Source organism: Mustela erminea, chromosome 6 (genome assembly GCF_009829155.1).
Source record: "Mustela erminea isolate mMusErm1 chromosome 6, mMusErm1.Pri, whole genome shotgun sequence".
Lineage (NCBI taxonomy): Eukaryota > Metazoa > Chordata > Mammalia > Carnivora > Mustelidae > Mustela > Mustela erminea.
In genome coordinates, this window is record NC_045619.1 from 31,921 (window position 1) to 153,816 (window position 121,896).

The 121,896-nt window shown below is 55.9% G+C and overlaps 4 protein-coding genes and 1 long non-coding RNA gene across 9 annotated transcripts; 2 read left to right on the forward strand and 3 right to left on the reverse strand.

The window, feature by feature from the left end:
* Positions 1 to 15,585: 15,585 nt before the first annotated feature.
* ACR (acrosin) lies at positions 15,586 to 21,286 on the reverse strand. Of its 2 annotated transcripts, XM_032345736.1 has the most exons (6): positions 21,022 to 21,113; positions 20,667 to 20,710; positions 19,886 to 20,092; positions 19,385 to 19,668; positions 16,769 to 16,914; positions 15,586 to 16,244 (listed from the first exon to the last, which is right to left on the reverse strand). In XM_032345736.1, exons 3-6 carry the CDS (start codon positions 19,999 to 20,001, stop codon positions 15,717 to 15,719), a joined length of 1,074 nt encoding a protein of 357 aa, XP_032201627.1. In that variant the 5' UTR covers positions 20,002 to 20,092; positions 20,667 to 20,710; positions 21,022 to 21,113; the 3' UTR covers positions 15,586 to 15,716. The 2 variants fall into 2 exon arrangements, with proteins under 2 accessions (XP_032201627.1, XP_032201626.1); XM_032345735.1 differs by lacking the exon at positions 20,667 to 20,710 and having other exon boundaries at positions 15,587 to 16,244; positions 21,022 to 21,286.
* On the forward strand, positions 21,236 to 23,512 carry LOC116592565. Its single transcript, XR_004286522.1, has 3 exons — positions 21,236 to 21,388; positions 21,621 to 21,743; positions 22,229 to 23,512. It is a non-coding gene; the product is annotated as an uncharacterized LOC116592565 (long non-coding RNA).
* A 2,790-nt stretch (positions 23,513 to 26,302) lies between these two features.
* On the reverse strand, positions 26,303 to 77,425 carry SHANK3 (SH3 and multiple ankyrin repeat domains 3). 2 transcript variants are annotated; one of them, XM_032345738.1, is made up of 23 exons: positions 77,238 to 77,425; positions 75,279 to 75,942; positions 74,688 to 74,891; positions 73,728 to 73,799; positions 71,407 to 71,515; positions 71,180 to 71,331; positions 70,919 to 71,086; positions 70,631 to 70,747; positions 70,191 to 70,268; positions 69,145 to 69,211; positions 63,204 to 63,477; positions 59,971 to 60,173; positions 58,750 to 58,863; positions 53,556 to 53,631; positions 53,184 to 53,266; positions 52,504 to 52,628; positions 52,272 to 52,404; positions 51,272 to 51,352; positions 47,338 to 47,361; positions 43,458 to 43,588; positions 42,818 to 42,902; positions 36,840 to 39,093; positions 26,303 to 28,372 (listed from the first exon to the last, which is right to left on the reverse strand). In XM_032345738.1, exons 2-23 carry the CDS (start codon positions 75,576 to 75,578, stop codon positions 27,775 to 27,777), a joined length of 5,448 nt encoding a protein of 1,815 aa, XP_032201629.1. In that variant the 5' UTR covers positions 75,579 to 75,942; positions 77,238 to 77,425; the 3' UTR covers positions 26,303 to 27,774. The 2 variants fall into 2 exon arrangements, with proteins under 2 accessions (XP_032201629.1, XP_032201630.1); XM_032345739.1 differs by lacking the exon at positions 47,338 to 47,361 and having other exon boundaries at positions 77,238 to 77,424.
* A 20,097-nt stretch (positions 77,426 to 97,522) lies between these two features.
* Positions 97,523 to 101,028, forward strand: ARSA (arylsulfatase A). 3 transcript variants are annotated; one of them, XM_032345741.1, is made up of 9 exons: positions 97,523 to 97,798; positions 98,337 to 98,589; positions 98,760 to 99,000; positions 99,118 to 99,336; positions 99,411 to 99,580; positions 99,868 to 99,992; positions 100,085 to 100,212; positions 100,397 to 100,499; positions 100,591 to 101,028. In XM_032345741.1, the coding sequence occupies exons 2-9, from the start codon at positions 98,372 to 98,374 to the stop codon at positions 100,908 to 100,910; spliced, it is 1,524 nt and encodes a 507-aa protein (XP_032201632.1). In that variant the 5' UTR covers positions 97,523 to 97,798; positions 98,337 to 98,371; the 3' UTR covers positions 100,911 to 101,028. The 3 variants fall into 3 exon arrangements, with proteins under 3 accessions (XP_032201632.1, XP_032201631.1, XP_032201633.1); XM_032345740.1 differs by having other exon boundaries at positions 97,523 to 97,731; XM_032345742.1 differs by having other exon boundaries at positions 97,523 to 97,701.
* Positions 101,029 to 110,649: 9,621 nt separating this feature from the next.
* MAPK8IP2 (mitogen-activated protein kinase 8 interacting protein 2) lies at positions 110,650 to 121,467 on the reverse strand. Its single transcript, XM_032345743.1, has 12 exons — positions 120,997 to 121,467; positions 119,920 to 120,025; positions 117,908 to 118,195; positions 117,664 to 117,757; positions 116,339 to 117,565; positions 115,939 to 116,014; positions 115,633 to 115,805; positions 115,430 to 115,539; positions 114,606 to 114,710; positions 114,403 to 114,473; positions 111,753 to 111,851; positions 110,650 to 111,390 (listed from the first exon to the last, which is right to left on the reverse strand). The coding sequence occupies exons 1-12, from the start codon at positions 121,059 to 121,061 to the stop codon at positions 111,318 to 111,320; spliced, it is 2,487 nt and encodes an 828-aa protein (XP_032201634.1). The 5' UTR covers positions 121,062 to 121,467; the 3' UTR covers positions 110,650 to 111,317.
* Between the last annotated feature and the right edge of the window lie 429 nt (positions 121,468 to 121,896).

The window sequence follows — 121,896 nt, forward strand, 5'->3', positions numbered from 1 at the left end:
ATTATGTGTTGAACTTTTGAGGAACTGACAAACTATTTCCAGAGGGAATGCACTATTTTACATTCCTAGCAGCTAAAGAAGCAGCAATGGCATAGCGGTGAGCGTAACTGCCTTCCTAGCAGCTAACGGGTATGGGATTTAGAGGAATTTAGGGGAATTTATTGTGGTGATGGTTGCAGAACTCTATGAATCTCCTAAAAGCCACTGAATTACACCATTTAAATAGGTAAAATGTATGGTACATGAATTATTTTATCAATATAACTGTTAAAATATATATGATCTACAAGAAGTAGACAAATTTGCAACTATATTCAAAGATTTCAATAATCTTTCTCAGTAATTTATAAAAAAAATGTACAGAAAATCAGTAAGGATATAGAAGATGTGAACACTATCTACTGTCCTGAACTAATTGACTTTTACTGAATATTCCCCCCAAAACAGAAGGCCATACACCTCCTTCAGGTGCACCCAGAACACTTACAGAGACAGACTATGTCCTAGGCCATAAAACAAGTCTCAGAAAGTTTAAAATGAATCAACCTATTCAAAATATGTACTCTGACCATAATATGGAATTAAATTATAACTCAATAACAGAAATATCCCCAACTATTTGGTAACTAGATGACATGCTTCTAAATAATTCATGTATCAAATATGAAATCAAAAGGGAAATTAGGAAGTATTTTGAACTAAAAATGTATAACGTATAAAATATGGTATGTCACTAGAGCTATACTTAGGCAGAAATTTATAGTGTTAAATACCTATATTAGAAGAAAAAGATTTCAAATCAATGACCTCAGCTTCCACTTCAAGAAAATGGAAAAAAGAATGAGTTAAGCCCAAAGTAGAAGGAAAGAAATAACAGATTAGAGAAGAAATCGATGAAAGAGAAAACAAAAACAAATAGAGAAAGTTAATGAAACTGAAGCTGGTTCTTTAAGAAGATCAGTACAGCTGACTTTAGTCTAGTCAGACTAACCAAGGGAGAAAGGGAGAAAAGATTAAAAACTACCAATATCAGTAATTAGGAAGATGCCATCAGCACAAAGACAGCAGAGAGGGAGTCACTGGGAGGGTAATAAGGGAAAATTGCGAACAATCTCGGGCCTAGAAATCAGACTAGCTAGACGAAAGGGATAAATTCTTTGAAAGATAAAACCTACCAAAGCTCATTCAGGAAGACAGATGGCTCGAATTGCCTACTAAATACCTATTAAAGAAATTGAATTCCCACTTCCATGCCCTTCCACAAAGTGAACTCCTGGTCCAGACAGCTTTACCAGCAAAGGCTACCATGCAAGGAAGAAATAACATGAGTTTTACATGAACTATTCCCAAAAGCTGAAGCATGGAACACACCTCCCAACTTACTTTATGTAGCCAGCATTACCCCCATCGCAAGATTAACAGAAAGATGTTACATGAAAAGGAAATTACAGACCAATATTCTTCATGAACATAAATGCACCAGTATTTTTTTGTTGTTTTGTTTTTTGTTTTTTTAAAAAGGCTTTATTCATCTATTTGACAGACAGAGATCACAAGCAGGCAGAGAGGCAGGCAGACAGAGAGGAGGAAGCAGGTTCCCCACTGAGCAAAGAGCCTGACATGGGGCTCGATCCCAGAACCCTGGGATCATGACCTGAGCCAAAGGCAGAGGCTTTAACCCACTGAGCCACCCAGGCGCCCCGCACCAGTTTTTTTTTTTTATTTTAGCAAATGAAATCCAATAATATATAAAATGGATAATACACTATAATCATGGTGAAGTTTATTCCAGAAATACAATGTTGATTAAACATTCAAAAATGGGTGTGCCTGGGGGGCTCAGTCAGTTAAGTGTCTGTCTTCCATTCAAGTCACGATCCCAGGGTCCTGGAACTGACGCCCACATGGGGCTCCTTTCTCAGTGGGAAGCCTGCTTCTCCCTCTGCCTCTTCCCTTGCTTGTGCTCTCTCTGTCAAATCAATAAATAAAATCTTTTTTAAAAAGAATCTAACATTCAAAAATTACTCAGTATAAGAAAGAGGTGAAGGATAAAATGAACCCTGTGGTACTGGATTTGATTGGAAACAACAGTATGAAAACCCCCGTTTTAGACAGAATCAAATGGGTAGCTACAGAACCAATAGCAGGTAGGCATGTACACGTGGGTTAGGGCATACGCCTACATCACCGAATTTTGTCTAACCCAATCAGAGGGGCCAAAAGCTATGACATCTCAGTAGCAGCAAGCGTGCCTCATGTCTAGATCTTGGTTTCCAATTAACATTCTCCAATTAAAGGAACTAGGTCATCTTAGAGAAATGACTGTTACCAGGACTGAGTCAGGGAAAATACAAGATAAGCCTGGAGCATCTTGTAATATGAAAGTAAAGAGATGTTCAAAAAATAAAATGATGAGGGGCGCCTGGGAGGCTCAGTCATTAAGCATCTGCCTTCCGCTCAGGTCATGATCCCAGGGTCCTGGGATGGAGCCCCACGTCGGGCTCCCCACTCAGTGGGAAGCCTGCTTCTCCCTCTGCCTGCTCTGCCTGATGCACCCCCTGCTTGTTGTCTCTCTCTCTCTCTGACAAATAAATAAATCTTAGTAAAAAAATTTAAAAATCTTTAAAAATAAAATAGAAGGATGGGGTCACACGAAATAAACACAGTAGCCATGTGAAAAGCATGCCCAATGGCCCAAGCAAGAACAATGTAAGCAGCAAATTAAATTATACAGTATTGGATTATAATCCAAAGTATAAAATAAATATATATGGGTCTATACTGTGAAAATAATAAATAGGGGGAAAGAGTCAAATATTCCCAAAGAAGAATTCTGATTCTTTTTAAGATCTATCTATTTATGTGTGAGAGAGAGCACGAGTGGGTGGGGTAGAGATGGAGGGAGAGACCCCTCAAAGACTCTCCTCTGAGCTCAGAGCCTAATGAGGGGCCCAATCCCACGACCCTGAGATCACGACCTGAGCCCAAACCAAGAGTCAGACGCCCAACCAACTGCGCCCCCCAGGTGTCCCCAGAAGAAAGTTCGGTAATCTAGGTAGATAGGGACCCTTGCAGGAGCAGACATTCATCACCACCACCCTCCAGGGTGGGCCAAACAGAGCCACTCGGTTTCAAAGAAACAAGGACGGAGAGCAACAGTGAAGAAACCTGGAAGACACGACCTGCCCAAGTGACCAAGGGTTACTTCGCCACTGATGTCCCATGCACCTTAAGGACTCCCCCTCCACGGGAGGGAGGAGAAGGTACTTCATCTCCATGGCATTCTTTCCAAAGCTCATAATCCCAATAATCATGAGAAAAACATAAGACAATTCACATTGGGGGATATTCTACAAAACATCTAACCAGTATTCCTCGGAATTGTCAAGGTCATTTTAAAGCAAAGCAACACTTTGTTATGTTATTATAATCATGTTATATGCATGATTATAATATAATCAACACTTTGGGGATGCATAATTCATATACATAAAATAATTATGAGTGAGCAACTGTCCCAGAGCACAAGAGACCCGTGAGACCTGACACACAGAAGCATTGTGGCACCCTGGGTCAGACCCTGGAAGAGGAGAAGGACAATGACGGGAAAAAAGGGAAAATGGGAATCAAGTCCGGGGTTTGACTAATAACAGTGTGCGAGTGTTGGTTTCCTAACTTGAACATACATACTGTGGTGATGTAAGATGCTAAGGACGGGGGAACCTGAAACTGGGTGGAGGGTATGTGGAAATTCTGTACTACTTTGTAACTCTTCTGTAAATCTAAAATTATTCTGAAATAAAAGCATATTTTAAAAAAAGAAATCAGTATAATTCACCAGATTAACAAAGTAAAACAGAAAAATTACATGACCATTCCAAAAGACGCAGAAGAAGTTTTGATAAAATCCAACATTCATTCTTGATATTGAAAAGATAAATAAAAATTTCTTGGCAAAGTAGGTGTGGAAGGGAACATCCTAATAAAAGGTAAACTGTAACATCGTACTTAATGATGAAAGACTTATTTCTACGCCCTTCAGATCAGAAACGAGACAAGCATCCCACGCCGTTGTTCTGAAGGTCTGGCCAGTGCCATAAAGCAGGAGGAGAGGAGGAAGGCAGGCCGGCATCCAGTCTGGAAAAAATCTATGAATCTCTCTTACTCACTTGTGACTTGCTTTTCTATGTAGAAACCCAAAGGAATGTACAAAAAGCCTGGTAGAGATGGTAAACAGACACATGAAAAGATGTTGAACGTCACTAATGACCAGGGAAATGCAAATCAAAACCATAATGGAATAACCTCACACCTGTCCGAATAGTTAAATCAGAAAGACAAGAAATGAGTTTTGGAGAGGATGTGGAGAGAAGGGAACCCTGGTGCATTGTTGGTGGGAATGGAAACCAATACACTTTCCTGAAAAAATTGGAAATAACAGATGATCCGGCAATTCCACTACTGGGTGTTGACCTGAAGAAAACAAGAAGATGTGTGCACCCCGATGTTTACTGCAGCGTTATTTACAACAGCCGAGATACAGAAGCACCACAAGTGTCCACCGACAGATGGACGGAAAGGGATGCGGCGTATAGACACGATGGAATTTTATTCCACTGTAGAAAGTGATGGAGTCGTGACATTTGTGACAACATGGATGGACCTAGAGGGTGTTATGCTAAGTGCAATAAGTCAGAGAAAGACAGATACCATATGATTTCACTGACAAAACAAAACAAAAGGCAAATACAGATGATAAATACACAGAACAATCTGAGGGTTGCCAGAGGGGCGGGGGAGGGGGAGGGGCAGCACGAGTGAGGAGAAGAGGGAGAAGCCTTCAGTCGTGGGACAAGTGAGTCACGGGGATGAGAGGTACCGCACAGGGAGTACAGTCGGTGGTGCTGCCATCGTGTTGTACGGTGACAGGCGGCAGCCACACTTGTGATGGGCATCACATACAGACTCGTCGGATCCCTGTGTTGCACACCCGGAACTAACATAACACGGTGTGCATCAATGATACTTTGATTAAAAAAATGTAGGACAGGGCCGTCTGGGGCTCAGTGGGTTGAGCCTCTGCCTTCGGCTCAGGTCATGGTCTCAGGGTCCTGGGATCGAGTCCCGCATCGGGCTCTCTGCTCGGCAGGGAGCCTGCTTCTCCCTCTCTCTCTGCCTGCCTCTCTGCTTGCTTGTGATCTCTGTCAAATAAATAAATGAATGAAACTCTTTAAAAAAAAAAAAAACAGCCTGCTAGAGGGATACCTGGGGGGTCGGTGGGTTAAGTGTCCAACTCTGGATCTCAGCTCCTGTCTCGATGTCAGGGTCATGAGTTCAAGCCCCAGCATGGAGCCGACTCAAAAAAAGGGGGGGGCTGCTAGAATTAATAATGAGTCCACCAAGGTTTCAGGATGCATAATTAATACACATAAAATAATTATATTTCTATATACTAGCAATGAAAAGTTGAACATTAAAATTAAATATCATTTACAATAGTATCAAAATATGAAATCCTTGGGAATAATTTTGACAAAATATTGACAAAAGACCTGCACATTCAGACGAAAACATTGTCAAGGGAATTAAAGAAATCTTACAAATTTTGTTGGAAAATTCACTGCATGAATGGTTCAGAGGACTCGATACTGTTAAGATCTCATGTCTCCACAAATTGACCTATAGATCTGGGGCTCCAAGCTGGCTCAGTCAGTAGAGCATGTGACTCTTGATCTTGGGGGTAGTAAGGTCGAGCCTCATGTTGATTACTTAAAATAAAATAAAACCTTTTTAAAAAAATTGATCTAGAGATTCAACATAATCACAATAAAAACTCCAGCAGGATTTGCTTTATAAATCAATAAGGTGATTCTAAAATTCACATGGAAATGCTAAGGACCAAAAATAACCAAAATAGCTTTGAAAAAAATTTTGGAAGATGGACACTGCCTAATTTCAAGACCTCTTGTAAGCTGTACATAGTAAGATAGTGTCAAGGTAAACTTGTTCAAAGGAACAAAACAGACCTGGAACGTAGAACCATACATATGTGAACAAATGATTCTCTGCAGAGATACACAGACACAGTAGAGGGGAAGAGCCCAACCCTGGAGCAACTGGCTTTCCATACAGAAAAACGAGCATCAATCCATAGTTTATCATAAACAAAAACTAACTCCAAAGGGACCATAGACCTAAATGGAAAACCCAAAACTCTTAAACTTCTAGAAGAAAACGTCAAAGAAAATCTTTGAGACCTTTCGTTAAGCAAAAATTTCTTCGATACGACACCAAAAAACTGATCTACAGAAGAGCATATTAATTGTACTTAATCAAAATTTAAAACTTCTATTCTTAAAAAGACACTATTTGGAGAATTAAAAAAGGCATAGACTGGGAGAAAATATTTACAAAGTATATATCTGATAGAGGACTTATGTTCAGTATGTAAAAAGAACTCTCAAATCTCTAAAAAAAAAAAAAAAAAAAGACAATAAAAATTTTTAAAAAGGCAAAAGATTTGAAAAGACCACCAGAGAAGATAGTCCAAGGCAGTCAGCACACGAAAACATGTGTAACGTCGCCAGCCTTAGGGGAATGCACGTGGAAACCTCACGGTTTGCAGGCTGGTGAGCTCGCCGTGATGCTGGGGGTGGGAGTCCCGAGAGAAGGCGAAGCCGCCCAGCCACTCCCCCACATACTTTGCCCTATTCATCTCTCCCTTCTAGCTCCTCGGGGATTGTATCCTTTTCACTGACCCAGTAAACAATCCCCAAACAGAAGAGCAAACTAGAGGCGCAAGAGGTTAGATGCGCAAAGCCTGAAGGAGATCCAGTGCTGGAACTTGCTGTGCAGAGCAAGTCATGCCTAGACAGTGCCAGCCACAGATCCCCATGGCAGTGGCAGACTTCAGGGGACCGGCCACTGCAACGCTGTCACGTCAGCAGATGTGTTAGGGGTTGGCTTCCGACTGCAGGAGGAAAAATGAATCAAGAAATGCCCATGTGTGGGGCGCCTGGGTGGCTCAGTGGGTTAAGGCCTCTACCTTCAGCTCAGGTCATGATCCCAGGGTCCTGGGATCGAGCCCCGCATCGGCCTCTCTGCTCAGCGGGGAGCCTGCTTAATCCTCTCTCTCTGCCTGCCTCTCTGCCTACTTGGGATCTCTCTGTCAAATAAATAAATAGAATCTTTAAAAAAAGAGAGAGAAAAGAAGTGCCCATGTGAAGGGCATGTGAAGCCTTCTGGAAACACGCGAAGCCTTCTGCACCTACAGAAGGTCTCATGCTGAAGAAACATTAGCAGCTTTCAAAGGGGCTGGGAGCGGGATAAAAGGCCTTGGGGGGCAACGTGGCGGCTGCAGCAGGGTGCGGCAGGAGAGTAAGCCCTCGGAGTTCTTACCCCACAGGAAACGAGTCTCTCTTTCTTCTACTATTATTGGATCCATACTGAGAAGATGGATGTCACCTGAACCTACAGCGGTGGTGACTTCACAACGGATGTTGGTCAAATCCTCCTGCTGTAGGCCTTGAAGGCTCCCAGCAGTAGGGGTCGGTCATGGCTCAGGAGCACAGGAGGGAGCTGGATGGGGCCCTGGGGACTCAGTCGGGGAAGCATCTGCCTTAGCTCGCGTCATGATCCCAGGTCTGGGATTGAGCCCTGCATGGGGCTCCCTGCTCAGCCGTGAGTCTGCCTCTCCCTCGGACCCTCCCCCTTCTCATTCTCTCGCTCTCAAATAAATAAATAAAATCTTAAAAATAATAACAAAACAATAAATAAACTTTTAAAAAAAGTTTGTTGGTTTTGTTGGTTTTGTGTGCGGAGCTTCTCTTGGCATCAGGGTGCACTGGGTGCACCTGCTGTGGAGGCCACGAGTGTGAAGCTGCCACAGCCGCTGATGAAGACTTACAGAAACCGTGGTTACTGTATTTCAGAGTTTTCTTACCTCTTGTGTTGTGACCCAACTAACATCAAAAGTGTATTTGAAAGGCTTCACAATTTTCATTCTCCTAAAGCAAATCCAAAACTCTGGGGGATACTTGTTACACCGCATAGAGCAGACGTGACCACCGGGACACGCCAGCAGCAGGCCGAGCCGGAGACCAAGGCCGCCCGCCAGTCACAACAGCGGGTGAGGACACTTCCTTCTCCAGACCGCTGGGCGGCTGCCCCAACGAGCGGGACAGAACCAGAAACAAATCCCTCTGCCTGACCAGAGGGACAGAGCACTGTTGAAAGAAGAATCAAAGGAGCTGAAGCTCTGATTTAAAACTGGTTTGGGGGCGCCAGGGTGGCTCAGTGGGTTAAGCCTCTGCCTTCAGCTCAGGTCGTGGTCCCTGGGTCCTGGGATCGAGCCCTTCGTCGGGCTCTCTGCTCAGCGCGGAGCCTGCTTCCCTTCCCGACACCCCCGCCTGCCTCTTTACCTATCTGTGATTTCTGTCTGTCAAATAAATAAATAAAAAATCTTAAAAAAAAAAAAAAACTGGTTTGGGCCTGGGGAAGGTTGACACAATCCAGTTTTCCATTGCGGTGTTCCTGAGTCTGTCAGAACTTGGCACTGGTGTGAGCAGCACAGCCACCCGGAGGACTATGCCTCAAACTCGGGTGGACATAGTCTACCTCATCGGGGCAAGTGCTCTCCCTCTATTCCCTCTCTTTCTGGTGAGCTGACTAAACAAACTGTATAAATTTGAAATGAAATGGTCTTGAGAGAAATTATTCAAATTTCTCATAATTTTGAACCAAAGTCATTACATTAAAAGTCTTATAGTAACACAGTTTTTCCTTTAATAGAAACGTAACAATACAAACATGAGTTTTCTAATTACACTATGATTAAGCTTAGTTCTATAGTCATAACTGTGCACAACGCATTTTTTTAACGATTTTATTTATTTATTTGACAGACAGAGATCACAAGTAGGCGGGGGGGGGGGGGGGGAAGCAGGCTCCCTGCTGAGCAGAGAGCCCGATGCAGGGCTCGATGCCAGGACCCTGAGATCATGACCTGAGCTGAAAGTAGAGGCTCAACCCACTGAGCCACCCAGGCACCCCCACAACACATTTTTTTAAAAGGCATGTAAGTGTTATGAAATTGTAGAGTTAGTTCAGGAAATTATTCATGAAACTGGCAAAAAAGTGGACTGTTCCCCAATCACTGTGGCAAAGTGCCATTGTTACATCATAGATCTAAATTCACAAATTAGAGTATTTGAAATAGGCTGTTTTAGCATTTGCCATTTATTTTTTCAAGCTTTATTTGAAAGAGAGAACACGCACGTGAGCATGGGGCAGGGGGAGGGCAGAGGGAGGACAGAGTCTCAAGCAGACTTCCCACTGAGTGGGGGACGCCGGGCTCCGTAGGGGGCTTGACGTGGGACTCGACACCCACGCTGAAACCGAGAGTCAGACAGCAACCCACTGATCCACGCAGGAACCCCCAGCATTTGAGGGTTAAAACAGCGTGAGAGCATGTCCTTCTGCACCTCTGTGAAAGATGCTCTTAGTGTAGTCCAAGTTTATATGTATTTACAGTTCTGATGTTCACGGAACAGAGCGATAGTGGCAGCACTCCTGGTTTTGTTCTTGTCACACTCAGTGCCGTCTCAGGGTCTGGCTGGACAGAGCAGGGTTCCTGCCTCAAGTGTGAATTAGGTATTTGCAGACACCTAAAGACAATGTTTTCAAACTCCATGCATGCCTCCTCTCTACATCACATGGATTTGCTGATTTAAGAAAAAATCTAAGAAGTTCTGCATCTATTCAAAAGTCCAATTTTGAATTAGTTTTACAAGTAGATTCCTTTATCAAATGAAGTAATGCTGATTTTACTACGAAACAGGTATTAATGAATCACTAACCCTAAGGGCCGGTTTACTCGACCTTTTTGTGGCCTCTATAGAACTTGCCATCATTTGAGTTCAGCTTATCATCCTCAGTGGGGAAAAACATTTTGGAAGGTCACTTCCAGTGGATTCTGCGGTCTTCCGCACAAGACCCAACCGAGGAGCGCTGCTGGGTCTTTTTCGAGAGAGCGCCCCACCCTACGTCAGTCACAGAGCACCCCGGCGCCTGCGGCATGGTTAGGAGGCAGCAATCACAGGCCTCAGACAGAACCACAGTAAACAACTTACCTAGAGGGGATAGCAGTGGTTTTAGAGAACTTGTTTCCTTTAAAAAGAACAATGTAAGGTTTGAAATGACTGGAATGCTCTTTAAACCTCAGTGTGTTGCAGCTGTTGGCTAATATTTGAACTCAAAGGATCCAAACATAATCCTCAAATTATTGTATTTCCATTATTTTTTTTAAAGAATTTATTTATTTATTCAACAGAGAGAAATCACAAGTAGAGAGGCAGAGAGAGAGGAGGCAGCAGGCTCCCCACTGAGCCCAGAGCCCGACGCGGGACTGGATCCCAGGAGCCTGAGATCTTGACCCGAGCTGAAGGCAGAGGCTTTAACCCACTGAGCCACCCAGGCGCCCCTCATTATTATTAATTTGTTCCTTACTTTCTTTCTTTTTTTTTAAGATTTTATTTATTTATTTATTTGACACAGAGAGAGAGATCACAAGCAGGCAGAGAGGCAGACAGAGAAAGAGGAGGAAGCAGGCTTCCCGCTGAGCAGAGAGCCCGATGCGGGGCTCAATCCCAGGACCCTGGGATCATGACCCGAGCTGAAGGCAGAGGCTCTAACCCACTGAGCCACCCAGGCGCCCCTGTTCCTTACTTTCTTATAGACAATCTCGCCTCGTTGGGGAATAGTTAACTGAATGCAGAGGGCCACTTTTCTGCATACATCTCTTTTCAAAGGCTTTGCACTGAAGAAATGTGTAGAATTTTTTGTTTTATTCTATTTTAGGAATGTTGATTGTAATTTTGGAAGCCCCCTATATTCTACAAAGCGGTCTGAACAATGCCATGGATATGGAAAATATGTACATTGGGTGTGAGTACCTGTAGCTTCCGTGGCTGGAGAATGGAGTCGAGCGGAGGTGCTCGGACAGCCCATTCCTCATCGCTAAAGCCACGTCACCGTGACCACACTGACTTCACGATGCCATTCTCTGTGCAGAACAGTTCGACTGCCTTCATATAATGCAACACTCACATCGTCTTCATCAAGGAAACGTTACTGAAGTTTGGATTCTTATCTCAGAAATTTAAAAATCCAAAACTAAGGGGCACCGGCTCAGTGGGTTGAGTGACTGCCTTCAGCTCAGGTCATGATCCTGGAGTTCCAGGATCGAGCCCCGCATCGGGCCCCCTGCTCAGCTGGGGGTCTGCTTCTCCCTCTGCCCTTCCCCCGCTCATGCTCTCTCTACCCCCCACCATTCTCTCTCTCAAATAAACAAATAAAATCTTTTTTAAAAATCCAAATTAACAAATCTTATATTCCCGACGCATTATAGCCTAAAGAATCATGTAAGCCTAGTCACACTCCTGAGTCTGTCTGGGCATGTATTTGGCATGATTTGGGCACAGTGGCACACATCTGCCCAGCAAGGTCAGGTCAGCAATATAGTTCAGCCAGCCAGGAGAGACATGCGTGCTGGCCGGCTGGTCCCGCCCCTGGGTTCTGCAGTGTCATTCCACATATTTCTGAAAATATCATGGATGTGAAGGAATTCTCACTGAGTGTGCAGCTCAAAACTGGAATTTTCTAGAGCTTTGGGGAAAAGGAAAGAATTCGTGGAGCAAGATCAAAGCCTACGTTGGAAGTAAATGAATCATATAAAGGTCAAGAAGGTGGCCCAGGGCGCTTGTTGTGACAGGCAGAACTCAGTCACCCTAAAAGTGGATGGTAGACTGACTGTGGGCAAGGTGTTGATTTGTGTTAATTTGGGGATTTTAGTATCTTTTTAAAAAGTAATCTCTACAATGCAACGTGGGGCTCAAACTCAGGACCCCAAGATCAAGTCACACACTCAACTGAGCCAGCCACGCATCCTGAGAATTTTGTTTTGAATATTAAGTTTGCTGTTTGGGTGCAGTGACTTCAGCAGACAGAAAAGCTCTGGGAGTCTGGAGACTCTGAAGTATCTTCGGAGAGGATAGACCTAGCTTAGTGGAGAATTTGTTCTATGACTCTTGCTATCGGTATGTCTTTCAGATGTTTGTCATGCTTGAAAAATCCAAATTCCATTTGGATGAATTTAATTTTATGTTTTTTTTATACCTCCTCCTTTCCCTAGGTGCCCTTCCACATTTGTACTATCAAAAGGTAGCGCCCTACTACCCAATGATAAATTTTAACTATATTCATTTAGAATGCTTTAAATGTTTATAAACTACACTTGTGGATAAAAATCCCACACACAGGGGTGCCTGGATGGCTCAGTGGGTTGAGCTTCTGCCTTCAGCTCAGGTCATGCTCTCAGGGTCCTGGGATCAAGTCCCATGTGGGGTCCCTGTTTGGCGGGAAACCTGCTTCTTCCTCTACCCCTCCTGCTCCCCCTGCTCATGCTTGCTTGTGCTCTCTTGCTCTCAAATAAAATTTTTTAATGTTTTTAAGTTAAATTAAGGCAAAAAGACAGGGCACACCAAGTGTCAGCAAGGGGCTGAAGGAGCTGGAACTCTCAGATACTGCTGACGGGTTCAGGAGTGTTGGAACCACCTTGAGAACACATTCCGGCAGCTTTTAAAAGTGCTCACCACACACCCACCCTAACCCTGCAGGTAGGCACCCTTAGCCAGGAAATGTGAAAGCATGTGCCCACACAGAGACTTGTGTCCAAATGTTCATCGCTGCTTTATTTCTAGTGGCCTAAAACTGGGAACAGTCCGAAGTCCCTCGGCCGGGGGCAGAAACACACTATGGGGCCGGCACACTGGGGAGCACTCAGTGGCAGCGAGGACCGGGACACATTGCCACATGGATGTGCTGACTGCAGCGAGTGAAAGAAGCCAGATAAAAAGAGCACTTGCTGTATGATTTTGCTTATTAAAAAAACATTGTAAGTGCAAACGGACACACAGTGAGAGCAGCAGCGCAGCAGTTGCTGGGCCAGGGAGGGCAGGGGCCGGAGGGACAACAGAGAGACAAGGGAGCCTGCGGTGCGCTCACATGTCAAAACTTCCCGCTGCCGTGTGACCCGCCATTCCACTGAGAACTTGCCCAACTGCAGAGACCAGAAGCAGGTCACTGATGACTCTTCACCAAGAATATAGTTTCTGCAGAAAGCTCCATTAGGCCAAGTTCTGTTTCTTGATCAGTTTTCTACACATCAAAGATGAGCTACCTCCATTTTTTTCCACTTCCATTTACAACATACTAAAATTATATTCATTGGGACCAGTTTTTTCCATGCACATATAAGATTTCTCATATTGGGAGCTTGGTCCATTAAACGTCTACCTTTAGCTCAGGACATGATCCGAGCGTCCAGGGATCAAGTCCCTCATCAGTCTCCCTGCCGGCTGGAGAGGCTGCTTCTCCCTCTCCCACCACGTCTTCTCTCTGCTCATGTGCTCGCGCGCGCTCTCTCTCTCTCTCTCACTTTCAAATATGTAAATAAATCTTTAAAAAAAAAAAAGATTTCTTATGTTGATCAAATTCACAATTAGAGCTTGTGCCTACACACATCCTAGGTCTGTTATTCCCAAATGCTCAGGAATCAGGGTGTTATCACGTGCACAAGTTCAGCCACTGTCAAATCATTTCGTTACTGTTCTTAGCAGTAAATTGTGAATTCTGATCTTTAAAAAGAATACTTAATATTGCCTAAGCCGTCCCACAAGGGAACAGGGAGCATATCCCTCAGTTGCCCAGTGCCCCTGGGTGCCGGCTCATTGCACAGCCTGTCCAGTTTTGCCCCGCTCCTCCTGTCTCCATGTGCAGCAGTGTCTGCCCCGGGACCTGGAAGCCGTCTTCACGGTTAGACTATGCACAGGGATATGAAGGCAGAGCAGAGTCTCACTTTACTTGTCAACTTCACTCATAATTTTTAAATGAAAATTAGAACATCAATTAGTGTTGCAAAAGCTGGTGAATTTGATACACACCAGTACTGGCTCACATGTAGCGAAATGGGTGTGCTAAGGGGGACTTAGCCTGGAACAACTAAGTTAGCTGGAACAGTGCCAGGGGAACTGGTTCTGGATCCTGGGAGGCTCTGAAGAGCAGGGATGAGCTAAAGAAGCCCCTGGTACTGCAGCTCCCCCAGATGTGTCCCAGTCCTCCCCAGCCACCCCTCCTCCCCAGCCTGAGCACACCTGGTCCCGCCATTGCCAAGCAAACCTTGGGCACACGAAGGGTGAGAGGCGGCCCTGGGCTGCTGCCCTGCTTCTGCTCCGTGGACCATACGGCCGAGAGTGTGGTTTCTGTGTCACTCTGGGACTGCCACGGAGTGTTGTTCAGTGTTTCGATGGTAACTGGTGTCCGACACTGGGGTACAAAGCTTATATACCCAGCAGGGAGATTAAGAAATGGACTTTAGAAGAGAAAGACCAAAGCCAGCAAAAGGAATCACAGACATGCCAACTCTAATCTTAGCAATGTTGGCTCTTAGCCAAGGCAGAGAGAATCTGGTTTTTAATATAATCAAATGTTGCGACCCTACAGAGCTCTGGGCCACCCAGATCAATGTGCAAGCCCTCCCAGGTAGCCTAAGCATCCCAGGGGTTGTAAGTACACAGACGGTGTGCCCCCGAGCTCCCCTGTTGAAGTATAAGGTCACCCAGCGTCTCGTCACCCATTGGCTCTAAGTTAGAGCCCACATCTGTGAGCATTTATAGTGTGTCCCACTCTGACACCTTCTCATCTGTCCTATTTCATTGTCACACAACCCTCTGGCCATATTCCCAAGGCCACACGGCTGATGGGGGGCCAAGCAAGGGTTTGTTCAAACTCGGGCAGACTGATGAATCCCGAAAAGAGATTCCTGGCCGCTTCAGCAGCTGCTGTTGCAGCCCCAGCAGGAAAAGGACGGAGCCCTTGTTCCTCCTCGCCCGGAGACCCTCCCTCCTGCCCCTGCACCCTCTGCCGTCCGTCTTTGCCAACTGAGCCCAGGCACGTCGTGCAGCTGAAGCCCACGCAGGGTGGGCTGGTGGGCAGGCATGACTGGTTGACCCTGCAGCAGCTGCCGGGAGCCCGGGGACTCCTTTCCCGGGCCTGCTGACCTTCATCATCTGACGGCTAATCCAGGGTGCAGGCTTGATCTAGGCCCTGACCGGAGTGGGCAGCTGGCCTGAGCCCATAGAGACCACTTTCTCAGGAACTCACAAATGGGCATGGGCAGCTCTGGTTGAGGGCTGACTTGGGCCTGGGGTCAGCCACACGGAATGAGCGTCAGATGGCCACGTTACACCCCACTGGGGTCACTCTTCCAGTGGACACAGACCCACACCCCACCTTCGGAGTCTGCTCACCTCCCGGGAGACCTTGCAGGGCCCACCCGCCCTGATTTAATCTGCAAAGACTCTGACCTGGCCTGCCGCCCGAGATCACCTTGTTCCAACTTCAAAACCCAAGGGTTAGGAAACCACAAATGCCAAGGACATCTCAGCCGTTCCCCCTCGCTGGAGGCTGACAGAGGGTGGACGGACTTGCTGGGGGAGGGTTCGGTTGCATCGGGGAGGGCAGGGAGGAAGAAGTCCAGAAAGCATGTCTTTGTGGCTATATATTTTTTCTATCTTTATATTTAGGGTTAGATTTATTTATTTCATCTTTGTGTTCTTGAGAGTTAAGGGCTCACTGGATCTGTTGGGAGTGGGGTCAGGTCAGGAGGCGGCCGTCAGTTCGGGGAGATCTGTGGTCTCCACTTCGTAAAACCCCTTCGCGCTGGAAAAGCTCTTCCCCTTCAAGATCTCTATGAGCTGCTGTAGTCGCTTGGCGAAAGAAAGTACTTGGGGAGGTCTCGTGACGGGGGGCGGTGCAGGGGGCGGTGGGGGTGGGGGTGGGGCCGGGAGTTTGGGTGGAGGTCCAGGTCGAGGTTGAGACGCAGGGGGGCTGGGGGGAGGTGGCCGAGGAGGGCGCTGGAAGTACCAAGGGGGGCGAGCAGAGGGGTGGGCAGAGGGGAGTCTGGCCGGGGGTGCCTGAGAAGTCGAATGGAAAGGGGTGGGCAGCTGGGCCATGTGCAAGGCATTAGAGCCGATCTTGGAAGCGATCCAGCTCAGATAGGGCCAGGTGGCTGTGTAGACTCCGGGGCGCTTAGCTCGGGCACAGCCTACCCCCCAGCTTGTGATTCCCACGACCACATAGGTGTTTGCCACGTTGTCTCTGCACATGAGAGGCCCGCCGCTGTCCCCCTGCCCGGAAGGACACAGAAGTCACTCTCTGTCTGAGCCACTCTCTCCTGCCCAGGAGGGCCATAGGCCCTGGAAGGACAGTGTCTGCAGTCACATGGCTTCTGGCTGCCCTGAACCCAAGTGGCAGTGGTAACCCCGGAGTTAGTACCAACAGCTTCGGGGGGATGCAAGAAGCGTCTCCTTGCAGAGAGGAGACGAGAAAGGCGACCCGCGCGTCCACGCCATGAGGCTGTGCACCCGCGGGCGTGTGTGAGCGAGCGGACTTGCAGGGTTCGTGTTCTGGAGAGGGGAGATTAGCCTTTTCTCAGGGTTGCTATTCGGGCGGCATGAGCTCTGTGTTATGACGGGGTACAGCTCTCAGGGTGTGACCGGCTCTGGGTAGGGACGGCAGGTGGCCCCTCCCATCCTCACTGCGACAAGAGGGGACCAGGGAAAGGGTCACTGAAGCAGGGACCTGGAGGCGGAGAGCTCCGGGATTCACAAAGAGGTGTGGGCAGGGCACAGGGCGCCCGAGGGGAAGTTACCTGGCAGGTGTCGATCTTGCCTTCGGGGTACCCCGCACACACGTTGGTCGAACGAATGCGCCCGTTGTACCACTGGGTGGAGTTACACAGGTCGAGGTCGATGAGGTTCACTCGTGCCTCCTGCAGTGTCGGGGTGACCCTGTAGACTACAGCCGGGCAGCTCGGTGGTCAGCGATCACAGAAGCCACATTCTGGGAGAGCCCAGCCCCCTCCCGCCATGGAACCCCATGATCCTGACGTGCTCTGTGAACCCTCAAGTCCATGAAAGCCAGTGCCCTCCCCCCCACCCCGCCTCCCCTCAGATGCGTCTGAAGGGTGTGGGGGGAGGGGGAGGGATGTGCAGGTGGGGGGGTGGGGGGTGGCCAGGGCCTGGAGGCTGAGCAGATTGGCTGAAGGAATGCATGCTGCGTCGCCTCATTTACGCCCCACAGTGACCCCCTGTGCTAAGCACTGTGACTTGCCTGTCCTCCAATCGGGAGCTTGGAGCACCACGCGCCCAAACATCTGGTAGGGTTGTGGTGTGGCTTGGATCTGGACCACACAAATCCAGGACTCACGTTTTGTTCCCCCGTAGCACGGCTGTGAGTCACCCGCCCTGCTTGCTATCCCCCGTTAGGACCCCTCTGCTCAGCTCTGGAGAGGATCCCCTGGAGCTGGGCAGACGAGTCCCTCCCCGTGTGCCTCCCATCCGTTTTGAAATTAGAGAAGAGGAGGAGGGGCAGGACTGCCTCCACACACTGGACCTGTCGGGGGCGTGGGCTTCGGAAGATCCGAACATTCCTTTACAGCCCCAGATGCCCGTCACTGCCTTCGGTTAAGAAAGACACAGCCTAGGCTCTGCCTCCATCAGCCAACCTCGCACCCGGCTGCAGGGGCAGCTGTCCCCTCCTCATCAAGAGGCCAACCCCAGGCAAAAGGGTCCTACCACAGCCTGGGGGGCAGAGGGGGGGTGGCGAATTGTGCTTGGAACATGGCGGTGGGGGCCAAGCAGGACCAAAGTGGATGGAGCTAGGCACCCGGCAGGCACCCTGTAAACGGCTGACTGTGTGTTTCTCTGCTTCGACTGTCTCCAGTGCCCTGAGCTCAGCCGTCCGCATCACCCAAGAGGCAGCCAGTTTTGTCTTTGCACGGCCCCCAAGACAGGGGTGACACGGAAATTAGCACCGCAACAAGCCTGGTTATTTACCGTGGACCTGTTAGATCTATGGAAGAGACAGATGGCGGGGAAGAGAACAGGGTTTTCTCAATCCCAGCCCCTTTAGGTGTTGGGTGACAAACGCTAAGAAGTCCACAAGAACTCGAAATTCAGTAGAATAAGAGGACTAGCCCAGAAGCATGTGGGCTCGAGGAGAAAGCAGAAAAAGGAGGGTCTGCAGGAATGTCACAGAAGTTTGGAGGCTAGGGATTTCCTTAAGATGTGTCCTTCGCAGTGGGGGATGTCTTCACCAGAAGATGCTAGAAATCCTGTTAAGTTGAGGAGGTTCTAGAGCAAAAGAGGCCTTGTGCTATGTCCAGGACGTAGGTGAGAGCCTGGAACCCTTGGGAGCAGTAAGACAGCAAAGGTGGCGGTAGTAATGGGACTGTAGACGGGAACCCTGAGACGAGCTCTCCGGGGACTACAAGACCCCGGGACACTGTGCACATGTTGGGAAGGGCAGGCAGAGCAGGGCAGGCTGGGGGGTGGGACAAGAAGAATGTTCTAGAGGCCGTGGCAGGGCCAGGAGGCTGACAGCCCAGTCTGGGGAGGGAAGGGCCAACAGAACCCAGTGAAAACAGAGTTGCCCGGGAGGAGAAGCACCCCCCATCAGCCTTGAGAGCAGGCAAGAAGAGTTACAGGCAGCATCCTGAACCACCAGGGTTTCATGGCCAGAAAAAGCTGAGTTTTGAACCTCAAGTGACTAAAGTGCCTTGAATAAGGAACCCTCGGTTTTCCACTATCAAGGGACAGAAGAGCCTTCAGACTCTCTCCTCATCCCCAGCGTGCCTGGGTGGTCGCCTGTGGACATCTGGAAGGCCTAGCCAAACTCTTGCTGCCCACAGCTGACCTCCAAAAAAACCTGTCCCTTCTCTCCAGAGAAAACGAGGTCGCTCGGGTGGGGAGGGCAGTTTCTCACATCGTAACCCCCAGGGGTGGGGACCCCAGGTTCACTGAGGTCAGGAGAGCTGGGCTCTGGGGTCTCAGAGCTCAGAGACCATGTGACGTGGCCCTTCCACTCACAGAGAGAGAAATGGATGTTGGCGGGGGCGCGGCCCTCGGCCACAAAACCCCATGGAGAGCTCTTCTCCAACTGTTGTTTCAGGTGACAGTACCCCATTTCCAGAAGGTAGCAACTGGGGCTCCAGCTCCAGATACAGCCACAGCCCGACCCCATCCTACAAGTGCCCAGGGTCCCCTGTGCCTGTGTGCACCCTTCCCTCTGGCGACGGCACGAGCCATCCGTGGTGAGGCAGTGGATAGGGCACCTGGCCACCAGCTTCTCTGGCTATAAAAGGGGAAGTGCCCTGCACTCTGGCGGCCATCCCCACAGGGCCCATATTCGGCCCCTTCACCTCAGAGGCCACTGAGGAAAGGACCAGCCCCGCCCCCACCCCCGTGCGAGCCCCTCCTGTACTCACCTTTCTCCTTCAAGAACCCCCAGCCGGCCACCCAGCAGACCTGGGGAATTCTAGGTGGGCCCGCCCTAAACTGGGGCAGGCAGCCCGTTCCGATGAACTGCCCGCAGGGGACCGGCGGGGTGATCTTCATGAGGGCGATGTCGTTGTGCTCCAAACTGGGGACGTATTTCTCATGAATGACGATTTTCTCAACGTATCTCTCCTGCTGAGGCGGCTTCGCCGGCTTGTCGTTCCCGTACACAATTTCGCTCGCTCCAAAGATCAGCCTCCAGTCATACACCTTCCTGTGGGCACAGAGGCAGGCCTGGTCACCTCCGAAAGGACGGGCTCGACGGAAACCTCCTGTGGCCATGACCCTCAGAGCCCTCCCTCAGCAAGGGTCTGGGCCCACCCACACATTGTCCGCTTGCCCCAAGGCCCAGGGCCCCAGGACAAAGTGTGCAGAGGGCCCTGGGGAAGGTCCCTTCCTGAAGACCTCCCTCCGGGCACTCCCACACCTACTTTTTGGAGACAAAGCAGTGGGCGGCGGTAAGCAGCCAGTGGGAGTTCAGCAAGGTGCCTCCGCACGCGTGGTACCTCCGGTGGTTGTGGGACGTGAAGACCTGCAGGCTGACCATCCAGGGCCAGGCCCCGATGGTCGTCTCCTGCCCTCCGACGACACGGCCATTCCCCTGTGAGCTCTGCCTGAAGCGCAACCCACAGGGGCCACTGAGGAGAGACCGGGAGCACAGTTCAAACCAGGGAGGGGCGCAGCCCGTTCTCACACCTGCGCAACGTGGGGGGGGGGGGGGGCTGGGCCAAGTGGGGCAGCCCGGAGAGGGGAGGGCAGGAGGGGCTGCTGAGGGGACACGCTGGGGGCAGCCAGGCTGGCTGGAAGCTGCAGGCTCCAGGAAATGGCTCTGAGGAGTGTGATTTCTGGGGTCTCGTGGGTGGAGCCCCAAGGCGAGGCAAGAGGGGCCAGAGGAAGCAGAACCGAGGACAGGGCCCGAGAAGCACCGGAGATCCCCAGGCAGGGCGGAGGCCAGATGGGGAGGCGAGAGGTAATGGCTTGGGGCCTTTAGGGCCAGTTGTGGGTGGGAGACTCCGGGAAGGGCCGCAGGCGCCCTGGGGCCTCAGGGTGGGGCCGGAGGGTGGCGGGAGGAGGCCGGCCCTGGGGGCGACCAGCAGGGGTCCGGGGATGGGAGTCCTGGGAGCCAGGGGGCGGCCACAATAGTTCAGAGGGTACCTCAGGGGCTGTCAGATTCTAAGGGGGAGGGGGCCCTAGAAGACGCCACGACAGTACCCTGGGGTCTTTGGGGTCAGCCACAGGTGGGGGCACCGCAGTATCTGTGGGAAGAAAGGGGCTTCTAAAAATTAGGACTTGATGGTCTGAGGCAGTGAGGTCAGGGTAAGGACAGGGCCCCCCCGTCTGCGCTGTGAGAGGCAGAGGAGCCCAGGGTCAGCCCTGGGGCCTCCGGGCGGAAGCAGCTGGGAGCAGGGATGGTCTGAGTTGGGGATGTGGGTCACACCTGTGAGACCCAGGGCACCACCCAGGCCCAAGCTTGGCCTCCTCCCCAGCCCTGGACAGAGGGAGTCCAGGTGGGGCCTGCTCTTCAGAAGACACTGTCTCCGCCCCCCGAGGGGTCGCTGGCACTTACTCACACGTGGCGTTCTCTTTGGCAACCGCGGACACTGCCAAGAGCAGCAGAGCGGCAGTTGGCAGCATCCTAACCACGCTCCTGCCCTAGCCTGGCCCGGAAGCCTAGTGACCTCACAGAGCTCTGAGACCTGCGGGCCAATCAGCCGGGCTGCTCCCCTCCCCCCAGGAGTCAGGACGGGCAGGAGCCCTTGAGCTTAACTGGTCCAGGCTGAAACAAGATCCCAGCTTTCCGGAAAGACCCCTTCCCACCCCGAGGGGCATGGGGCTCCTTCCAGCCCCACCCTCTGTCCTAAGGCCAAGACCGTCGTCACTCCTAGTCACCCTTCGAAGGTCCCCGAGGATCTGAGGTTCCAATTTCGTGCAAGGTCTGCCCCGCTTGGGCAAGCTGTGACCACAGTTCCTGTTCCAGATCGTGGGCTGGGGGGCGGCTCTGTTCCCCTGTGTCGAGATGGCAGAGCCTGTCAGGGGTCACGGGTGTCAGGCTCACCAGATTAATCGATCCTTCACACTGCGTGGGGCAGGTTGTCTTTCCCCACGTTCCAAGTACGTGGTATCAGCACAATTTTCCAGGAGCCACTTTGAATTTCTCTCATTCAGGACTACAAAGCTCACCCTTCTCTTCACGGCCGAGTGTCGCAGGATCTGGTGTTTCCTGCCTGAGTGTCTCCAAGTCTCCTCTCCGGGACCTCCATGCAGCACGCTGCGTCCCTACACTTCAGGGTCAGGAATTCTCATCCTCGTCACATGAGTACCCTGAGGTTTCACTTCCTCTGATCCTCAGAGGCAGCATCTCCCCCACGGAGGAAGACAAACGCTCGCCTCACACACCGCAGCTCACGAGGATCCCCCCTCCTTCAGGAAGTCACGCTCTGCACCGGCCTCAAGGGCGGCGTCCCCTCCCCCACCCGAGTGTAGGTTCTCCACTAGACCATCTGAGCAGTGAAAGGTGGTCCCTCGCCTACCTGCGTGTCAGAACACCTCGCAGCTTCTTCCTGAGTGTTCAGAGTTTTCCAGTTGTCAGATGCCTTCATTCCTCTGCCACCTTCTCGCACCGAATGTCATACCGCCTCATCTCCCATAGCATTCAGGAGGTCACGTCCTCCTCAACTGAACATTCATGGGGTCTTGTGTGTCTTTACCTGGGCACCAGGAACTACCACCTCCTTTTCCTGAATCTGAGGGTGTCTCTTTTCTCCCATCTCAAGGCCAAAGGCCTCATCTCTACCACCTCAGTGTCACTCTGTGGCCTCTTCTCTACCAGAGAACGCGGAGATTGTCTATCCCCTACCTGAAGGCCAGGAGCTGCATCTCTCCTGTGGGAGGGCACTGAGGCTTCCTCAGCCACACTGACGTGCCAGGAATTCTCATGCCCCCACCTGGCTGCTGGAAGTCGTCTGCCCCTTACGTGAGTATAGTCTCCCTCCCTGCCTAAGAGTCATGAGCTTTTAGCTTCTCTACCTGAACATCACAAGGTCTCCTTTACTCGGGAAATGTCTGACAATCTCATCCCAGCTCCCTGATTGTCTGAAGGTTTCTATCTCCTTCCTGGGGATCTTGAGGTCTTATCTCCCTACTTGAGGATCGCGAAATCTTCCCTCTCCCATCTGAGTGTAAGGAGGTCTCCGTGCCCTCCCTGAGTGTTCCTGCTTTGTCTCCTCCCCCTGAGCGTCGGGAGATGCTCTCACCTCTTCTGCTAGATCTGGAGTTTCCATCTCTGGTCTCTTAGGGACAAGGTGTCTTCTCTTCCCACCCTGCAGGCCAGGTGTTTGCAGTTCTTCAACTCCATTGTCAGGCCTTTTATTTCCTCTCCATGACACTCCATGAGTGTCCCCATGTCTCCTCTAGGCCAGAAGATCTTGCCTCGCCTGTTATGGGGTGCCGGGTGCCGGGTGCCGACAGTGCTGATTCCACTCAGTCCATGTTTGCTCAGTGACCTCTCTCTCGGGGCTGTGTGTTCCAGGCCCTGTGGAGACTGACATAATCCTTAGAAATGCCTGCAGAGGCCAGGATGAGGGGAGGCTTGTTTGGGCCTTCCAGGAATCTCTCAGAGATGGCCTCGTCTTTCCCGCTGAGGCTGGGTGGCGGCACGAGATCTAATTACAGTAGCTGTCAGTTAGGGGCATGCATGTCCTCTGGGCTGCAAGTGAGCCCTTGGCTCTCACTGCAGTGTCCTTCTACGAGTCCTGTTGCTCTGTGAAATCTGTGGGCTAAGGTCTGGAGAGTAACCCTGCGGCCGCTGCAGACCTTCCTCCATCGGGACACCTGCCAGGGAGTCACCTGAACAAAATTGTTCCGACAGCGTGGAGTGGCCTGCTGGGACTTCCAGTCTCCAAGGGCCTTCTCTGTTTGGGGAACCCCTTCCTGTCCCTCCTCCGCCTTCTAACACGGGGCCAGGACATCTTCTCTTTGTTTGGTAGGGAGAGGCAAGGCCGGGGGGGTTATGAGTTTTGGTATTCCTGCCAAGCAGCAAGCTGGGTTTCACCTACATGGACGTAACTGGGCCTCAGTTAGGGTTAGGGTTAGGGTTCCCTCTGCCTCTGCTGTTCCCCCTGCTTGTGTTTGCTTTCTCTCTCTCTCTCTCTCTCAAATAAACAAAATCGTCAAAAAAATTTTAAAAAGAAAGAAAATATTTTAAGCTTCAAGATGAAAATAGCACCTAGTTTTTCAAAACACTTTGGGTCACGCGATGACGCAGTGGAAGACCCAATGCCTGGCTTCTAAAAGGCAAGTACTGTCTGACCCCACAGAGTAACACTCACTTCTGGTTCTAGAAAGGGCTGCTGGTCACAGTACCTGTCCCTGTGGCCACAGGATAGGCACACGGTCCCCCAGGTCTAATTTTGTCCTTAACCCTAATGGAAGAAGCAAATGTCTCCAGTATGCGTGTTCCAACGCCCGAGCGAGAAAGGCAGGAGATTGCCAGACAAGTAAGACTGTAGGGACAGAGGGTACGGTCCCCGGGGCTACTAGGGGCTTGACTCAGGCCCAGGCAAAGCTCCCATCACAGGGAGCAGGATGAGGGGTTCCCCACCCCACGCCCCTCCCCCCACCTCCCTCCCTGCCCTCTGCCATTCCCACCCCATATGCCCTCCGGCTTACCCCAGCCTACTTCCTGCTCTTCACTTCCAAACCCTACCCCCGCCCGCCGGACTAGTCCAACTCCCACCGCATCTTTCCTCACACTAATCCCTCACCCTCTCCAGAGAGGTCCTCTGCAGAGCAGACACCATGTCCAGCCAGCCAGCCCAAGTTGTCCACAGGACCTCGGACAGGGGTGGCTGGGGTGAGGGAGGGTTAGGGCTACAGCCTCTGCTCCAGGCCTGAGGAAGAGCATTGGTGAGTTTCTTGGGGGCCCCAAAAGGACATCCGGAGGCCAAGAGGAGACCTTTGCCCTGAGTGAGAATGTCTTTGCCCCAAAGTGTTTGGGGCTGCAACTCCCCCAGCCCTGAACCTACACTTTCCTCTGCCACATCTTCTCTCAAGGGGTGTGTGCATGTGTGCGCACGCGCGAGGGGTCTGACTCCCCTTCTGAGGGGAGGGGCATATTCTTCTTCTCCCCCAAATCTCTTGGGAGTCAGAGTGGGTGTTGCCGTGTCCATGGAAGGCTGCCTCTGCCCTTGCTCTTACTTTCTTCTGTCGGAAGCTGTGCTTACCCCAAGCAAGGACCCAGCCCCAGAGCGACTTAGGGCTCCTCGTGCAGCTCGGAGGATAACAGCCCCCACCCCCAGCAGAGGCTTAGGTCCAGAGCAAGTCGGGGTCCTGCCTCCACCCCTACACTGAGAGCCCCTTGCCCAGATCCCAGATTCCTGACTTCCTTCATGGCCTCTTGTTTGATGACCACAGTTTCTAACTTGAAAGTGAAACTTAAAAATTTGAAAAAATTGGAAATTTGAAGTTGTGGGGCTTTCTAGACAAATGGCAAACCTCTCGGGGTCCAAGCCTCACAGGGCCTTCCCCACTCCCTCCCAGGCCGTCCGGACCTGGCTCACACCCTCAAAGCCCCTCTGCTGCCCCCACGTCTTCACGCCTCTTCTACCCTCTTTGCTCCCTCTGGGATCTTCACACTTTCCCGTGGTGTCTCCCACTGGCCCCACGCCTGACCCAGCAATAGCCCCAGTCAAGGTCCACATTTATCACCGTGTCCTATCCGCACCCCCCTCGCCTTCTGACCGGTGCCTGATGTGTCTTCTGCGGGGGTGGGGGTGGGGTGGCCAGCCGCGCCCGCCCTCCCTCAGCTCCCATGGGGCCTCCTGCGCCCACTCTGCAGGAGAACACCCACCCACTGGCCACACTGTGACTCCTCCTCCCACCCGCTGAGATGCCTCTGCCCTTCCTGTGGGCGGAGCACCCCCCACCAGGTGCCACAGCAGACTTGCCACAGGGCTGCGGGGGGGGGGGGGGGCGGGGGGGGTGGCAGGTGGAGGCTCCTGAGACGGTCAGCTTGGAGGGGAAAAGGAAAGCCTGAACAACAGCAGGAGCCATGGGGGCAGGACAGCTGGGACAGACAAGAGAGGGTTCAAAGACAGGAGCCACAGGATTCAGAAACAAAGGGACATGGCGGGGGAGGGGTTGCAGCAGGGGTCACAGAGGACAGACAACCGGACTTCTAGCCCAGGCCAGCTCCTCGGTCAGCTGGTAAACAGACGGAGAAACCTCCCAGGACCAAGCCCAGGCTGGGGTCCTGCAACAGTGCCAGACGAGACGAGAAGCGGGGCGTGTGGCCATGGAGGCCGGCAAGGACACCGGGTCGGAGGTCTGAGAGTTACCAGCGCCCAGGCGTGGATACTTGTGACAAGATTTGTCCAAGGGACAGCAGTTTGTGCTCCTCAGAATTCCTCAAACAGGCAACTGAAAAAGTTTCATTTCTTATAAATTTATTACATAATAATATTATAATAATTATTAATAATAATAATATAAGAAACATAGATCTCTGTGGGGTGTATCACAACATCAGGGTCAGGAGGCCTCAGGACTGGAGTAGGGGTGAAATCCCCTGGATGGAACTCCATACAAAAGGAGGGGTGAAGCGGAACTGACCCTGTAAAGTTAAAAACCCAAATTGAACGGAACCAAAAACCCACAGGTGAGTGTGAGACCGAGTGTGTATGTGGCAGTCTGTTACAGTGACTGCTGCCGTGTGTGTGACCTGGTCTGTTGGTGAAGGGGTTACTGGGTGTGACTCTGCCCAGGGAATGGGGCCGGTGGGCCAGGGCGGGGCGGGCGGGCACAGACCGGCGTGCCAGGCCCCTGGGCTGTGAAAACTTCAGTTTTCTGTGTTTTTTTTTTTTTATTAAAAAAAGCTAGAAATATAAACAGAAACTTGTGAGTGACGTGGATGGAGCTTAGTCCAGACTCCAAACCCTAGGTTTAAAAACGTCCCAGGGCCCCCCCACCCCACAGATCATTGCTGAGTGTGAGGAGTCACAGTAAGGGGGGCTGGGGTGTCCTCTGGGGTCTTTGCCTCTCCCCAGGGCCTGCAGTGGCCTGACTCTAGGGGTCCTCTATGATCCCCCCAGAAGCCCAAGGTTGGGGGGGGCATTGCCTCCAAGGGCCCCTGGGAGCCTGTCACAGCAGCAGAGCTTCACCAGGGAGGCGGCTCTGGAAGGACAGGCTGGGCAAACAGCAGGTCCTAGGGTGCCTCTGACTTTCTTTGGAAGTGGGGATGTGCTTCCATGGCGCACACCCATACGCGCACCCCGTCCACACTGCTGGAGACCCCCCCCCCCAGGTCCGGAGTGGCCCCGGGACCGCGCTCCAATCAGGCACACACAGGGCTCCCATGCACTCAGCCGCACCCAGAGCTTCACACGCTCGCTCATGTGCGCACACACACAGGGCAGGAACAGGAGACTTTGGGGTCTGAGGCAGGGAGGCTTCTCTGCTGTGGTTGCCCAACAGTGTGGGGAGGAGGCTAGACCCCTCCTGGGAAGGGGCCACGTGAGGGACTTGGCTGGGGGGGCGGATGCCAGGGCTCTGCCCCTCCCCAGGGCAATGGTCACCCAGGTCACCTGACCTTGCTAGTGCCCAGCAGGACTCTGCTGCCTGCCGCCCCTCCTCGCAGCACCTGAAGGGTCGGTGGGGCACACTATAGCTCAGCGATGGGAGAGGGCCGAGCCATGGGCCCCAGGGCGGGCTACTAGGACCCTGGCCAACCCCAGACCAGCTGGAGCGTCCCCCGCCCCACGTGGGGTGGCAGTGGCAGTGAGGGGCCAGAGATGGAAGACTGGGCAGCAGCAGCGGAACCAGTGGGGGACTGTAGGGGAGGGGAAGGGAAGCTATTAAGGACAGAGATATTTGTTCCTTTTCTCGTTCCAAATATAGGGTGGATTAAAATATGCAAAACAGGGGGGCTCCTAGGCCCCCAACCGAGAACCCCAAGTCTCCCCCCTCCCCCCGAGTCACCAAGGTGTGTCCTGACCTCGCATGCTGGACTAGGTCCCCCCCTCTGGGAAAGTAGCCACCAGAAGCTGTGCGGGAGATGGTCAGGCCGGAGCACCCCACCCCCAACCCTCTCCCGCTCCAGCCCCCCTGGCCCTCGCCCTTCCTGACCGTGTGCTGGGTGGGACTCGCCGGCCGGGGAGGGCACTAAGCAATGTACAGGGCAAGTCTCCGAGCAACAGCAAACAGGACGATTCATGCAACATTCCTGGCCCGGGCGCCGTTGTGGGGGGCGGGCCGAGCCCGCGGCCCGGGGGTCGGGGTGGGGGGCCCTGCCGGCAGGGCGCGGCTGGGGCGTGGGGAGGGGGCGTCAGCTGCCGTCCAGCTGCCTGAGCGCGCGCTCGATGTTCATGCGGTGGCCCACGCGCGTGACGCCCAGCTCCACGAAGTCGTCCTTGGTGAGCGCCGGCAGGTGCGCGCCCTCGATTTCGTGGTCCTCGAAGCGGTCGCGGTGCTCGCCCAGGTGGATGCTCTCCAGCCAGTCGCCCACGTCGAACTTGCTCCAGAGCTGCAGCGGCTTTTGTTGGAAGGGCCGGCGCGGGCCGGGGGCCCCGGGGCCGGGGCCGGGGCCGGGCGCTGGCGAGGGCAGCGGCGACGGCGAGGGCGAGCGGCTGCGTGCGCTCACGCTGCGCACCACAAAACGCACCTCCTTCGGCTCGTGCGGGATGGAGAGGCTGGACGACTTGAGGATGGTGGGAGGTGTGAGGCCGAAGGGCCGCCCCGCGCCCCCCGCGCCCGCCCCCAGCCCCTCCACCCGCTCCAGCGACGCGGGCTTCACTGGGCTCGGGGCGCGGCGCGCCACGGGGTAGCGGCCGCCGGGCCGCACCGGGTAGGAGGCCCCGCCGCCCGGGCCCCCGGGGCTGCGCTGCGCTGAGATGGTGCTCAGCTCACCGAGGCTGCTGAAGAGCCTGCGGAGGGAGAGGGGGTCAAGGCCAGGTGAAGGGCGCCAGGAGACGCGGGGGCAGGCCGAGGGGGCGCGGCTCGCGGCCCGGAGGACGCTGGGGGCGGAGCTTGGGGCTGGGGGCTGGGTGGGCACCAGGAGACGCGAGGGCAGGCGGAGGGGAGCGCGGGAGGCGGCTCGGGTGGGGGTAGGGGGGGCCTAGGGGCGGGGCCTGGGGCGGGGCTCGGGGTGGGCGCCAGGAGACGCCGGGGCAGACGGAGCCGGGCGCGGCCCGCGGCCGGGAGGACGCTAGGGGCGGAGCTTGGGGCTCGGTAGCCTTAGGGCCACCGGAAAAGAGGTGGGATCCGAGGATTACGACGGCCATTCTGTCTGGCCCCCAGGGTCAGAGCCAGGGCCCTGCTGGGGGAGAAGGGGACTAGATTGAATGGGATATAGAGTGAAACCAATCCCCCTTCGCAGCCCAGCGGAAGAAAGGCAGCCTTTCGCGGCAAAGGGAAGACCGCCCCAACCCTGACAGCCTCCCACACTGGCCCTGGGCACTGCCCCATCCACCCGTGCCCTGGAGGGGACGACTGTGGCACTACCCCTCACCACTCCCACACACAGCTCTGTGCCCCTGAGGAAACCCAGAGGAACCTGGGCGGGCTTCAGGGATGGCTGAGTCGTGATGACGACTGCTGGTGGCACAGACTGACCGAGCCCATGAGTCAGAGACAGACACCAGGCAGCGTTCGTGCCCACGCAGAGCAGCCGCGTGTGCAGGACAGGTGTGAGGCAGCGACACACCCATGACACGCGGCCTCCCTGCACAGGACAGCACACTGCAGCCGCAGGAACACCCACACGTGTCACAGACATGCAGCAGTGTGGCAGGAATGGCAGTGGACTGCTTGTGAGAGACGCACGTATGTGTGCACACACACACACACACACACACACAGCGCTTCCCTACCCAACATCAGCTGACGGGACCCCAGACCTGCAGCCCCTCCCCAGCATGGCCGCTCCCCAGTGGGAGGCCGACCTGGGAGGACCTCCGGAGAGTCCCGCTCCCTCGTCCCTCCCCCTTCCTTTCCGTTCTCCGCCCCAGTTGCGCCCGGGGAAGCCCGGGGAGGGGGCTGTCCGTGGGACAGAAGCCCCACGAAGCGGAGCAGAGCGGAGAGCAGGGCGCCCGGGACAGCGCGCGGACAGCGGAGAGCAGGGCGCCCGGGACAGCGCGCGGACAGCGGAGAGCAGGGCGCCCGGGACAGCGGCCGCACAGCGGAGAGCAGGGCGCCCGGGACAGCGCACGGACAGTGAGAGGCATGGGATGGGCATGCTCACTTACACAGCCGGCGCTCGGGACCACCGCGCAGCTAGACAGAGCAGCCACATGCAGATGGGCAGGAGAGAGCAATGAGAGAGAGTGTTAGCAGCCAGGGCCGCAAGGCAGGCACATGGCCCCCAGTCACAGCTACAGTGTGCCAGCCAGGTGCAGGGCTCCCTGGCCAGACACCCACGGGAGGAGGGACTCCGGTCTGGTGGGAGGAAGGCACCCTGGAGCCACTCGGGAAAGGGAACTGCAGGCCAGACCTGGGCGGATCTGGGTGGGTCCCTGGTCTACCTGTGGGACCTATTTTGGAGTTTATGACGGGCAGATCAGAGCGGTGCCCATCCACTGGCTTTACTTGGACCACTGTGAGGCGATGCTTCCTGTTCCCGTCCACTCTCTGCGGTCTGACCGGCCTCTCTCCAGCTGCCATCCCACCTCCCTCTCCCTGCCCCTGCCTAAGCCAGGCGAAGGACCCTCCTCTGGGTTCTCCCACCTTTGTGCAATCCCGACTGGTGCCAGTCCCACAGGGCTCAGGGCACCCTCAGCACCCTTCCTCCCCTTCATGTGGGCTTTGTCTTTTCCTCTCGCACCTGCGCAAGGTCAGCCTCTCCCTGGAGATCCAGCTCCGTCTCCCACTCATCCTCGATTCCAATTTCCAACTCCCTCACCTTCCACTGGCTTCTCTCCTCAGCCTCCGTCCCCACTGCCTCCTCCCATCACTCAGACCCACAGCAGAGCCTCTAGACCAGGCCTCCCACACACACGACCCCCAATGGAGAGGGGCTCCTAAGGACACCTGGGGTGCTCTCAGGGGACAGGCACCAACCAGAGAAACCCTCCCTACTCCCACCACACCTGTCCTCCCTGGTACCACCTAGGCTTTGGGGCAAAGTAGGGGAAGGGGGAGGATTGCCAGGGAGATGTTGCAGCAGGTGGTGGGTGCCCAGGTGGTGGTGATTGCTGGAGGTGGGGGTGGGGGGCAGTGCTGGGTAAGATGCTGAGGGAACGGTGCCCAGGATAGCCCCACTAGAGCCCTCACAGTGACCCCAGCCCAAAGCCCTGCATCTCAGGAGGGAACCCTGCCTAGCCCTGTCCCAAGGGCTGGGTTTCAGTGGAACCATGTGGGTGTGCCTGGAGCCAAGGGTCGACAGAATCATACTGACAAGTTGGCAGGACCACAGCCTAGCTGGGAAGGCAGAGAACAGGGAGGGTGCTGGGTAGTGCAACGGAGAGACTTGGCCTGAGCCCAGAGCAGAGTCTGGGTTCCAGGAGGCCTTTCTGGCCAGTGCTGGAGCCTTCCTGCCTGGCGGAGGGGGCAGCTGGCTCTAGTAGCACCCACGAAGACCTCCTGAGGAGAGGTGCTGGAGGCAAGAAGATGAGCCCTTGCCAGAGAAGACGGCTGATGCCAGGAGGTGCCCTGGTCCACCAGGCTGGGAGTGGGGAGAGACGGCCAGTCCCAAAGGTGCCCCAGCACGCTGGACGTGGGAAGACACCTAGAAGAAGAGCCTAAGGAAGTCTGGGCGCTCCCAAGGCCCCCAGACACAGCAGGGCGTGGCCGAGGGGTCCCCATGGCCCCAGTGCCTGCTCCTCCTCCCCTTCCTTTTGGGGAACAGGGAACAGCCCGCATCGTCCCCTGGACAGGAATTCCAGCAGTGTCCATAGCCAAGTTTCCATGCCCTTCTGCACACCCATCACTGTCCATCACTGCTCTCAGCTGTCTGATCACACCACACCCCCCCCCCCAGCCAGGCCCAACCATGGCATGGTCACATCACAGCACCCACCAGCGTCCCAGAGGGCTTCTGGGCTGCCCACCCTCTAACAACCGGTACCTCACCAGGCACCCCTGAATGCTGCCAGCAGCCTCCTCCAGACGGCTCAGCAAGGCTCCATGCCCCGGGCACCTCTTCCACCAACTTCTGAATGTGGTACTGTCTCACTGCCTCATGACTCTTCAGCCACTGAGGTCTGGCCTTGCCCCCCCACACACACACACCCCTGTAGTTACCAAAGGAGTACCAGGACCCCTTGCTGACCTTTCTTCCACCCCTTCCTTCCTAGATGGGTTTTGCGGGTTCTCCTTTTGTTTCCCACTTTCCTCTGGGTGGTGTGGTGCATTCCCCTGTTAGCTGTGGCTCCATGAGAGGCCCAGCTAACCTCTGAGCGCCAGGTCTCCACGGGGACCAAACACGCTCTCCCTTCACCCAGTCCTCCCCCCATCAGGGACCCGGGAGCCACCATCAGCTCCTCCTTCTTTTCACCTGGAGGGCTCCTAGCTTTGCCCCAGGTCCTCATCCCCACTCCCACCCCTCAGCCACCGAAGGGTCCACTCATCTGACGGTCTCGCTCAGGACCGCTCAGCTCATTTCCTAACTGTTCTCCTTGACGCCTAGTCCTTAGCACAAAACCAGGAACACAACTTATACTGAAAAAAACACCATCAAACAAAAATCATTGGACATATCTCTCCCAGGCTTGACTACCTGTTGGCCCACGGGTACCAACAGACGAGAAAAAGCCAAGCTCTGGTCCTGGCATCTGGCTCCAGCCTTCTGCTGCTGCACTCAACGCAGGGCAGGTCTGGGTCTGGGGACTTCTGCGGTCTGGGAGCCCTGCCCGGGGAGAGGGTGCTCAACAGCAGCACAACTAGACACAGACTTGCAGGCTCCGAGGCGCCCCCTCTCCAGCCTGGCGCCTTCTCACCGCCCACATCCACTCACAGCTGCGACCTCAGCACACTCCCAGTGTCTCTGCGTCCCCTCATCCGAGAGCCCTTCCTGCCCTCCCAGCAGGGTTCAGGGCTCTTGAAGCAAGGGACCCGCGTGCGTGGGAGCCGTGAGGACAAAGCCGATCCTGGCCCCAGTGCCCTGGCCGTCGTGCAACGGTGTCCACCAGGTCCCGGGAGAAGCCCAGCAGGCCTTTACCACCGGCCGTCACACCGGGTTGGATCCAGATCCCTGCCAATTGTGGCAGAAAAACGGGGCCCACAGAAGGTCACCAGAGCGAGGTTCCTACCCCATGATGGGAGAGTGTGACCCTTATTAGTGACTGTCTGAGACCTGACAGCTGAGAGGCCACAGCACAGAGCACATCAGAGGGCAAAGATGTGTGCAGGACATACACCCTTTGACTTCATATTTGCATAGCTATGTCTCCAGGAACGTCTTCCAGTAAAACTCGACGTGGGGGCAGACGGATGTAAAACTGAGACCGCAGCAGAACTCGGTGTCCCTGTGGAGCTCAGAGCCACCAGGGACTTCAGACCACATGCGGGATTCCAATCGACCCGTGCAGTGTGGAAGACAAATGCAGTTGGGTGCACGTGTGGGCCTCAAAGACCATGGTGGGGCTCTGAGAAGATAGAGGTTCTGTTTATAACCAGAGCTAGACGTGAAGCTGGAAGCATCAAGCCGGTGGATAGTCTGGGATTGATGTTCCAGAAAGCCAGAGGTCCTGGACCTTCTACCTGGAAAGATGGCCCCAGTACAGAAGAGCCAATCGTTTCAAGTTCCTAAGCTTCCAGTCTGTGGCACACAGGGCAGCTTGAGCTGCCAAGAAGATCCAGGGCTGCAGAATGTCTTGGGACGAAACTGCATCGGGGCTGTCAGTGGGGAAGTGAGCGGAAGGGGTGTTTACTGTCCTGGGATGCCCACTGCGTGAAGAGAGGGACAGGCCTGGAGCTGAAATCAGGGAAACCCGGGGACCAAGGCTCAGAGGTGTGACCCCCCAGGGGGTCAAGGGTATTACTCTGGGGCCTCTGCCAGGAATGGTCCTGGGAAGAAGGATGTCAGGACCAGATGTCAGGACTTCCACACTTTGAACACCCCTCTAAGAGACAGTGTCACTAGCAGTTCAGCATGAAACGAGAGGTGAGTGCTAGATTCTGGCCATAGCCGACCGCAGAGCAAGAGCAGCGAGAGAAAGACGCCAGGGCCCCCGCCAGCCACACAGACTCCACGTGGCCACAGCATCCCCTGCTCGACCCCCAGCCGGGAGCCAGAAGCCAAGGGTGGGCAGTGGGGCCCGCTCCCCAGGGCTGTGGTTTCACCCAGGTCTGAGGGCAGGAGGGGGGCACCGAGGGAGAAAAGAAGTGTGAGCGGGAGCAGAAAGGAGTGCAGGGGGGCGTGGAAACGGGAAGGCAGGGCAGAGGGATGGCCCAGGAGGCGGGACTGATCCGGTGGCACTGTGGGGACTCGGGCATCAGCGATTTCAGAGAACGCATGCTGTCCGGGATACACGTGACCCGTTAAGGTGTCAGTCTAACAAATGAACACGTGTGCAAAGGGACTACCGCTGTCACCAGAAGGGCTTTCACAACAGAGGCTCCAGACTACGGTGAACAGAGACTCAGGCTTAGGGCCAGACACACACCAGCACCTCCTGGCTGCAGCGGACCTGCTCCCGCGCTTCGTTCTCACGCCGGGAAGATGGAGAGCTTACTGCTGTCTCTCCAGCAGAGCTGCTGCGGAGCTGAGACATGGGCCCTGTCGTCTTCTAGGGCAGCAGCTGGCACTCTTTTCTTGAAGTTTATTTATTGAGAGAGAGAGAGAGGGCAGGGAAAGGGGCCCCGGGAGAACCTCCGGCAGACCCCCCACAGAATGCGGCGTCTGACATGGGGCACGATCCCACAGCCCTGAGATCATGCCCTGAGCTGAAGTCAAGAGTCGGACGCCCAAACGACCACGCCCCTGGGGTGCCCCTAGCACCTGGCACTCTTATTTCCCACAAAGGGCCTGGCTGAGCACACACAGTGAGAGCCCGCCATGCTGCAGGCCTGAGCTCTGTGCTTCAAGGTGACGCCGTGTGTCACCCCCGTCATGTCACAGGAAAGGGCTGACGTTCACAGAAGGGAAGGGGCTGGTTGCAGACTACCAAGCTCAGACGCAGCCAGCTGAGAGGTGGGGTCCAGGGTCCTCTGGCCCCAAGCTGATGCCAGGGAATGAAGCCAGCTGCTGAAGTTGGGAAGGGCCCTGTCACAGGGACCTCTGTTGTTCTAGGTCATCTGGCATCTGGAACCCAAGAACCTCCCTCCCTCACTCTCAGCACCTGTCTGCTAGGGGAGGCAAGCCCAAGCCTCGGCATCCAGGACAGAGATGACTCGGGCCTGGCCAATGGCAGCCTCACTTCTCCCTGACCCCAGTGACTCATTCAGAGGAAAGCAGGGGACCCACGTGAAGCCAGTCAGAGGCTGGAGCTTTGTAAAAAGTACTGAGCAAAAGAGGCTTACTTTCCCGTGGGCCCGTGGAGCAGAAGAGATGTGAAGTCTGCAGCGGCGGGCCTTGCCCTTCCCCAGCCCGCGTCCAGCAGAGAAAACAAACCAGCTGGTTCGTTCCATTCCAGAGCCATGGAACAAGAGCTCCTTCCCCAGACGCCCACGGGAGCCGGCAGAGCAGATGACAAGACCCGGCCTCACCTGAGCCTGACCGTGGGGTTCAAGAACCAGTAACCCTGAACCGACCGTGCACCGTCCCTCAGTGGTCTTGGTCTTAAGCCGCCTCCCTAGATCTCACATCACAAAAGACAGTGCTTAATTCAGCTCAGTTCTTTCATCTGTTCAGCAAATGTTTATTGAGGGCCTGCATGGTACCAGGCACGGTGCTGCCCACTTTAAGTGGCTTTAATTTGCATTGGAGCCAAGGGACACAGAGGAATGGAGGGCCTGTCGAGGGAGGAGAAGCAGAGATGAAGACGGGCTGGTCGGGGTGGGGGTTGTCAGGGAACCACCGCCCTCATGGGCCAGGTCCTGCAGAGGCCCAGGACCTGGACTGTTCATCCCAAATGGACACCCCTGGCCATGCCTCCTCTCGGGGCATTTTCAACAGTGCCCTGCCGGAAAGAAGGCTTTCACATTCAGCTGGCAGCTGGAAGAGGCCGAGCGGGGCGAGAGCCCCCGAGCAAGCGCCCGCGATGACAGGGCTGAGGGACAACATTCCTGGACTACTCAGGAGAGGCGCCGCGAGCTCCCCAAGCCCCAGTTCATCTTTTGAAGAAGGTAAATCAGACAAGCCTCTGTGAGTAAGACCCAAACCCCTCACTGCTCTGGGAGGTCTGCCTTCCAAAGCCAACAGGAAAGGGCCTGCTAAGCTAGTCTTCAGGCAACGAGGAGGAGGAGCCAGGTGGTGGCACCCCACACGCTCCCCACAGAGCCAGAAGAGGGAGGTGGGCCTACGGGGCACAGAAGGCAAAGGCAGCTTGAAGAGGGCCGACCAAGGCCAGCCAGGGGATGACCAGCTCTGCCTCAGACCGGCACCAGGGGGCAGGAACCAGCTTTCCCACATAGTTATGGAGCCCACAGGCCCAAGAGGCCCTTTCAGGAGCAGAGCCCTGAGAATGGGGTCCTCAAGGAAATGTCCAAGGGATCAGCCCAGGGGCTTTGGCGGCTCTCTCTACCAGAGCAGCACCCCAGCCCCTTGCTCAGCCCCTCCCCTCTTGGGTCCCCACCCTGGCTGGGAGGTAGGAAGAGAGGACAGACAGACAGACAGACAGACAGTGGAAGTATGGAGAAAGCGAGAGGGCAGATGGAGGGTGCAGAGGCAGTGTGACTTCCACCAAAGAACGGCTTCTAAATGCATCTGAAAACCATGCACTGGGCTCTGTTTAAGGGACACGGAGGCAGAGCGAGAGACAGCAAACAGGAAGCTGGTGGTGTGTCCTAAAAGGAAAAGGAATCCGTGTTCCCTAAGCCTCCAAAGGAAGCAAGGCCAGAGGCAGCTCCAGGAGTGGTGGTAGCAGCCATGTGGCCATGGGGGGCGGGGGGCAACTCCAGAATGGACCAGAGAACAACCCTTGACAGCCGAGGCAGCTTTAGTCGGGAGCAAGAGAGTGACAGCCCACGGGAACCCGCGGCAGGGCGTCTTCAGAAGAGCTGTGGAGGTGTTCACGCCCCACTGGGGCCCCTCCTCGGCGGCCAGCTCCCACTCCCAGCACCACAGGGTTGGAGAGAACAGCAGCCCTGACACTTCAGACCCCCGAAAGAGACTTCTGTCTCAGACAGACGGCAAGGGCGAACGGAGGACAGAGTGGACAGGAAGGGATGCCACGGACAGGTAAGGGACAGGATGGACTGTGGAGGGGGAACAGAGGATACCGTGGACACATGAGAGGAAGACCACAGAGGGGCTGTGGACCCGGGAAAGGACCCTCCCCACACCGCCCTGCTCACCGAGCTGCCGCGATGGGCGACTTCTTGGCAGGGTCCAGCAGGCCGCCCAGGCCACCAGCCGGCTCTTCCCCCAGGGAGCGTGTGTCTTTGTTCAGCTGCTGCAGGCGGGAGCTGAGCTCACTGATCACAGCTGGTTTGTCATCTTCGGGCCCAGGGAGCCCCCGGCTCTCCACGGGGTCCCCCCACAGCTTGGACCTTCTCTGGAAGAGGTAGCGAGGGCGAGCAGGCCCGGCAGCGGAGGCCAGCCCAGCGGAGGCGGCATGGTGCTGCTGGGCCATGAGCTCGCTGTCCGAGGACTGCTTCAGCAGCGGGTCCCTGAAGGTCACCGGCCCCTTCCCCAGCGGGGACTTGAGCTTGGGCTTAGGAGGCACTGGTGGCTTCTCGAGTAGAAAAGTGTGTCCGTCGGCGAAGGAGGTGTGGGTGTCGGTGAGCTCCCCGCTCTCCGAGCTCAGAGTGGACATGCTGGACACCGTGGAGATAGTGCTCGTGGTCTCCAGGTGGGGGTCGCTGGAGCTGCGCGTGTCGGCCTCCTCCACCCCTGAGTCAGCCGCAGACTCGGGGGCGGGGGGTGGCTCGCTGCTCGGCTTCCCTGAGGCCGGGCCTGGCACCGTGGTGGGCGAGGGACCTGGGCCAGGAAGTGGGGTGGCCAGCAGGACCCCGTTGGCAAACTCTTCGGGAGGCGGCACCAGCCCAATGCGGGCCAGCTCCTCCCTGGTCTCCTCGTCACTGGAGGACAGCTGGGCAGGCGGCAGGTTCACAGCAAATACCAGCTCCGGCTCCTCCTCGGAGCTGCCCTGGCCTGGCCCGGGTTCGCTGGGCGGGGCGCTGCCAGGGGGCTGAGCCCGGGGACTAGCCAGGGGCTCCGCCACCACTGCTGACTGCGTGGGGGTGGGGGCCAGCTCTGGGGTGCCCGGACGCTCCTCTTCAGCCGCCAGCCCACTGGGCTCCTGCCCATTGCTGGTGGCGTGCACGACGATGAGGCCGGCTGGCCGCTGCAGGGACGTGTCCAGGACACTGAGGATCATGGACTTCTTGTCCTCCGGCGACTTACGCTCCTCCCGGGGTGCTTTCTCTGGCTCCCTGCGAGCAGGCACAGGAACCCAGGCCGGGCTCCTCGGGGAGAAGGCTGGGGAGGCCAGGGCCCCTCGCTCAGAGTCTCGGGCCTGGACATCCACAAACAGGGGCCCAGGGCGGTCAGCGTCAGGGCTGTGCACCGGCGTGGGAGACCGGGAGGGCGCCTGGGAGGCCAGAGCCCGTTCCCGGGCAGCCAGGGCGAGGGCCAGGGGGGAGCTGGGGTCCAGGGGCTTGCCGGTGAGTGGGTGAATGAAGGTGGAGCCTGAAGGCCCAAGGCTTGGGCCGCTGACCAATGGCTTCAGAGCAGAGACGGGGGAGGGCAGGAGCAGGTCACGGCCGGCGGTGGGGCCGGTCCCCAGAAGGCGCTCATCGATGGAGCGGGAGGGCTGCAGGGAGGGCAGGTCCGCGCTGGGCGGGCTGCCCTCGATGGCTCCCACCGACAGGAACACGGTGGAGCGGCGCCGCTCCTCCAGCCGCCGGTCCTTGCCGGGCCCCGGGCCCCCAAAGGCGAGGCCGGGGCTGTCCGCAAGGCCGTAGTCGAGACCACTTGGCCGAGGCCCCCGGTGCGTTGGGGAGGGCTCGCGGGCGAAGCTGCCGCCGGTCGGGCCTGGGCTGCCCACGGCCAGGGCCGCGCGCTCCTGGGCGTCTTCTACCTGGAGCTGCTTCACCAACGGGCTCTTGCGGCGCTGAGGCTTGGAGGGCGCGAAGATGCTGGCGCTAAAGGCGCCCAGGTTGGCGTAGGGGCTGTCGGGCCCTGGCGGCCGCGGCCGACGCTTGGGACGCTCTGGCGGGGTGGCCGCAGGCGGCGGCCGGGGCACGTCGCCCATCTCCGGCGCGGAATCCTGCAGGATGATCATGGAACGCGCGCGCTTCTGCCGCTCGGGGTAGGGCAGCGGCCCCAGCGGCGCGCCGGGATCGTACAGGCCTGCGGCCCCAGCGCCCAGGCGCGCTTCCAAGCCGGGCTTGAAGCTGGAGCGCACTGTGTCGTAGGCGCGGCCCGGAGGGGGCGGCGGCGAGAAGGCGGGGGGCGGCCCGGAGTCGAAGTAGTAGGGAGCTGGTGGGGGTGGCGGCGCGGTCTGCGGCGGGGGCGGGATGCCGCGGCCCTCCCGCACAGGGTCTTGCATCGAAGTGCTCCTCGGGAAGCGTCCCTCCAGCAGGGACGCCAGCTTCTCGTCCTCCCCTGCGGACAGAGTAGGTCCAGTGAGACAAGGCCCTCGCGGACTCCAGCGCCCGCCCTCTGCAGAGGGCAGCCGTGGTCCCAGACACAAAGGTTGCAAAGACACCCCCTTAGAAATTGGCGGGAAGCGCTAACTGGACTGGAAGGACGGAGTCAGGGAGGGCTTGGAGGCTGGGGTTGGAGACCAAAGGGGAAGCGGAGAGCCTAGAGCATGGAATCTGGGCTCCTCTCCCAACACCCAGGCTCTGCACCCCAAGCCCCCCGCTGTGTTGGGAGGCTCTTGGGAAGACTTGGGGAAGGTATTCGTTCTGACACAAGGCCGAGGAGGCCTCCACCGATGGACTGAGAAAGGACTCAGGTATACCGGATTGGGGCCAAGACCCGCCCAAGCCCCACCACACTGAGAGGGCCCGAACAGCGTCCCCAGTCGTGAAGACAGAGCTGCAGAGAAGAGGCAGGCGGCTGGCTTCCACCCCAGACTGAGCAAGGCCACACCACAACAGTGGAACAAGCAGGGGTTGCTGGGAGTTCCCTGGTGGCGACCAGAGACGGGAGGAGGGGAGAAGGTCAGAAGTTACGGGGATGCGCTCCCACAGCAGGAGCGGTGCGACTGTAGTCACAGGGGAAGCCGACTGTGGCCACCTGTGCCATGCATCTGGCAGAAAGACAGCTGGTGCCCAGGTGAGAAGGTGCTCTGGGAAGAGATAAGCCCGGAGACCGTCCATCCCAGAGACCCAGATGGACTGACTGAGAGACACACCCGGTCACTGTGGTAACCTTAGTGGTTAAATCTCAGTAACGCTGAGTGAAAAGGAAGGAGGAAGAATTAAAATGGCATTTTAGACTACGCACCTGATACACGTTTGAGTTTTACTCCCTACTGCCTGTGTGACCCCAGGCCAGGCCCTGAGCCTCTCTGAAACTCAATTTTATCTCATGAGCAACAGAGTCTTAAAATGACACCCACTCTGTCTGCCTCGATGTGCACGAGTTAGGCTCTGCGCAAGACTTGAGCTGGAATGCTCAGAGCCCTCACTGGCCTCTGCCGGGCCCGAACCTGGCAAGACCTCCCAGGTGTACTAATGGACACGGTGTGGACCCCTGTGCTACAGGCGTGCTCTGTTAGGCTTCCAGTGCTGGCCGGATCTGAGGACAGTGGATGAATGGCCCGTCCGTGCGAACACACACGGTGTCTGGCAGAGTGCCTTGGGGATCTACACCCGGCTTCGCTCCGTGCTTGGTCACATTTTTATGAACTCGCTACCACGCAGCTTGCCTGTTCCCAGCCACCCCCTCCTTTAGCCACTGGTTTGGTTGGCTCAGGCCTCCAACACCAAGCTACTGCCATCTTGTCCTGTACTACAGCTCTTGGACCCTGCGCACAGCAGAGATGGGCCTTCCTGGAAAGACTGAGGCTTGAACTCCAGCATTAGGGTTACCGGCTGGTGTTCCTTAACCTCCTGACATGCCAGTTCCCTAACCTCAGGAGGAGTGCTGGCCCCTGTGCTGGGGTGCCAGTGCAGGGGGCATTTAAAGCATGCAGCACAGGACTGAGCACCTAGAAGTGTCCGGCGAGGAGCCTGAGTTCCCCATTCATTGTTACCACTTTTAATCTGCCGCCCCCTCCACTGGACACAGACGTTGGGGCCGGGTTCGCTGCAGGTCCCCTCCCCACTGCACTTACTGCACAGCACGTCAGCCCCCGCTGAGCTCCCCTAAGCAGATTTGCCATGCCAAATTCTAACTTAGGGTGCAGACAAGTCACTTGGCTGGGATGAAACGGGGAATCGGTTCTGTCACCAGCCCAGGTAATCTGGTAACACCTGCCCAACAAACACAGCAAGCACTTCTCCAATATTTACTGTGTGCCAGCTTCAGGGTGCAGAGCCTGTGTCTACCAACAATTCCAGCAGCTGTTGCCTGTCCTGTGCCCGTAGGACAGCCCACTGGGTCAGCCTCGGAGCAGCCTTGAAGGCAGTCACGAGACAGTCCTCAAGTTACTGATCAGGACCCTGAAGTTTCAAGGACCAAATCATGTGCCCATGGCCACAAGGGGGGAAAACCCTGGGAATCTGACACCTCAGCCAACATGTTGGTGATGAGCAGCAGGCCAGGGCCAAGAGACTGAAGATGAACCCCTCTCAGTCACTCATGGAGTCTGCACAGGAGGGTCCAGGAGAAAACCCACCAAGAGGCTCACATCCTACAGGGCAGACACTGAGATCTGCACCCGTGGCGGTCAGTTCCAGCATTGGGCTAGGCTGAGGGACAGGCCATCTGGGCAGAGTGAGGGCAGGTGCAAAACAGCAAATTCTGGTACACCTGGTAAGAGGGAAATGGAGACAGATGCCTCCCAGATGAAGCAGGAGAGACCTGGGGCCGGTCCACAGGGTCCCAAGGCAATGAAGAGCCCTGTGGGTCAACCAGAGGGACGGAGGGTGATGTCTACTCTACAGAAAGCCCCCATTGGCCAGGCCTGAGCAGTGGGCTGGCCTGATATCTTACCAGAAGACGGGTAAGGCAGCTGTGTGACCTTGGGCAAGTCATTTTACCTCTTTACCTGTTTCCTCATCTGTAATACAGAGGTATTAATAATATTACCTCAACAGGGTTACTGAAGTCTTAAATGAGCCAGTGTGCAGGAAACAGTGGTGTAGTAAGTGCTAAGTAATCATTACTTGGGTGGTGAACAGATCATGGGTGTGGTGGGGCACACATAGGCAGATGGACGGACAAGTGGACGGGTCTGTAGGTGAACGGATGCACAGGTGGGCGGGGGAGGGTGCCTAGATGCGATGAGCAGTGGGTGAGGCTTGAGATGACCCGGTCTAGAGAGACGGCTAAGTGGGGATGTGAGGGCAGCGCAGGGCATGATGAGGTCCCAAGGAGACAGGTGCAGAAGGCAAAGAAACTAAGGACACAGCTCTTCGAAGGACCCATGCTTAGTGGGGTGTGTTTTGGGGCAGGGGGGCATGAAAGACTGAACAGCCTGAAAACGGAGGGAAGAACCGAGAAACGTCCTAAAGCCCTGGGAAGGTGAGTGTCATGGAGGGAACAGAAAGACCAAACGCCGCTGAGGTTGGAGGGATGGCCATGTGTTCCCTGGAAGAATACCCTGGAAACCACTGGTGCCCTCTAGTGGGAGCAATTTCAGTTTTAGGTAGGGACAGAGCTAATCTGCCCCAGGCTGAGGAGCAGGTTGGGGACAGGGGACAGCACGTATAGGTGGCTTCTGGAGAAAACTGGCTGTGAAGGAGAAAAGAGATACAAGGCCATACCTAGGGCGAGGGGCAGGCAGGTTCAAAGGCAAGTCTAGGGTTAGAAACCTGACATATGTTCACGCTACAGAGGAAGCAACCAGGGTAGAAGACCCAGGGACAGGGATGCTGCTGTCAGCGGAAGGCACAGGAAGGTGCCGCCACAGGACAAGAGGAGCAGAAGGGGTGTGCACACAGGACGGGGACGGCGGGTGGGGGCACAGGCATGGGGAGAGGTGGATGGAGTAAGGAAGCCTCAAGGGTCTCTCTTGGCACAGTACATCTGAACACACCCCACGTGTGCCCACAAACAAGGAGATTCCTAGGCTGTGACTTGGGAGAGGCAGTTCTCAGAGGGAAACTGGAAACCCCAGTAGAAGGATTAGGGGAGACAGTGTCCTCCAGCCCCACATCCACCCCAGCCCCAGCCCCTTCCTTCCAGCCCCGTGCAGCCCCCAGCCCAGCCGTACCTACAGACTTGGTCCGTGGAATCCCCTTCCGCAGGGAGCCGGGCAGCTTTTCTGGGCCTGGGAGGCCCTGGCGCTCAAACAAAGACTGTGGGAGTTGGGGGGTTACATGGAGGCACGGGGGCTCCCAGTTATCCAGCCCCAGCCGTCCTCCTCAGCCTGAGGTCAAACATCCCATGCACTAATTCCAGTGGGGCCAGCGCAGACGGGGCTTGACCTAAGACTCGGACCCAGGTCCTAAGGTCTCCAGGGAGCAGGGCACAGCCAATGGGGCCCTGGGCATAGAGTATGGATAAGGTTGATGTGGATGAGGCTGGAGGAGTCGCCCAGAAGATGCCAAGTGAGAGCAGTGGCAGGGGGCACACTGCGTTGTACCCTCCACAAGGCCGGGGTGCTCTAGGTGGTCCTGGGTGTGATTGTGCAGGAGATGCTGACCCACAGCCAGGGCAGTGAGCACCCAGCCTTGTGTTAACCTGTGGCCGTTCTAGGGGCTCAGATTTCCCCACATGTGGGCAGAGAACCCTTCACCCCCACCCCGGAGAGGAGGGTTCAAATGACGGGCTTCCACCCCAGAAGCACACACGCACCAGCAGGGGACAGGGAGCTCCGACCCCCGTGCCCCCCAGCTGCTGGGGTGACTTACACTGATCTCGGCGGGGGTGATCCTCCGACTTGTGGGCCGCTGTTTGACGGTGGCGGCTCTGGAGTCGGCATCTGCGATGTCCGGCCTCAGCGCAGGCTCCGCGGCGGCTGCCAGGATCTCATCCAGTTTCTCTGCACAGCCAAGGGAGGCACTGTCTCAGCAACCCGGACCCTAACTGGCTCCTTCCCTGTGCAGCCCCACTGCTGAGTCCTCCCCAAAAGACTGGTCTACGCGGGGCCACTCAGGGAGCCCCTGGACCCCGCCCACCCCACGTCCCTTCCTCTAGACCTGAAACCGGGGAGACCGGGAGCCAAGCAACATGCATCCCATCTGAGTCCCGTGATGGCTCTGTCCTCAGCAGCTGGGCCGGGTCACCCCTCCAGTCCCCCTCCAGGAGAAGCCTGACTGACTACTGGGGAGAGGGCCCGGGGAGGGACCACACTCTTCAGAGCCTGGGGTGTCCTGAATTCGCTTCTCTTCGCCCTCTCCTTTTTCTCCTCAGCACCTGGCGGTCCTCGTCTGTCGGGGCCGCTGCACCAAGAAACAAGCTGTTCATGGGCTGCAGACCCAGGACCAACCCTGGTCTACACCCGGCACCCATAGAAGATACAAGTAAGTCAAGAACAACTGAACAGAGGAGCCTTCTGAAAACAGAGCTGTCGGTCCCAGACTAGGGACCTAAAATAAAATGGCCCTAATGCAGATGAGGAGACCAGAGACCCTTGCCCCCCGCCGCCCCGTCTCCCCCCAAGAGCAGCCCCACCCTGGGGGAGAGACAAGAGGAAGGCGCTGGGAGGGACGGTGCTGAAGGGGCTCCCACCAGCCGCGGAGGAAGATGAGGAGGAGGGCTGACAGAGAACAAGGCCCAGGAAGAGAGAAAGGCACCAGGAGGCCTCAGGCAGCGTTCAAACCCATCCTAAAGAAAAGCTGTGTTTGCTTATTTTTATTAAAGCTATTTCATGTTTTTACAAATGGTGTTTTTCCTTATCACCATGACTTGGAAACTGTGTTAGATACGTGTGTCTGAGAACGAGCAGCCTGGATGCCTGGGGCGGGCACTCAGGCCAGCATGTGGGGTGCAGGAGGGGTAGGGGCCGGCTCCTGCCCACAGCAGCCCCACCACACCCCCATCATCACTCAAGCTCTGAATCCCCAAGGCCTTAGAGGTTCTGGCATGACTAGAGGACTGCGCGTCTGGTCACACTCAGCCTCGCACAGAATGCCCCCATCAGAGGACACAGTCAGCCCCAACACCTCCTACTCAGCGGTCGCCATGGGCAAAGAAGTCAGCTCCTCCCAGCTGGCTGGCCCCCAACCCAGACCAGACCCACATGGCGTACCCACTCTGTCCTGACTTAACCTCTCTGTGCCTCAGTTTCCTTATCTGATAAAGCAAGCGTGAAAATGGCCGCTGCTTCAGTGTCTGCTCTAAGAACTGGCATGGACGTGAGAAGTGTTACACCTCCACCTGGCTCGGGGTGAGCCCTGAAGACATGCTGCCCGCATCTCCCCAGAGAGCCTGTGGGCTCCCAGAATGTGCTGCGTGTCCAGCCTGGGCCCTGAGTAAATACAGGAGCTCAACAAAGGGGACAGCTCACCAGCAGAACCCTAACCCACCTACAGATCTAGCTCACAGGTCCTGTGCATGCCTCCCATCACCACCGAGAGGGCTCGAAAGAGGTCATCTTCTTTGTTTTCATAAGGAAGCAAGGAATTTCCCTTTGGAAGCTGAACCCACCATCACCACCCTTGGTTCGGTCCTCGGTGACTTCCGGTTAGGAGAGCTTCCCATGCCCCTTCTCTCATTCCTCCAAAACATACAGAGAAGATGCTGGTGCAGTCCTCATTCTACCCAAGAAGAAACGGAAGCTCTGAGAGAGAACGTGCTCCAGGTCACAGATCAAGTGAGAGATCAGACTTCACCGTGGTATCCAGAAACCGCAGACATAAAGACACGAACGGAGAAGAAACATTTCCACAGGGCATGAGTTCACCTGAGCCGTGCTTTCTAGAGGCTGCATCTCTAGGTCCGGAAGAACGCAATCCCAGAAATCAAAGCAATGCGTACATGACGTTGGCAAAGCAAATGTTGTTGGAAAAGGTCGGGGGGTAGGGGGGAGCGGGTGCTGAGGCCAGTCAAGAATTATTTCCAAAAGAGAAAAGAAGCAAGAATTCTGCAAACTACAAACTGGTGAGGTTGACAACAACATCCACCATTATTAGAAAATATAGTCTTCAATAAAGTATTTTAGATACTTAAAAAGAAAATGAAGGGGCGCCGGGGTGGCTCAGTGGTTAAGCGTCTGCCTTCCGCTCAGGTCATGATCCCAGGATCCTGGGATCGAGCCCCACATTGGGTTCCCTGCTCAGAGGGAAGCCTGCTTCTCCCTCTCCTGCTCCCCTAGCTTGCATTCCCTCTCTCGCTGCGTGTGCGTCTCTCTCTGTCAAATAAATAAATAAATTTTAAAAATCTTTAAAAAAAAAAAAAAAAGAAAGAAAATGAAACCCATGAAGAACCAGGTCTGGGGCCTTGGGAAATGCACCCTCCCCTTGGTCGCACATACACTGGCTCTCAAGATTCCATCCGCAGTGGGGACACAGCTCAGAACCCAAGCAGGAAGGAGGGCCCCAGGGGCTATGACCTGCCCGTCACTTCCCCTCCAACTGGAAGAAGTATGCAGCCCACAGCCCAGCACCCTGAGAGCCCTGCTATTGAGCTAAGGGACAGAGCCAAAATATTCCAGAAATAGCTTGTATGTCTGCCTCATAGGGTGAAGAAAAGCGTTCCTTGAGGATACCTAGTTTCAACACCTGGAAAGACACTGGGGAAAGCACCCAACCTGGGACTGGGGCAAGGAGCAGTGGGAGAGCCCCAAGGGCAAGACTGTAGGCCATGGTGGAGAGTTGGGGCCCAGACAGACGGGGCCAGCATGGCCCCGGCACAGGGAAGGCCCTGTGGATCCCAGAGTGAGGGGACGGTGGGCCCCAGGCACACAGACCAAAGTGTGGGTACACCTGCCTGGGGCCACAAAGCCACCACAGGCGTCCATCTGGCGCTGACTCCTGTTTAGCCAAAAATGAGTCCCCTGTCCACTTAAGAGACAGAGGAGGCTTGCAGAGGCCAGGCCCTGAGATCTCGCCAGAGGCTGGACCTCAGGCTCTGACCGCACAGGGAGGCTGCATTCCTCACAGCAAGGCTGGACACACAGAACATACCGGAAGGAGCCTCAAAGGGTACAGGTGAGGCCTGAAGGGAGCAGCAGGGGGACATAGGGGCCAGAGGAGCTCCGATCTCCCTCCCCAGTGCTGCTCCGAAGGGCGATCATCAGCACGGGGCTTGACCCCACAACAGTTCAGCACAGAAAAGGGAACCACACACCAGGCGCAAGGAGCCCCCAGAAAACGGGCAGAAAGGAGCAGCACCGTGGGCCAGAGCTGAGCACCTAGTCAGTGCTGCTGACCCCACTGGCCCACTCCCCACGCTCCCTAGGGAGACCCACAGCTGAGCACTCTGAACCCTTCTCCCAGCTAGCTCCAGGACACCGCACTATGGCCTCCACTGGGAGGCCCTCCCAGCTCTGCCTCACCAGGCTGCCTCAGTGGCCTTCACAGCCCACCCTGCCCCAACTCACCTGAGACCCCAAAGCCCACGGCTCTGCCTGCCAGGACACCCCCACACAGCCACACCCCTGGGAACTCCCCATCCATCCTTCCCCAGCTCCCTCTTCCAGGGAGAAGGCTCCAGGAAGAGGGCCAACAGGAAGGTACAGCCCAGGTTTCTAGACCACACTGACTTGAAATGGAACCTCCTCACACATCAGCACCTCCCTAGACAGGGATCAGGTAAAGCTGGGGCCTGGGGACCGAGCAGAAGACTCACCCCCTTTCCTTCTCCGAATGGAGGCTTGCAATCAGAAACAGAGCAAAGGGGGTAAGAGGCAGGCTTCATCCCTCAGCATCCGGGCCCCTTCCCACTCCCATGTCCCCATCTTCCCCACTTCCCAACCCTCCCAACAACCAGGACCCCCCAGACCTCCTACAACCCCTGGCCTACACCTCCCTATCAGCCCCAGAGTGGTGGATGTGCCCAAATGCCAAGGCGGTACATGGCCTGAAACTCACGGTGGAAACCACCCAAGCTGGCATGTGTACTTGTGCGCATGCGAACCCAGGCACATGCACACACACACAACACACACACACACACACACACACACACATGCATAAAGGTGCTCATGCACACATAGACATGCTCACGGATCTGGACATGTCCACACAATCAACTGTTTGTTCAGAAAAAAGACACAACCGCCCCACCACCACCAAAAACAAGCTCAGAGGCTGCTAAGAGCTGCAGTGCTCAGTCTTGAGTGCCCCATGCATGGTGTTTCCACCAGACCATGGCCCATCAGGGCCACACACGGGCATGTCTCCTGCCCTGACGTTCTCATCACAAAAGAAAAAGGGACCCAAAAGTTCCAGACTTCTCATGGGAAAGCGGATCAACAGGAGGGACTCAGACCCTCCCAGGCCCTCCCCGGCCTGCGTCTCCACTGATCTCTGCAGCCCCAGCACATTTCTGGCTCAAGCAGACGAACACGTGGTCGCAAGGAACCCCCATGCTGGAGGGCACTGGGTGTGTCCCACGCTTCCCCCTCTTCCCACCACCTGCCTCAGGAGCAGGGCTCCTCTCCCAACCTGTTCCTCTCAGCCCTTCCGCCAGCCACCTCAGGGCCTCATCACCTCTGCTCACAGGATCCCCCACCAGGGCGCTCCTCACCGCCTCTCCCTCCTGCAGGACCTGGCTTCTCCCCAACACCCACGAGCAGCGAGCAACTGTCTGGGCGTGAGTCCCCACCCGTGCCACCTGCCTTTTCTGCGGCCTCACACTTGCCTTTCTTCCCACGTGTTCAGGTCATCTTCTCAAGAGACCACAGCACCCTAACGGGCTCTACCACTTCTCAGCACCACGGCCAAGATCCAGCGCATTCATGCTGTCGATAAACCCACAGGTCCAGTTTCTATCTGAGGAAAGTGCACCACCAGACCTGGGACGACCCTCAGATACCTGGGGAAACCCTGATGCCGGCCTGTCCCCCTCAACCCTAGAGAAGGTCAGCCGCAGTCTGAATTCCCGGGACAGCTCCTCTGGAGGCAGCAGGGCTTCCCCTTCTCCGAATGGAGCTACACAGAGAGTCTGGGTCCAGCTTCAACAAGAGCAATGACCCCTCCTCACCCAGCGGTGTGGATGGAGCCTCTGTGCGAAGCTGTCCCTTTGTCCTCCCCCACACTCCGCTGTTCAGGTACGAACTGCTGGAAACCACGCTGCGCTGAGGCAGCAGCAGTGAGCCCCTCGAGAAGATGAGAGTGTACAGCACAGCCCTGCCGCCCAGCAGCAGGAGAAGCCAGACCAGTGCACAGAGACCAGAGGCTCTCCTGCCACTGCTTTCTTCAGACAGAAGCATCCCAGGAAGCAGAAGGCAATTTGCTTCCACAGGGCTCAGTCCTGGATGCCCACACCCCTCTTCATGCAGAACTAAGAGGATCCCTTCTGAACGTGTAGCTGAACATGGCTATGTGCCAGCCTCTGGAAGAAATGCCTGCCTGGGACCCACCCACCAGAGCCTTGGTCTGGTGTCTAGCCAGACCCAGCTGCCTACTGGTACTGGTTTATCCATCAGTCTGGGCCCTCAACCAGTGAGACTGGTCAGCTCCCCGTGATAAGTTTTGGACACTTGTGACCCTGGGGCCAGAAGTCTCCTGGTTTCTCTGCCTCAGTCTTCAATAAGCAGGTTTAGCTGAGTACAGAATTCTAGGGGGAAAAGCATTTTGGTTCAAGACTTTTAAGTTATTTTTCCATTGTCTTCTGGCATCTACTGCTGCTGCTGACGACAACCCTGGTGTTGTTCCATTCTAAGTCATCCGGCTGCTTTGGTAGTTAAGATCTGTCTTTGTCTATGATGTTGTGAAGTTTTAGTGTGACAGGTCTAGATGCAGACTCATCTTTATTTCCTTGTTTGGAACTTACACTTCTTCAAAATGGAATTGCATGTCCTTGTTCCATTTCAGAAAATTCTTAGCCATTTACTCTTCAAATATTGCCTCTTTCCAATCAGTTCGTTCTTTTCCTCTGGGACCCTCATCATACCAGATTTTCTCACTTGTCCTCCATCATCTCTCATATTCTCTTTGATAGTTCACCTCTCCCTGTCTTTCTGTGTGCATTTTGGGTAATTTCCTCAGAATTATCTTCTAATTTGCTGTTTCTCTCTTCAGCTAAATCTAGTATACTGCTTATCCCACTCATGGACTTTTTTAATCTCAGTGACTATACATTTTCTTTCAGTAACAGCTCTTTAGGGATCCTTTTAAAACCTGCTTATTCCTTTTTTTTTTTTTTTTTTTTTTTGGAGGAGTAGGGAATACGGTCCTTTATGGGCTGTCACAAAGAGCTACCCTTTATGAATTCTGTTACTTCTTTAAACTTCATATTTAAACACTTCATTTTGTGTCTTACTTATTATTCTTCTGTAATATCCAGTTCTTTTGATGCTAATGCCAGCCCCTGGGCTTGGTTCTAATTTTCCCACTTCTCATGGGTCCACAGCCCCAACTCTCAGCTTTGTGGAAGCATAAGAGCCCCAAGCTCTGCCCTTGGGGTCTATATACTGTCCCCAGCCCTCTTGGACTATGGAAGCATCAGTGGCTTCCTCTCACTTTCTTCACGGATTCCTCTATTTCTTGAGACCCGGGAAATTCCTCCTCCTTTGTTTTGAGTTGGCTATCTATTTTTGACTTTTACTTTATTCAAAGTATTTATGGGGAAGCAAAGTATGACCACATCAGCCTGGTCTATCTTGGTGACTGTCCTCCTCCTACAATGCAGACAAGAGTACCTGCGTGGAAGGAGGGTGGCTCAACGTGTGGCCAGGACGAGGTCAAGGATCACTCTATTAGTAAGGTCAGCGATAATGTGGGGGGACAGGTAAGTGTTCTTTCTATGGCTGGGGAAGAACAAAGCCTGAAGCCAGGGTTGAGGGTCAGTCTAGAACCAGGACCAGGGCCTTTCCTGCGGCCAGGATGAGGACAGAAGCCAGCCTAGGACCAGAGTCGGCATTCTTTCCACAGCTAGAGTCCTAGTCAAGTCTGGGACTAGAACTGGGTTCAAATTACAGGAAGACAGAGCAATCCTGCATATCAGGACATGCCTACGATGGGGCTATTAAGGGTCACATGGAATGAGACAGGCCCACAATGAGGCTATTGGGGGTCATTCTGGGATCATGCTCGATCAAAGCCCTGACACACTCTTCTTCGCCTCCTGTAGCTCACGAGGGCCTACCCCACCCTCACACTGGTGATGTTCGCATGGCCCTGTCAGGTCAGCGGTTCACTGTAACCCCTGCTTAACTCACAGGTGAACAGGGACTAAGCGGGCAGCAAGAAGCAAAAGGCCACACAGCCGGTGCCAGCAAAGCCCAGAGGGAGCCCAGGTCCCCTGACTCCTGCTCTTCCCACCCCTAGAGGAAGTGAAGCAGTCGATCCCGGCCAGAGGCAGCAGGGGTACATGCACACAGACCCACTGGAAGGCCAGGTCCTGCTCCCTGACCATCTGTCCCGGTCAGCTCCCCGTCAGCCTCCAGCCCTCGTGCCAGCCACGTGGCATCCCCCTGCCCAGCGCTTCAGCACCCACCCCCTTCCCTCTGACCGTCCCAAGTGTGTCGGTCTGTCCTTCCTCCCCTCTGTCCCTGCCCAGCTCTGGCCCCAGCTCACACTGCCTGGCTGTCTGCCCGCTGTCCTCCCCCGCTGCTCACCCAGTTCCTCAAGCTCGGCCGTCATGGACTTGGAGCGCAGGGTCAGCGTGGTGCTGGGGGCCCTCTTGGGGGGCGGTGGGGCTGCAAAGAAGAGGGAGGCCTTGGCCCTCCTGTCCAGCGGCAGGCAGCGCGGGGTGGCCAGGTGCAGGTGCCACTTGCGCTCCACCGCCTGGATCTCCTCGTACTCCCGGGACGACGAGTCGCACTGTGCCAGGATCTTGTTCAGGCTGCGGCTGGATGCAAACTTCTTCATGGCGCTGGGAGCTTAGGGGGTGCTGAGGGCCCGGCGGGGGCCAGGGGAGCTGGGGCCTCGGGAGCCAGGTGGTCAAGCGCCCCAGCAGGGGTCACGGCGCCGGCCAGCTCCTGCCTGGATGCCCACCCTGGAGGCTCCGAGGGCCAAGCCAGGGGGCACGGGAGCCATGAGGTGGGGGCTGGGAGGGGTCTCCCGGCAGGCTGGGCTCCTGCAGCTCCAGGGCTCCCCCCAGGCCCTGGACGCCACTGCCCCTCGGGGAACCAGGCTGCAGTCAGCCGAACCGGGACCTGGGCTGGGCTGGCCCAAGCTGGCAAAGCCTCCTGGGCCCAGGCTGTGCCGCGACGTCGCGGGGAGAAGACGCTTTTCCTCTTCCCGCAGGTGCCGCCTCCCCCTTCCCTCCGACAATAAGCGGCAGCAGCGTCAACCTCACAGTTGCTATGGCAACCCCGGCCTCCAGGCAGCTGCTGGCAGAGTCGGGAAGGAGGGTTCTTCCACGCCAGGGGCTGGGGGGACGCCGGGAAGGAGGGGGTGGGGATCTGAGGGGGGGCGACCTGGGGTCAGGGGTCAGAGGCTGGGGGGCCAGGGTTGGCAGTCTGACATCGGGGGCTGGGAAGGCACCCCGGGCCCTGAACGTTGGACACTTCACCTACGTTTAGGCATCTGACGTCAACAGTCTGGGGTCAGGGGGTGGAGAGAGGAACCGGGGCCTGGGGTCAAAGGTCTCAGGTCTGAAGCCCGGCCCCTCACCTCTGCGCCGAGCCCCGTCTTCTTCCGGCTTCCTCGTCACAGACACAACCTTCATGACGAGGCGGTTCCCGCCCTGGCGGATCAGGGCCACCACCTGCTTGTGCCCGACCTTCACCACGTTCACCCCGTTCACCTGGGACAGACAGGCGGGTGGGGGGGCGTTCCCCGTGGGTCCTCCCGGGGAATCGAGGTCAGCGCCCCGCCTGGCCCCACAGGTAAGGCCCAGCCTCACCTCGATGAGGAAGTCTCCAGTGCGCAGCCCGGCCCTCCACGCCACACCCTCCACATCCACCGACTCGAGGTACTGGAGCGCAGGGAAGGCCGGCGTGGGTGTGAACTCCTCGATGGGGGTCTCCGCTGCGGGGGGGAGGCAGTTAGGAAGGTGCCTCACCGGCACGGTCCCGGCAGAAGCAGCTGGCACGTGGCAGCCTCCCACAAGGGGTTCAACACGCTGAGCCAAAGATGACTGAGGCAGGGTGCCCAGGGGCTGCCCAGGGTGGCGACCCGCCCTCCGCCCCACCAGAGAGGACTCCCGGTCCAACAGACACGCTCCAGCAGAGATCTCGGAAATCAACAAGGCGAAGAGGAGAGCCTACTGCCTCGGACTGGGACGTTCCAAACCAAGGACAGTCAGAGCAGGGGAGCAAGACAGGGTGGGGCCAGAAGGAGAGAGGGTCAGGGGCAAGACAGGGGCAGAGGGGCCAAAGGAGCAGGGAGAGAGAGAGTGGGGGAGGCAGGGGCAAAGGATGGGGCAGGGGTGAGGGAGAGCAGTGAAGCTGTGGGGCAGGGGGGAGGCAGGAAGAGCAGCGAGGAGGAACAGAGATAAGAAACACCTCGAGCAGGGTGCCACCCCTGCCGGCCTGACACCCCGGCCCCACACGCTGGCTCGCAGTGCCGCCCACCCCCCATTACCTTTCGCTCCCCGGAGCACAAAACCAAAGCCCTCGTGGTCCCGTTTCTGAAGGACGGCCACCTTGTCGTCAATGACATAGTCACTGGAGGAGCAAAGGGCGGCAGTGAGGAGAGCCCCGCCGGAGAGCACAGCCAGCGAGCGGACCCCAGATGTGCCCCAGACAGGACCCGACAGGCACAGCCCACCCTGGGAAGGTGTCCCCGGACAGACGCAGGGAGGCAGAAGGCAGAGGTGGGCTGGGGATCACCTCCCCTCCTCTGCCCTCTTCGCCCCCAGGCCTCCGCGACCAGCTTTCGTCTCCCTCGGTGTTGGACGTCCTCCCCGCATGCAGGCCTGCCCTTGCCCACCCGCCCCGCCCCCTCCGTCTGTACCTGTGAGAAGTGAGACTGTCATAGGAGCCCACTGTGTAGTGACGGAAAAGGCGCTTGGTCCGGTCCTCCCGGGTTTCTGAGGGAAGTGTCAGCAGATGGAGAGCCACGTCCTCCAGCTGACCTGCACTGCCCCTCAGCCGTGCGGGTCACCAGCCTCTGCCCGCACACACACCTCCCCCGTAGAAGTGGGGGGCCCCAGGGCCCTAAGGTGAGAAGGCTGAGGGGACCATGTTGGAAACCCTGGCCTTGGGGGGTCAGGGTCCATAAAGGGGAGAAGCTTCAGCTCATCTCTCTCCTGAGGGTTGCACACAGCAAACAGGGCAAGGCCAGGGCCGCCTTCAGAAAAAGCTGGCGAGCCCCAAGGCTGAGAGCAAAGAAGGCGTGTCCCTGTGTAGGCATATGTGTGTGACCTGGAGTCACGTATAAGTGCTGTGTTCCTACAGGCGTGTTGCGCTGTAGGCGATCCACACTGGCAGGAGGGGTCACCAGGTCCTCACTGAAAGCCTCACAAGAGCCCCCAGACGCTCAGCTTCCCAGGGTCCCTTCCTCCAGAGCCTGCCTCTGAGTGGGCAGGAGGTCCCTGGGGGGCTGGGGCCCTTTCCTGATGTCACTGCAACCCACAGAGTCTTGTCGCCACCTGTACTGTCGACCCCAAAGTCCATCATAGCCGTCACAGGGCTGGCCAGCTGTCCCCCTGCTGCCCCACCATGGCCTTACCGATCTCCTGCACGCCGACAGGATGCCGGCAGGTTCCAGCCCACACCTGCAGCCACTCCGCTGCTCCGGGCTTTCTTGTCCAGCTTCCTGGAAGTAAGACCCTCCTGCACCTCACCCCCACTCCTGCCCCCACAGCTTCCAGCTCTCCAGGACCCAAAGGACCCCAAGACAGCTCTGCTACACCTCACATCTCAGCCACAGCTCCTCTGTCATGCCCTATCGTCCAGCATTTCTCGAGATTCATTCATTCATTCAACAAGTATTTAGGGAGCACCTACTGTATACCAAGCACTATTCGTCTTGGACTCTGAGGAAATAGCACAGAGCAGGACAAAGGCCCCACACCCCAGAGTTTACCATCTACTTGAGGAAAGAGAACAGAAAGACGGGAAACAGTATGTGTGTGACAGGTCAGATGATGGCCAATGTTAGGAGAGAAGCAAGCAGGACAGGGCACAGAGAAAGTTCGCGGTCCCAGGGTGGTCACGTGAAGGCTCATCAGGAAGGGACAGTTGAGGAGAGGCCCAGAACATCAGGGAGCAGTCCGAGGGCTCTGGGTGAAGGGCTTCCTGGCAGCAGGGGCCCACAGGGCAAAGCCCACATGGCAGGACTGGCTTGGGACGCTCAAGGGACAGCAAGCAGCTTGTGCAGCTGGGGCAGAGGGAGGAAGGGCGAGGAAATTAGATCAGAGACAGAAGCCACGGCTGACTGGGAGTTCCTCCTGGGTAAGGACCACATCTCGTGCATTTCTACGATCCCAGCACCTCGTACAGTGCCTGGCACATAACAGACCCTCTAAATGCCGACTGGAAGGATAGACGGGTGGAGGACAGATGGACAGACAGAACAAGATACAGACAGAAAAACAGATCTGATCAACGGTAAATGGATGCAGACGTGGACGGAGGGAAAGAGAACAGGCTGGAAGGGCGGGCATGGATTGAAGGGCAGCAGATGGGTAAACGGTGGTGGGGGGGGGGGTGGACAGCCGGACCGGGAGACGGAGGGACGCACTGATCAGTCCAGGGATAAATGGGTGGGCAGACGGACACACGGAGAGAAGGGTGGGCTGGCTGGGTTGGCAGGACGGCGGAGGAATGGCAGTGAGTCAAGGGACAGACGGACACAAGAGTAGATGGAGTGGTGGCTGGACGGAAGAAGGAAAGAACTCCTGTGGGCATCAGAAGACACAGCTGTCAGCAGAAGTGCTGGTCTCACGTTCAGGGTCCTGCCACTAACACGATTCTCGGTAAGTCGACAGACCCCTTCGAGCCTCTCCTTGGCGGAAAATTCTACCTGGAGGGTCCTCTAGGTTCCGATGGCCTTTATCACCCGAACCCTCCCTGCAGCTCCCCTGCTCCCGTCTCTCCTCTTCCCACACAGCGCCTGTCACGCACCTGCACCCACCATCCTGCCGCTCCCAAGGCCAGAGCAGGCCAGGCCTCGTCATCGCTGGGGGGTGGGGGGGACACACCCGACCCCTTGTTGCCTCTGTCACGCCCTTCTCCAAACTAACCCCACTTCTAAATGTCCACAGCGCCTGCCTGCAGAAGGACCCCCTCAAACCACAGCTCATTAGCCTCCAGGTTTTAGATTTTGTCAAATTATATTTATTACATAACACAAATTCATTTTCCAGCTTTATTAATCAGACACACAGAAGCCAGCTGAAGTGAAAACACACAGCATGACCCCCCAAGAACAGCAAAGAGAGGGAGCGAGGAAAGGAGGGGGGGAGGAGGAAGGGGCGAGGGGAGGGGGACCTGGCCAGAGCCTTCCGGGTGCCCTACATACTCCGCCGTGCGCACAGGACTTCCCTCACTTCTCGGCGTTCTGCCTGCAGCCGCTCCTTTCACCCGTCCTGCTCCAGCCAGCGCCCTGGGAGGGGCACTGTCTCGTGACCCTGGGCATCAGCCGGGCCCGTGCATGCTGGCACAGTGTCCCCTTTTTGGCCTCTAAGTCCCTCTCTGTCCCCACTCCAGTCTCAGAGGCAGATCTCTCTCTGGATCTGGGCCTGTTGGAAGCGGGCTCCCATTCCTGGGCTGCCCTCTGGCCTCTGGCAGAACTCAGCCCCTGGGTCCCAGACTAGACACGACACGCCCAGAGCGGCTGGTGGCTAGGACTCGGGCTGAGGACAGCGATCACTCCTACCCCTTGCAGCAGGCAGGCCCCTCAGGCCGCTTGCCCTCTCCCCACCCAGGAAAGGGCTCCATGGGCCAGGTACCATCTGACACTCTTTCAGCAGACACACAGCAGAGCCACCCTGGTCTAGCAGCCCTGCCCTCGCCCCAAGGCCTGCAGCTCCCTCTTCAGGTGACCCCTCGCAGTCTCCCATGCCCAGAGCCCCAGCCCCGCCACGCCAGCCTCACTCTGCCTGGCCTGAGCTCTGGGGGGATGGGGGTGGACAGCCGGACCGGGTCCACCTCCTCACTCTGTCTGGCCTGGGCCTTGGCCCCAAACCTAAATGGCCTGCACCATCAAGACTGCACCCCAGTCTCCTGCAGCCCTGCCACAAACTCTTCCACCTGGGCCCACGGCCCCCTGACCAGCCTCACGCCCCCCACCCCACCCTGCCACTGCTCCATGCACACCCGAGCTCCACCCACCCAGAGCCCCTGCAGCACAGCAGCTCCAGCACAGACCCTACGGGCCCTGCCCACAGCACACACCAGACTCTGCCTTCCTAGAAAGGAACTAGGAACCGCACACCTCCCAGACCTGTGCGACAAGTCGGAGAATTCTCTTATGTAAAAGAGCTAAACATACACCGGACATCCTGACACGGCTAGGAGTATGCCAGATCCCAGCTAGATCCCAGCATGCCAGATCCCAGCACATGCAGATCTGGAACACCAGGCTGTGCCCCAGCGGACAGGCTCTGCCCCTGGCCCCAGCAGCTGACCACCTAGCGGCCTTCCAGCGGTCCTGCAAGGCTGCTCTCTGATTCCTCCCGGCCAACCCCAGGGGGCTTCTGTGTGCTCCCCCCACCCCGAGGGTACAGGAACACTCCAACATACCAGCTGTCACTGCTGTGCACACCTGCCCCTCTCTAAGCAGACAGCTGGCCTCCGTGACCCCGCTCCTAACACAAGGCCCAGTGTACATCGAACACATTATCGAGATTTTCTGCTCTCAAATCCCAGCTTCAAACTTAGCTTCTGGAGCCACACAGTTCTCACACCAGAGACCTTACTGCCCTCCCACGGGGCAGCACAGGGCCCAGTCCTGATTCAACGAATTCAGAGGCCCCTTCTTCCCCACCTCCATGAAGTTGGTACCAGGACCCAGACCTATTAAATCATTCCGCACCTGGACACACTGCCCACCTACCCTCCAGAGGCAGAAAACAGGGGGTGGGTGTCCCTTCCGTGCTCCCTGCCACCAGGATTGCCGTCGGGGAAAGACAGAGAAAGGTCCAGTAAGGAGGAGGGGCACCTGCTCGGGAGGTCAGCAGCCGCTCCTGCTTCGCCGGGCCACGGCCACATTCCACATAGAGCAGAGGTCCAGGATACACAGGGCTTGGCTCCTCTTGGGAAACCCTCAACCAACAGCCCTAGGCCTAAGCCCTCCATGCGCAGAGGGAGGGATGTGGGCACCCTCGGTCTAGACACGCCACAGCTAACTACCACCGGTCACCACTCAGGCGGGGGCTCCCTGTGTGACACCAGACCTCCAAGGCAGACATAACACTCACGGGTCTGGGGCCCTCCTAGGAGCCCTGAGTACTCACTGCAGACACACAGCCAGACCTGGCCTGAGAGCTCCGAAAAGGGCAGCCACTACTCACTACGGGCAGGACCACCTCGGATCCCAACACGCAGAAGGCTCCTTTCTGGAGGCCCAGGCAGTCGGCAAGGTCTGACCACAGGTGCTCCCCAGCCTTAGAGCAACTTGGCCCGTACATCCTCCCTCCAGGAGAAGGCTGCAGCCGTGCCCCACCTGCTGCCCTCAAACCATCCCGGCCCCAACGCACCCACAGCAGCCCCTCCGGGCCCCGCTGGCCTCACTTCCTCTTGGTTGGCCCAGGCCTCCCTGCACTGCCCCCTTGGACAATCTGTCCACTTTGGAATGACGCCTCTTTTCTCATCCTGACCTCTTTACTCGTCTGCCAGCCACAAAGGCATCTCGCACTCCAAACACCCAGGATTTCTGTGAGGACTATGCTGGGGGGGGGGTGGATTATGGTCACAGGGAGTCACGTGTGGGGTCACAGAGAGAGGCACCTTGATACCGTGTGTCCCGTGAGCGGGTCCCCTGTGTCTCTATGGCTGTGAAACACCCACGTGCACCCACAAGTACGCACGCGGTGTGCACGCTGTGTCTGTCGTGTACATGAGTTTGTGTCCACTTTGAACGTGTCTCTGAGTTTACTCTAGGCTTTCCTCTGTGAATATCCATGTATTTAGCTCTGAGCAAGACCAAAGGGGAGCAGAGGGCAGTGCCCCTCGGAGCTGCTCAGGGGCGTGGGGTCACTCACCGTGCCGCGTGTCATACTGTCTCATCTGGACCTCCTCCACGCAGTCGGCCGGGAACCAGCCCGTGCGGCCTTTCACGGTCCCCTCCCAGAAACCGCCCTCCCCAATGCTGAGCACTGGAGGGACAGAAGCCAGACAGCTGTCAGGGCACTGCAGGACACCCAGGGATCACCCCACCCACCACCACAGGCTCGGGGTCTGCCCACCGCCCCCCCCAACTCCTTCTCGTCCCTTCTCTTCCTTCATTCTCCTGGCTTTTCCCTGGGAAGATTCTGGGATCCACACAGCAGACAGAAACGAACAGATGGACACCGCACCGGAGAGGCATGTGGAGGACAGAGACACACACAGACGGACACACTCGAGGGGGACATCAGGCAGGGGCAGGGCCACAAGCTCCTCGCAGTTGGCTCCTCTCTTCCCACCTCTTGAAGCAACCCCATCCTTGCTCTGTCGCCCACCCCAGGGGTCACTGCCAAAAGCTCAGGGTCATTGTGCGGTGGCCAAGAGGTTAGGCCACACGACAGCCCAAAGGAGGGTTGACCTCACAGCTGTCTCCTCAGGATCCCATGGCCGTAGGGTACCCATGAGGATAGGACCCCAAAAATGACAGAGGCCCCATCATGAGAGGAGCTTGTCACGGCACAGGAACTCCCCAGAACACAGAAAGCGTCAGTGACAGAAACCTTCATAATACACAGGCACTCACATAATTGTCACAGATATCCCCCACATTGGGACAGGGTCCCCACATATCACAAGGATTTCCAATGAATAAGTCCCAGAAGTGACAGGGGAATCTCATAATTGGAGGAAGGTCCCCGATGGGATAGGGTCCTTCAAATCCACAGAACCCCAATGACACCAACCTCCATCGTGACACAAAAACACCCCCATGACGAGAAGCACCTCTGTGGTGACAACAGGGAACCCACAGTGGCAGAGGACCGAGAGGGACCCACATGACAGGACCCCCGTAAAGAAAGACACCCCTCCCTGACACAGAGCCCTTCACGGTGACACAAGGAATCCCCCAGTGGCAGATGCATCCCATAATGACCACAGCGGCTCAGAGTTCCAGAGATGCCCCCAACGACAGAGACCCCGAAAATGGCATCGGCCCTTCCACCCTTCCACGATCGCGAAGGACCCCCATCGTGTTCCCGGGAGGGGCGCCCCCCCCGCCGCGCGCCCCGCGACCCCGCCCCCCGCGCCCCCCTCACCCTTCACGGCCTCGCCGCGGTGCAGCGGGATCTCGCCCTCGCCCTGCGGGCTGTGCGCCTTCACGGCGATGAACTTGCGGCCGGGGACGGCGCTGTAAAGTTTCCGCTTCGGGCCCCGGGGCGGCGGCGCGGGGGGCGCGGGGGGCGCCGGGCCGGGGCCGGGCGCGGGGCCGGGGCCGCCGGGGCCGCCGGGCCCGCTCGGGCTGTAGACGAACACGTAGGTGACGGACGCGATGCCGGGGGGCAGCGGGCACGCGAAGCCGGCGCCCGGGGCCTCCATGGCGCACGGCCCGGCCCCGCCGCCGGCCTCACCGCAGCCGCCGCCGCAGCGCCCGCCGCCCGCCGCCCGCCGCCGCCGCCGCCCGCCCGCCCGCCGGGGGCCCGGCCCGGGGCCGCTCCATGGGCCGCGCCGCCGCGCCCGGCCCGCTCCCGCCAGCGCACAAGCCGCGCCCGCTCAGGGCTCCGGGGCCGCGGGGCTGCGCTCCCGGGCGCGCCGGGCTCGCTCCATGCCGCGGCCGCTCCGCGCGCCCCGCCTCCTCGGCGGCCGGGCTCCTCCCTCTGCGGGCGGCGGCGGCGGCCGGCCCCCCTCCCTCTCCGCCAGCGGCCACCTCACCGCGGCCCCACGGCGGGAGAGGCCACGGGCGAGGGGCGCCGCAGCGCACGGAGGGCGGAGGAGAGGTCGGACTGCGGCGCGCGCGGAACGCGGTCGGCAGAGCCCGGCGGCGGCGGCGGCGGCGGGGGAGGGGTGTGGGGGGGCGGCTCCGCGGCCGGGAGGGGCTCCCCCAGCGGTCCGCCCCCACGTCCCCGCTCAGGCCTCGGCCTTCTCGCCACCTGGCCGCTGCCACGGGCTGGGCGCCCAAATCCTCCTCCAGACCTGGGTCTTCTCCTCCTCGACACCTGTCCCTGATGCCCCTGCTGACCACTCCGTGCTGACCACCTTCCCTGGCCGGCTTCCCGGACCTGGGCACCGAGGCTGAGGCGCGAAGTCCTCCACCTTCGCGCTGCTCGGAAGCCTGCACTGGCTCCCCAGTACCTGGGCAGTCCAGGTCCACATCCTCGGGCAACAGCCGGGCTCTCTGGGAGGTGAGAACTAGCTACTCTCCAGGCACAAGGTCGGGCATCTTCCTTCTGCTCCTCCGGGCTATTCGTGACGCCGTCCCGGACACTCCCACTACCCTAACCCTACTCATCCGTCCAGTTCAGTTATTCCTCGCAGCTACAACCCCATTTTTCTCTGCCCTGCTCTGTGATGTTGGGGGCACACCCCCCCCCCCCCCGCCACACTCTGCGGGGCGCTGGGGGCTCCGTGGGCTCCGTGCCAGGCTCTGCCGACAGGGGGCGCTGGGTAGGGGGGTGGGGAGACGCTGCCTCCCTCCAACATTGCCCAACCCCCACCGCCACCCCCCCAGCTCAAATGCCACCCTCTCTCCTTTAACCAAAGGGGATCTCCTTCCCTGAGGTCTTCTCCCTCCGCGGTGCACCGAACTTCCTCAGTCCCCTCCTGGCCACTCACCAGGAGCTCCCCTTACCTGAATCACTGCCCATCTAACTGCTTCTTAGTCCTGGGCCCCAGCTGTCAGTGTCCTTCTGAGACTTTTAGGACCCCGTGCTACTAGCTCCCCCCACATCTGGCACTCTAGGCACCCACTAAATGCTTGTAGAAAAACAGTAATAACCCTGCCGTCCCACACAGAGCAGGTCTAGGCTCTACGTTCGCCGAGAGGATGAATGAACATACAACAAATACATGAAGGGCATCTACAGGTTTCTGTTTCTGCAAAACTGAAACATCCCAAAGTTTGTTCTTTTAGTCACTGGGCTGTCCTACCCTTAAGAAATCCATGGGACATGCAAAAGCTTCAAGGGAGAACTGAGGTGATTTGGAGCAGGACAGACAGCGTTGGAGTCTGGGCAGAGACACGAAGAGAGAGGAGACATCACAGATTACAGCTGCACAAGCAGGGACAAAGGCAAAGGGAGAAATTGCTTTCATAAGTTCCTGCTGCACCCAAGCCCTCTGCTGAACACTCAGGCTTAGAAAATTGGGGAACGAGGTCTGCCTGGGGCCCATTTATGCCGCTTCCTAGCTCTGTGACTTCGGACACGTCACTGCCCCCATCAGAACATCGGGACCCTCACCCGCAGAACAGTGCTAAGAAAGCACAGCCTCACGCATGGCCAAAGTGAAGGGAACCGACCCACGGGTGCTGCTCGCCCAGCTGTCGTTGTGAAAACAAAATGCTGTTCGTGTAACTCATCCAACAATGTCTCCTGAGCACCTCTGTGTGACTGGCTCTGGGAAAGCGGCAGGAAGACAGCTCCTGCCCTCCAAGTGCCAGGAGGAAAGATGCCCCAACCAGCAGCAGCTGGACTGTGCGGTGGGCCAGGGGATCCCCATAGGAACCCCTCACCTGCCCAGGTTCTGGAAGGTTTCCCGGAGGAAACAGCTCTGTGGAATTACTCCTCCCTTGCTGATGAGACCCAGGCACAGAGTGGTTAGCCCACTCATTCAAGGCCACGGTCAGCAGACACCAGGTCTGTCTGCACTGGACCCCGACCATATGCCTGCAGAGCCAGTGCCCACCCGCCTACTCCCCACTGTCCAGCCCACCGAGGCCAGTGGGGCCTCAGCCCAGGCTTTTTCCTCTAAGTTCTGGGGATGGCAAGTCCCTCCCGTGTCCCTGGTTCTCAGGGTCCCAGCACTAACAGTAAGGGGTAAAGAGTAGAAGCAGAGAGTCTTGGGGTTCTACAGGGCTGGAGACGGGGGGAAGACGAAGACTCCCTCCTGGGACAGGGCTAGGGGTCACCTATAGGTTTCAAGCCCTTATAGAGATGAAGCTGCAGTCCCTAACCCTTTACCACACACCACCCAGCCCTGCCTATCTCAGCCTTTATCCTCCTCCTAGCACTGCAGGAACCTCTGGGAAGCACAGAGCTGGCCAAGCCCTTTCCTTCCACATCTTCCCTGAGTTCCCCCCAGGACAAACCCAGCTCCAACCAGATTAGCATAGGGGAGCCTGCCCTAGCCCACAGGGCCTCACTCTCTTCCCTCTCCTATCCAGGGAGGCCTGTTTGGGGGGCCTGGGAGTCGTCCACCCCAAGCCTCAGCCCATCACTGCAGGCATGCCAGGCACCACTAGGTCTCTCCCTGCCTCTCCATGCTGGCTCCTCCTGCTTGGGTCCAAACACCCCATCCACCCAGACCCTGCCAGGGCCTCCCAGACCCCTCCTACCTGATCTTGCTCTGGCTGCCCCTGCCTGCTGTGGGGCCACCGATGTCATTCTCTTGGTCACCATCCCGATCTCGGTCTTTCTCCTCTTGCAGCCGCTGGAGCAGCAGCTGGTGGGGGAGGCTGCGCAGCGAGGGTCCTGGCGAAGCTGCTGGTTGCACCTCACCCTTCAGGTTGATGTCACTGGCTGAGCGCTGCAGGGGCCGAGGGGAGGCCAGGCCACTGGGGCCAGCCAGCCGCCGTCGCTTTGCATAACTGGGGGTTTCCCTGAATGGTACTGGGATGGGAGTGGGGAGTACAGATGAGACTCTGGGCAGCCGGATAGGGTGACCAACTTACCCTGGTTTGCTTTCCAGATTTGAAAACTAAAATCCTACATCCCAGGAACTGTCTCAGTCCTGGGCAACCAGGACAGTTGGCCAGCCTATGACTGAAGCTCCCACGGAGGGGGTCACATCCCAAACTGCCTCTAACTCTAGTTTCAGGGGTAGAAGCCCGCTCCTCGGTCAGCCAAGTAAGGTCTTGGGCATGCTCAGATCTGCTCTTGGAACTGCCCATGTCATAGGCTTTAGCAGAGGCAGAACAGGCAACACATGACGAATCTAACCAGGCTACTGCCGCACTGGACCATCGATAGCTAATGATAATGAGGGATAATGAGGGAAACCATAAAATTTTGCCAGGGTTTGGCAAACTTCTGTAAAGGATCAGATAGCAACTATTTCAGACTTTGCAAGCCATATAGCCTCTGTCCTAAGGACTCAACACTGCCACTACAGCACGAAAGCAGCCACAGGCAATGTGCAAGCAAATGGGTGTGGCTGAGTGCCAGTAAAACTTTATTTAAAAAGCAGATAGTGATTTAAAAAACATGACCCAACTATACGCTATTTACAAAAGAATCACTTTGGATCCAAGACACAAGTAGGTTTGAAATAAAAGAATAAAAGAAGATATTTCATGTCAATAGTAACCAGGAGAGCTAAGTAGCTATATTTATATCAGACAAAACAGACTTAAAGATTAAAAGTGTTACAAGAGACAGAGAACACTGTATATTGATAAAGGTGTCAATTCATCAAATACATTAACAATTATTAACATATATGCACCAAACAACAGAGCATCAAAATATATGAAATAAACATTAACACATTCGGAGAAATAGACAGTTCCATAGTAATATTTAAGACTTCAACACCTCATTTCCAATAATGGATAGACCATCTAGAGAAACAATCAATGAGGAGAATTGAACAAATTAGACCTAGCAGATATAAGTATAGAACACTACAGAAAACAAGAGAAGAATATCTATTATTCTCAAGTGCACACACAACATTTTCCAGGACAGACTACATGTTAGGCCACAAAACAAGACTCAATAAATTTTAAATGACTGAAATCACATAAAATATCTTCTCCTATTACAAAGGGAAGAAGCTAGAATTCAACAACAACAACAACAAAAACCTTAAAAAAAAAACACAAATACATGACAATTAAACAACACACTCTTAAACAACCAGTGTGTCAAAACACATCACAGAGAAGTTAGAAAACACTGAGAAAATAAAAACAAAAATACGCCAAAACTTATGGGATGAAGCAAAAGCATTGCCAAAAAGGAGATCCATAGCTGTAAACATGTATATCAAAAAAGGATAAGTCTCAAATCAATAAGCTAAATGCACCTCTTAAGGAACTAGAAAAAGAGAAGCAAACCAAACCCAAAGCTAGCAGAAGGAAGGCAATAAGGATAGACAGAGATAAATAAAATAGAGAAGAGAATATAGAGAGAATCAATGAAAACAGTTGTTTGTTTGAAAATATTCACCGAACTGACAAACCTGTAGCTAGACTGACTCAGAGAAAAAAGAGAAAAGGGACACAAACAACTAAAATCAGAAGTGAAATTATGGCATTGCTGCCAATCTTACAGAATGAAAAAGGATTAAGAGAGAATACTACAAACACCTGTGCACCAACAAGTTAGGTAAGTCAGAGGAGATGAACAAATCTCTAGAAAAATATAGATTACCAAAACTGACTAAAGAAGAAATAGAAATTCTAAGCAGGCTGCAATAAGAGAAGACATGGCTCAGTGATCGCAAATCTCCCAACAACGGCAAGTGTGGCACCGGACAGCCTCCCTGGTGAGTTCCACCAAACACTTAAAGAAGAACTAGCACCCATCCTTCTCAAACTCTTCCAAAAACTAGAAGAGGAAAGAAAACCTCCTAACTCACTCCAGGAGCAATTAAAAAATAAGCAAAGGACTTGACATTTCTCCAAAGAAAATCTACAAATGGCCAAGAAACACATGAAAAGATGCTTAGTATCATTCACCAGTAGGGAGATGAAAATCAAAACCACAATGAGGTACTACATCACACTGACGAGAATGGCCGTAATAAAATAATAATAGTAACAATAATACCGATGATTACAAGTGTTTGCAAAGATTTGAAGACTTTGAAATTCTCATACGTTGCTGGTAGGAATTTAACTGGTGAAAAACAATTTGTCAGGGCGCCTGGGTGGCTCAGAGGGTTAAAGCCTCTGCCTTTGGCTCGGGTCATGATCTCAGGGTCCTAGGATCGAGCCCCGCATCCGGGCTCGCTGCTTCCCCCTCTCTCCTTGCTGCCTCTCTGCCTGCTTGTGATCTCTGTCCGTCAAATAAATAAATAAAATCTTAAAAAAAAAAAATTTGGCAGTTTCTCAAAAAGTTACCTATAGAATTATCCTATGACCCAGCAATTCCCCTCCTAAGTTTATACCCAAAACAACTGAAAACAGTTACCCAAACAAATACATTTCACACGTGTTCATAGCAGCAATATTCATAAGAGCCAAAAGGTAGAAACAACCCAACTGTTGAAGAACGTGTGGATAAACAAAATGTTACATGTGCAAACAAAGGACTATTATTCAGCCGTAAAGAATGAAGCAGCGATAAACCCTCCAATATGGAGAATTCAATTCAAGCTGAGTGAAAGGAGCCAAACCCCAGGAGTCCCGTCTTATAGGGCTCTACTCCTGTGTGTCCAGAGGAGGTAAATCTATAGAGACAGAAAGTACGTTAAGAGGTAAGGGGGGCTAAGGGGGAGGGGAATGTGGAATAATCACTTAACATATGCAGGGTTTCCTTTTACCAGGTGATGAAAATTTTTGAAATTCAATAAATGTGGTTGTATGACACTGTGAATGTATTAAATAGCACTGAACTATTCAACTTAAACTAATTAATTTTATCTTATATGGATTTGATTGTATATGAAAAATAAATCCTCAATTTTAAAGCCTCAATTTAAAAAAAAAAAAAAAAAGCAGACTGTGGGCTGAATTTGGCCTGTGAGGCCTCATCTGCCTGTTCTAGACTCCTGTTAGCAAAGCGTGGCCCACGGAACATGAGCCTCACCTCAGAGCTGAAACTCTTTGGAAACGCAGACTCTCCGGCCCCACCCACAGCCACTGAGTCGGAACTTACACTGAACAAGATCCCTAGGTCCAGCGTGAGAAAAACATCCCTCCGGCACAATGGGACAGCAAGTTGGTGAGAACATGGAAGCGTGTGTGGGAGACGGCAGCAGAGAATGTGGGCCCTAATTTGGCCCAAGGCAACAGAGGTGAAGAGCACAGGTAGCAGCCTCCAGACCAGGTCTCTGCTTCGGGCCCATCAATCTAGAGAGGACTGCCAGTAGGTTTCGTGGTGTCCTGTCCCTTGAAGAGTAACCCCAGCCTATCAGAGCCTTCACCAGGGCTTCCCTTCCTGAGGAAGAGGAAGGGGGATAGATGGGCAGAGCCTCCCTCCAGCTCTTCTGTGTGCCGGCCCATCCCGGGTCCCCAAGCTAGGGCGAGACAGAGCAACTTGTGACTATCACTGAGGGAGTATCCCTAGAGAGTGGAGGTGTGCAGAGGCAGTAGGGGTGACAAGGACAGGTCCAAAGACAGCCTCTGCCCCAAAGCCCCTTTATAAAAATGGACAAATAATCATCACTCCTTGCAGGGTTGTTGAGAGAATAAACTAAAATAACAAGGCTCCTAGTAAACACTCAGGGACACCTGGCTAAGTCAACATCTGGCTACTTCATCTGAGTGTATGCATGACCCCTGAGCAGGCTGGGGTACACAGGAGGCAAAGCCAATGCCACACAGGGGCTACCTGCTCTGTACGCCCGCTCAGCAGTGACACGCCAACTCTAGCCTGGCGAGCACATGCCAGGCCAGCCAGCCAGTGAGTCATAATAATGGGGACCCTAGAAGCTCTAGTATCTCTGCCCACGGTCAGGAAAAGGAGGGGTAGCTAGAGCCTTCGTCTCTCTGGGCCAGAACCAGATGCCCTCCTCCCTCTAATCAGTTGGACCAAGGAGTCCAGATGCATAGACTCAAATCCCACATGAGGTCAAGGGATGGAATGGCATACAAATAACCATAAAAAAACATATTTTACTTAAGAGAAACTGAGGCAAAGAGGTCCTAAGCAGCTTTCCCATGGTCAAACAACCATAAGACAAGAGGATCCTACATGTGTACAAACCAGGGTTCTCCCAGGCTGACAACCAGACCCTAACTGAGCCCTCACTCTGTCTCTTGTCCCCAACTCAAGCCTCCAACCTCATCCTCATTCTCTCCCAACCAGAACCTGGGCCCAAATTCTGTGCCATGTCATTAGTTCAGTCGTTTCCTCAACATGGACCTGCAGATACTCGCAGAACTGCCACAGCCATGGAGGGACTGCCCCACCCCAACTGTAGAGACTCGACCCATGATCGTGTCCCCTGGCCGTCTTGGGACATGAGAGATGCAGAACCAAGCCTCACTGGAGGAGGGCTGTTCAGGGGAGACACTACAGCAGAAGAGTTCTTAAGCAGGAACTTGACCTTAACCTTAACCCCACTTCAAAATTCAACCTAGCCCTGCCATAACCTCACAACAGAACCAAGACCAGCCCTAGCCCTTTGCTGTCTACTGTCATTTGTTTGTTTTGCTTTGTTCTGTTTTTTTAATGGGGACACTGCAACCATGGCAGAAAGGGAAGCCTGGGAGTCTGTGTTCCAGAGAGAACCATGGGCAGAACAACGTGGTCCACGCAGGACAGAGGGAGCTAAGAAGGGAGCCCCTCTGTGGCAGTCAGCTGCAGGGGTCACCTTTCCAAGAGGAGAGACCTACCCTCTCCCACAGCCCGACCCACTGCACATGGGAGACAGACGGAGGATTCCAAGAACAGGTCCCAGAGCAGCCCGGCACCCAACACTGACATGGTGGGGGGGCACCTCCTTGAGGCTCCCGTATGATGGCTGTGCCCGTCCTCCTGCCCTGCCCTAGAGTCAAGACCGAGTGGCATCTCCTGGCTTTCCTTCTGGGACCATGAGTCAGACATATCCTGGGCTCCCCCAGGGTACTCATTCAGAGCTCAGGGCCCTGAAGATAGCTCTTCCCTTTTCCATTGGCATCCCGACCACTGTGCTTTGCTTTCTTACGTGATCCTGTCCTACGGAAGCATGCTCTGGGCCACCTAAACCGGCTCTTGCCCCAAGCAAGAGTGACACACTGAGGGTCAATGTCTAAGATCTACCGCCCCAGGTTCCCTGCTGACCCTTCATATGACCTAACAGGAAATGAACCTAGACCCTAACTTCAACCCTGCTCTCAATCTAAGTCGATCCCTAAACTCAACAATGGCCCCAACCCAGAGCCCTAACCCAACGATGCTCTTAACCCTTTCTCACACACTTCGTCCACTCACACCGGCCCTGCTCTCGGCAGATCCCCCAGACCTTCAGGGGCTATTAATGGACCTTTGACCAAAGCACAGCTGCAAGGAAGAGCCTCAGGGATGGGAGCTCCCTTCTACCATCCCCACTGACCCCTGTACCTGTTGGGGCCCTGACAACTCCCACAAATCCACATCAAACAGGGACCTGGGTTGGGCAGCACTCACCAACATCCGAGTCTTTATGGGTCTTGATGACCTCTGCGAGCTCAAAGTTCCCTGCGATGATGGCCACCTGAGAAGGGAGGGGGAAAGAGGGGACTCAGGGGCGCCAAACCTGCCCCCCCAACCCCTGTGCATCCCCCCGGGCTCCTGTGTGGGAGTCTTCCTTGGTTGGGGGCCCCAGGCTCGGACCCTGGCCCCCATCTAACCTTCCACCCCATTCTGCCCAGGAGAATTCTCAAGACATGAGACTTTCAGAGCCAAAGCCAAGACAGTCCAGGCCTATGGGTCACCCTACTGATTCTCTTAACAGCGCGCCATACGCACCATCACTCCTGCCTCAGCCGTGGCCCACCGCTGCCTCGCACCTGTCCCCCACCTTCTTCCCCACCTTCTTCCCTTCCCTTGTCTCTGCGTCTGGTCATCCAACAGGCCTTTTCAGACTCGCCCACACCCACTGGGCTCTTCCACTGCCACGTCTGTCCCCTGGCTGGACTGCCAGAGGGGACCTACCTGTTTCCCTCACGCCTCTGAGGAAACCCCTGAAGGCCCTCACTCCCACCGAAAATAGCATCCCAGCAACTCTGTGGTCGAAAAATTCCCATAATGCGGTCTTCATTCCCTCACCCACAAACTCCAGGGCACACCGAGACTCGCATGCCTGGTCATCCCAGGGCCGAGAACAAAACCCAGCTGGACAAGGGGCTCAGAAATATCACCTGAATTGAGTCAGGGACTGTAACGAATCCTCCCACCCTGGTTCGGCAGCTCCACCCCCACCTGTGTCTGGCAGGTCAAGCCCACACTGGCTCTCCCCTGACCCCAGAGCCCTATGACCCTCCTCTCTCCCTGGAAGACAGGGAGCCATGCACAGTGAGGCCCCCCGAGCGGGCCCCGCGCCGGCCCACCCCTTCTTCTCTCACCCCGGCCGGTCCTTCAGTGAGAGCGCCCTTACTGCCTTCCGGGGAAAGAACCAAGGGCCCGAGAGAGCAAGTCACACAGAGACAGACACCCAGGGCTCTGCCTCACCCTCCTGTAAAGCACTCCTGTACCTGGAAGGCGGTCTGGCTATTGTAATTGCGGACGTCCTTGTTAGCTCCGCGGAAAAGCAGGACTCGAGCACAGCTCTCCTGTTGGGGGAGTTGGAACGGGGGTCACAGTTGGACAGCCAGAGGGGCGTGGCCAGGATGGGGCACAGATGGGGGCCCGTGCCTATATGCACAGCAGGGGGACGAGCAGACGAGATATACACGACACACAAGTGTCCCACTGGCCCAGAAAGCCTAGATGTGCACAATTGACTCCAAGCTGTTCGGAGCGCACACGTGCATGTGTGCCCCGGGAACGGATGTGCGCACACCGGCCCGGAAGGCTACAGTTCACAGCAGGACACAGAACACGCACCCACGAAGGAACAGCAGGACTAGACAGGCAAGCAAGCACTGCACAGGGGCAGCTGCGCGCACACACGCACGTGCACACAGAGTCACACCTGGTTATAAAGGGCACAGATGTGCAGGGCTGTGTTCCCTGAGGCGTTCTGAGCCCCCATGTCAGCTCCGTAGAACAGCAGGTGTTCCAGGTGCTGCACGTGCCCAAAGCGGCAGGCCTGGAGGTAAGGGAGATGAAGTTGGGTCCCTGAACACAGTCCAGGACCCCCAGTCCCGCCGACGGGGCCGGGCAAGCCCCCATTGCCTGACAGAGCCGGGAGCCTCCCCCCGACCCCTAGACAGAGGCCAAGACCCCCCCCCCAAACCGTGCCCTCCCACTCCCTGCCCACCTGATGGATCTCCTGCCAGCCATTCTCATCTGTGGTCCCCAGCTGAGCGTGGTCGTGAAGGAGGAGCTCACAGCAGAGGGCGTCCCCGCCCCCCAGGGCGCTGTGATACAAGGGCGTCAGGCCGCGGCTGTCCTTGTAGTCGGGTGAAGCGCCCAGGTCCAGCAGGGTCTGAGGGCAAGGAGCCTCAGCATCCAGGCGGGCCCACTTCCTCCCCCAGCTGGGCCCTGTGCCCCTCCAGGCCAGGGACCCGCCCACACTGACCGTCAAGGCTGCGGCATTCCGCTGGCGCGTGGCACAGTGCACGGCGGTGAGGCCGTCTCGAGTGCGGAAGTCCAGGTGGGCGCCGCCATTCCTCAACACCTTCAGCAGGTCCGTGGCATTGTCCAGCTGGGCCGCGAGGCTCAGAGGACACTCTGGGTTCAAAAGACAGAGGAAGGTTAAGGTCCTAATCACTCCAAGGCCATGCCCCTTCTTGCTCTGCTTCTCACCTCCTGAGTCAGGATCGTGGAAATTGGGGTCCAGCCCCTTGTCCAGTAGGCGGGCCACCCTGTCCGTGCTGTGCAGCTGGACGTAATCCATGAACTTCTTCAGGTTTGCCTGGAATGCCCAGCCATCCTGGTCAGCCCAGCAGCACAGTTACCCACTTCCACCAGCAAGCCTCAGGCATGGGTCACCCTACAGGAGCTGCTGCCTGCTCAGATGTGTCACCCTGCAGCATGACCTTGTCACCCCCTCCCATCACCTTAAGCCTTGTACTCCCACGTGGCCCACCTCAGCTCACTGGGCCAATGGGCTGCCTGAAGCCCTTCCTTGCACCCTAGGCCCACGGTAGCGGCCGGTCTCAGCCGGGCTGGCCCCTCACCAAGGCCAGGTTGCCCTGGTCATGCCCCCAGGCAAACTCCCGCCCCCAGCCTCAGCCTCATGGGCACCCCCCTGCCCAGCCTGCAGGAGCCCAGGGCGCCCACGCAGGAGCGCCCCCCTCACAGCCCACAGCCCGTCACTCCGAGGTGGTCCTGTTCCTTCTTCTCCATGCGTCCACCCCAAGGCAGACCCTTATCCCCAAGGCCCTTCCTCACCTGCAGGCCGCCCCTCCTGTGACCTGACTTGGCCTGCCTTGCACTCGCTGACCTAGTCGCGCATTAGTTCACTCTGCAGAGACTCAGTGAGGCTGGCGCTGCAGATGCCACACGGCAAGGCACCTTGGCCGAGGCCCCCGGTCTTCTCCAAACACTCAGATTGCATCACAGACGGGAGAGGACACCCACGGGAGGTGGCCCCCTAAGGTGGGTCTGGACCATCCAGCAGGAAGAAGGGTGCTCACGATGGGGAGAGAATTCAGCCAGACCCAGAGGCGAGGGTGTGATGTGAGCGCTGGCCAGAGTAGGGGCAGGCAGACACATGCGGGGCTGGGGGAGGATTGAATCTCAATCTGGGGCACCTGGGGGGCTCAAACAGTAACGCATCTGCCTTTGGCTCAGGTCATGATTCCAGGGTCCCGGGATGAAGCCCCTCATCGGGCTCTCTGCTCAGTGGAAACCCTGCTTCTCCCTCTCCCTCTCCCACTCCCCCCACTTGTGTTCCCTTTCTCTTGGTGTCTCTCTCTGTCAAATAAATAAATAAAATCTTAAAAAAAAAAAAAGAAAACTCAATCTAAAAACAACTGGGACTCACTGGGGGTCAACAGTCACCAGTGTCACCAGTGTTCTGTGAGCTGCTCACGACAGTTTTAAGAGATAACCATGGGGGGGAGGGGGACCCCAGAGTGACAGGATCACACTGGGGCAAATGGAGAGTGAAGCCACAGTCTCCGCCCAGCCAAAATCATGGCCTCTGACCCCCATGTACCCTGAGAGCAGCAGAAAAGCCTGGCATGGAGGCTCCATGGTCACAGAGGGGTCACTGTGGCCCAATGCTCTGATCCTTCTCCTAGACAGAGACAAGCTCCAAAGATTGTCAATGAAGTGTCCAGTAAGCAAAGGCCCACCAGTCACTGGAACCTGAGGTGGCAGCTAAGGGAGGCTGCCTGTGGGTAGGGGCCGTGGCACCCACATTGCCTCTCCTGCATTCAGAGAAGGTAGTGAGGTGGCCCCCAAGAACATTTGGGGTCAGGCCCACTGAGCCCTGGCACTCAGTAGGTGCGCCCAAGCACAGGCCCCCAGCGTCAGACAGATCTGGATTCAGCCCCAGTTTCACTGGCTGGACACCCACAAGCACGTCACATAACTTCCCTGGGACTCAGTATCTTCGTCTGGAAAATGGGATAACAATAGCCCCTCCCAGGAGGAAATTAGTGAGTGCCTAATTATTGGTGCCCAGCACTGTGTAACCACTAAGTGCTAGGCTCCTAGTCCTCCCCCCGCCCCCAGGTCCCCTACACAGAACATCAGGTGCTTCTTCACTCCCAGTCCACCCAGGCTCTCACCAAGACACCACGTGCTATCATAGCCCACCACCACGCCCAGCCAGGGGCCCCCCAGAGGGGTGAGCAAGAGTCTGATCTCACTGAAACCCGGCAGTAGAGCACCCACACAACAGCCATGGTGCTGGAGTCCGCACCCAGGCCCCCAGCTGCCCCAGCACCTGCTCTGGGCCCCCGATGCAAGAGAAAACAGACTGAGCCAAGCTGGAGGGACAGCGGTCAGCCCCAAGCCAGGGTGGAGGGTGCTGGGGGCAGAGGAAGAGCTCTTGGGAATTTTTTAATGGCATTTTTGATATCACAAAATCCAGTGAAGCCTGGGGTGAGGGGAGCACTGCTCACGGGGGTCGGGGGGTCACCTCTGGAGTCCCTCCTCTGTGGCTTCCTCCTTACCTTTGTGTGAAGCTTTGCAAACTGCTTATCATCAATGAGGTTCTGGGCATAAACTCGCCTCTTGTATCGAAACTGCTCAGGTAAAGAAAAGGCAGAGAAAAGGCACCCACCTGGGCTGAGTGAGCAAATGCACACACAAAACCAAGTCCTGTTTCCTCAGCCTGCCGGCCACACCAACCTCACGCGCACGACCACGGACACAGCGCCAACACCAAGTTCCGATGGCGCGCGTGCCCGCCGTCCCCTAACCTGCAACCCCCTTTCTGTCACTCCCACCCCCAGGGATCCCTGGCAAATGCCACACCTTTGCTAAGACCTGATTCCAGGCTTACCTTCCTAGACATGCCCTGAGTGGCACTGACCCCATTTCCCTCTGCCACCCGAGCGGCCAAGCCGACTTTGAGCTCAGCCACCATAATGCTCACTGCCCTTGCCACCACCACCCCAAACTGTAAGTCAGTCTGTGTCCCCACTCCTGACAGCGCACTCAACACCCTTTCCATCGTGAATGGGGGTGAGCGAACGAGAGAGACTGAGGTGTGCCCTCAGACTCCGGGGCGGGGGAGGGGCACAGATGTGCAGACCCAGGTGAGGCGCGGCTTCCTCCACACCCGGCTCTGCGCACGGACACCGCGCGCCGCAGAAGCCCCCCGCGTTCCCAGCACGCGAGACGCGGACTGAAAACCCGCTCGCGGCACGTACTGCTCTACACCTCACACGCTCCACACACGGCACCCCGCGCCTCGCACGCACACCGTATGCACCGTTCGCTGAGCGGGGCTCACGCAGACCCCCTCCCGCACCGCACACACACGCGCGCGCGCGCGCGCCCGGCCGACTCCTCCGGTCCGCGCCCCTCACGGCCGTGCCCTCCACGGCTCTCGTTACGGAACTCCAGGGTCGTGCCCCGCGCGCTCCCCCACCCCCGCCCCCGGTCGCGCGCCCCCGCCCGCCGCTCACCTCCAGGTAGGGCAGGGGCGTGTCCAGGTTGGGCGGGTACTCCTGCAACAGCCGCTCCTCGTCCAGGAACTTGCCGGCACGGCCCCGGGAGGGCGGCTGGAAGAGCCCGTAGTTGAGCGCGTCCTGGAGGCTGTGGTTGAGGGCGCAGAGCACGCGCTGCTTGGCGGCCCACACGGGCGCGGCCGGGTCCAGGCGCAGACACTTCTGCGGCGGAGCGGGATCATGAGTGCGGACCGCATGAGCGCCGCCCGGCCCCGCCCGGCCCGGCGCAGGGGACCAAGTCCCGGGAGCCCCGGCAGGACTCCGGGGCTCCCGAGCCCCAGCCCGGGACCCGGCGCCTCCGCGTCCAGCGGGCGAGAACCCGCCCCGAGGGCGGTGCTTCCCCGGGCCCCGCCCCCGCCCGAGTGGTGGGGAGGGTCTCCGCGGAGGCGGCGGGGGAGGGGTGAGTAGCCGCGGGCCTGGGGTCCCTGGCACCCGCCTCCGAGCGTGCGGGGGGTGGGGAGGATGGGGGGGAGCTGGTGGACGGGGTTGGGGGGGGGGCGCTGGGCGAGGAGGGCGGGGGCGCTGCCGGGACGGGGCGGTGGGGCTTACCGTCTGCTGCAGGTCCGGGATGCCGACGCGCACGACCACGGCGCTGGCCCCGGGGCCGTCCATCCCAGCGCCGGCGCCCGGGCCGGAGCCCGGGCGGCTCGCGGCCGAGAGCGGAGCGCGCTGAGGCTCCGCGCGGCGCCCCGGCCCCCCCTTCCCCCCCGCCGGAGCCCCGTCGGCCGCGCTGCGCGGGAGGGGGCCGGGGGGGGCCGGGGCCGGGGCCGGCGCGGGGGACAGCTGCGCCGAGGGCTCCGCAGGGGCGGCGGCGGCGGCGGCAGCGGCGGCGGCGCGGCTCAGCTGCATCGGCCCCGGCTCAGCTCGGCGCCTGCCTTCCCCGGGGGCGGGGGCGGCGGGGGGAGGGGGCCTGAGCCGAGAGGGAAGCGGGGGTGGCAAGGGGGCCGCGCCGGAGGCGGGGGCCGGGAGGGCTCAGGGCCAGCCGGGGACCGGGGGCGAGGGGGACTGTTCGGGTCCCCGGGGTGAGGTGGGAGGGTTCGTGCGGAGGGCCTGGGCCACCCCACAGGGCGGGGGCCCTGGGGGCTGCGCGGGGGGTGTGGGGAGTCCTAGGCCTTGGCGTGGGGGGAGTGGCTGAGCCGCGAGGGCCGCGCCGCCCTTCGGCTGCGTGCGAGCATCCGCGGACCACCGGGGAAGAGTCCGCGAGACGGGGGTCCTGAGGCGGGGGTGGGGTCCGCGTTGGGCACAGGGACCAGAGAGGGCGGGAAGGGGAGAGAAAAACGGGAGAATTAATTTCCGGGGGTGGCAGCTTCTCCCCCATTCTACCGACCTCCCTACCCCACTCAAGGCCCGAGGGAGATGACGGGGACCAGCCCTGCCCCAGTCCTGGGTGTGAGACGGAGGAGACATCGGGGCCAGGGAAGGGCTAGGGGCTCTCCCACCTCGAGAGCCAGTTAACCCTCCGACTTAACCCTTACGACCACCCTAAATAGCGTTCAGCGCGGCTGCCGGCATCCCCAGCCGAGTTTGGGGAGTTCGCTCTGGACTCCACGGCCGCCTCGTCCTCCCCACTCTCCAGGCCCCGTGGTCTGCCTAGACCAACGCCTGTCTCCCCTTTTCCGTCACCTTAGCGACGACAGGATGGGGGCGCGACCTATGAGGACAGGCTTAGGGGAGGGGGCGCTACTAGTCTCCACCTGCACGGGGAAGTGAATTTTAGTTTTCTACGTTGTCGTGGCAACGCGGGAGGGGGTGATGAGTGGGCGGAGAGGAGGGGAGCGCAGTAAAGAAACTAGCTCAGGCACCACCGCCCCATTGGAGCATTTCAACCCCCCCCCAACCCTGATAAACCGCACAGAACTACCCCAGTGCTGCGAAACCTGGGCCCTCAAGACCCCGGGAGCAAAGAGCAGCCCCTAACTGTCGGAATATCCCCGAGCTCCCGAGAAACAGCTCCTGACTTCCCCAGAACTCCCCAACATGTCTTGACTGTGCCCCCAAAGAAAGGCCCTGAACCCCATAGCGGAGCTGCTCACCCTTTCACTGGACGTGCTTGATAATGGTCACAGAACAACCAAGCATGACCCAGCCTGGTCCCCATTAGAAAAGAGCCCCTGGGCGCCCCCCCCAACCTCCCCAGCCTTCTCCTAGAACAGCCCTGAATCCCCCGAGGCTCCCAGGAATAAACTTGAATGAACCCCCTACACAGAGAAAAACCTCCCTACCCCTCCCCCATGACAACCTGGAAACACCCCAACCCCTCAAGAACAGCACTTGGCACTCCCTCCAAGAACAGACCACTCCCCACAGAGCCACCTTGACAACTACCTGCCCACCACAAAGCCCCCCCCCCATACCGACCCCTATGCCAACAGAGCGATCTCCGATCACCCCAGAGCAAGGCCCTCTTCCCAAGGACCACCCCTAACCCCTGAGGGAGCCCTGGCTCACCCCTCTTCCATCCACTACCACTTTAGGAGAAAAATCTCTGCCTCCCAGGACTCCACTGACCCCACAGAGCCGAATCTCCAGCGCTGTCTGTGGGTCTGGTCCTGCTTTCTCCTCAAGCCCGGTTGGACCCTCCCTGCCGGGAAGTGTGGCCCCAGGATGCCCAGACCTCCCACCCCCTTGTCCAGACTCTTCCCAAGGCCACTGGCCTGGCCGGAGTGGGGGAGCTGAGGGTCCCCTGGGGACTAAGGCAGGATGGGAGGGCTGGGGAAAGGGGGGAGCAGGAAGGGGCCTGTCCGAAGGCCACTTTATCTGCAGGAAGCACCTTGGGAAGTGTGAGGGTTGGATTTCCTGCGGCCCAGCCCTAGAGAGAGGAAACTGCTGCTTCCCAGCCCCTCTCCTGTCTCCACTACCTTCCTGCCCCCATCCCCCAGCAAGTCAGCAGACCCACAATTCCTGCCTTCCCCAACCCTCCCACCACAAACCCCAGCTGCCTTTACTCCCAGCTCCCAGCCTTTCGTCCCTCTGTGGCTGGCTGCTAGGCCAGGAACCTGCTTGCTCGAGTGCTTGGTTTGGGGGGGGGGGGGGGATGGAGGCAGGAGGCCAAGAGGAGGCTGCCCCTTTCCTCACCACCAGTCCCAGCAGCCCAGACCTCTGCACTCACCCTGCCAAGCTGCCCACCCAGCTTGGACTTCAAGGGAGCCCCAGCAACCTCCCAGCGCCTCCCTGCCCCCAATCTACTGCCCCCCCTGCAGTGCAGCCACAAAATCTTTTAGGGGAAAATCTTTTTTGCTGATCGCAACCAACAGATCTTTGGTCTCCAGGCCTAGGTGGGCCCAGCACTGCCCCAGGAGATACCAGAACCCTTGCTTGGTTTTGTCCTGGTTCCACAAAGTGCCTGGCACATAGGATGGGCACATAATGAATGAATTCCAAGCCTGCACATTCCCCCGGCTCTTACCACCACCCCAGCAAACAGCAAAAATAACAGAACCCAGAAGCACCTAACCCACATTATGTCCTTCCAACCCCGCAGCATGGTGGGTTTACAGAGGATGAAGCCAAAGCATGGTGGGTGTCTTTGCCCTTTATTTTGTTGGGAACAAAACAACCAGGCCCCTGGCCAGCCCCTCACTCAGCAAAACTCCGCCTCCCGGGCAGAGCCACCCTTTGCCTCCCGCTGCCCAGCCTCTCCGCACCCGTGTCTCTGTCCAGCCACCAGACCCATGGCCCTCTGCTTCCCACTCCTTCCATCCAGGCCAAGATTCCAGAAGAATGTTTCTCACCCTCCCTGCTTCTTTCCCACATTCTCTCACCACACATATTCAGACGCAAACAGGCCCCACAGGGCCTTGGGGAATTCATGTGGGCAAAGCACCTAGAACAGTGCCTGGCACATCCCGGAATGGGCCCCTAACCCACAACCACGCAGCTGGCCCAGGCCCACAGGCCACACAAAGGCCCTTGCCTCCCCACAGCCTGCCCCACCCCACCCCGCCACACCCCGTGCCCTCTTCCTCCTTGACCTCCCGAACCTCAGTTGTCTGGTGGCCTTGATTGACTTCCGGGCACCTTCACATTCTTAAGCCCCCTTCCAGCGTCTGTGGTCCATGCCCTCCTGGCCTCTGTGGGGGGCTCCTCTCCGGGCAGTTGATGGCCTCCGTTCACTTCCTCGTATTGCCCTCCCTCCTTCCCCACTCCTGGGGCCGCTTCCTCCCCCAAATCCCAACCCTGCCTCCCTCAGCAGCTTCTCCCAGCTCCCCCACTCCCCCTCGGTTTCCATGACAACTTGGTGGGGCATTCCGTTCTCAGCCCCCCACTGACTGCCCTTCTCTCCTGTCCACAGTTTTCTCCCCATGCTCCTCCGCCCGCCTCCCTCTGATCTAGTTCTCTTCCTGCCACGGCACCTGTGCTAACACACTCGCATTCACTTACTTACCGTTTACTGTGTCTGTGGCCCAGGAGGAGTGCCCGGGACACAGTGGGGGCTCCAAAGCTCCCACAACTTTCTCTGCAGCTCAGACCCTCTCCCAAAGTCTGGAGCCCTTCCTGCGAGACAGGAATCCTCCGATGTCGAGCTCACTGTCAAACCGTCTGGGGCCGGTGTCACTGGGGCTAAGTTTGATTCCCTCCACTTATTTAATGTCCGTCAATATATCATCCTGAATCTGATACACTAAGTTTTACTCTTCTGGGAATACAAATTATTTCTAAAGAATCAGCTTTTTAGGGCGCCTGGGTGGCTCAGTGGGTTGAGCCTCTGCCTTTGGCTCGGGTCATGATCTCAGGGTCCTCTGCTCAGCGGGGAGACTGCTTCCCCCTCTCTCTATTTGCCTGCCTCTTTGCCTCCTTGTGATCTCTGTCTGTCAAATAAATAAATAAAATCTTTTAAAAATTAAAAATGAATCAACTTTTTAGGGACACCTGGTTGGCTCAGTAGGTTAAATGTCTGCCTTTGGCTCGGATCAAAACCCCAGGGGCCTGGGATCAAACCCCACAACAGGCTTCCTGCTCATAAGAGAGCCTACTTCTCCCTCTGCCTCTGCCTGCCACTCCCCCTGCTTATGCTCCTGCACCTTCTCTCTCTCTCTCTACCAAATAAATAAATAAATATTTTTTTAAAAGAATCAGCTTTTTATTTTGCTAATCATCTGTATTTTCTATTTGGTTTTATTCTGTTCTATTATCTCTATTTTTTTTATTGTGTTATGATTCTTTTTCTAAACTCTCGAGTTGGATATTTAATTCAATTTTTAGTCTTTCCCTTTTCTGATTGTAAGCTTTTAAGTTTTTATATTTCCAAGTGGCACTTCAGTTAATGTCCCTTAAGAATTGATAAGTAGTATTTTTAATTTCACGTTCTTCTGATTTTCTAGTATCAATTTTTTTGGCTTGGGAATTGCTGAAAGTATGCTTCTTTACATTTTCAAATGCATAATAGGTTTTTTTGGAGAGAGGACTAACCTTTAGTGGCTGATTTCTTACTTTATTGTATATGGTCCGAGGAGGGGGTCTGTATAGCCCTGATCTTTTGGGATTGTGTGAAGACTTCCCGTGTAGCCTGGCTGCACTGGCTCTTTCTATAAAGGTTTCCTGTCTGTTCCATAGGAATGCTTGCGTGCAAGAAGATATAGAGATACAGAGAGCCGCAGATACAAAATCTCCGTTATATCCCGCTTGTTAACTGTATTATTTAAATATCCCATGCCTTTTCTAATTTTGCATCTACTTGATTTAGAAATTACTAAAAGAAATGGGTTAAAATCCCACTACTATGATATTGGTTTTAGCAGTCTCTCCACGAAATCTGCCAGTTTGGGTTTTATATTTTTGAGACTCGGTTTTTAAGAGCTAAGAGGTTTAAGATTATTATACCTTCCTGATAATTATTCCTTTTGTTATTATACACTACTGCTCTTTATCCCTAATAATGTTTTTACCTTAATTTCTTTTTTTCCAGTCATTAATCTACCATAGCCCTTTTTTGTGAATATCTTTTTCTATCCTTTTCCTTATATCTTAAGTATGCTTTTGATATACAGTCTCTGTAGCTAGATTTTTTTTAAATCAATCTTGTAGTTTTCAGCCTTTAATGGTGTGTTTATTATGATTGTGATAGGTTTTAATAGATCTTTACTATCTTATTTTGTATTGTCTGTCTTTTTAAGATAGGCATCTGTCTTATCTATGCTTCCTTTTTCTCCCTTTCTGTCCTCCCCTGGACGGGTCAAGTGTTCTTTATTCCCCTTTCCCTCAACTCGTGTTGGCTTGGAAGGTTTGCATTCTCTATCCCTTCGTAAATACACTTTCCGCCCTGCCTAACTGACAAATTCTACAGTCGATGACTCTCTCCACCTCCCTTCTACGAACGAGAAGACCGAGAGACCTTCACGGTGACCTCTCCCCTCCCCCTCCAGGTGCTGGTCCCCACCGTTGTTGCCTCCGGACTGCCCAGCGCTGCTTTACACTTCACTCACTTTTCCTCCAAGGCTGAAGTCTCTTTTTCCGGAAAGCACATGCTCGAGATACTTTTAATGAATGTCTGTTAGTGAGAAATTCTTTGTCTCTGAAATGTCTTATTTTGCTCTCTTTCTTGAGTGAGAGTTCAGCAATGCAGACTTCTAAATTGACAATTATTTTCCTCACCGTATTTTTTTTCTCTGTGTGTGCTCTGTTCTGGGTAATTTCCCAATTCTGACTTCCACCTCATTAATATTCTCTTTGTCTGTGTTCAATCTGCTGTTAATTCTCCTCATATGTTTTTGGTTTGGGGTTTTTTTTTTTAAGATTTTATTTATTTATTTGGCAGACAGAGATCACAAGTAGGCAGAGAATCAGGCAGAGAGAGAGAGGGGGAAGCAGGCTCCCTGCTGAGCAGGGAGCCCGATGCGGGGCTCGATCCCAGGACCCTGAGATCATGACCTGAGCCAAAGGCAGAGGCTTTAACCCACTGAGCCACCCAGGCACCCCTCCTCATATGTTTTCTTTTTCATAGAGTTTTCAGTTTCAATGACCACAGATTCTATTTCTCAATTTAGTCAATTTAGTTCTATTATACGACCTTTTTGGTGGTCTAATCGTTTCACTTGCGGCAGATTATTTCTGTGAAAAGTTTGTAATTTGAAGTTATGAACTTAGTTGGGCCTAATTTATGTGGGGACCCTAAGCAGCCTAAATGTGTCCCTTCAGAGGAGTCCCACTCCCCCTGGACTCCTTGTACATTAATTTCCCGGAGACTACAAAGAATAATATAACTCAGACCTCAAAACGGAAGGGGGCAGGCAAGGGTTACAACCTCACAGGGGGTTTTCTACAGAGAGGCCACCACAAAGCTTTATGAAAATTGCTTAGATTTTTTAAAAAATGCAATAAGAATTATGAAAATTCATTCCTTACTAAGGTGTTTGAGCGCTACATGCCATTCACTGAGCAAGCCGCTGTTACTGTTCTTGTGACACAGATGAGGACCGAAAGCCATCAAGAGTAAGTAACGTAAAGGGTCCGAAGTCATGCAGGCTGGACCGTGGAAGACCCAGGACTCGGACTGTGGCAGTGGGCATGGGACCCAAGCAGGACAAGTGACAATCCTGCCCTGGGATTTTTTTTTTTAAGATTTTATTTATTTATTTGACAGAGAGAGAGGAAGACCACACAAGCAGGCAGAGGGAGAAGCAGGCTCCCCACTGACCAGGGAGCCTGATGTGGCACTTGATCGCAGGACCCTGGGACCATGACCTGAGCCAAACAAGGGCAGATGCTTCACGACTGAGGCCCCCAGACATCACTTGTGCTGGGATTTTACCTTTTACAACTGTTTCTCCACTCTTACACTCTCATGGTTACATAAGAGCCATGAACTCAATAGCTACTGGTGACCAAGATTCCAACCTTAAGAAGAGAGCAACAGTGGAGGAAGAACAGATGCGGGGACAGAAGAGGTTTTGAAGGGTAAGTCCCTAAACGTGCCCTGAAATCTGAAAGCACTTCAGTTTTTCTTGAATTTGGTTTCAAGGGCCAATAGATTTCCCTTCTCGGTTGAGAGGCCACCTACTGGACAGGTGGAAGGCTTGTCCTTGGAGCAGGTGTCGGGATTAAAATCCCAGCTCAGCCTCCAAATACCCACATGGCCTGGAAAAGCTTCTTACCTTCCCTCTGTCTTTCCTATGTCTCCAGAACACCATGCCACACTCTGCCAGGCTGGGGACGATGGTCGGCATTGTGTCATTCCCCCCTTTATTCTGGCCACGTGCCAGGTCCTGTTTCAGTTGCTGGACACGAGGCAAGCACTTGCCTTTGCAGCTCAAAGGTTACCTCCTGGCCTTCTGGGCCATTGTGCAGGCTAGATGAGCTCAGTGAATATGAAATGCTTACCATAGGCCTGGTACACAATGAACACAGTTTTTATTAACATCATAAACCTAATTCTGATTTGGTTTCTGTCATCTCCAGAGTGCCTTCTAATGAACATTCTTCATATAGAGTGATGTGAAGGGATGACTGATCTTTGTTATATACTCTTAGAGCATTAGATTTTAAATATTTTAACTGTGAAATTAAGGGCAGAAATATCTGCCTAATTAATTTCACATTTAGGATTCCAATTACTTTTTCTTTCAAGAGCATGTGTTTTACCCACGAGTTTACTCTTCCCTGCAAAGGTCACTGACAATTCAAGAACTCTGCGGGTTTTTTGTTGTTATGGTAAATAATACATAACAGCAAAGTCACCATCCTAACCATAATAACACCAGTAGTGTTATTATTTTGAAATAATAAATCCATCCCTGTGTTGGAAGACAGGCATAGGCCTTGCAGGCGGAACAACCGGTTACGGGCCTCGGCCGGAGGGGAAGACGTGAACACGATGGAGTATGACGCCTCCATCAGAAAGGACGAATACCCAACTTTTGTAACAACATGGACGGGACTGGAGGAGATTATGCTGAGTGAGATAAGTCAAGCAGAGAGAGTCAATTATCATATGGTTTCACTTATTTGTGGAGCATAACAAATAGCATGGAGGACATGGGGAGATGGAGAGGAGAAGGGAGTTGGGGGAAACTGGAAGGGGAGGTGAACCATGAGAGACTATGGACTCTGAAAAACAATCTGAGGGGTTTGAAGTGGCGGGGGGTGGGGGGGGTGGGGGGGGTTGGGGAACCAGTTGGTGGGTATTGGGGAGGGTACGGATTGCATGGAGTACTGGGTGTGGTGCAAAAACAATGAATATTGTTATGCTGAAAATAAATTAAAAAAGAAAAAGAAGAAGAAGACAGGGGCACCTGGGTGGCTCAGTGGGTAAAGCCTCTGCCTTGGCTCAGGTCATGATCTCAGGGTCCTGGGATCGAGCCCCCCATCGGGCTCTCTGCTCAGCGGGGAGCCTGCTTCCTCCTCTCTCTCTGCCTGCCTCTCTGCCTGCTTGTGATCTCTGTCTGCCAAATAAATAAATAAAATCTTTAAAAAAAAAAAAAAAAAAAGAAGAAGAAGAAGAAGAAGACAGCGAAGCCCACCGGGCCGCAAGCGCGCTGCTGCTGGAAGAAACGCCTCCGCGGGGCCCCGCTGGAGTGGGCTGCGGTCCGCTCCGACTGGCCTGGGGCACCAGCTGCTCCCTGTGTGGAGTGGAGGGGGCTGGAGAGCCCGCGGGGCCAGGGAAGGGGCCTGGGAAGGGGCCTGTCCCCGAGAGCGGTCTCAGCCCCCTTGTCGCCTTCCTCGGTGGCAGGGCAGCGCCGGCCGATCCGCCCGCAGCCTCCCACCTGCCCGGGCCTGCCCTCCAGCGTCAAGGGAAGCGCTTCTCGGGGTGAACTTCCCTCCTCATTGTTTTCGTTCTGCGTGAGATTCGCTGCAGGAAAACACTGCGTTTGGGGGGCTCGGTCTGCTGAGCGTCCCACTCTGGGTCCGGCTCAGGTCGCGATCTCGGGGTGGTGAGATCCGGCCGGGGCAGGCTCTGTCCTGAGGGCGGAGCCTGCTTGGGATTCTCCCTCTCTCCCCCTGCCTCGTCCCCCACCAAAATAAATAAACTTATTAAAAAAAGAAAATACCACATTTTGCCTATCAATTAATCTGTTGAGATGTATACTTTTTTAGTTCGGAAGGATCGTGAACAGAACCGCTAGGAACGCTTGCATGAAGCGTCTGTGTGGCGTTTGGTTCTCTTGGGTGGAGGTAGAGTGGCTAAGTCTTACGATAGACCTACGCTCACTTTTTAAGAAACTGGCAAGCAGTTTTCCAGAATGGTGATATCATTTTGAATTCCAGCTTCTTCCGTTTCCTCCACACCCTTGCCAACACTTGGCATTGACTGGTTTTTCTTTTTTTTAATTGTAGCCATTTTAATGGATGGTAGCAGTATCTCCTTGTCGTTTAAATCAGCATTTCCCTGATGATGTCGAGCCTCTTCTGGCATGCTTGTAGACCATTCACAGGTCTTCTTTGGTGACATGTCTGTTCGAGTCTATTCTCCCGTTTTTAAAAAACTAAGTAGTTTGACTTACCGAAATTTAGTAGTATCTCTATATATTCTGGACGCAAGCTTTTTTGTCTAAAGTTCTCTAATTTTGTTGCTTGCCTTTTCAAAGGCATTTTCTTTCAAAGAATAAAAAGCTTTCATTATTATAGAATCAATGCACATTTTTTCTTTTATTTGTCATATTCTTTATGCCCTAAAAAATCTTTGCCTACCTCAAAAATCACAAAACGTTTCCTCTGTGTTTTCATCTTGAAAGTTTTATTTGCAACAGTTAGGTCTATGATTAATTTCAAATTAGTTTTTATCTGTGATGTCAAAAAGGGTTGATATTTGTTTTTTCCGTTTGGGGATGTCCATTTGTTTTGCGCCACTTTTCAAATTATTTCAAAATAGTTTTTACTGTGGTGAGATATATATAACATAAAATACACCCTTTTAGCCACTGTCTAGCTCAGTGGCTTTACGTCCATCCGTATTATTGTGCAACCATCTCCGCTGTCCGTGGGTCTCCAGAACTTTTTTCATTACCCCACACAGAAACGGTGCCCATCATGCAGTAACTCTCCATCCCCCTCTGCTAGCCCCTGGACCCAATATTCTGTCCTCTGTCTCTACGGGTCTTACTGCTTTAGCACCCTCCCAGCACCATTTTTGGTGAAAAGACTTTGCTTTTCCACTGAAATGCCTTTCCACGTTTATTGAAAATCTGTTGATCACATATATGCAGGTCTATTCCTGATTTTTCCTTCAATCTACATTTATATTTTCACTAATACCAGATTTCTTAATTTCTCCAAAGGTTTTTTTTATTTATTTACTTGACAGAGATCACAAGCAGGCAGAGAGGCAGGCAGAGAGAGAGAGAGAGAGAGGAGGAAGAAGGTTCCCCGCTGAGCAGAGAGCCTGATGTGGGGCTCGATCCCAGGACCCTGAGATCATGACCTGAGCCGAAGGCAGAGGCTTTAACCCACTGAGCCACCCAGGCACCCCGGATTTCTTAATTTCTGTGAAGTCTTGAAATCAAGTACTATAATCCCTACAACTTTGTTTTTCTGTAATCTTTTTGGCTATTTTAGGTCATTTTCATTTCCATATAAAGTTTAGAATCAGTTTGTCAGTTTCTACAAATTTTTTTAAAAACCTGATGGGAATTTTATTGGTACTGAATTATATCTATATCTAGAAAGAATGGATTCTTAACAATATTGGATCATCCTATGTGTGATCATGGTAAATCTCTTCATTTATTTTGGTCTTCCTTAATTTATTTCAGCAAGGCTTAGTAGTTTTCAGTGTAGAATTTTTACGCATTTTTCTTAAATTTATGCCTAAGAATTTTGTTATTTCACATTATTGCAAGTGAAATTTTAATTTCATTTTTTATTCTTAGAATTTTTTTTATTTTTTAACATGTAATGCTATATTAATTTCATGTGTACAATAATACAGTGATTCAACAACTCTATACCTTACTCAGTGCTCATTGTGGTAAGCGCGCTCTTAATCCCCTTCACCTATTTCACCCATCCCCCTACACCCCTTCCTACTAGAACCATCAGTTTGTTCTCTACAGTTAGTTCTGGTTTTTTATTGGTCTCTTTTTTTCTTTGTTCATTTCCTTTTTTATTTTTTTTAAAGATTTTATTTATTTACTTGACAGAGAGAGAGACATGGTGAGAGAGGGAACACAAGCAGGGGGAGTCAGAGAGGGAGAAGCAGACTCCCCACTGAGGAGGGAGCCTGATGCAGGGCATGATCCTAGGACCCTGGGATCATGACCTGAGCTGAAGCAGACGCTTAACAACTGAGCCCCCAGGCACCCCTAAGTTCATTTTATAATTGTTTGTTGTTAGTATAGTATATCCAGTATACTAGCCAAAAAAAAAAAAAAAGTTATCTACAAAAAAGTATATATTTTTGTATATAAACTTTGTAGCCTGTAAACTTGTTAAATTCACTTAGTTCTAGTAGCATTTTTATAGGTTCCTCAGGATTTTCTACATAATCAGGTCATCAGCAAATAACAAAATACTTATTTCTTTAGAATTTTCTCCATTTTATTTATTTTTCTTGCCTTATTCCAATGGCTGGGACCACCAATACAGTGTCATATAGAAGTAGTCAGAGCAAGCAGCCCGGCTTTGCTCTCAGTCATGGGAGGAAAGTATCTGATATTTCACCATTAAGTATGAAGTGAAGGTTTTTTGGTAGATGGCCTTTACTAGATTTAGAAGGTCCTCTTCTAGTTGTCATCTGCAGAGAGCTTTTCATCATGAACAGATGTCTGACCTCCTTAAGGATTTTTTTTTTTTAAACCCTACTCAATAACCCGGCTTTATTTCATTGGTCAGAACTGAGTCTGGCTGCAAGTGAGCTTAGGAAATGAAGTTCTTTCTTAGGTGAACACATGACTGCCCCCCACATCAAAATCAGGGCTCTATTAATGAGGAAGAAAGCATGATGGATATTAGAATAGGCAGGTAGCAATCTGTCAACCTACGTATTCAATTCTAGATTAACAGTTATTTACGCTCCACATTTTTAACTTACGATTCTATTGTCATCTAGGTTCTACTGCTGACATTGAAATAAATGCTGTTGTTATTCTTTCTGTATTTGTTCTTTCTGGATGCTTTTAAGAGCCTGTCATCTTTAATATGATTCAATTTCAATTTATATATAGGTGCTGTTTTGGTTTTAGTTGTCCTGTTTGGGGTTTGTTATGACTCCTGGGTCTTACGGCCTACGTCTTTCATCGAATCTGGAACTTCCCGGGTATCATCTTTTTAAATGTTGTATCTCCTCAGTATCCTCTGTAAAAATATGTTAGATCTCATGGATGAGCCTTGAAAGCATTATGTGAAGTGAAATAACTGATTCACAAAAGGGCAAACATATGATCAACTTGTATGAGATATTTCTGGGGCTGGGAGAGGAGGGAATAGGTGGCTATTATTTCATGGGTACAGAGTTTCTGTTTTGTATGATGAAAAGTTTTGGAAATGGATAATGGTAATGGTTCTACAACGTTGTGAATACATTTAATGAAATTATAAGGTATGAAATTTTTTAAAGATTTAAAATTTTTTAAATATGTTAGACCCTCTCATTCTAAAATATTCTCATCTCCCAGTCTATTTTGTATTCTGGGTAATTTCTGTAGACCCATCTTCTTTTTATCTTTTTTTTTAAGATTTTATTTATTTGCTTGAGAGAGAGGAAGAGCCTAAGAACAGGCAGGGGGAGAGGCAGAGTGAGAGGGAGAGGCAGGCTCCCCACGGAGCAGGGAGCCCAATGCAGGGCTTGATCCAGGACCCTAAGATCATGACCTGATCTCAGGATCAGGTCTCTCTGAAGGCAAACACTTACCTGAATGAGCCACCCAGGTGTCCCTCTAGGGCCATCTTCCTATTCAATAATTCTCAGCTGTGTCTAGTTTGCTGTTTAATCTGCCTACTGAAATTTCAATTTTATTTTTGTTTTCTAAAGTTATATTTTTGGGGGCACCTGGGTGGCTCAGTCAATGAAGTGTCTGACTCTTGATTTCTGCTCAGGTCGTGATCTTAGGGTCCTGGGATCCAGCCCTGCACCAGGCTCTGCACTCAATGGGGAGTCTGCTTGAGATTCTCTCTCTCCCTCTGCTACTCCCCCTGCTTATTCTCTCTCTCTCCCTCTCTGTCTCTCCCTCCCTTTCTCTCTCTCTCGCAAATAAATACATAAACCTTTAAAAAATAAAGTTATACTTTGTTCATTTTCAAATCTATCAGAGTCTTTCCTTTTTTTTTTTTTTTCCCCAAGATCCTTTCTGACCATTTCTCATCTCTTGTCCAGGTTTTCAATTGCATCTTTTATCTCTGTGAACATTTTTAGCATACTTCTATGGTTTATGATTTTAGATTGTGACCTCATGTTTGGCTAACCCAATCTGTGAGAACCTGGAGAGACTGAGTTAAGATGGTGGTCCTCCAGAGATTATTTGCATCTTCTCCTGCTAGACGCCCCCGTGCTGCCAACCTACAACCACTTCAACTCAATGCCAAACCACCCAGGTAATATATATTTAAAACCCACACCCATTTGAAGGTAAGTCTATGCTTATGAATTCTGAGGAGAGATTGTATTTGCATCTTGTGGTGAGATCATCACAATATCTTTTCTGTTTTTTGAAAATCCAATTTTTTTCTAGTCTTTCTAGCCCATCACTGAAGTTATGGGTCTTTAAAAATCCTGAGAATGTCCCCAATAACATGCTTTCTTGCCCTCTTGCTTTTAGTTTCCATTTCATTTAGTGTCTCTGGGGATATCCCTTGCTTTCTTTCAAGCTCAGCTACATACATTTAAAAGAAGGCAAATTTTATTCTAGTGAACATTTCCAAATGTTTTGCACTGGGTTATGTTGTTGAAAATCTTTTTCTTTTTCTTTTTTTTCTAACTTTTTAAAGTAATCTTTATACCCAGTGTGGGTCTTGAACTCACAACCCCGAGATCAAGAAGTGCATGTTCTACCTACTGAGTCAGGTGCCTCAGAAATGCTTTTCTTTTCTTTTCTTTTCTTTTCTTTTTTTAAGATTTTGTTTATTTATTTGACAGAGATCACAAGTAGGCAGAGAGGCAGGCAGAGAGAAGGGGAGAAGCAGGCTCCCTGCTGAGCAGAGAGCCCGATGTGGGCTCGATCCCAGGACCTGAGATATGACCTGAGCCAAAGGCAGAGGCTTTAACCCACTGAGCCACCCAGGCGCCCCAGAAATGCTTTTCTTATTCAACCACAGCAGTCAGCACACATAAGTGTTTAATGATTGTTTGCTGGACAGATGTTAAATGAGTGTATAAATAACAGAAGGACATTTTACATTTTAAGATGTTTATTATAGACCTATACACACACAAACAGACCCCAAAATATGAGGTACTAGGAATATGGCACTGTACCAATGGGTCCCAACTGGTCACCTACATCTTCTCATTCACTTAGGATTTTGGCATCTTTTTTTTTTTTTTTTTTTTTAAGCAGGCTCCACACGGGGTATGGAGCCCAACTAGGAACTTGAACTCATTACCCTGAAATCAAGAGTCATATGATTAACTGACTAAGCCACTGAAGCACCCCCAGATTTTGACACCTCAAGTTCTGACATCACCCATGTCCCTCCAAGTGATCCCTCACACACTGGCCCCCCAGTTCCCCAACCTCTCATCTCACTGAATGCAAAAGCTAGAGTTTGGATATAGATTACAGAACTGTGCATAGCTAATTTGACCAAAAAGGGATTTAATACACCAGGATTAGTGCCTACAAAGTCGCTGGAAAGACTGAAAGAGAAGCATCTAGTCTGAGCTTCTAGAAATGCACCCAGCCCCCAGAAACACCGTGGAACTGGTTCTCTAGGGAGTTACTCTTCTGCCACAGTTGACAAACTGACGTGTTGGAAAGCTGGTGCCCCAACTGCTGGCCCCAATAGGCCACACCTCTCAACCCCTTTTGCATCTAGGTAGGGTCATGTCACAGAGTTCTGGAACTGATCTGGGTGGAAATGATATGTGCTACTCTAACGCTAACCCACAAAGGCCTCCTGCTCAAGCCTGCCTGCCCTCCTCACCCTTCTGCTTGCTGGACGTAGGTATCCTGGATGACTTGAAGTCTGTATGTTGAAAATAGCAGCACTTCCTTTGTCCTGGTCCCTAAATGACTATAATGAGAAGAGAGCCCCCCCCCCATCCCTGCCAGTGTTGCAAACTGGACTTTCTGAAAACAAGAAATGAAATCTGTTTTATTAAGTTCTTGAGTCTTAGGGGTTTAGCTGTCAAAGTAGCTGGTGTTTCCTCAGCTGATACTCAAGTGGTGTTCTAGAGGCCTCACTGGGCCTGCCTTGGAAGTCCTTGCCTGGACCAGCAAATAGTGTTGCACTGGCTGCTCAATATACCTTGACAACTGGGGAAATTAACACAAGATCAATTTGCATAGCCACCATGTCCACTGTGAGATGGACTTATGTCCAGGGAATGGCTTTAGCTCAAAACGAGTACCCGACAATCCCTGAAAACTTCAAGTGCCTCCCCCACCCCCCACCCTGCCCAGTGCATAGCAACCTTGGCAAAGTCTGCACCTCCCTGCAGGGGAGGCCACAGGGAAGACTTAGCATGGCCTTGGGTGTTTCCGCCAGGTCTTTCCCTCTGGCACAGGGCTCAGGTCTGTGAGTGACTCATGTCCAGGAATTGGAGGAGGAGCCGGAGCGACTTTCCTGCGTGGTGAGTCAAATGAAGGCCAGTTCCTGAGACCCAGGGTTTTCCAGCACCACCCAAGCCTCCACCAGCACTCCCCTGTGTGTCCTGGAGGGTGACTCCGTGGCCAATGAGCCAATGCAATGGTCTCTGAGTCCACATCACTATGTTTGACCAACATGATGACCACACCTGCCTAGCTGCGTGGCCTCTGCCACCCCATTATCTCCTCGTTCTGTTTCATCTCACCCTACAGCAGCCTCCCCAGAGCCTCTCAGGAGGGTTGCTGCTCCCCTGCCTTCTCCAAACTACAGCCTTTATTATCTTGGTGATGGAGGGATGTCCTCCAGGCCCTCTTAGAGGACACACGGGGGACAACTGAGCAGGTGAAGCACAGTATCTTCATGTCTCAGACTTTGGATGTCTTTTTCTCCACTGCTAAAAAGAAACGACAGGCTCCAAAATGTAGTCACTTTTGCTAAGCCCCCCAAGACTTATAACCTAACCTAACTGCAGTTTCAGCCTCTCCCAGTAGGGGAATTTCAACCAGTCAGTCTGGAATTTCCTGGTCAGCCCAGTGAGGTCTGTGTGATGAGACCCCTGCCTTCCGGAAGGAAAGGGGACCTTGCCTGAAGAAATCCACTCTTTTTACTTCCTTATCCCCTTTCTTCTGCCTCTAAAATCCTCCCAGTTTGTACGACTCCTTGGAGCTCCCTTCTCCTTACTGGATGGGATGCTGCCTGATCCAAGAATCACTGAATAAAGCTAATTAGATCTTTACATCTATTCAGTTGAATTTTGTTTTTCAACACCACCAAGCCAAGGACTTTTCAGCATCTCAGCTTCATCACATGGGCTGTCGTGAGCCCTGGTTTTAATTGCTAGTGCTGGATCAATACCATCCCAGTCCCTCAGATCCAGAAGGTTGCTCACTGTCAGTCTCACCTGATTTAGGGTCATCTTCCTCCAATATCCATTCCTCAGGACTTTGCTGAAGGAGATGTGCAAAATGGTGCAGTTCCCTTGGTGTCTAAGTCTTCTCTCCTGCGTTTACATTAAAGTGCCCCTGTCTTGACCTGGAAGGCTAGACTCTGACCCCCGGAGGAGCTTACACCACAGCCTTACGTTCCTCAAGCCCTGGGACCCATGCACTGACATCTGACCCCAGCCCCCGAGGCCAGACCTGCACCAGGCTCTGCAGTAGGGGGTCCCGGTGGCCACACACATGGAGTCTAGAATCTGCTGCTAAACACTGGATCTCCTTGAGAAGATGCTCAGTCTGAGCTCCGTCCAGTCCCTTGAAAGAAAGCACTGGAAAGGGAAAACTGTCCCCCGGCTGGTCTGGGCAGAGCTTCATAAATTAGTATTCCTGATGAAATTGCACAGGCAATGATCTGATGACCTTTAATGATGGCATAATCTGTTTTGGGAACCGGTCACCAGCCCAGCTGCGTGTCATTCACGGTAAAGTGATCTGTAACCAGAGGTTGTTTTGTATCTAGACAAACAGCGATTCTCTTTCCTGCCCTGAATGAATCTTTGAGGTAGTCTCTCGGAGGCTTTCCTCTTGCGTGCAAGACTGAATGAAACTTGAAAGACCTCCTCCCTGCTGGTAACTCAGTTGACAGGTTGACTTCATCTCGCCACCTTGCTGTCACCCAGGTGAGCCCTGTCTTCCCCAGCCCCCTGCGGAACACTGTCCCTGTCTGGCACTCCTCATGGTCGTGGCCCCGCACCACCGTATGACAATAATGGTAGGAATAATACAGACTTGCCACATGCCGGCCAAGGCTAAGCCTCGCTTATGTCAACTAAGAGCAACAGCTCACAACTGGGCAGAGAGTAGGAGAGGGCGCTTGGACACCAGGGAAGGCCTCACTGAGACAGTGACATCCCAATGGACCTGAAGGAGGTGGGGAGATAGCCAAGGCTGATGTAAGGTCGAGAATTTCAGGTAGGGAACAGCGAGGTCAGAGGCCTGGGGCCAGAGGGTACCTACTGATCTGCAGTGAGTGGGGCAGGGGCAGAGGGACAGCAGACCCAGAGGCACACCACTGCACGCCAGCCACGGCACTCCAGGGCAGTAAACCTCCCACCGGCTCAAAACTGCACACCCTTTCTGGGAGCCTTCCCAAAGCCCTCTCCTTTCCAGTGGATGCCATGAGAACCTCCCAGTCAGCACCTTGTTAAAGAAAGAATTATTCCTGACACTTGTTAAAATGCTAAGGTAGTTGGTGGGAATGCAACCTGGTGCAGCCACTCTACAAAACAGTACAGAGAGTCCACAAAATGCTAAAAATAGAGCTACCCTATGATCCAGTCACTCCGCTACTGTACATTTGCCCAAAGAATACGAGAACATTAATCCAAAAAGATACATGCACCCTGGGTTTATTGCAACATTACTTACAATAGCCAAATTATGGAAGTGGCCCAAGTGTCCACGGTCCACGGACTGACGAGCAGGTAAAGGAGAAGCGGCAGATCTCTACAGCGGGATATGACTCAGCCACCGAAAAGAATGAAATCTTGCCACTTGCAATGGCATGGATAGAGCTACATATTACAGTGCTAAGTAAAATAAATCAGAAAAAGATAAATATATGAATCCACTCATATGCAGAATTTAAGAAACAAAACAAATAAACAAAAGAAAAAAGAGACAAACCAAGAAACAGACTCCTAACAACAGAGAACAACCAGGCAGTTACCAGAGGGGGTGGGGATGAGCTAGGCGGTGGGGGCCAGGAGGACACTGACCGCACGAGCAGTGAGGAAAGTGTGAAACTGCTGGCCTGTGACTTTGTGCCCCCGAGACTAATGGGACACTGTATGTCAGCTCACCAGAATTTTGTAGAAAGGACACATTTAACCAGTGAAGACAGTAAGCACACGTTATTCAGGACCATCACGGTATGTACACAGACCAGAGATGGAATTTCGTGGTGGGGGCTCAGGCCTGGTTGCGGCATGGGTAAGTGAGACCCCTATGGTAATGGGGTTCAGAACATGCCACCCCCAGCGATGACGCCTTGCACACTGCATAGTTCAAGGTGAAGGGGTCTGAGAAAACAGCAGAAGCAGGACGGTCACTCTAACCTCCCCTGAAACAGGCCATCAAACCCTCCTGTAAGAGGCACCCTCCCTGTCCCCAGAGAACAGGAACAGCCTTTGCCAGAGACAAAGGGAAGAAGCCCAACAAACGGGCGCCCCCAGTTCCCTTCACCAGCCTCGTACACCTCAACCTGCCACAATCTCCCACAGCTATCCAGTCCCCATCCAACCAAGCACAAAATACGCAGGTTTAACTGTTTCTCCGGGTCATTTCCTTATGAAGTCTCCCATGTCAGGTGAAGCTTATAAAATTAAACAAATGCATGAGCTTTCTCCTGTTAATCTTTTTTTTTTTTTTTAAAGATTTTATTTATTTATTTGACAGAGAGTGATCACGAGTAGGCAGAGAGGCAGGCAGAGAGAGAGAGAGGAGGAAGCAGGCTCTTGCTGAGCAGAGAGCCCGATGCGGGACTCGATCCCAGGACCCCGAGATCATGACCTGAGCTGAAGGCAGCGGCCCAACCCACTGAGCCACCCAGGCGCCCTCTCCTGTTAATCTTTATCAGTTTAATTTTCAGACCCAGACAGGGACCCTATGAGGGTCCAGGAAAACTTGATCTACAATAGCCAAGCTGCAAGTGGGGGTCAGTGGGAATGCCCGACTGCTTCACAAGAAAAAATCATCAGGGGTGAGGGGGGTTCTGGTTCAACCAACCTGCCAGGATTCTGGCCAAGGACAGGTCAGGGGAATCAGACATCAGCAGGGGGGCGGGGGGTAGGGTGGGGGAGAGGATAGAGAACCTGATCAGAGGGGGCCCCTGGGAGGCTCAGTCAGTTAACCATCCAGATGCCTTCCACTCACGACATGATCTCAGGGTCCTGGGCTGGAGCCCTATGTCGGGCTCCCTGCTCGGTGGGGAGCCTGCTTCCCCCTCTGCTCCCCCTCCACCCCATGTGCTCTCTCTCTCAAATAAATAGATAAAATCTCGAAGAAGAAAAAGAACCTGATCAGATACCGAGGGGAAGCGCTTTTGCTAAAACTGGGATTTACAAGGAGGTGCACAGATGGGCCTAGGAGCCAGTTCAGGAGCCTGACTGAAGTTTGGTCAAGGAAACCTCCCTCCCTTGGTTGAGAGATGCACCCACCTGCTGTGCCCTTCTGGAACTGGGGCCAACCACACCACATCAAGGTGGCTGCAGGGGAGGAAATCCCACCCGGGTGCACAAGAACAGGAACGGCGGTTGCTGAGGGCAACAAGGACGGAGCCGGAGGCCTCCACAGATGGCTTCGGATGTCCTGGGTCCCCACATTAGCCAGCCCCAGGAACCAGTGCAGAATCCCTTCTCGTTCTCACTGAAGACACTCACCCACCCCACCCACCCCACACAGGCCCAGGAGACAGAGGCCTCTCCTCCTTTGTCCTAGGTACAGAAAGACAAGACCAGCACCACTCATTGCAAGGCCCCTCTCCTAACTGTGGGCGTCAGTTCCAAATTAGCAATGTCCCAGGCGTCCAGAGCCACATCATGCGGCTGGCAGGCTGCCTCCCATCAGGCCTCTATCCCAAGCTGACCCTCCTGCCAGCTCCTGCAGCAACGCCAAAAAAGAACTCACATCTCCAAAAGACTCAGGCGCCTGCAGAGGCTTGGCTTTGAACAAACATAGCTGGCAGCACACAGACCTTCCCCCTACCTAGAGGTCAGGGCCGGGCTGTCGCAGCGGTCCCGTGTGCACACACCTGAGCAGCCTTCAGGAGCCGCAGGGGGAGATGCCAGCCTTTTGCGTAACATTACAACCGCAGGCAGGCTCTTCCCAAGAATCAGGGCAGGTCCTTGGCTGCCTGGGGTAGTTTCCAGCTTGTGGCTGAAAGGGAAGAAAGTGCTTTTGGTTAACTCCTTTTAAACTCCAATTCACAGCGCCGACCAGCTGTGATAGCTCCAATTACAGGTTCAAAGATTTCTGGGCCACAGAAAAACTTCCTGTCCTGGCCACTCAGCCCCATACCGCTCCCACGCAAAGGCCCAGAAACCACCCTGGAACGTGCCGCCAAGGGGTTGGGTTGCCAGAGACCGGACCCCTCCTTTCCCCACAAGGTCAGCAGCAAGTCTTGACCACAACCCTGAGCCCCATCTCTGAGAGTTCCTGCCCTTCAAATGTTGCTCCCCCACACTCCCCCTTGTCTTGAGCTTTCATGTTTTGTCAGGAAAATGCCAGCTCCCCAGCTGGGGTGCGGCTTCAGTGGAAGCTGTGTCCTGTTCCCCAACCCTTGTTCCCAGAGCCCATTCAGGGCGCTGTCCACTCTCCTGTCAGTTCCAGGGTCAGGAGCCTCCCCAACCAGAAACCCAGGTCCTGGTCTTCCTGAGGTCAGAGGTCCCAGAGGGATGCCCTGAGCTTGTGGGGGAAACTGAGGCCAGAAAGCTGCCCTGGAGAGTTTCCCGGGGTGGGGGAGCTGCCCTAGGGAGCTGAGCTGCGGGCTGGGGGCCCCAGTTACTGCAGAGTAAAACACCCAGCTAACCTTCCTCCTGGGCACGCCCTCTGACTTCGAGACGGCTGAACCAACTGGGGACCACAAAAGTGAAGTCATCTGTCCAAGGTTGTCCAGTGATGGAGCCAGAGCCTACTCGTCTCCTGCCGGTGGGTTCTTCCCATTGGGTAACCCCAAGGCAGGCCAGACCCCAGACACCCGGACGCACACGCACCCAATACACACACACGCGGAGACGCGTGCACGGAGGGGAAAGGGTTTGAAGGAGTTTGCTCTCTCGCCGGAAGTAACGTTGGGGGAAAAGCCAGCAGTCGGCGGGTTCCACCGCGTCGTTCCGCGCGGCTCATCCAGCGATGCCCACACCCCCCGCGCGTTCAGGGCCTTTCCAAAAGGACCCAGAAACCCGGTCGGAGGTGCGGGGGCCCCGCCCGAGCCCGCGCGCCGCTCCAGCCGGGCCCGCTCCAGCCCCTCCAACGGCCTCGGGGCGCGAAGGGGGCCGAGCGCGAGCCGCCCAGCGCCCCGCGCCCCCAGGCCCAACCCCGACCCAGTCCCGACCCAAGCAGGCCCCGCCCCCCCCGCGAGCCCCGCCCCGGCCCGCCGCGCGCGGAGGGTCACGGGACCGCAGGGCGGGGACGGGGGCGGGGCGGGGCCGAGGCGGAAGCGCCCGCGTAGGGCACCGCTGTCCGCTGTCGGGACCCGCCCCTCCTCGGCCGGGTACTGGCCTCGTCCAGCCGCGCCGGACCCGGGGGTCAGTGTCATGTGACTTCTGTCCCTGACCACGAGCCTGAGCCGCAGCCTTTAGGTGAAGAGGGTCCGATCGCCCGAGAATCAGGTGTCCTGGTCCCCGGGGGTCTCCAGAGAGTTATATCCCAGGCTACGGTCTCCTGGGTTCTGTTGGGGTCAGTGGTCTCCGGAGGTCCGCTGGGACTTCAGGAAGGGGTTGTCTGGGTCGGGAAGTATTTGAATCTGGGGTCTCAAGAAGGGGGTAGTGCCTGGGTCTGGGGTCTCAGGCGAGAGGTAGCTCCTGGATTTGATGTCTCCGGGGAGAGGTAACGCCTAGATTTGGGGTCTCCGGGGAGAGGTAACGCCTAGATTTGGGGGTCTCAGGGGAGAGGTAGCGCCTAGATTTGGAGTCTCAGGAGAGGTAACTCCTGGATTTGGGGGTCTCCGGGGAGAGGTAGTGCCTGGATTTGGAGTCTCCGGGGAGAGGTAACGCCTAGATTTGGGGGTCTCGGGGGAGAGATAGCGCCTGGATCTGGGGGTCTCAGGGGAGAGGTCACGTCTGGATCTGGGGGTCTCAGGGGAGAGGTAGTGCCTGGATTTTGGGATTTCTGGGGAGAGGTAGTATCTGGATTTGGGGTCTCAGGGGAAGATAGTGCTTGGATCTGGGGTCTCTGGGGTAGAGCATGCTGGAGCCAGTTTGCTTTCTCTCCCAAGGGTCTCTTGTGACAGTCCCGTCCTTGCTGTGTGCCATGGTGGCACTGTGGGCTCTCGCTCTGGCCTTGGCCCTAGGCCTGGCCACTGCTGGCCCACCTAACATCATGCTGATCTTTGCTGATGACCTGGGCTATGGGGACCTGGGCTCCTATGGGCACCCCAGCTCCACCACCCCCAACCTGGACCAGCTGGCTGCAGGCGGGCTGCGCTTCACCGATTTCTATGTGCCCATGTCTCTGTGCACACCCTCCCGGTACGTGAGGGGGCATCTCCCAGACTCACTCTGGGCTCCAGCTGGGGAGGCAGAGGGCTCTGTCTCTCTGGAGAGGCTCGCATTTCTCTGTCGTCCCCCCTCTCATCCCTCCGTGTGTCCGTTTCACCCTGAGTTTCCCTCTGGCTCACGGACTCTGACTTGCCCTGTAGGGCTGCGCTCCTGACCGGCCGACTCCCAGTCCGGATGGGCCTGTACCCTGGAGTTCTGGAGCCCAGCTCCCGCGGGGGCCTGCCTCTGGAGGAGGTGACCCTGGCTGAGGTCCTGGCTGCCCGAGGCTACCTCACAGGGATAGCTGGCAAGTGGCACCTTGGGGTGGGGCCTGAGGGGGCCTTTCTGCCCCCCCACCAGGGCTTCCATCGATTCCTGGGCATCCCGTACTCCCATGACCAGGTAGGAACCTCCAGGACCCTCAACCACCCTCCTCCCCACCCCCGACCAGTCCCCTTCCCCTTAACCCCTTGAGCCCCACCCCCCAGCCCAGACTCCTGAATGGAACTGCTCCGCCAGGGCCCTTGCCAGAACCTGACCTGCTTTCCGCCGTCCACCCCCTGTGATGGCAGCTGTGACCAGGGCCTGGTCCCTATCCCGCTGTTGGCCAACCTGTCCGTGGAAGCGCAGCCCCCCTGGCTACCTGGACTGGAGGCCCGCTACGTGGCTTTCGCCCGTGACCTCATGGCTGATGCCCAGCGCCAGGGCCGGCCATTTTTCCTGTACTACGCCTCTCACGTGAGTGACCATGGCCTTGTCCCCTGAGCTGCCCTTGACCCCTAGCCTGCGCTGACTCCTGTCTCCACCCACAGCACACCCACTACCCCCAGTTCAGCGGGCAGAGCTTCTCCGGGCGCTCAGGCCGAGGGCCATTTGGGGACTCCCTGATGGAGCTGGACGCAGCTGTGGGGGCCCTGATGACAGCTGTGGGGGACCTGGGGCTGCTCGGAGAGACGCTGGTTATCTTCACTGCAGACAACGGGTTTGCTGTGGCAGCGGGTGGGGACATGCTGGCTGATGCCTCACTGGCGGGTCCCTGGGGCCTCCCCATCCTGACCACTGGCTGAGGACATACAGCTAAGGGTGTCCGGGGGGATGCTGGCTGTGTTACGGTGACCCATGGGGCATATGGGAAGCTGGGGGCCACAGGTGTGTGGAGGTACTGGTCTAGGACACAGAGGGGACAGATGTGTGCTGGCCACTTCTGCGCACAGTGTGGAACTCTGGGGTCATCCTGAGCACCACTGACAGCTTCCTTATGTGCCCCAGGCCTGAGACCATGAGGATGTCCCATGGCGGCTGCTCTGGCCTTCTTCGTTGTGGAAAGGGAACCACCTTTGAGGGTGGTGTCCGGGAGCCTGCCTTGGCCTTCTGGCCAGGCCACATCGCTCCTGGTCAGTCTGCAGGCCCTCTCCTCACAAACCCTCGGCCCCACCTCCCCGACCCCGGTGGCCAGTGGAGTGATCACACAGCTTTCTGCCTCCAGGGGTGACCCATGAGCTGGCCAGCTCCCTGGACCTGCTGCCCACCCTGGCTACACTGACAGGGGCTCCACTGCCCAACGTCACGTTGGATGGTGTCGACCTCAGCCCCCTGCTGCTGGGCACAGGCAAGGTAAGGCTTATGACCCTGGGACCCTGGCTGTCCGGCATCCAGATGGGGCTACCAGTGGGGCTTCTTGGGTGGGCGAGGAGCAGCTCCATGTCCAGGGCCTGACACAAGGCCGCTGGCTCCAGGCAGATGCACATGAGCGCTGGGGGCCCCCTGCCCACTCTGTGATCCCTGACTTTGCCCCCAGAGCCCTCGGCAGTCTCTCTTCTTCTACTCGGCTTACCCAGACGAGGTCCATGGGGTCTTTGCTGTGCGGAGTGGGAAATACAAAGCTCACTTCTTCACCCAGGGTAATTTCCTCTCCCCCAGCCCTGCTGACCCCTCGCAGCCCCAGAGCCCAGCCCCTCCTGCCCCTCGCCCAGACGTGCCCCCCCTCCCCAGGCTCCATCCACAGTGACACCACACCGGACCCCGCCTGCCACGCCTCTAACCCGCTGACTGCCCATGAGCCCCCGCTGCTCTTTGACTTGTCTGAGGACCCTGGTGAGAACTACAACCTTCTGGGAGGCGTGGCCGAGGTCGCCCCCGAGGCGATGCAGGCGCTGAAGCAACTCCAGCTGCTCAAGGCCCAGTTCGACTCCTCGGTGACCTTCAGCCCCAGCCAGATGGCCCGTGGCGAGGACCCTGCCCTGCAGATCTGCTGTCAGCCTGGCTGCACCCCGCGGCCTTCCTGCTGCCACTGCCCAGAGCCCCAGGCCTGAGAGCGTGGGCAGGCCCGCCCAGGACGCCTGCCCCACCCGGGATGGTTGGCGGCGGCAGTGTGGGTGTGCGGAGGGGCTCTGTACCCAGTAACCTAATAACACCATGTGATACTCACAAGCGTGGGAATTCATCTGATCCTTATGATGACCCCGGAGGTAGGTGCTGTTCTGCCTGGGTTACAAATGAGGAAATCTGTGTGGAGAGGTTCAGCAACTTGTCCGAGGCCACCCAGCGGTTATGAGGTCAGGCTGGGATCTGAACCCAAGCACCGTGGCTCTGGGAGCTGCCCACCGCAGTTGTGATTGTCAGTGCAAGCTGGGTTCCTGAGTGTGCGCGTGTCCCTCCCGGAAGCCAGGAAGCCATCGAAAGTGCTGTTGTGTGGCAGGAACAGGGTGGGTGGGTGTGAGGGCAAGGTGGGCAGAGACCTTCAAGTTGCCGAGCACCCGTGAGCCTCAGGTGTGCCCTGACAGTCCGTGGGGGCACCGTGACTGGGGCGGTGGGGGGTGGGGGGGGCTGGCTCTTCTCAGAAACCCGTCCGAGGGGCTGAGGGCTGAGGGTGGATGACGATTGCACACTCCAGGTGGGGTAAGAGGAGATAAGCCCCTGGGATAACCCCCAGACCCTGCCTCTGCCCCTTTCGGAGCTCTGCGTTTTCCACCTCCCCTGTCCCACCCAGCAGAGGAGGCGTAGCTCAGGGCTGGCTCCCTCCCTGCTCCGCACTCTGCAGGCCGCACTCTCCAGCGGTGCTCAGAATTACATTCAGGCTCCTTAGAGGCCTCATACCCTCTGAGGCCTTCCCCACTGCCCTCCCGACAGCCCTCAGCTCTGGTGTGCTGGCTCAGCCGTCCTCTGGTGGGGCTGGTGTGCTCTCTGCAGAGGGGACTCCAACCACCCACCTGTACCCACGTGAGCAAAGTGTAGACCTTGTAGTTACCTTGTGTGTGCACGCATGACAGGTGTACACGGGTCCCCATGCTCCCTCCCGGCCAGCTTGACAAGAAGAGCTTGTCTGGATGCTTGAGGGTGGTATCCACATCCTGCTGATAGACCCTTGCCTTCCCAGTGTTGGGCAGAGGCCCGTGGACGAGGAGGCATGGCCTCTCCGGGACCCAGTCTGAGCCAGTCACAATCCCATCCAGTGACTGGTCCCTGAATGCCACATGGCTAAGTCCTGGTCCACGAAAGGTCAGTCGTAGTCTGCCAGGTTCCCTGCAGCGTTCTTTCTTGGGGCAGTGAGGGTGCGGTGCTCTCACTGTCCCGCCCAGACAGCCTGCAGCTGCTAAACCCATGTCCCCAGCCACCTAGCTCCAGAGCTCACGATATAATCAACACCATAAGCCACTGCTGGGGGTTTATCTGTCCCTTTCAGACCAAAGAAGTCTTGCTGGAATGAGACGCGGGATGCGCGGCAACCGTGTCCACAGGCAGCCCAGGAGCTGCGCTGTTCATGCCCCAGATCCTGCTGTGTCTTGGAGCTGCCCCCCTAGGGCAGTGCTTTCCCTGGGGACCCTTGCAGCCAGTGATGCTGGTTAGGAACGCCCAGATGAGCTGGGCGTGCCCTCCTGTAGGCTGCCCCTTCTCTTCTGGTGGGACACAGTCACCTCAAGGGGCCTTGGTTCCAGAGGGAGGACTGAGGAACTGAAGCAGGCCCACTGTCTGTGCGTGACCGCCAGACACCCAAGTGCTCGGCAAGAACCACAGCAGCGCTAACACCCATAAAGGCAGGGGCTGCTTTGGGCCCGCCACCCACTTGGCTGAAGTTCGCTCCACACAGAGGGCTGTGTGTGATGCCGAGGCCCAGATCACCAGAGGGAACCCCTCCCTGTTCCCAGGGCACTTCTTGTCTAGTGAAGGGTATGGGCGTCAGCCCTGAGATCTCTGAAAGGTGGGATTCGGGCACAATAGGGCCCCTTCCACCTGGGTGTGGGTGGGGGACATATGGCTATTACCTGAGAAGGGACACTAGGGGTACTGGAGGGTGGAAACAGTGTGTACGTATGTACAAAGCAGTAAAGGTACACACTTAGGTTGTCGCATCTGTATTGTATACTTGAAGAGAAATGAGAATTTTGCGCTACGTGCCACAAATGAAGAGTGTGGGTCCTTTAGGAGCATAACCGCGGGGGGAGTGGGGATCCACCGCGGGGGGAGTGGGGATCCAGGTCACTGAGCACATCAGGGACGTTCCCCTGTTGGCTACGCTGAGACCCACCCGCTGCAGCCAAGGTTTGGGGAGAAGCAGACTGTCACCCTCCCGGCCCACTGGTGGTCTTGTTGGGATGGTGGTTTTGTTTCTTTTTTTTTTTTTTTTTTTAAAGATTTTATTTATTTATTTGGCAGAGAGAAATTACAAGTACACTGAGAGGCAAGCAGAGAGAGAGAGAGAAGGAAGCAGGCTCCCTGCTGAGCAGAGAGCCCGATGCGGGACTCGATCCCAGGACCCTGAGATCATGACCTGAGCCGAAGGCAGCGGCTTAACCCACTGAGCCACCCAGGCGCCCCGGTGGTTTTGTTTCGTTTAAGATTTTATTTATTTATTTGACAGACAGAGATCACAAGTAGGCAGAGAGGCAGGCAGAGAGAGAGGAGGAAGCAGGCTCCCTGCAGAGCAGAGAGCCCAATGCGGGGCTCAATCCCAGGACCCCAGGACCATGACCTGAGCTAAAGGCAGAAGCTCAACCCACTGAGCCACCCAGGTGCCCCTTGCTGGGATGGTTTTGCAGCAGAAATGCTTGTCTCAGCGTTCTAGCTGCTCCCCGTCCAGTCACTTGTGCACATGTGCACATGTGCACATGCGTAAGGAGAGACACATACTAGCTCATATGTGTGAGCACACACACACTCGAGGTGGTCCTGAATGCTGTCTACGGTATCCCTGCTCTTCCCTTCTTTGCTGCTGTTGATTTAAAAAAAAAAAAAAAGCTCCTTTCCCTGTGAGCGTAAGAGTCACCATTCACCAGACCGGTAGCTTTCCATTCCTACAGAGCGACGTCCTCGGCAGCTGGGTCTCCTCCAGGTGCATTGGGAAGGAAGAGGCCAGGTCCGGAGCAGCGGGAGTGGCAGCAGGTGAGCAGCACCTGCTGAGGACCCCTTCCCCGACCACCCCCACCTTGGGCACCTGCTCACCTGTCCCCCAAGTGACCAGAAGGGGGAGCAAAGGGGGTGTTTTCACAGAGTAAAGCTTAAATTTGCCTCTTGCCTGAATGTTTTCACTTACGAAAGTACATGTATTTTTCAGAGCAGCCCAGGCAATGCCTGCAATCCCAGCCGAGTTCTCCATGCTCTTGTAGATCCCGTCACCACAGCACTAACGCTGGTGTAACCTTTCCTTGCCGCACCCCAACACCGCCTTTCCGGGGTCTGATGGTCCATTCACCTTGACCCCTGGCCGGGTGCAGGGGTGAGCCACAAAAGAGATGCCTCCCTGTCAGCCTCCTCAGCTCCCGTGTGTGAAGGTCCCTGTGAACCGTCGCAGCCACAAGGGCCAAGGCGTGACAGCCCCTCCCCACACTGCGGCACAAACGGTATTTTGCTAGCAGCCCAACACCCCCCAACACCCCCAAGCAAGGAGGGAGAGCTGAGTCTCTCTCTCCAGGTGTTCTCAGAAGAAAGGGACCCAAGGGAGAAAGAGGGGTCTGGGGTGCCCTCCGAGCTGACAGGCAGCTAGGGCCCTAGAGAGAGCAGTTGTGGGAAGGTGGCCTGGCCCCGGACTCCCCAGCAGGAGTGGAAACATCTCATCACTTGGCAAACACTAGAACCACATGGGGCTGGAGCCTGCCCTGCCCAGGAGCACCCACTGCCCAGTGAGACCTGGAGGGAGGGGCCGTCGGTCTAGCAGCTGGCCATCACCCGGATGTGGATCTCCAGGTGGGGGGGGGGGGACCCACAGAACAGAAGAAGGGGCTTCTTCTTACAGCAGAGCTGGGCCAGATTGGGGGCAGGAGCGGCCCATCGACTCTCGAGGCAGCCACTGGGGCACACTTGTCATGCCTTCTCCTCCACCCTAGGAGTCCTCAGCACCGTCCCACTAAATTTCCTTTGGTTAGAGACAGGGGCACCTGTGTGACTCAGTTAAGTGTCATGACTCTGGGGTCCTGGGATCGAGCCCCACATCAGGCTTCCCGCTCAGCCGGAAGTCTGCTTCTCCCTCTGCCCTTCTGTCTGCTTGTGTCCTCTCGGTCTCTCCATCAAATAAATAAAATTTTTAAAAAGTTATACTGAAAAAAAAAAAAAAAATATATATATATATATATATATATATATATATATATATATATATATATATATATATATATATCTCAACCTAAAAAAATTTCAAGTTATCTAGAGTCCGTTTTTATGGTTTGGTTGTGATCACAAAATGCAGTTACAGAAGGAAGTGAAATACTAACCCCACACTCCTAATACCAGCAGATGTGGACTGGCGGGGACAGGAATGGTCCCTGCCAGAGGCTCCGTGTAATGTGCCGTTTGGGGTGGACACAAGGCACAGCCCTGGGGATCCACCACCTGTGCCCGTGCTGCCACCCTTGGGGTGGGTGTCATGTCTGAAGAGCACGACCTCCTTCTTCGTACTCTGCTGGACAAGTCACCTCCCTGAGCTGCCTCCCCACGTGAGCCGCACAGGCCAGTCCCTACGTGGAGTCCCAAGCAAGGACAAGGCGGGTCCCGGTGACCGGTGGTGCTGCGCCCACTCCTCTGCTGCCCTTCCCAGGAGCCTCCTCCGTGCCCCTTCCGCTGACCGCAGGTACAGGCCAACCTCATGCAGGACCCCCCCCCCCAAGGAGAGCAGGCGGGTCGTGCCGTCCAGGGTCAGCATGTTCTGTGTAGGTAAAAGCCAAGGAGTGGCGAGGTCCACCGGGCCCTGAGTGGGGTTCCGGGTCACGGGGGCTTTGCACAGGTGCCAGGGGCCAACTGCCCCCAAATCTACGCAAAGGAAATAAATAATAAAATCCAGGTTCCCTTTTTTGCCATCAACTCAAATGATGGTTGAGACAGCTTTTAAGTAGATTGTTCAGTCCTCGTCTCTGCCGAGCTCTGTGTGTACAAGGACTTGATTCGCAGGTCTGAGGGAGCAGGACTCAGTGTGGCTGACTTTGGTTTCAGTGGGTGCTCCCTCAGGACGGGCACCTGGGTGTCAGACAGGACCTGTCTGCTGGCTTGTACACCAACTCTATAGAACAGGACCCAGGTGGTGGGGGTGGGGACGCATTCAGGGAGAGCTCCCGTGCTGTATCAACTCCTGGCCTTCACACCTGCACAGTTTCCACCACACCTGTCCACACCTGCAAACCAGCCAGCTCACTGCAGTGGTTTCCACCTGAGGAGTGGTGAGGAGCCTGGTACCCTGCTCTGCTCAGCACCGAGGCTGTTCCCTCATAGCCTCTCTTCAGAGGGGGCCACTTACTTCTGCATCCTGGGGGCAGCCTTGGATCCCTGCTTGGGAGTGCAGGAGGGTCTTCCCGCATGCTCCCCAGTCATGGGTTTTGCCCTCGGGGCCTCTCCTGAGGAGGTCAGAAATACGGCTGGGCTTTCAAGGATCCAAAGTTGGGGACAGGACTGCTGGCCTCAGCTATGGCTGAACGACCCTCAGAGGGCTTCTTTGCTCTGCTCTCAACCCACCTATGAGCGGCTCTGAAGGGCAGAAGATGCGCACTCCTGGGGCAGCCCCCCACCTGTGGGGGCCAGGAGCCAGCAGGTAAATGTTCCCGTTTCTCATCCTTCCAGTGATGGTTAAGGGAGCCTTGAGTTTGGCCTTCACACTGGTGTCTCCTCCCCCCTGCCTCTCTCACACACGCCTCACTGCAGCACCCTGTGGGTCTTCTGCAAGACCGGCAGCCTGGCCCTCCGCCCTTGGCCTTCCTCCGGCAGGAGATTGAGCACAGTGCTGAGCCCAGGAATGGCAGCACTCAGGACAAAGGCCAAGCACCCATGTCACAGGACCTCGAGGAGGAGCCTCTTGTCCTCCCAGAAGCCCTGTCTGGTCTAGACCCGCCTCCTTGGGGTTTTCTCTTAGAGCCGAAAGCTTTGAGTCACACCTGTTCCATGGTCTAGTGTTGAAGTACTTTTCACAGACATCCAAAGAGAATGGTGTTCTCTACATGTAAAATACGGAATCCAGTGTGTATAATAATAAGCTTACTAAGTTGATTTTCGGGTCTATTTTTTCCTCCTTTTTCTGGCTGTTTTGTTTCTAACATTTCTGATCATGCATTTGTTGGTCTGTGTTTCAGAACTAGAGACTCAGGTGTGAAGGCCATCTTCCATCACACGCGGCTCACTTCACAGTGGGGCGGTCTGCTTTGCTTTCATTGTCTTGCCTTAAATTCTTCATTGGATCCCCCGATCTCTCTCTGGTTGCAGACAAAATACAATAAAAACCCATGTATAGAAAGGAGATTGGAAAAAAATACACCAAAATATCAGTAAGAGTTGTCTTTGAGTTGCTATAAGAATTTTTTTTTTTACCTCCCATTTTCTGCCCCTCCCAAAATTCCCACAATGACCATGAGCTCTTTATAATGGAAAAGACAAAACTTTAAAAAGACATATTCTATTTTGTATAGTGTTTATGAGAATGGTGATGCGCACCGACTTGCCCGAGCTCTGCTCTCAGCCTGTCCGGAGGGCAAGTTTGTGCACGTCTCACCAGAGTCCTCAGACGGGTACTTTTATTGTGGTCAAATAACCTTTTTTTGCTTGCAGTTAAATAATGCAATTTTTTTAATTCTTGGTTTTTCTGGGGATGTTTCTATTTGCATGTGGGGGGGTCTCTCACGAGCACCTACAGTACCGGGAAGGATGAAGACATGTTCGTGCAGGAGAACAGCTGGGGAACAGAGGCTGCCGGCCTTCTTCATGCTCACCTAGTGTCTAGCGCAGGGCCTGCACATTTCCCCATAATAGCATGACTGTTTTCCATATTACTTTTCTTCATATCTGTCCAATATCTCAATTAAGTCAATATACCTTTAGTTGGTCAAAATTTGGATTATTTTTACTCTTTCAATATTTTAAACAAGAATGTGTATAGAGGTTTTAATTCAGGATGCTCTCCTTAGCCAGGTCTCCGGAGATCAGAGTCCTGATACTAGAGGCTTGCTCACGTCCATGGGGGGGTTGGCAGGCATCAATACATGTGCCCAAGCCCTGCACTGAGCTCCAGGGCGAGGGCAGCAGCTGCACCCCTGCTCTCTCGGGCTCATCTCCCACAGCCTCTGCCAGGGTTAGGGTTACCCAGCTCCCAGGCTCCAGCCCCCCAGCGCCCAGGAGGAGGATAGGCCACCCAGCAACACGCAGAGGACAGCGGCTGCCCTTGGGGTGCTCAGAGGTCCTAGGGCAGAAATAGGGTGGAGGGAGGGGGTTCTTGAGAGGGGCAGGGACCAGCCGACCCAGTGGGGAGCCACTGTGGAGTTTAGCCCAAGAGAGTCAGTTATCATATGGTCTCACTTACTTGTGGAGCATAAGGAATAACACGGAGGGCATGGGGAGACGGAGAAGAAAAGGGAGTTGGGGGAAATCGGAGGGGGAGACGAACCATGAGAGGAACCATGAGAGACTGTGGACTCAGAAAAAAACTGAGAGTTTTGGAGGGGCGGGGGTGAGAGGGTTGGGTGAGTCTGCTGGTGGGTTTTAAGGAGGGCACAGATTGCATGGAGCCCTGGGTGTGGTGCATACACAATGACTCCTGGAACACTGAAAAAAAATTAAATTAAATTTTAAAAAAAGAGAGACAGTGCCTGCTCCAGTTTCTGTTTAAAAACTCATCTGGGGGGCACCTGGGTGGCTCAGTGGGTTAAACTGCTGCCTTCGGCTCGGGTCATGATCTCAGGGTCCTGGGATCGAGTCCCGCATCGGGCTTTCCACTCAGCAGGGAGCCTGCTCCCCCCACCCCCTGCCTACTTGTGATCTTTCTCTGTCAAATAAATAAATAAAATCTTTAAAAAATAAATAAAAATAAAAAAATAAAAACTCATCTGGCTGCAGGGCCAGGTGGGTTCTTGGACGTGGGGGACAAGTGGGTTCTCGGACGCAGGCTGAGGCCAGGTTCCTGGAGGAGGCTTTTGATGCACAAAGACGTAGGAAAATCAAGGTGGTTTGACGGGGGGGCTGTGTGTGTGAAGGGGCAGACGTAGGAGTGACGGGGTGGGGGTGGAGGTGGCAGCCATGGGGATCTAGGGCAACTCCAGTTGAGACGCTGGAGAAGAAACCGGAAAACCCAGAGCATCGCTGAACAGGAGCAGGCAGGGAAGGCTCACGTGCGTCTGAAACGTCGTGGCCCCTCAGAGCCGCTCAGGCGCTCTGCACCTCAGGGCTCACAGCAGCGTCATTACAATCTTGAAACTTTGCAAAGCACAGGCCCCCTGACTGGTGGAAGGAGTGGCCTGGAGGTCAGCTGGGGTTGGTGAGTCAACGCACGCAGACAACTGAGCCAAGAAGCCAGGGAGGACCCAGGATGGAGCCAGGGACGGGGTCTGCAAGACAGCTGAGCTGGAGGAAACCCTAGGATCCAAGGAGCAGTTGGAAAGGGGACGAGAGGAGGCACAAGAAAGGTCAAAGAGGTGGAAGGAAGGTGGGCGATATGGGAAGGGTCCTACTGAGAGGGAGCTGTTCCAGGGAAAGGGTACTGGGGCTTGTCCAGCAGCTGAGCTGAAGGGCCAGCTGCCGGGAAACGTTAATGATGCAGAGAACCCGGGGGAGCCGGAGGCGCTGAGGTGGGGGTGTGAGCAGGCCTGTGGTGACTTCCCGAGACGGACAAGGGCCGTGGCACAGCGTGAAGAACTCCTGCCTGACAGCGAAGGCAGAGCAGAGGGAGCTGGTGGGCGCTGGGTCCCCACGGTGACACAGCAGAGGGGTCCGAGGCCCAGGCTCCCTGCCAGGCGCAGAGGGGTGCACGTCTCAAACAGACACACGGAGGGCTCTCTGCCTCTTCCAGCTTCAGTCAGTAGCAAAGTCTTCACAGACATTCTGCTTCGTGTTCTTGACAGCAGCCTTGGAAGGTTCCGGCGTGCCGGCTTACCAGCTGCGCGTCCATTAAGACTGGTCCAGGTCCCCGTTCTGCTGCTGGGGCTGTTCACGTGCCAAAGGTCTGGGGCATTTATCAACTCAATTTGTGGAGAGGCATGTGATTTTTATAGACAGTAGTTTAAAATTCATATGTAGTGAATCTGTCCTTTTGCTCACATTTCATAACCTTTACCTGTGGTCTTCCCAGGGCTGCACTGGTCCCAGGCTCCGCAGGGAGGACCCAGAAAGGCCCACCACGCTGACCTCAGCACCCGAGAGCCAGGGCTCCCCTGGGGCCCCAGGGCCAGCAAAGCCCGTTCTCTGTTAGACAGTCCCTACAACTACCTAGAGGTATCAGGAAAAAGAGCCACCTCCTCTCTTCTGGCTTTCTGTGGAGAATCTTTTAAGATCTGAGCAGACTAACCCCTTCTTTCTCACTCACACGCGTGCATAAACACCCATGAGCACACGCACACGCCGATCTGAGCCCGACCGGCTCCCCAGCCCTTCCGGAAGGAACACTGAGAGTGACCACAGCCCCTCCTCTCTCGCCTCAGTGACCCTGCTGAGATGCACGCAGATCAAGTACATCTTGGGACAATCCCCAGGGAGCCTGTGGCATGACCTCGGAGAGCACTGCAGGGCTGAATCTTCTCACGGTTCCAACACAGGCAAGGGTAGCTCCTGGACCCCCGGCCCCCGAGCTGGGCACCCCCCCAGAAACAGCCAGTGTCACACCAAGCAGAGTTTATTGAGGCGCTAGACTGCAGGGAGTGTTTGCAGCGGCAAAGCGGACGCTGGTGTGGCCAGGGCCGGGGTGCGCACCCCCTCCCAGCATCTGCGGGCTCGGGGTTAGCATCAAGAGCTACCTCTAATCTCCCCCAGGGCCCTTCTGGGGGGCCCTTCCCTGCTTCCCCCGAGCTCCATGTGGGGCAGTATGGGGGTCCCTCTCTTTATCCCTGTGGTCAAGGATGGGGTAATCCTTTGAGATTCACTATAAAAATTAAAATTCCTTTATAAATCACAGGGGAGGGGCAGGAGGGGGTGGCCTGGGAGCCTGGTGCCACCAGCCACCTCGAGTCTCGGCTTCCTCTACGACCCTCCCAGTTCTGACCCCAAGTAAAGAGCAGAGGGCGAGGGTTTGCAGGCACAGAGAGGGGCAGAGACAGAAACAAGGAGCTAGGAGGAGATCAAGGGGCGGAAGAGGGGGACACAGAGAGAAAGAACGGGTCAGAGGGGAAGCGGAGAGGACTCCTCTCTCCTGCGGCCCCTGGGGAGCACGGAGGAAACTCCCCGACATCGGTTCCCGCGCACCCCCAATCCAGTTCTTGCCAAAGCCGCGGTGGCTTCTGGAGAGGCGCCCAGCCCGGCGGCCCCTGCAGCAGGAGGGCGGCGGGCGGCTACTCCAGGTAGATGTCCTCTGTGGGGCAGGCGTACTCCAGGTGCTGCTGGTAGTACTCCAGGAAGGCGCGGCTGGGGGGCGGGGAGAGGGTCTACCAGCCATGCGGGGCCCCTGAGCCGCCCCTGCCCCCGGCCCGCAGCTCTCCCTCCTCACCCCCAGGGCGCGCCCCTCATCCCCAGACCCCACTCCTCCGCCCTGGGGCCTGCTGAGCACACGCTCCGGGAACTGTGTCCCTCCCATCCCAAGAACCCCCCTCCTGCCCCAAGTCTTCAAATGTGCCTGCCGCCCACTCCGGACCCTCCACCTCTACTTCTTCCTCGGTCCCCTCCCTCCCACCACACTCTCCTCCGCACCCCGTCTGCTCCCCAGGCCCCACCTCCTGCCTGTCTTCCCAGCCCTGAGCTCCCACCCGGGCACTCCCCACCCCACTCACCCCACGCTCTGGGCCACGGGCCTCATGGACTCCTGGGAGACGAAGACGTGGCAGGCGAAGCGGCTCAGCAGAGGGTGTTTGGTGATGAAGCCGAAATAGCTGCGGGGGAGGGGGGAGTTGGGGGGGGCATCAGAGCACCAACCCACGCCACACCGCTGGGTCCTCCCCACCGGCCCCCAGGGACCCAGAGACAAGAGTCAGGAACAGAGGGCGCGGGGACAGAGGAGGGATGGGAAAAGGTGTGAGTCCCACAGATTAAAGGTCTGAAGGCGCCTTTTTGGGGTCCAGTCCAAGCACGGTGCGAGGCACCTATAAGGGGTGAGTGACCTGTGTGAATTTCTCTGGGACAGGGAGGGCCCCCACCCGGAGCCTGCCCCTAGGCCACAGGGTGGGGCCTCGTTCCCGCCTTCCTGGTGCGAGTCGCCCAAGCCCAGCCCCACGGCTGCTCCCGCCACTTCTACAGCCATGATCTGAGCTCTGAGCTGGGCTGGGCATTGGCCCCAATCTGCTAAACCCTCATGGAGAAAAAGCTCCCACCCTGGCTCGGTCGTGGGCTGGGGTCACTTCCCCAGCTCAGTCTCATTCAGCCCTCTCCTGAGTCTGGCCCGTCCTGCTCGTCTAAGACATTAACAAAACCTGGTCTGGAGGGAGGGCCTGTTAGAGCAGCGCAGCAGAAGACCCGAAGACTCCCCTGACGGTGGCTGCTCCAGTCCACAGCAGACTGGATTTGGGTCTGTGGTTCCACAGCATGGGAATCCACATGGCAGAGACACTGCCAAGACGCCATGCTCGTGTATCTATGACAGCCTTGTCTCAAACGCCATGGTCAATCACACCTACGGTCACCAACACTCAGATGTCGCTTACCAAGCCCCAGGCACAACTACTAGTACTACTAGTACTATGATTACTAGTACTACTACTATTAGTACTACTAACTCACATACCCCTCCCAACAGCCCTGTGAAGTAGGTGCCCTGATCTACTATCTCTAGAGGACAGAGCTGAGGCCCAGAGATGGTCAGAAATTTGCTCAAGGACACACAGCCGGTGTGGGAGCTTACAGGCCACATACTCCAGCCTCATCCAGGTCCTACAAGTCCAGCACAACCCTCATCGCTGCCTGCTTCACGAAGAGAGGCGTTAAGGGTTCACCTAACACTATTTCGTTAGCGCCTCCTTATGTGAGAGACGGGGCTGAGTTCTGAAGTGACAAATACTAGGAAGGTCTGGGCCAGGACAGTCGTTCCTTGGTCCCGTCCGCTCCCCGCACGGCCTCCCCTCCATCCTGACCCACCGGTCTGATCACCTTTCTCTCATGGGCTTGATTCTCTGTTGTCTCCCCCACTGCCAGAGCCGTTCTCAGCCCACTGCCTACCCGGGCCTCATGCAGACCAGTCCTTGCAGTACCAGAGCTGCCCTGTTCGGCTCTGACCCTGCTGAGGCTTGACCCCATGCCCAGGCAGCCGACACAGCCCTTCTCCCCACCCTCGTTACCACAGAAATGTCCAAATGATACAAGTGCTGGACCACAGATCCGTGACAAGCCTCAGCTCCGGTCCCCATGTCCCTCCTACATCTAACCTGCCCTTGATGACCGGCTCCCCCCATAGCCCACCAAGTCTTTTCGAGCCTCTGGTTGGCCCTTTCTTTCTGGTGACATCCTGTTTCCTTCATCGAGGACACCGGGAAGAGCAGGCAGGAGCCGGGCTGGGCAGGAAGCCTATGCACCCCCCCAAGCCGGTTACCGCTCTGGTCCTCTCGCCCCCCCTGCTGTCCCTTCTCACTCCGCCTGGCTGGTGGGCCTCCACCACAGTAACCCACCTGCTCCCAGCGTCTCTTCCCTCCGCGTCTCCCTCCCATTCCAGACAGCCGGTCCGACGGCTCTGCCTCTGCACCTGAGTGCCACATGCCCAGCACGTCGGGCCTACTCACTCCACACTCCTTCTCCAGGTGTAAGGGTCACTCTCTGCCCATCACCCAGGAAGCACATCACCCTTGGTTCTCCCTCCAGGCCGGCCTCCACATCCCATCAGCCTCGGGCCTGCCTGTCCCACCTCCTAAGTGCCCCCAGCACACTGTCCCTGCACAGCCTCGGCAGCACCTGGCCTCTGGCAGGAACACACGGGGCCATCCGTCCGCAGGGCAGCCAGGACCAGCTCGGCCACCTGGTCACCCCATGACACCACTGCAGAAGGGACTGAGTACAAGCTCTGTGACGAATCCCAGTACTCCTGGTGTCTCTCCAGCCTCATCCTAGCTGCCCCCCAAGACACCTGGCGCCCCCTCACCCACAGCCTTAGCTCAGCTGGCTTCCTGCCAAGACCCACCCCATGACTTATCTTCCAAGGCTTGCAGAGTGGACCTCAGTGCCCTTCCTGAGCCCCAGGAGAACTCACCCCACTCTCTACAGGTCTCTACAGCCCCACACAGACATCTGCCAGACCCCAACAGGTGCTTCGAGCATGTACTTGCCTGTGTCTCTGTTTCCCCACCCAGACCAGATGAGAGCTTGCCTGAACCCAGTCTCCTGCGCCCAGGGCAGACTGGGTGCCATGTGGGTGCAGGTGGGGCAGTCAGCGTGGGGGAGGGGGGTTTGTATCCAGGCAACCCTCAGGGCTTGTGGGGACTCAGGGGGTGAGGCCCTTACCAGCTGTTGCGGGGATGGCAGCCACAGAAGGAGATGTTCTTCATCTGGAAGAAGTGACTGCAGTGCTGGAACTAGAGCAGAGACGGCCGAGCATGCCGAGTTAGCCGCGGGGCCTGGGACGCCTGCCAGATATCCCTCCAGTGGCCCCTCCCGCCTTAACCCATGCCCAGCCGCCCCCAGGCCTCAGGCCCCAGCACTCCCACCTCAGGGCCTCCGCTCAGACTCAGTTTCACCCCCCGAAGGGAAATCTCGAGGTCACAGGAGGCAGGAGGACGCAGGTGGACGGTCAGCTTCCGGGCAGTAGCAATCTGGGAAGAAGTTGGGGGCAGAGGGCCTCAGGGCCCTGCAAGGGTGTCTTTCTCTCCCCTGGGTACAACATTTCACATTACGGATGAAGACTCGGCTCTAACCCTCGAAGATGGGAACTGGTGGTCTCAGCCACTGCTCGGGCTCAGGCCCAGCTCGCCACCTGTTTGCACTAAGCCTGCCACTCCGTTCTGCTCCTCCAGACATGACCACGGCCCCCCAGCCCTGGCCTCCTCGGTGTCCATCCCTGTGGGCTGGATGGGAGTGCTCGGCAACAGAGCCGTCCTGGTCCTCTGCTGCTTCCCCACTCAACCACAGGACCAGCAGACGGGCAGGCTCACTAAATGTCTACCAGTGAACGAGCCAGTGAGCAGACGACTCCCAGGAAAGGATGTGTGAGAGTCGGTCCTGATTTACAGACGAAAGGAAGACGGACTGCAGGAAAGGTGGAGCTGGGGGGACGGTGGGGGCCCTACTTCAGGCAACCAAGCTGCAAGGGCAGAGCGGAGGGCAGAGCACGCCGAGTTCCGCTGAGGGTTTGAGGGAGGGAGAGACCTGCCAAGCTCTGCCCCAGGCCTGTGTGCCCAGACCCTAGTCAGAGCTGGGATCTCTGCCCGAGGCTCCCAAGGCACCATCAGAACCCTCGGCGGCCAGAGGCCCGGGTCCTCCAGAGGCTGGGCCAGCCCATGGGGTTGCGGGGGGCCGATGACCCCGGACTGACCTTCTGCATGGCTGCACACAGGATGCCGTTGCCCTGGTGACAGGGCACCTCTACAGAACCCAGGAACTGCACGTCGAAGCGCTCCACCCAGCAGGGACTCCGCTTGCTCCCTGGGGAGAGGGAGGCGTCACCAGGGGCCCAGAGCAGGCGGAGAGGGCGGTGAAGCCCGGGTGACAAGCTACCCCTTGGGGATGGGCCCTCACCTAGCAGGTCCTTGGCAGGGCCAGGCACCGCATGGGCGTAGAAGGCAGGGAAGACCCCACGCTCCCCTGTGCGCATGTTGAAGCCGCGAAACCAGAAGTCATCCTCCTCGGCCTCCACCAGCACCGGGTCGTCCACATCCAGCTCCAGCTCGTCCGGATGCCGAGGGATGAACCTGAGGTCCGGTGGGAGGTGGGGGGTCACTGGGGGGGAGGGAGGAGACCCAGTGGGTGGTGTCCACCCCAGTCCCACAGTGTCTGTGGACCAAGGCTGGGGGATCACGGACAGCAAGCAGGGAAAGGCTGTACCTGAAGACAGCCCGGTGGGTTTGCTCTTTCTCCTCCCCATTGACCAAGCAGGAAAAAAGACCAAAGGACTCGGTGCCTGAGACACAGACACAGGGAGAGACAGACACTGAGGAGGCAGAGGAAGGAAAGTACTGGAAGGCCTAGCTGAGTTCCTCCCCGATGCACCCCTCAGCAGTCTGGTGGAGGCTGTCCAGAGTCCCAGAGGGACGGAGACCCTGCCCATCAAGGGCCGGAGGCAGAAGAGCCCTCCCCATTCCGCTGTGCACCCTGACCGGGGCCTGGGGAATGCCGCAGGCACATGTCCTGGGTAAGAGGGCAGCGCCTAGCCCTGACCACCCTCGGACCCTCGGGCTGCCCGGGGCCGCTGGGGACCATCCCCCTTGCCCCACCTCCCACTCACTGGAAGAACGAGATGTGCTGTTGACAAAGACGTTGAGGAACTTTTTAGAGAAGGTGAGGTCAGGGCTGTCCGGAGAGGCGTCCTCCGGGCCCTGACCACCACCCAGCAGTGCGGCCGCCGTCTCCTCCTCGCTGGCCTCGCCACCGCTGTCCTCCGAGCCGTCGTCCCCCAGGCCCGCGCAGCGCCGCAGGCTGACCAGCTCCAGCTGCGTGTGCTCGTCCACCACCAGCGTGTACTTGACCGCGTCGTACACCAGCGAGGCGTCCAGCTGCGCGGCGGGGCCCACGCCCCTGCCGCCAGGGGGGCCCACCTTGTCATCGGCGTCGACCTCGTCCTCTTCATCCTCATCGTCCTCCTCGGAGCAGGCCGCGGAACAGGAGCGGCCCGGCCGGGCGCTGCGGCCTGCGGTAGCCCACAGCGGCGTGATGGTGTCACGCGTGGGGTTGCTGAGGAAGAGGCAGGGCCCGGGCTGGGCGGGGCCGGGCCGAGGGGCGGAGGGCGCCGGGGGTGGCGGCCCGCAGAGCGTCTCCATGTCCACCAGCTCCACGCCGCCCCGCCCTGCAGGCGCCTCCAAGCCCTCGGTGGCCCCGTCGGCGGGCGACGCGGCCTCCCCGGAAGGACGGGACGCGGGAGACAGGCACTGGCCGGGGCAGCGGATGGGCGAGGAGCCCTCGGAGATCATGCGGCTCACGAGGTTGCTGAGCAGCCAGGGCGAGTCGGCGTCCTCGCTGAGGTCGGGCTCAGACTCGGACCCTGACTCGTACTCGCTGTTGGTGTCGTCGGGGCCCACGGGCAGGAAGGCGGGGCGACGCGGGGGCTCACAGGGGGCCTCGGGCTCGGGCTCAGGCTCGGAGGCAGGCGATGAGGCCTCCTCGATGGAGTTGGTGAGGTGCGAGGAGCGGCCGCTGCTGCTGCTGCCGCCGTCGCTGCTCAGCTCCAGCTCCGTCTCTGAGATGGACGAAATCATGCGCCCCAGGCGCGCACCCCCCGCGTCCTCCGAGTCGGAGCCCGGCGAGGACAGCTCCTGGCTGCTGCGCCGGCCACCTCGGCCCCCGCTGGAGCGGCTTCCCAGGTCGGCCTCGATGCCAGGATCCGAGGAGGGCGAGGCTCCACAGGGCGCAGGGGCACCCGCGGCCGGTCGGTTCCCTTCACAATCGCAACCCAGGCGCACAGGGGACTGCGCCCCGCACGGGCTGGAGTCTGCGGGCTGGAGGGACGCCGGCGACTCTGCAGAGCAGGGGTTATGTATCAGCAAGCCCACTCGGCCCCCTTCCTCTTCCCCTTGCCTGCTGTGACCCCACCATCAGCACCACCACTCTGCTCACCTCTGAGGGGCTCCTGGGGAGGGGAGCGCAGCACTGTCTCCTGCCAGGAAGCTGGAGGCACTGGGGCAAAGCCTCCATTGTTGTTCAGGGAGTCCTGGGGGTGGGGTGGGAGAGCCATAAGAAAGCAGCGCTGAGGGGGGTCTCCAGCTTTCAGGGGTAGGACAGGCTGCCATGGGCAGCAGAGTCCCAGATGCTAAAAACCCAGGTTAACTCCAGGATGTTGTGGGTGGGTCTGGATGCTCACCTGAGCTCCCAGCGTAGTCAGATGGAGAGTGGTGGGCCGGTTCTTGTGGGGTTCATCCACGGAGGGGGAAGGAATCAGGGTCTCTGGGGCAGGGGCCTCCGACACAGGGCCTCCTGCCTCCTTGCCCTCCGCTTCACCTTCCTCCTCCTCCTCGTCCTCCTCCTCCTCGTCCTCCTCCTCCTCGTCCTCCTCCTCTTCGTTGTCATCGATCATCTCAAACTCCTGGAAGTCATCCTGGAAGGAGCAGATGGGGTGCGGCTGCTCCGAGCGTCCTAGGGAGAGACTGTCCTGCAAGAAGGGGGGACAGGCAGAGCTGGGCCAGAGCTCAACAGTGACTTGGGGTTCCAAATCCCAGGACAGGGGACAGCAGAAGCTATGAATTAAGGGAGAGAAGACTCCAGTTCACTCTGCTCCCCACCAACTGAGCAGTTCTTTTAAAAATCTGCTTGGGGGCACCTGGATGGTTCAGTCAGTTAAGAGTGTACCTTCCTCGGGGGGTCATGATCCATGTGTCTGTCCCAGGCTTTCAGCTCAGTGGGGGGTCTGCTTCTCCCGCTCCCTCTGCCCCTCCCCCTGCTCATGCTCTCACTTGCTGTCTCTCTAAGATGAATAAACAAAAAAACCTTTTAAGAATCTGCTTAAGGGGCACCTGGGTGGCTCAGTTGGTTACACGACTGCCTTCGGCTCAGGTCATGATCCTGGAGTCCTGGGATTGAGTCCCGCATCGGACTCCCTTCTCAGCAGGGAGTCTGCTTTTCCCGCTGATCTCTCTCCTCTCATGCTCATTCTCTCTCTCTCTCTCTCTCTCTCTCTCAAATAAATAAATAAAATCATTTTTTTTTAAAATCTGCTTATGATACAAAAAGATCATTCCTGTTCTTGGTAAGAGCTCAAACTCCTAAGCTTAAGGGACAGATCTTCTCAGGGTAGCTTCAATCCACATGCCACCCTATGTTATCTCCAAAGCCCATCACATCTGACACCAGCACTCCTTCCTTCATGGCATTTTAACCCAATTCACAATCCCTGTATTCTGCTGCACCCCCCTCCCCGCCGCAGGCTGCAAGCTCCACCAGACAGGCCCATGTCCACATTGTGTACCAACATATCCCACCTTGAGAACAGGACTTAGCCTACAGATACTCATTGGAGTGCATGAAGACAACCCAGGATTCACCAAGCCTGCACCAACCTCAGGGCCTTTGACACACTTGATCGCTTTGCCAGCAAATCCCCGCCTCCCTTATCCGCCCAGCTCCATCCAGTCTTCCCTAAGGGCAAGGTTGGGTGCCATTTCCCCTGGAAAGTCTCCCGGAAAGCCTCAGTGTCTACTGGGTTCCCACCCCTTTCATTGCCCCTAGTGTCCTCCCATTCCTTGGAACTCAGTGCTTGATATTCAGCCAGCCAGCCATTGCCTCTGACATGTCTTTCTCCCCTACTGACTTACAGGCTCCCAAGGACAAGGGCAACACTTGCCCCATTCTCCTTCCGCACACCCGGAATCCCCAGGACTTGCCACATGGCAGTTCCTCAGAAATGTTCTTGAATGAATGAAAACAGAAACATGGAGAGACAGGGAGGGGGTGGAGAAGAAGCAGGAGATGGGGAGAGAAAAGATACCAGGGGTGGAGACACAAGGCAGAGGAGGCAGGAGAGGTGGGGACAGGGCTGGGAGGGGGACAGCTGAGATGGCAGCAGAAAGGGGCGGGGTCTTCCTAAAACTTGGTCTGAGGACTGAAGGCATACCTCCCCTCCCCCAAGCTAGCCCAGTGACAGGGGCCAGGAGAGGAATGCTGAGGACAGCCCTCTGTGGAGGGTGTACAGTCTGAAAAAACAAAGGTTTGATATCCAGGAAGACCCTGAGCCAGGAGGCCCACAGGGAGGGGACAATCAGAGGGTTTCTTATTTCAAGGCTGAGCTCAGACCCACACGAAAACTCCAAGTGAACAGTAAACAGAGCCAGAGTGAGGCTCTCCCTCGAAAGGCTTCCAGTCCCCCAGCCCCTTGCCCACCTTCTCGCAGTGGTCCGAATCATAGCTGAGGCCCAGGCCACAGTCATCGGTGATCTCAGACAGGTCCTCATCATCAAATTCTTCCAGGCTTATGTCCTGGGGAGGCCTGGGAGAGGACACCATGGTCAGAGAGCCATAAACTCTGGACTCCCTCCCTGCCTGGATGCTGGCCCTATGGAGGGACCCCCGGCCCCAGCTGCTAGGCCCAATGGTCTCCAGAAAACCCAACTCCCAGAGCCGCATACTGCCATCACCTTGAGCCCCAGGCTGTGCTCTTCAACAGATTCCCCCCACAATCTGAGCCATGACCAGCCCAGAGGAGCCTCTTTCCCCTCAACCCTCCTCCCACTCCTCCTCTCTCTCAGAGAGCCAGCAGCCTCTCCTCCCTGCTCCCTGCCCCCCTGGGTCACAGCTTCAGCCTCAGAGGAGTCGGCTGAGCAGAGTTGGGGGAGGGGGAGCTGAAGCTGCAGCGGCAGCTGGGGGGGGGGGGGCAGGTAGGCCTGCTCAGCGAACAGAGTCTAGTAGCCACTTTGTCTCTCCGCTCCTGCCCGAGACAGGTCTACACCCAGGGATCCAATCCTCTCTCCACCTCAGCCCCTTCCCCCAAGGGCTCCAGGCTTGATTTCAACTCTCTCCCTCCCTGAGCCCTCGGGCCAAGACAGGCCTTTACCAAAGACAGGCCCGACAAGGCCAAAAGGACACTGCCAAGCACAGAAGGTGGCTCAGTGTCCTGCCCACACAGGCTGCCGGGTCAGAGGCTCAGCCCAGGTCCTCCACCCTTGAGGGGTCAGCTGCCCAGGCTGGGTGCGGCACTGGATCCCAGCGGGATGGGGGGGGGGGGTCATTAGGGCTGGAAAAGGGGGATGAGAATAGGACAAAATTAGAGACCCTGCAGGGAAGGAGGCTGGGGAGCAGGAGTCAGAGGCCTTGGGAACAGAGAGGAGACTGGGGCTTGGGTCCCCAAAGGCGATGGGGGTGGGGTGGCAGGGCCGGGTCGGAGGAGGCTGGGGTCTGGGTCGGGGAGGGGGTTGCGGGAAGATAAGGGCCTGCCAAAGCCCGGGGCGCCCGAGTGCGTACCTGCAGCCTGGCGGCGACAGCGAATGAAAGGTGGAAAGAGAAAACATCTCCGCCCGATCCGCCATCTTCTCCGGGGAAAGGCCTGCCGACTGCGGCGGGGGGAGGGGTGCGCGGAGCGACGGCCCCGCTCGCCCTTCGTCGCTCCCTCTCTCGGTCTTCAGCCCTCCCCGAGTCACCTCGTGACACGCCCTGCGACACCCCGCCCGCCGACACACCTCGACACCCTGCCAGGACACCGCGGCAGGCGAGCGGCAGCGCCGCAGGGGAGGGGAGAGGAGAGAGAGGATCCGGGAGCGGAGGGAGGGGACAGCGGCGGGAGGGAGGGGGCTGGCGGGGAAGCTGGTTGGAGGAGAGCAGATGGTTTGACGGAGAGGCTCTGGTTCGGGATCGGTCGGCTTTGGTCTTTCCGGGGGGTGGGGGAGGTGAGAAGCGGGTTGGCGGCGGGGTGGGGGCGAGATCAGTTCGTGTACAGGAGGGTCTGCGGGGCGGGGGGGGGGCGGGCGGAGAGGGAGAGCCTTCGGTTTGAAAGCTGCGGGGGGACGTCGGAGGACCGCCGCGGTCCGGGTCCACGGACCACTGGCTCGCTGGGAGGGGGAGGGGCTCGTGGAAGGGCGGGCGCGGCCCGGAGCTGCGCTGGCGTCCCGAAGAACCTCAAGAGTTGGGGTCCCAAGCCTGGGCCTGGGGGCGGATCCAGACCGAGGCAGGGCTGGGAGCTGTCCGCCTCTGGGTGCTGATTGGGCCGACGGAGACGTCTGGCTAAAACGTGCTGATCGCGGCTGAAGGAGCTGTTCTCCCAGAGGGTGCTGATCCGTGCTGGACAGAGACATCTGACCAGGGCATGCTGATCCGGCTGGATTCCAAGTTGATCCTACAGAGGTTGAGGATTGAACTTTCAGTTCG

Excerpts from the sequence above, each read along its gene's own strand:
- MAPK8IP2 (XM_032345743.1), bottom strand. The coding sequence starts at position 121,061 with ATGGCGGATCGGGCGGAGATGTTTTCTCTTTCCACCTTTCATTCGCTG. Across the intron at positions 117,758-117,907 it reads TGACTACGCTGGGAGCTCAG|GACTCCCTGAACAACAATGG; the intron begins GTGAGCATCCAG and ends CCCCACCCCCAG. Across the intron at positions 114,711-115,429 it reads TGTGTGCAGCCATGCAGAAG|ATTGCTACTGCCCGGAAGCT; the intron begins GTCAGTCCGGGG and ends ACTTCTTCCCAG.
- SHANK3 (XM_032345738.1), bottom strand. The coding sequence starts at position 75,578 with ATGCAGCTGAGCCGCGCCGCCGCCGCTGCCGCCGCCGCCGCCGCCCCT. Across the intron at positions 73,800-74,687 it reads CGCCCCTGCCCTACCTGGAG|TTTCGATACAAGAGGCGAGT; the intron begins GTGAGCGGCGGG and ends TTACCTGAGCAG. Across the intron at positions 71,332-71,406 it reads CCACGATCCTGACTCAGGAG|AGTGTCCTCTGAGCCTCGCG; the intron begins GTGAGAAGCAGA and ends TTTTGAACCCAG.
- ARSA (XM_032345741.1), top strand. The coding sequence starts at position 98,372 with ATGGTGGCACTGTGGGCTCTCGCTCTGGCCTTGGCCCTAGGCCTGGCC. Across the intron at positions 99,337-99,410 it reads TCCTGTACTACGCCTCTCAC|CACACCCACTACCCCCAGTT; the intron begins GTGAGTGACCAT and ends CTCCACCCACAG. Across the intron at positions 99,581-99,867 it reads ATCTTCACTGCAGACAACGG|GCCTGAGACCATGAGGATGT; the intron begins GTTTGCTGTGGC and ends TATGTGCCCCAG.
- ACR (XM_032345735.1), bottom strand. The coding sequence starts at position 21,089 with ATGCTGCCAACTGCCGCTCTGCTGCTCTTGGCAGTGTCCGCGGTTGCC. Across the intron at positions 20,093-21,021 it reads AAAGAGAACGCCACGTGTGA|TGGCCCCTGTGGGTTGCGCT; the intron begins GTAAGTGCCAGC and ends GTCTCTCCTCAG. Across the intron at positions 19,669-19,885 it reads CACTGCTTTGTCTCCAAAAA|GAAGGTGTATGACTGGAGGC; the intron begins GTAGGTGTGGGA and ends CTGTGCCCACAG.